This window comes from Moschus berezovskii, chromosome 6, assembly GCF_049115385.1.
Source record: "Moschus berezovskii isolate FMDL1 chromosome 6, NW_MosBer_1.0, whole genome shotgun sequence".
Classification (NCBI taxonomy): domain Eukaryota; kingdom Metazoa; phylum Chordata; class Mammalia; order Artiodactyla; family Moschidae; genus Moschus; species Moschus berezovskii.
Window position 1 is genome coordinate 114,544,760 of NC_142465.1, and position 133,040 is coordinate 114,677,799.

At 50.6% G+C, this 133,040-nt stretch overlaps 3 protein-coding genes and 5 non-coding genes across 11 annotated transcripts; 2 read left to right on the forward strand and 6 right to left on the reverse strand.

The window, feature by feature from the left end:
• Positions 1-3,836: 3,836 nt before the first annotated feature.
• On the reverse strand, positions 3,837-3,972 carry LOC129537320 (small nucleolar RNA SNORA2/SNORA34 family). Its single transcript, XR_008681987.2, has one exon. It is a non-coding gene; the product is annotated as a small nucleolar RNA SNORA2/SNORA34 family (small nucleolar RNA).
• Positions 3,973-6,591: 2,619 nt separating this feature from the next.
• RPL3 (ribosomal protein L3) lies at positions 6,592-12,953 on the reverse strand. The gene is made up of 10 exons (XM_055395951.1): positions 12,801-12,953; positions 11,651-11,843; positions 10,734-10,902; positions 10,043-10,178; positions 8,921-9,107; positions 8,265-8,425; positions 7,689-7,790; positions 7,219-7,314; positions 6,880-6,999; positions 6,592-6,687 (listed from the first exon to the last, which is right to left on the reverse strand). Exons 1-10 carry the CDS (start codon positions 12,951-12,953, stop codon positions 6,643-6,645), a joined length of 1,362 nt encoding a protein of 453 aa, XP_055251926.1. The 3' UTR covers positions 6,592-6,642.
• Positions 7,435-7,528, reverse strand: LOC129537326 (small nucleolar RNA U83B). The gene has a single exon (XR_008681993.1). It is a non-coding gene; the product is annotated as a small nucleolar RNA U83B (small nucleolar RNA).
• On the reverse strand, positions 8,768-8,861 carry LOC129537328 (small nucleolar RNA U83B). The gene has a single exon (XR_008681994.2). It is a non-coding gene; the product is annotated as a small nucleolar RNA U83B (small nucleolar RNA).
• LOC129537332 (small nucleolar RNA U82P) lies at positions 10,179-10,234 on the reverse strand. The gene has a single exon (XR_008681996.1). It is a non-coding gene; the product is annotated as a small nucleolar RNA U82P (small nucleolar RNA).
• On the reverse strand, positions 12,275-12,338 carry LOC129537309 (small nucleolar RNA SNORD43). The gene has a single exon (XR_008681977.1). It is a non-coding gene; the product is annotated as a small nucleolar RNA SNORD43 (small nucleolar RNA).
• Positions 12,954-44,283: 31,330 nt separating the features above from the next.
• On the forward strand, positions 44,284-76,092 carry SYNGR1 (synaptogyrin 1). Of its 4 annotated transcripts, none has more exons than XM_088837499.1 (4): positions 44,284-44,464; positions 66,136-66,373; positions 67,756-67,901; positions 69,029-69,534. In XM_088837499.1, exons 1-4 carry the CDS (start codon positions 44,366-44,368, stop codon positions 69,335-69,337), a joined length of 792 nt encoding a protein of 263 aa, XP_088693625.1. In that variant the 5' UTR covers positions 44,284-44,365; the 3' UTR covers positions 69,338-69,534. The 4 variants fall into 4 exon arrangements, with proteins under 4 accessions (XP_088693625.1, XP_055250458.1, XP_055250459.1 ...); XM_055394483.2 differs by lacking the exon at positions 69,029-69,534 and adding an exon at positions 72,346-76,092 and having other exon boundaries at positions 44,287-44,464; XM_055394484.2 differs by lacking the exon at positions 69,029-69,534 and adding an exon at positions 72,412-76,092 and having other exon boundaries at positions 44,288-44,464.
• An 18,983-nt stretch (positions 76,093-95,075) lies between these two features.
• Positions 95,076-120,534, forward strand: TAB1 (TGF-beta activated kinase 1 (MAP3K7) binding protein 1). The gene is made up of 11 exons (XM_055394482.2): positions 95,076-95,206; positions 107,865-108,001; positions 108,366-108,519; positions 109,345-109,431; positions 109,926-110,064; positions 111,317-111,430; positions 112,385-112,496; positions 114,139-114,283; positions 115,725-115,947; positions 116,935-117,097; positions 118,631-120,534. Exons 1-11 carry the CDS (start codon positions 95,174-95,176, stop codon positions 118,836-118,838), a joined length of 1,515 nt encoding a protein of 504 aa, XP_055250457.1. The 5' UTR covers positions 95,076-95,173; the 3' UTR covers positions 118,839-120,534.
• The last annotated feature ends 12,506 nt before the right edge of the window (positions 120,535-133,040 follow it).

Sequence of the window (133,040 nt, forward strand, 5' to 3'; positions counted from 1 at the left end):
TCCTCTTCATTTTCTGCCATAAGGGTGGTGTCATCTGCGTATCTGAGGTTACTGATATTTCTCCCAGCAATCTTGATTCCAGCTTGTGCTTCATCCAGTCCGGCATTTCACATGGTGTATTCTTCATATAAGTTAAATAAGCAGGCTGAAAATATACAGCCTTGACATAATCCTTTCCCAATTTGGAACCAGTTCGTTGTTCCATGTCCAGTTCTAACTGTTGCTTCTTGACCTGCATACAGATTTCTCAGGAGACAGGTAAGGTGGTCTGATATTCCCATCTCTTTAAGAATTTTCCATAGTTTACTGTGATCCACACCGTCAAAGGCTTTAGTGTAGTGAAGCAAAAGTAGATGTTTTTCTGGAATCCTCTTGCTTTTTCTTTGATCCAATAGATGTTGGCAATTTGATCTCTGGTTCCTCTGCCTTTTCTAAATCCAGCTTGAACATCTGGAAGTTCTCAGTTCACGTACTTTTGAAGCCTAACTTGGAGAATTTTGAGCATTACTTTGCTAGCATGTGAGATGAGTGCAATTGTGCGGTAATTTGAACATTCTTTGGCATTGCCTTTCTTTGGAATTTGAGAGAAAACTGACCTTTTCCAGGCTTGCAGCCACTGCTGAGTTTCCCAAATTTGCTGGCATATTGAGTGCAGCACTTTCACAGCATCTTTTAGGATTTGAAATAGCCCAGCTGGAATTCCATCACCTCCTTTAGCTTTGTTTATAGTGATGCTTCCTAAGGCCCACTTTACTTCACACTCCAGGATGTCTGGCTCTAGGTGAGTGATCACACCATCGTGGTTATCTGGGTCACGAAGATATTTTCTGTATAGTTCTTCTGTATATTCTTGCCACCTCTTCTTGATATCTTCTGCTTCTGTTAGGTCACCATTTCTGTCCTTTATTGTGCCCATATTTGCATGAAATGTTCCCTTGGTATCTCTAATTTTTCTTGAAGAGATCTCTAGTCTTTCCCATTTCTATTGTTTTCCTCTGTTTCTTTGCATTGATCACTTAGGAAGGCTTTCTTATCTCTCCTTTGGAACTCTGCATTCAGATGGATGTATCTTTCCTTTTCTCTTTTGCCTGAGCATTGAGTTTATATATATGAAGTACATAGGACAGTGCCTAATAGATATAAATTATTCACAATTACTACCCCCTGCTAACCCAGGCACCACCCTCTGGAGGCCTTCAAAGTCAACGTGAGTGCTGGTTATCAAGGGCAAGGAGCTGGTGACATTGGGTCTTGGGCATCATTGGGGGTCCAGAGGGCTGGTGGGTGCCAAGGGCAGTCATTCAACATTTAATAGTTCTGATGTTAATAGGGGCTTCCAGTGTAGGAGATGCGAGTTCAATCCCTGGGTAGGGAAGATCCCTGGAGAAGGAAATGGCAACCCACTCCAGTATTCTTGCCTGGGAAATGCCATGGATAGAGGAGCCTGGCCGGCAAGAGTTCATGGGGTCACAGAAGAGTCAGACACAACTTAGCGACTGAACAACAATGTGTTAATAGGGCCTGGAAGTGTCCTGGATGCCACCTCCCTCATTCCTGGGCTCAGAGATGTTGCTTTCTTGCCTCCTACAGAGTTGGAGGCAACCCCCTCTCCTCTCCTCGCAGGGGTCCAGCTCAGGCTTTGGAGCCTCTGCTGGAAGGACAGGGAGAGCTCTTGGGGTTCCTGGGAGCAGCCAGGAGTCCGGATCCTGGGAGGCATAGGAAGCTGGAGGGGCCAGCAGGCCCTGAGTGCCAGCCTAGCAGCAGAATGTCGTAAGGAGGGCGGGGGACCCACAGAAGCTTCAGACGAGCCGCTGCGTGCCGAGAGCCTATGGGAGAAGGGTGAGGTCGCTGGAAGCCAAGGCCAGGCCCCCGGGGGGCAGGGGCAGGGCTGGGGGTGATGGGGGATGAGGACTAAGGAACGAGGATTGGGGAAGAGCACCTCCACCCGCAAGCCCGTCTCCAGGTGAGCTCCACAAAGTCGCTGGCTCTGCCTTTTAAGGCAATGGTGGCTTCTGCCATCTCCGTGTTCTCACTTGCTCAGAAATTTCCAGCAAGTATTTTCTTTATTCTTTTTTTCGGGAGGAATGGAATGAGGCTCCTTGTTTTGTCACCGCAGGATTCCGGAGAGGCCTGTATGGGGTTCTGGTGACAGGAAACACAGACCCCCGGGCACTCGGAGACCGCTCTCCGTGACACGCACAGACACGGATCTCAGCAGGCCCAGAGCGCTGTCCCGCCCACTGCGGGCCCACAGAAATGCCTGGGGACCCCATGTGGGACGCCCAGACGAACCCAAGCGCTGATGAGTCCCAGAGACGCGGGGACGTTTACTGAACACCTGCTGTATGCCCACTCGCTCAGACTTTCCCCTGGAGAGTTGCTTCCTTTGGGAGCGCAGATCTGGGCCCCAAAGCCTCGTTCCCACCTCAGGGCCTTTGTGCCCACTGGTCTCTTCGAGCGGGGCATGTTCAGCCCTTAGAGCTCCACCAGGTTGGATCCGACACACCCTCAGGCTTCAGATGGGCCTCCCCTGCCCCATCTCTCTCCATCTCTGTTTTATCTCTTCACAGCATTTAGCGCTTCTTCTTTTTTAAATAATTTAATTGGAGGCTAATTACTTTATAATATGGTAGTGGTTTTTGCCATACATTGACATGAATCAGCCATGGGTGTACAGATGTCCCCCATCCTGAAACCCCCTCCCGCTTCTTCTTTTAAAAGTGCATTTAGGGGAATTCCCTGGCAGTCCAAAGGTTAGGACTCCACGTTTTCACGGCTGAGGCCCGTGTTCAATCCCTGGTCAGAGAACTAAGATCCCACAAGTTGCACGGCACAGCCAAAAAGTAACGTTCTCAATCAATGTCTATAGTATAGAGCCCTTCGCTATCCAATGTGAGTGTGTACGTGTGTGTGTTTAAGTCGCTTCAGTCGTGTCCAACTCTTTGCGACCCTATGGACGGTAGCTCATCAGACTCCTCTGTCCATGGGATTCTCCAGGCAAAAATACTGGAATGGGTTGCCGTGCCCTCCTCCAGGGGATCTTCCCCACCCAGGGACTGAACCCGTATCTTTTAAGTCTCTGGCATTGGCAGGCAGGTTCTTTACCACTAGCACCACTTGGGAAGCCCCTCATAATCCAAGAATCAACTCAAAAAGTTTTACAACCCAATAGTAAATATAAGCTTCCAATTTGAATGAAGAGTAAAATATACCAGTCAGGGCCCCGACCATACAAAATGATAATATTCAAAGGAAGCTCACAGTTTAGCGGGGCTTCCCAGGTGGTGCCAATGGTGAAGAACCTGCCTGCCAACACAGGAGAAACAAGAGACACAGATTCGATCCCTGGGTTGGAAAGAACTCCTGGAGGAGGAAATGGCAATCCACTCCAGTATTCTTGCCTGGAGAATCCCATGGACTGCAGCTACATAGCACGCACAGTTCAGAATCATCCTACTGTTTTTAGATCCACAGCAATTCTTTTTGTAATAATTGGATTTAACAGTACCATAATTATAATGAACAAGTTAAATCATGTGTGTATGCTCAGTTCTGTCTGCCTCTTTGCGACCCCATGGACTGTAGCCCATCAGGCTCCTCTGTCCGTGGGATTTTCCAGGCAAGAATACTGGAGTGGGTTGCCATTTCTTCCCCCAGGGGATACTCCCAACCCACGGATTGAACCCACGTCTCCTGCATTGGGAGGCAGATTCTTTACCGCTAAGCTACCTGGGAAGCCCCGTGTTATATCAGGGATCTCTAAATTCTGGAATCAACTAACAAATGCATTAATCAACTACGAATAAGTATTACCCCATATTTATCACCAATGACTCAGGTGTTTCTTAAGGATCATTTGACTATTTCATTTTCAAAGTTCTGAAAAGGTCAACAGACCATACAAAGAGATTTCTTTAGGCTCCTGCTTAACACTAAAACTTCCGCAAACTGCTGGCCTTGATTCAGGGCCGAAGCATCCATCGCTTCTATTATCTAAATAATAAATCTTAGCAGACCAACGCTTAATTTTTTTTTTTTTCACTTTTTTAGGCTGCGAGACACGTAGGATCTTATTTCCCTGACCAGGGATAGAATCTGTACCCCGCTGCAGTGGAAGCTTGGAGTCTTAACCCCTGGACCACCAGGGAAGTCCCTCGTCGCTTCTAAAACTGTCCTGTTTGCCAGTGTTTACTGTCTGCCCTCCCCAACTAGAGGATAAGCTCAAGAGCTGGGCCTCTGAGTTCAGCACGGCTTCCCCAGCACCTGTGAGCCTGGCGGGCACTCAGGGTTTCTTAAGGGTGAAGTTGATCCCACACACATGGGTGGGCTTACTGCTGCCCCTGGGAAGCCCAAATTCTCATTCTGACCACAGTTCCAGCCACTCTGTGAGCCCACCGGAACCATCTTCTGCACTAGATCCCACAGCCACCATTGCCAAGGTGTCAGTCTCCAACCAGCTGAGGTTGAGGTTCAGATCTGTCATCTGGGAGGTGCCCAAGATCACTCCCTGGCCAGGGGCAGGGCAGAAACAAGGAGCATGGGGACATGGGGACATGGGGATATGGGGATGGTCGGCAGACAGGGGCTCAGTCAAGCAAGCCTGCTCTTGAAAAGTCTCTCTGTGCACGTGTGCGGCCAGGAGGCTCTGGTCTGTCTCTGCTGTCAGATGCATGTGTGCAAGCCGGCAGCCTGTTCTCTGGACCCCACATCCCCAGTCATCCTCTACAACTGGGCAGATTCCTAAAAGGGAGTGAGGCCTAGCCAGGACATCTCAAACCAGCAAAGCCCTTCCTACCTGGGCTGGATGGGCAGCTAGGCTCCAGGGCTGACATAAGGTCTGCAGAGGCCCACAGGTTCAGAGGCCAAGGGCAACTGGGGTGGGTGAGGGGACGAGATGGGGCCTCAACCATCTCAGCACCTTCCCCAGGACGTGATTGGAGGGAAACTTCTGCAGTGACAAGACCAGGAACCCAGCTCCCGTGCTCTGGTCCTGCCAGAGCTGCCTGGTGGCCTTGGGGCAGGTCCTGACGCTTTCTGGCTGTGGGCTTGACTCCAGGGACTATGGGGCATTTGAACAGGCCCTGGTTGGGGAGGGAACTGAGCCCCCTGCAAAGTCCAGAGTCCTCCTACAAGGCTGTCCCAACTGGGTGCTGCCCATTCTCGCCCCCTGGTGGCTCTAGCCTTGAGTGCAGCTCCCGCCAGTCAGGGCCCAGGTCCTGGGAAGACAGGTGCAGCAAGGGTAGCAAACTAGCAGAGGCTGGCTTTGAGGCCCACTGCCCCACTCAGTTCAGAAGGGACTCCAGGAAAGCTGGGCAAACACAGATGGTGGGGAGGTGGTCCCAGGCTTAAGGGTTCTTGCTCAGCCTCCTCCACCACAGAACCCACCCAAGTGTGGAGGGGGCAGGGGTGGGGGTGGGGGACGTTTATTGAGAAGCAGAGGCCACCTCCAGTAATCTTGACACAGAATCCACAGTGCCTTGGGTTAGATTCCTGGGTAACAGAGATTCCATGCAGGAAACAGCAACCCACTCCCGGATTCTTGCCTAGAAAATGCCACAGGGGAGCCTGGCATGCTACATACAGTCCATTCAACAGAGAACACATGCTCGCTCGGTCAATCTTCCCATTACGACTACTCCAAAATAGAAAATACCAGAACCCAGGTGATTAATAATTGGTGGGCAACCAGCTGGCTGCCAAGATGCTGGGCAGGGATGTCGGAAGTGCCGGGGCTGTGGTCTCCGCCCTGCTTAGGTGGGGCCAAGGCAAAACATGCCACATAGGCAGGTGACATGGGCAGCTGGGATTGGAAAGGAGATGTTGGGATTCACTGCACCAAAGGGTGGGCGAGACCCCAGAAGCCGGCGCAGAGGTCCAGGAACCAAGCTGCTCAACGGCCTGTTGTTCAGTTATGTATGTCTGACTCTTTGCAAACCCATGTACTGCAGCATGCCAGGCTTCCCTTTCCAACTACCAGGAGCTTGCTGACTGGCCTACAAGATGCCAGATGCTCAACAATAGTCAGCACAACACAGGGGCCAGAGACCAGAATGCAAACAAGGTTTCAACAACATGACAAGCCAGGTGAGCCAGGTCAAGGCACTCAACCCTCACCAACCCATATTCTCAATCTAATTTTAATCACCAGGGCCTTCCACAAAGCAAATTCATATTCTGAGGCCCAAGGGACATGCAGATCCTTCTGCTTAACATCCATCCTCTCCCACAGCCAGAACCTGGCTGATGGTTACAAAAGAACCTCAGCAAGCCCTAATTGGAACCCCTCCAGCGATCAGTGACTAAATCATGTAGCTGGACACTCAGCAGAGCCAGGGTCTGCCCTGCCAGTGAGTGACAAGGACTCCAGGTCCTCATTGCCTTGTGCACTGCCACACAAGCGACCCAGACACCCTGCCCGATGACAAACATTTCACACAAGGCTCACTCCCCAGGCTGGCTGGCTCTCAACTTTTGCTTCATCTTCACCAGACATGGGGCCACTGTGTTAAGGCAAAGAGCTGGGGGGACCCAGGGAGCATGAGGGCCCAAGGGGAGCAGCCAGAACTGAGAGAGCAAAGTCAGAGGCAGATGTCACTGAAAAATAATTTTATTGAGATTCTACCAGCTGTACAATCTGTTCTATTAGGCTCCTTCTTCCTTTGCAATTCGGTCCTTCTTAAGTGGTCCCTGTGGAGAGAAAAGCAGCAAGGTTAGAGGCAGAAGGCAGTAGTCTCAACTTTCCCAACCCCAGTGGGTCAGACTGGACTGGTCTCCCCAGTCCTGGCACAAAAGAACAAATGCAGCACCACATGGGCAGGCTGACAGGTGACAGCAGCTGAAAGCCACCCCCACCCCAGCCTGAGGGCAGCAAGTACTTACCATGAAGGCTTTCTTCTCTTCCACAGTCTGGAAGCGACCATGACCAAATTTGGAGGTGGTGTCAATAAATTTGAGGTCGATCTTCTCCAGGGCCCGCCGTTTGGTCTGCACCAGCAAGGACTGTGGGCCAAGAGGTGAAGGTTAGAGAGCCAAGCCTTTCCCTGTATCACCTTAGTTCACAGCCCTTCACCTTACAGGGATGAGGTGAGGATACGGATGAGGATATAGGCAAGCAACAAACATCTGGGCCAGGCCAGATGGAATTTTCTCCTCCCAAGACGTCAAGCGTAGCAATTCCTCCCTACCAATTCCCCTAACAAAGCTCGGCATTCCCCTCACCTTGCGCAGAGTGAGCACTCGTTTCTTGGTTCCCACCACACAGCCTTTGAGCATCACAAAGTCATTGGTCACCTCACCATAGTGGACAAAGCCACCCTGGGAAGGAGCAAGGTCATCGGGTCAGTGCAGATCAAGCATGAGGCTGTAGCCAGGTCTGATAACACTCACGCCCTGACTCCCAGGTCCTGGTAGGCCAAGGACAGCCACCTGACTAGAGCTGTTCTCAGAAGGAAGGCAGCATGGAATACTTCCGCAGTCTGACTCGGGCGCTGTGCCCAGCGCTCATTCCAGGGTCTCATCACTGAACAGCTGGCCCCACCCCACACCAGTCCTCACCATGGCTGGATGCTGCCGAGGGGACCAGTGAACTGTGGGTAAAAACTGATCCTGACCCCATAGGGGAGGCCTGGGACTCGGGAAATCCCCCACCAGACTAGACAGGATTTGCAAGGACAGCTCCCATTACTCACCAGAGGGTTGATGCTCTTGTCAGACAGATCGTAATCAGTAGAGGCATTGTTCTTGATCAGTTTGCCGTCCTTGATGAAGTAACCCTGACCAATCTTGTAGATCTGAAGGAAGAAATGAGCATAAATATTTGATTAACAAGAAAACAAGGCAGGCAGGGACTCAAGTTGACTGGAGGCAAGGACTACCAAGGGACAAATGAATCCCCAATTTGGGGGCGGGGTAGCCTGCAAAGGACTCTAGGAAAGCAGTTATGACCTTGACCCTCATGATGGGGCATCCTAGGCTCACAGCAAAGAAAAGCCACCTGGGCCTGAACAATGCCATCCAGGGAGATAAGGGATGGGGCCTCTCCAACACCATGGGACAGAAGAGGATAAACGAGACTCCTATCCTCAACCGGAGCAGAATTACCTTCAAGGATGGCACTTCACAAACTAAGACACTGACGAGTCACAACTGTGCCACCAGGCATGAGCAACCAAGTCCATGTGCTGCGCCGCCAAACGGACTGACGAGGAAGCCCACGAGCCCCAGTGATGGAGCTGAAGTCCCCTCAGGGCCCGCGCGCACCTCACCTTCTTGTTGATCTCAGTGCGGTGATGGTAGCCCTTCTGCCCAGCCCGAGCCACAGAGAAGGCCACCCGGGCAGGATGCCACGCCCCAATACAGGCAACCTTGCGCAGCCCTCGGTGGGTCTTACGGGGCAGCTTCTTGGTGTGCCAACGGCTGGTGACCCCTGGAAGAGACACAGTCTGTTAACATGATGCCTGGTACCATGCCACTGGCCCTTTTGTGCTATGAATGCCCAACTTCAGTTTGTGGTACTTTGTCCAAAGAAATACACCACCACCTGACTGCAACAATCCTCTCCCTTATTATACCTCCATCCATCCAGGGTGATTACCAGCTTAGACATAAACCTGATTTCAGCAACAACATCAAGCTTCAGAGAATCACCCCTGTACCAGAATATCATGTGGACCCAGGAGGATTCACGAAGCCCCGAGCCCAGTGTTTTGCAGCGTGTTCAAAAGCCATTCACCCCAATCCCACATACTGACCCAACCACCTGACCAGAGCTATCCTCAGAAGGAAGGCAGCGAGGAATATTTCCGCAGTCTGACTCGGGCACTGTGCCCAGCGCTCATTCCAGGGCCTCATCACTCAACAGCGGGGCCCAACATCTCTCTCCCAAGGTAACCACAGCAACTCACACCACTGCAAAGCTCACCTTTGTAGCCTTTGCCCTTGGTCACCCCAATGACATCAATCATCTCATCCTGGCCAAATACTTGGCTCACAGGGACCTGCTGCTCAAGCCTCTCGCGGGCCCAGTCCAGTTTCTCAGCCACAGTGCCTCCATTCACCTGGATCTCCATGAGGTGGGCCTTCTTCTGGCGCAGAGGAAGCAGGCGCATCTAGAAAGGCACAGGTAATTCAGTGTGGGAGGACTACAAGCCGGGCAAAACACCAAGAACCTCCCACCAACCGGCTCCCTGTTCCTGATCGGTCCTTTTGGCCAGTGCCTTTGGGGTACCTCCTCTGGTTTGCCCTAGCCATCTAGCATGCTGTGAACCGTCAATAAGCCACTTTTAAAAAGAGCAGTATAGTGCTGCAAATACAAGCTATGAGGAACAAAACCTAAACAAAGCTTTTTAAAGCTGGCCAGCGCTATGCTACTGAGCTACCTTCAGTGGACACAACCACAAATCTGTGGTAATGTGGTCACCACTAATCACACAAGACTACTCTTCACTTAAAAATGACAGGTACACACAGGTTAACAACCCAGATTATACCCAGTCTAACCCAGAAAACTAAAAGCTAAAGCTAACTGAACTCAAGTCAAGTCTGAAGTACAAACTCAAGTCAGCCTCTCGACACTATTTTCAGTTTTAGGTGCTAGACTATATAAGTTATGACTCACCAATTCCTTCAAACCAGTTTTCCTTAAAAAAAACAAAACAAAACAGGACATGGTTTTATCTAATTAAGAACCACTGGGGACACAGTGCCCTCTGCTGGCAACAAAAAACCCTGCGTGGAGCCAGCAGATGCCTTCTCAAGCCACCCTGTGTCCTTATGTTCTGGCCCCAGGAACCCAAGTCTCAAGGCAGGGTCTTGGCTGGACTGTTGCTTTCAACAATCTCTGATCCACCAGGAAAATACATTTAAGGACCTGAAAATCTTACTATCCCTAAAATCATGAGGTCTGCACAAACCCAGTCTGAGCACAGAATCAATTCAGATGACAACAGAGTCCCCCCAGAGCCACCGGTGATCATGCAGGGCATCGCTCTCACATGGGCAGCAGCGGGTAGTCACCCTCCTCATGGCCCTGGCCAGCACTTACCTGGGTGTGGGCAATGACACGGATGACCTGACAGTACTTCTTCATGCTACTGAAGTCCCTCTCAAGTTGTTTCTTGCCATCTACGTCCTGCCACTTCTTGCAGTATTTGGTGAAGGCCTTCTTCTTAGATTTATGCCTTCAGGAGCAGAGCAGAGTTGGGGAGGGGGCCCAGGTGCCAGCCTTCATCACCCCTCCAATGGGTGAGGGGGAGGCACACAGGCACCGTGTGGGGACGGGGCTCATTGCCGGCTTCTAAGGAGCCTTTTCCACCGGCAAGCGGAGCCTGGATGGAGCTCATCGGGCAGAGCCGAGCGGAGCTGAGCAGAGGTCCACAAGGTTAATAATGAAAGACAACATTCGGATACACAAATTCTTGCTCCAAGTTAGCCATTAACCAGATCATACACCTGGGGAGGGCTGGGGGTGTTAGTCACTGCTCTCAGTAGACCCCCAAAACTTGTCAGCTACCAAGAGGATTGGCTGAACTGAGGCAGCACCCAAGGTCAACACCAAAGGCAATGTCCCGGGACGCTGCTCCCATTGTCCCTGAGAACTGTTCTCTGCCCCAGAGGCAACTAAACCTGACACCAGAGCAGCTGCCCTGCCACCAGCTTTGGAGCTGAGGCCCTACACAGCACACTGCCCTTTCCCGGAGCCCAACCCAGGGTGAGCCCAGCTGCGGCTCCCTTACCAGTTCTTGTAAAAGCGCCTTTTGCACTCGTCGCTGATATGCTCAGCAAAGATGGTCTTAAAGGTCCGGAGGCCTCGGGGTGTTTCCACGTAGCCCACGATGCCCACAATCACCATGGGTGGAGTCTCCACGATGGTCACAGCCTCCACAACTTCCTTCTTGTTCACCTCTGCAAATATAGTAGATAGTCAAAAACTGAGTGGACTAGTGAGTCCCTACACTTGCCCTTCCAGGCCAGCAATCTGCTTCACGGTACAGGAGTCTGCAGCAGTCTGCACCTCTCACGACTGTCCTCACTGCAGACTGCTCAGCAGGCACGCAGATATTTTCAACTTGATCAAAACCATCTGGTCCCTACTCAGCCATGTAACAGTCTGGCTCCAGTTCTGGTCTGTTATAACCATCTCTAGAGACAAATTCCTCATTGCTTTCAGAATACAAGAATACTAAGTATAGTAAGGTAGTAACACCAGAGCCTGGAAACCATTTTAACTGTCTAACGCTATCTGCTTCAGTAATCAGTGTTACATGTTCTACTTAGTGACTTTTCTACTTCGATTTCCCAGGGAAAAAATACTGCAATGTGCTGCCATTTCCTTTTCCAAGGATCTTCCCGACCCAGGGTTCTCCTGCTTGCCAGGCAGGTTTTTACCACTGAGCCAGCGGGGGAACCCTTCTATCCTTTGGCTCTTAACAAATTTACTCACCATGCTCCTTGACTTCATTATACCCCTCTGCCTAAAACGATGCTAGTCAACTGAACCCTGGAGCACTTATCCTAAAATATATTTCCATTCTGAAGTCCAGAGGTTCTGATCTCCCCAAAGCCTGCTCCCTTCTGACTGCTTGGCCCCACCTAGTCAGTTCCCACCATCTCCAGCTCTCCCATCAGCTAGGAAGATGCAGCATGTACTTACTGGACCCTGGCCTATCGACCTCCCTCACAATGTGGGTCATGCCAGCCTTGTAGCCGAGGAAGGCGGTGAGGTGCACGGGCTTGGAAGAGTCATCCTTGGGGAAGCTCTTCACCTTCCCGCGGTGCCGGCTGCTGCGCTTCCGAGGCAGGAAGCCCAGGGACCCGTGCCTGGGAGCAGAGAACTTCCTGTGAGACTAAGAGAAATAGATGAACATTAGCACCTTCCGAGTAGCTTCATTCCCAGAGACCTAGGTTTTAATAAGATTTCAAGCAATGATGAATCCACGCCAGTAACCCAGGTAAAAGGTTTACATGCAGAATTAAGTTTTATTCTTTGGAATCACACAACCAGAAGACATTATTCAGCCAAACTTGAACGTTTACCTTAACTCCTCACCCTGTAATTTAAAGAAAATGAACCATCCCTTTTCTTCTTTAAGAAAACAAAGACACACCAGGAAGTGGCAATAAGACTCGCTTAACAAGCCTTGTAATACTCAAGATTCTGATCATTATTATTGCCATTTTGCCCAGGGACTCCTGGTCAAAGGGCTGGGTGGTGGACAATGGTACTGAAGGGTTCCTCATGCTCTCAACCTTGGAGGCCTCTAGAACTCGACAGAGCCAAATCAGAACATGACAATCAGCACAGTGTCTCTGTCCGCCCGTCATTAAGTTCATCATCTCTGGTTTCTGAGAACTCTAGAGGACAAAGGAGTTGTACCAACCTATCCAGACGTTTCGGAATGAGGCCTCAACAACCCCTGCCCCTAATACTATCTCCAGCCTGCCGGCCTGGATTTCTGCACCTTTTAACACTACTGCCAAACAATCGCACACAAGGTCCTCCTGCCAAAGGGCTCACGACTTGTATCTCGAAAGCTGATATCGAAATCCAGGAATAGTCCATGGTTTGAAAAACGTAGGGCCCAGGCCCCACAAGCCAAGGCCTCTCGCCAGCCGAGAGGCAGGCCCCAAACCATCCTCAAGTGCCGGATGTTTTCAGGAAATAGACCTGACCGAGGGTTCCGCTGAGTGCCCCGTGCTACAACAGCAGAACCCCGGCGCCGGGTGAGCCGAGATGGCGAGGATGTGCCGCGGATTCAGCCATGCCACCACGACAAAGAGGAAGCCGCCATGACACTACATACCATCCTTCTATCGGAAGCTGCCGGTAGAGGTCGGCCCGCTGGCCGCGCGAGATATATAAACCCTAGTCTGGCTCCGCCCCTTCCGGCGTACGAGCGCGCACCCGCGGCAGACGTCGGGTCGCGGGGCGGGCACTGGACTCCATTTCCGCGCATGCTCGTTCTCGCCTTGCTTGCGCTCCGACCAGGGCGTCAGTTTGGTAGGCGGCATTTAGAGGTCCTACGGCGAGCGGCTGGGTTTACACTTAGTGAAAATTCTCGGACGCGCCGGCAGAAAATCAAAATACTACCACCCGACGGCGTTGGACACTAGCCAACTTTTGAGGAAACGTTGAAACGCGCTGTTACGGTGAAAGAAAATGGTCAGTCACCTCTGGAATTGAATAACCCTATTGGGGCCGAAATGGCAACCCACTCCAGTAGTCGTGCCTGGAGTATCCCATGGACAGAGCAGCCTGACGGGCTACAGTCCATGGGGTCGCAAAGAGTCGGACACGACTGAAACACACACACATTGGGGCTTCAGTTCCAAAGCGTTTTCACACGTGGTGTATCATTTCCGTCCACCACACTTGATCATCGATGTTGCCATTTTTCAGGCATGTTGAAGTGGAATCAGTTGCACCGCCCCCACCAGCTCAAAGTTAGAAAAGACTGAACCTCTGGTTTTCCTGGCTTCCAACTCAAAGGCGCTTCCCGACACCAGCTTGCCTTAAATGCGTGCTGATTTGGGGTTTTCCCTCCCTCTAGCTCCATCTCGGCCATTCCTCCCAGTATCGGGCTGCGAGGACTGACGCTTGATTCTGATGGTCTGAGGCGGCGAAACCACCTCACCAGCTGCCGGTCCTCACGAAGCCTGACTCTCCCCGCCTCCCAGATCCGAGGCATGAAGGACCCTCGCTGATCTCTGCCTGGGCTCGGAGTCACCTAGGAATCTCCTAGTTGCTCTCCCTGCCGCCAGGCTCGTCCCTCCAAATCTAAGAATCATATTATCTTCTGGTTACTTCCCGTGCCCTCCCCCACCTTCATTCCTAGTTATTTCCTTTGGTTTCAGGCTTAACTCCTGAGCCTGCAAGCAAAGAATCGGCCCTAACTAGCTGCTCCAGCCTCTTCTCTGTGGGTGAACACACACACACACTTTTCCACCTTAAACCTCCATCCCACCCGTTCTGTTCTTTGATTCTGGGCCTGGCCATTGTTCACACCGTTATTTAAAAAAGTTCTCATTTAACCTTCACTCCATCCCCCCAGTGGCAGTGTTGAGAGTCCTCAGCCCCTTATTGGAAATCTTTTGGGCCAGATCTGTTTCCAAATTCAGTGTTTTTCATGTTTTAGATAATATGCAATATGGTGCACATACTGTATATTATGTAATCCTCCCTAAGCTCTTTAATGAAACATGTTAATTCTGAAAAGAGACATGAATATTCACATGGAGTGGAATAAATAGCCCCACAGTTCACGACTAACTTAGCTGCCTAAAAAATTCAGATTAGTTTCATTTTTGCCACCAAATGACGTAAAGTTTTTTCATAATTTAATTTACAGCAATGTGGATGGACCTAGAGAGTATCATACTCAGTGAAGACAGAAAAAGACAAATACTGTGACAGCACTCATATGGAATCTAAAATATGAATGAACTTATTTACCAAACAGAAGCAGACTCAGGTAGAAAACAAAGGTATGGTTACCAAACAGGAAAAGGGTTAGGGAAGGCATGAATTGGGAGATTGGGATTAGATAAAAATTGCTATATATAAAATAGAGAAACAAGGTCCTACTGTATGCCACAATACCCTATAATAAACCATAATGGAAAAGAATATGAAAAAGAATGTATAACCAAATCACTTTCGTTTACACCAGAAACTTAACATTATAAATCAAAACTTTTCATTTTAGAATGGCAGACAAGGAATTATGGCCCACACTGTGCCCTTTTACAGAGAAAACTAAGTTCAGGCCAAAAAGGAATAATTTGGCAAAAGTCATGCAATTAAGAAAGGATAGAGCTGGTTTTCATGGTTTCAGACTCAGGGTTCAGTCGCCTCTTCACTGGAAAAGGAGGTCTGAGGTCCTGAATCACTCATTCGATCAATAAATTCTTCCTGAAGTCTTGCTCCATGTCAGATGCTGCACCAGGCTGTGGGAATGAAACAGAGGTAAGGGGGCAGGGCACAACCTTTGAAAGAATGACAAATCCCGAGGACACCACGTACTGATTAGAACCAAAGAGGTCCAAGATAACAGACTAGTCCACTTCCACTAGACCTTGAGCCTCAGTATATGCTCACTGGAACACATCAGCAAGCTACGTGATGCACTCGCCGGCACCATGACAGTTCCAGGCCGACCATCAAAGACGAAAAAGTGGGGCATTGGCCCAATTCCAGCCTGGCCTTTCGCATGATGTACTCTGCATATAAGTTAAATTTACACTGTGACAATATACAGTCTTGTCGTACTCCTTTCCCAATTTTGAACCAGTCTGTTGTTTGATGTCCAGTTCTGTTGCTTCTTCACCTGCATACAGGTTTCTCAGGAGAGACAAGTAAGGGGGTCTGGTATTTCCATCTTCTAGGAATTTTTCACGGTTTGTTGTGATGTACACAGTCAAAGACTTCAGCATAGTCACTGAAGCAGAAGCAGATGTTTTTCTGGAACTCTCTTGCTTTTTTTATGATCCAACAGATGTTGGCAATTTCATCTCTGGTTCCTCTGCCTTTTCTAAATCCAGCTTGTATATCTGAAAGTTCTTGGTTCATGTACTGTTGAAGCTTAGCTTGAAGGATTTTGAGCCTGACCTCGCTAGCGTGTGAAGTGAGCACAATTGTACTGAACTGAACTTGAACATTCTTTGGCATTGCCTTTCTTTGGGATTGGAATGAAAACTGACCTTTTCCAGTTCTGTGGTCTCTGCTGAGTTTTCAAAATTTACTGACATATTGAGTGCAGCACTTTAACAGCATCATCTTTTCCAGTTCTGTGGCCTCTGCTGAGTTTTCTAGATTTGCTGGCATATTGAGTACAGCACTTAACAGCATCGTCTTTTAGAATTTTGAATAGCTCTGCTTGAATTCCATCACCTCCAGTAGCTTTGTTCGTAGTAATGCTTCCTAAGGCACACTTGACTTCACACCCCAGGATGTCTGGCTCTAGATGAGTGAGCACACCGTCATGGTTACCAGAGTCATTAAGAACTATTTTGTATAGTTCGTCTGTATATTCCTGCCACCTCTTCTTAATTTCTTCTGCTTCTCTTAGGTCCTTGGCATTTCTGTCCTTTATTGTGCTCATCTTTGCATGAAATATTCCTTCAGTATCCCCAATTTTCTTGAAGAGATCTCTAGTCTTTCCCATTCTATTGTTTTCCTCTAGAGATATTGCCTTGGGCCTCAGCTTTCCCATCTGTCAAATGAAGGATTCATTCATTCATTTAGCGAATTTGTACTGAGCCTACTGTGTCTAAGAATGACAAAGGGTCAACTAAAGAGGGGGATCAAATTGCCAACATCCATTGGATCATTGAAAAATCAAGAGAGTTCCAGAAAAATACCTACTTCTGCTTTATTGACTATGCCAAAACCTTTGACTGTGTGGATCACAACAAACCGTGGAGAATTCTTCAAGAGATGAGAATACCAGACAACCTGACCTGCCTCCTGAGAAATCTATATGCAAGTCAAGAAGCAAAAGTTAGAAGTGTACATGGAACAACAGACTGGTTCCAGATCAGGAGAGGAGTACGTCAAGGCTGTATATTGTCACCCTGCTTATTTAACTTATATGCAGAGTACATCATTCGAAATTCCGGGCTGGGGGAACCACAAGCTGGAATCAAGATTGCCGGGAGAAATATCAGTAACCTCAGATATGCAGATGACACCACCCTTATGGCAGAAAGTGAAGAAGAACTAAAGAGCCTCTTGATGAAAGTGAAAGAGGAGAGTGAAAAAGCTGGCTTAAAACTAGAAAACAAAGGTCATGGCATCCGGTCCCATCACTTCATGGCAAATAGATGGGGAAACAGTGCAAACAGTGAAAGACTTTATTTTCTTGGGCTCCAAAATCACTGCAGATGGTGGTTGCAGCCATGAAATAAGATGCTTGATCCTTGGAAGAAAAACTATGACCAACCTAGATAGCACATTAAAAAGCAGAGACATTACTTTGCCAACAAAGGTCCGTCTAGTCAAAGCTATGGTTTTTCCAGTAGTCATGTACGGATGTGAGAGTTGAACTATAAAGAAGGCTGAGCGCTGAAGAATTGATACTTTTGAACTGTGGTGTTGGAGAAGACTTTTGAGAGTCTCTTGGACTGCAAGGAGATCCAACTAGTCAATCCTAAAGGAAATCAGTCCTGAATATTCATTGGAAGGACTGATTCTGAAGCTGAAACTCCAATACTTTGGCCACCTGATGCAAAGAACTGACTCATTGGAAAAGACCCTGATGCTGGAAAAGATTGAGCATGGGAGGAGAAGGGGACGACAGTGGGTGAGATGGTTGGATGACATCACTGACTCGATGAATATGAGTTTGAGTAAGCTCCAGGAGCTGGTTATGGACAGGGAGGCCTGGTGTGCTACAGTCCATGGGGTCACAAAGAGTTGGACATGACTGAGCAACTGAACTGAACTGAAAGATGGGGATAAAGTAGAAGGGCTTTCACTATTCCTTGCAAGCCATCAGGTGGGTGACCACGAAAAGGACCCTGAGGGTTGACATGAATGATCAGAATCAGGAGATCTTTAGGATCCATAGGATCTGGAGACTATTTATATGAGTCACTGTGAGGGGCCTGGGATAGCCAGCAGAGATAGCAGGAGTTAAGATAACCATTTTGGAATATTGGATAGATAGTGTTATTTTTGCGGCTTCCCTAGTAGCTAAGCTGGTAAAGAATCCACCTGCAATGCCAGAGACCCTGGGTCAGGAAGATCCCCTGGAGGAGGGATAGGCTACCCACTCCAGTATTCTTGGACTTCCCCGGTGGCTCAGAATCTGCCTGCATTGCGGGAGACCTGGGTTTAATCCCTGAGTTGGGAAGATCCCCTGGAGGAGGGCATAGCAACCCACTCTAGTATTTTTGCCTGGAAAATCCCCAAGGACAGAGGAGTCTGGCAGGCTACAGGCCATGGGGTTGTAAAGAGTCTGAGCGACTAAGCACAGCACAGTGTTCCTTTTACAAAGGATAGATTAACTTCTATATATAGGTTTGGAATTATTTATGGGGTTAACTGTATCATCTCTTCTTCCAAGAACAAAACTAAGGCTACACAGAGATGTATGCGAATCAACAAGAAGAACCTAAGGATGTGAGAGAAGAGAAATAAGATGAAGCCAGAGGGATTGATGCCAAAAGCTCAGCCTCTCTGTATATACTAGTGCAGAATCGAATCACGTACAGGATTCTGGCTGAACTAGGAAAGAAAATTTTGTTGCTTTGCCAGGCAAAGGGCTTGGGAATTTGGTGAGGAGTTTTATGGCAACAGATCATGGTGAGGTTGTTGATAAGATTAAGGGTGTGTGTAGGGTCTCTGATGAGCTTCTCTGATCCCTTTAATCTTTTTTTTCTTTTACATATTTATTTATTTGGCTGCCTTGGGTATTAGTTGGAGAAGGAAATGGCAACCCACTCCAGTACTCTTGCCTGGAAAATTCCATGGACAGAGGAGCCTCGTAGGCTACAGTCCGTGGGGTTGCAAAGAATCAGACACGACTGAGCAACTTCACTTCACTTTTGAGTCTTAGTTATGGCACATGAGATCTTTCATTGCAACAGGAACTTTCTAGTTGTGGCACGTGGCTCCAGAGCATGTGGGCTCAGTAGTTATGGCATGGAGGCTTAGTTACTTTGTGGCAGGTGAGATCCAGGAATTGAAGCTGCATCTCCTGCATTTTGAGGCAGATTCTTAACCACTGGACAGTCTCTAATCTTTCCTCAGCCAAAGTTTCTTGGCTGTACCTCCTTTGATTAGCAACTGTTGGAACTGGCCTTTGGGAACTCGGGGAAGGTCATGGAGCCTGGAGTCTTGCCTACAAGAAACGGGGGACAAAAAGGCCTCCATGACTGGGAACCCGACAAGGCACCACTCGGTTTCAGGATTACACCCAAAACACACATTATAGACCACTCTTCATGCAAGAGTAGTCCTTCCATTTGGCTTCAAGCCTCTTCCAGCCAAATACAAAAGATAAATATGATCAGTAACATGATTCACAACATCCACATGATATAAACAAACAATGACCAAAGGAATCCACTGTGCCTGGAATAAGGCTTTAAATAAATTTCTCAGGGAGATGGCGTTCTGCTAAAGGGATCAAAATGGGATGCAGCTAATGACACCCTGAACATCACGTCACAGTGAACACACAGTTAAGCACATTTGTGCAGACCAGTGAAATTTGGGTGACACACAGAGCCCATCTGGGCGAGCTGTTTACCACAGGTCAAAACAAAGGAGTTAGGTTTCTTGATCCCTGATTACTGATTTAATCCAAAGAAAAAATCCAGAGTCTAGAAAGAAATGAACTGACTTTGTTCATAAATGGTCCTCTGTCAATAGTGCTTTTCAAAATGGAACTCCTAGTAAGGAATGGAAAAGGGCCCATGCTTTGCTCAAATCATTGAAGGGCAGTTATTCTCTGCTGCTAGGTAAAACCCAAGGTGTGGACCAACCTCGGCAGCAGGAGGTTAGGGGGACCAGAAAAGCAGAATGGAGAAGCACAGGGGAATTCCCTGCTGGTCTGGTGGTTAGGACACAACTCCCTCACTTCCAGGGCCCCAGGTTCAATCCCTCTGCTTTCTTTCACAGCAGAGAGAAAAAAAAAAGGAGACGTGTGAGGGCAAGGGAGAAGAGAGGACTTGAGTAAGGCGGTTTTGTCATGAGTGTTTCAACATCCATCTCTCTTGTTGTTCAGTCATTCAGTCGTGTCTGACTCTTTGTGACCCCATGGACTGCAGAACACCAGGCTTCCCTGTCCTTCACTATCTCCCTGACTCAAACTCATGTCCATTGAGTCAGTGATGTCATCCGACTGTCTCATCCTCCCTCGTCCCCTTCTCCTCTTGCATTCAATCTTTACCATCATCAGGATGTTTTCCAATGTGTTGGCTCTTTGCATCAGGTGGCCAAAGTATTGAAGCTTCAGCTTCAGCATCAGTCCTTCCAATGAATATTCAGGGTTGATTTCCTTTAGGATTGACTGGTTGGATCTCCTTGCAGTCCAGTTCAGTCAGTTCAGTTCAGTTCAGTCGCTCAGTCGTGTCCGACTCTTTGCAACCCCATGAATCACAGCATGCCAGGCCTCCCTGTCCATCACCAACTCCTGGAGTTCACTCAAACTCATGTCCATCGAGTCGGTGATGCCATCCAGCCATCTCATTCTCTGTCGTCCCCGTCTCCTCCCGCCCCCAATCCCTCCCAGCATCAGAGGACGCCTTATTCAGATTCTTAGTGTTAGCCTGCGGTTGTCGTTCAGTCGCTCAGTTGTGTCTGAATCTTTGCGACCCTGTCGACTGCAGCACGCCAGGCCTCCCTGTCCCTCACTTTCTCCCAGAGTTTGCCCAAGTTCATGTGCATTGGGTTGGTGAAGCTCTCCAACCATCTCATCCTCTGCTATCCTCTTCTCCTTTTGCCTTCAATCTGTCCCAGCATCAGGGTCCTTTCCAATGAGTCAGTTCTGTAAATCCCTGCTTATATGAGCTCAGACTTTCTCACTTGTGCGATGACAATAAAGTGAATGGCATTTGTCTTATTCAGTTCAGGCTGCTATAACAGAATAACAGCATGGGTGGCTCAAAGAGCAAACACTTATTTCTCTCATCCTGGAAGCAGAGACGTCTAAAATCAGTGTGCTAGTAGAGTCATTGTCTAGTGAGGGGCATCTTTCGTCTTGCAGACAGCTGCCTCCTCACATGACACAGGGCAGGGCAGTGCGGGGGGAGAAACTCAGAGACTAATTCACAAAGACAATAATTCCCTCATGAGGACTCCACTCTCATGACCTCACCAACCTCATCACTTCCCAAAGGTGAGGAGAGCTTCAGTCCATGGCGATAAAAAGAACGTCATTTTTAAAGATATTTTGGTCTCCAGATAGGACTAAATATATGACTAAAACATTTAAGTTTTGTAAATTGTTTGTAAATTGTTAAATTGAGTTTCTAGTTTTGTTAATGTCTAGTGTTTACTAAGACTCACTGCTGAAACAGTTCCTTGTTACGTGATACTGCTAAAAGATTTAATTAAGTTATTAAAAAGGACACTCTAGGTTAGTTTCTAAGGCTTATCTCAGTAACCAATCTTCAGATAAAGGTCAGATGCTCCATAATGTACAACCAGGAGATTAACACCAGGCTATGGGCTTCCCTGGTGGCTCAGAGGTTAAAGCTTCTGCCTCCAATGCGGGAGACCCGGGTTCGCTCCCTGAGTCGGGAAGATCCCCTGGAGAAGGAAACGGTAACCCACTCCAGTATTCTTGCCTGGAGAATCCCATGGATGGAGAAGCCTGGTTAGACTACAGTCTACGGGGTCGCAAAGAATCGGACACGATTGAGCAACGGAACGGAAAACATTTTCAAGATAGAGATGGGTTATGATAACTATACGACGGAAGTGCAGTAGTTCTACAGGGAAACATAGGTTATCCATTGCTCTTTCAAATTTAGTGGGATAATTGAGTGTGTGCCGCAGAAGCCAAAGACTTCTCACACTCTTTGATCCTTTAATGGACAGAAACACCACATATATCATTTAAATAATAACTGTGATCATCCTGAAAGACAGCAATTTGAGAAATTCAGGTGTCTTCAGTGTGGCGCAGTAATGCTGCTGCTGCTGCTAAGTCGCTTCAGTCGTGTCCGGCTCTGTGCGACCCCACAGACGGCAGCCCACCAGGCTCCTCCATCCCTGTGATTCTCCAGGCAAGAGTACTGGAGTGGGTTGCCATTTCCCCCTCCAGTGCATGCATGCTAAGTCGCCTCTGTCATGCCCAACTCTGTGCGACCCTATGGATAGCAACCCACCAGGCTCCTCTATCCACAGGATTCTCCAGGCAAGAATACACGCTCAAAAGTCTTCTCCAACACCACATTCCATTCCATTCCATTCAGTCGCTCAGTCGTGTCCGACTCTTTGCGACCCCATGGACTGTAGCCTACCAGGCTTCTCCGTCCACGGGATTCTCCAGGCAAGAATACTGGAGTGGGTTACCATTTCCAACAACACACAAAAAGCATCAATTCTTTGGTGCTCAGCCTTCTTTAAGGTCCAACTCTCACATCCATACATGACTACTGGAAAAACCAATTTTGACTATATGGATCTTTGTCAGCAAAGTGATGACTGTGCTTTTTAAGACGCTGTCTAGGTTTGTCATCTCTCTTGCCAGACCACAAGCTTCATGGTGACCGAGATTGCAGGACCTAGCTCCGAGAAGGCTCAGGCTGACATTTGTCAGATGTGGGCATGAACACAGCGGGCCCCACCTAAACTTCATAGCTTCAAAGGCTGCCTCCCGTACCCATTGAGGCAATAATGCTCCCTCTTTGACAAGAGCTCACATCCTGATCTTTTGTGCTGTCACTGATTGTTGCACAACCACCTGGCTCAGCTGACAGGGCGTTTGGGTCAGAGGGCCAGGTAATCTGAGCTTGTGGCATGAGTGCAGCCCCATGCCCCCAGAACGGGAGGCTGGGCACAAAGCCTCTGCGTCATGAAGGCCCTTCTCCCGGCCCCTCCACCACCATCTGCCAAGGTGATGCCCCGCAGAATGGGAGCGGGCTGTCCCGAGGCACCTGGCAGCTCCTGCTCCTGTGTGGGCCCGGGCTGGTGAAATTCTACCAGCCGCTGCTGGGGCTGCAGGCAGCCATGGCAAACATGGCTTCCCACTGCCTGCCTCTCTACATGCTGGGCTTCTGCGTCCTCTGGGGCAGCAATCTACAGGTGACAGGGGCACTCTTCCTCACCCAGAAGCTGTGCATGGAGGTGCTGCTGCCCGTCCAGCAGGCCTTGTGGCGGCTGCTGACCATCGCATGGGGCTGGGGCCTTCAGCTGCTGGCCATCCTGATGCACAGAGCCTGCCGCTGTGTCCCGTGGCTCCAGCGGCACTTGCGATGGGAGGCCCACCTTGCTCTGCTGTCTGTGGCCCAGTGTGCCTACTACAGCCTGGTCTACTTCCACCATGAGCACAGCAAGGCCTTGGAGCTGCTGCCACAGGCTGTGCTGCAGCAGACGGCCGTGTCCCTGCTGCTCCGCTGCCTGGACAGACTGTGGGTGGCCATGGGACAGGTGGCCAGGGTCATGTGGGGTGGTGGCCTGCGGTCCCTGGGATGGGTCAGGCTGTGCAAGGCGCACTCCAAAGATCTGGATGCGGTCACCACCGTCCTTCCGATGACCACCATTCCTTTTAGCCAGCGCTTCCCTGGGCCTGACCCAGCCACCCTGAGCGGGCTCAGGCCAACCTCCATCAGCCTGTGCCTAGTGGTTGAGGACAAGGATGCCAGCGAGGGAGAAAGAGGCTGCAGTCTGGGGGCCATCAAGGTGCCCAGTAGCACCAGGTTCCACAGCAGTAGCACAAGCAAGATGGACTTCAGATCTTCATCCAGGCAGGCCCTCGCACAACAAGTCAAGGCGACCTGTATTCTTATTGTTCTTCTGTATATCTACGCCGCGTGTCTCTTTGTACAGGTCTTAAAATAAATGACTAAGTGTGAGCCAGCCTCTGACATGTCCAAGGTTTACCTTTGTCAATGAGAGATTGACTGACATCAGATCTATTCACCCAAGCCTTTGCTGAGCCAGGGACAAGGGTGGGTGGTACTCAGTATGCAAGATACATTGAGTGCCAGGGCCTGGGCTGGGGGGCCTGGTTTCAGCTCTGTCACTTCTATGTGTCCTTGGCAAAGTTCCTTGACCCTTCTGGGCCTCATTTTCCTTTTCTGTAAAATGTGGATAAAAAAAGCTCCAGGGAGAGGGGATATACAAAAATAAGTCATTTGTAAGTTGTAGAATGTTCTTCTCCCTCAATTATCCTAACAGAGCATACAAGGCCTTCTTGGAGAACACTTAGATTCTACTAAAGGACATAAAAAGAAGACCAGAATAAAAAGGGACATAGTTCATGGGTGAACTGACCTAATGTCTTAAAGGAGTTAATTTTCTCCAAATTATAAAGTCATTAGGATTGCAACCCAAATCCCAAGGCATTTGGGGCGGGGGAGAGCACTCATAAACTGATCTTAAGATGTATATTGAAAATCAAGGTCCTTAAAATTTTACGGCATTTAAAAAAAAGCAGAGCCAAGGTGGGAGCCTTGCTCTAACAAATATTAAGACATATTACAAAATCACAGTAATTAAAACAATGTGGCAGAAAAAGCAGGCAGACAAATAGAGTAGAATGCAGAGTCCAGACATAAGCTGGCTACAAATGGAGACTTAGTACATTGAAAAGGTGATATCACAAATGAATGGGGAGGTGCCTGGTGGTCCAGTGCCCAAGGGCCTCACTGCCAAGGTGGTTGTTGGTTTTCAGTGGCTAAGTTGTGTCCAACTCTTTGCGACCCTATGGACTACAGCACACCAGGCTCCTCTGTCCTTCACTGTCTCCCAGAGTTTGCTCGAACTCATGTCCACTGAGTCACTGATGCTACCTAACCGTCTCATCCTCTGCCACCCCTTCTCCTTTTGCCTTCAGTCTTTCCCAGCATTGGGGTCTTTTTCAATGAATCAGCTCTTCACCACTGCTGAGGGCCTGGGATCCATCTCTGGTTGGGGAACAAAGATCCCACAAGTCCTGAAGCAAGGACAAAACCAAAAAACAGAACAGTGGGGAAAGCAGGGGTTATTCAGCAGATAGAGTTGGAGAAATTGGTTCACTGTGTGAAAAAATAAATCAATGTGGGTTTTTCTAGTTGGTTCAGTAGTGCTCTCCCAAAGACAACAGTTCAACAATTCAGTCGCTCAGTCCTCTCCGACTCTGCGACCCCATGGACTACAGCACACCAGGCCTCCCTGTCTATCACCAACTCCCGGAGTTTACTCAAACTCATGTCCATTGAGTCAGTGATGCCATCCAACCATCTCATCCCTAAGATGTGCCCATCTAAAACCTGTGAATGTGGCCTTATTTGGGGAAAGGGTCTTTGTCAAGGATACTTTGAACTAAAGATCTTGAGATTAGGTCATCCTGAATTAGGATGGGGCCTAACCCTAATGACAGGAGTCTTAATAAGAGAAGCTAAGGGAGGAGAAAAAGAAGAGAAGGCCAGGAGAGGAGGGAAACAGATTAGCCAAAGAATGGTGATGCTGCCTGTAGCCACCAGAAGCCAGGAGAGAGGCATGGAACAGTCAGATTCTTCCTCAGAGCCTCCGGAAGAGACCAGCCCTGCCAACATCTGCTTTCAGACTTCCTGTCTCCAGAACTGCAGGAGAGTATCTGTTCTTTAAGCCACCAGTTTTTGATCATTTGTTACAGCGGCCACAGGAAACAATAGATCTTATCTTGTATCTCAGCTCTATCAGTTCAGTTCAGTTCAGTCGCTCAGTCGTGTCTGACTCTTTGAGACCCCATGAATCACAGCACGCCAGGCCTCCCTGTCCATCACCAACTCCTGGAGTTCACTCAAACCCATGTCCATCGAGTTGGTGATGACATCCAGCCATCTAATTCTCTGTCGTCCCCTTCTCCTCCTGCCTTCAATCTTTCCCAGCATCAGGGTCTTTTCAAATGAGTCAGCTCTTCGCGTGAGGTGGCCAAAGTATTGGAGTTTCAGCTCTATAGAAGGTTCAAAAACATTTATAGCACTATACCAATGCAAAGGTTAATTTAATGTGCTTGAAGTATTCATTATTCTTTGAAATAAAATTGGCTGCCACTTATTGAGGGTGGAATAATTTTTTATTTCATTGGATCATTCAATCAGCCCACTCTTTTATCATCTCCATTTTATAGTTAAAGGAGTTTTCTCAAAAAAGTAACTTCCTAGAACTTCCCTGCTGGTCCAGGGGCTAACACTCCGTGCTCCCAATGCAAGAGGCCTAGGTTCAATCCCTCGTCAGGGAACTAGATACCATATACCGCAACGAAGGGTTCGAATGCCACAACTGAGGATCCTGCATACCACAACAAAGGTCAAAGGTCCCGAGTGCGGCATTTAAGACCTGGGGCAGATGATAAATTATATAAATATATATATAATATATTTATATATTATATAAACATATAAATTATGTAATATATAAATATATATGAAATATATAATTATATAATAATTTATACTGTATTATATTAATCTGCCCAGGTCTCTCTCTCTCTCTCTATATATATATATATATATATAAATATATATATATTATTTGGGCTTCCTTGGTGGCCCAGTGAAAAAGAAACTGCTTGCCAGTACAGGAGACGTGGGCTGGATCCCTGGGTCGGGTAGATATCCTGGAGGAGGAAATGGCAACATACTCTAGTATTCTTGTCTGGGAAACCCCATGGACAGAAGAACCTGGTGGGCTACGCCCATGGAAGCGCAAAAGAGTCGGACACGACTTGGCGACTAAACAACAAGAATATATATATTTATTTTTTAAAAAGAATGAGATAACCCCCTGAGGTCACGAGTGGAGCTCTCTCCTTCAACCACAAACCTTCCCCTCCTGCTCAGGGTTTCTGTGGCACCATTTTCACGCCCCAGCACGCTGGTGTTGTGGATGCAAACTCGGCTGGGTTCCCTCTGTGTTCCTAGAGCATTTACCCTGTGAATGAAATCAGATGTGGTGTCCCCTTATAGATTTTTGCCTGTGCCATCCCCGTTTATTTGTGGTTCAGCTGATCCTGCTGCCTCCTCAATCCTCAACCCCCTAAGGCCAGACCACGGTTACCTCTCCCCTGGATTGCTGAACCCGTCCCCACGTGCATCCTCGTGGTCCCCCTCCTGCCCCTTCAATCCATTCTTTCTCCACCCAGCTGCTAGATGGCTTTTACACCAAGAATCAGACCATTATACCACAGATTAACACCCTCCAGGGACTTCCCTGGTGGTCCAGTGGCTAAGATTCTGTGCTCCCAATGCAGGGGGCCTGGGTTCAATCTCTGGTCCAGGAACTAGATCCCACATGCCATAATAAAGACTTCACAGGCTGAAACTAAAGACCCTGCATGATGCACCTAAGACCTGGCACAGCCAAATAAATAAATAAATATATATATATTTTTTTAGAAAAAGACCCTCCATGGACTTCCCTGGTGGCACAGTGGATAAGAATCCACCTACCAATTCAGGGGACACGGGTTCGATCCTGGTCTGGGAAGATTCCACATGTCGCAGAGCAACTAAGCCTGTGAGCCACAGCTACTGAGCCTGTGTGTTGCAACTGCCAAAGCTCATGTGCTTAGAGCCTGTGCTCTTCAAGAAGAGAAGCCACCACAATGAAAAGCCCGCACACCGCAACGAAGAATAGCCCCTGCTTGCCACAATTAGAGAAAGACCGCGCCACAGCAAAGACCCAAAGCAATCAAAAGTAAATAAATTAAATAAATAAATGGAAATATAAAAGACCTTCCAGTGGCTTCCCATATGAGACCTGCAGGACTGCCACCTGGGACCCACCACATCCTATGTTCCTCAGGTTGCCCCTCACACTGACCTCCCCACTTCCACCTGAGACCCCACCCAAAGCACAACCTTGAGATCTGCTTCTCTTCCTGCCTGGAACACAAGCTGACTTCTATTCTTCTTAAAGCATAAATTGTAAAAGATGATAAAATCACAACACTTTTACAGATATAAAATGAACATATGTCAAAGATTTTTATTTAGCTCATTAATTAACCAGGGAAGCAGGCAGATGCCACAAACGGTTCAAAGCAGAATACAGAATCATGTAGTTATATGGAGTCAAGAAATGTTTAAATGAATTTACAAATAGACATAAAACTGGCGTTTTAGGCTGGGCTGGGAGGTGTCATTCCACTGGACAGGGTTTATTTGCATGTGTACAGATAAGGTTTATTTACATGGCTATCCTTTATCTTTTGTGGCTCAGAGGATTAAGCATCTGCCTGCAATGCAGGAGACCCAGGTTTGATCCCTGGGTTGGGAAGATTCCCCTGGAGAAGGAAATGGCAACCCACTCCAGTACTCTTGCCTGGAGAATCCCATGGATGGAGGAACCTGGCAGGCTACAAGTCCATGGGGTCGCAAAGAGTTGGACACGACTGAGCGACTTCACTTCACTTCACTTATCCTTTATCTACATTGTACAGAGCTGCAAAATAGTTTAAGGGCAAAGAAGAACATTTAAACTACAAAGAACTAATCTCTAAGACTCTGCTGCTGCTGCTGCTAAGTCACTTCAGTCGTGTCCGACTCTGTGCAACCCCATAGATGGGAGCCCACCAGGCTCCCCTGTCCCTGGGATTCTCCAGGCAAGAACACTGGAGTGGGTTGCCATTTCCTTCTCCCATGTGTGAAAGTGAAAAGTGAAAGTGAAGTCTCTCAGTCGTGTCCGACCCATAGCGACCCCATGGACTGCAGTCTACCAGCCTCCTCCATCCATGGGATTTTCTACTAGCTTGTCACTAAAAGGATAACCAGGGATCTCTCTGTTTTTTAAAAAATAATTGTTAATTTGACTGCATCGGGTCTTACTTGTGTCACGTGGGATCTTTCGTTGCGGTGCAGGGACTGTCTAATTGGGAGCACGGCCCTGGAGCCCTCAGGCTCAGTAGTAGTGGTTCACAGGCTTAGTTGCCCTGAGGCACACGAGATCTTAGTTCCCCTACCAGGGATTGAACCTGCATCCTCTGCATTGCAAGGCAGATTCGTAACCACTGGACCACCAGGGAAGTCCCAGTGATCTCTTTTGCTTATTCTTAATCTTTAAATCTTGATTCCAGTTTGTGCTTCTTCCAGCCCAGCGTTCCTCATGATGTACTGTGCATATAAGTTAAATAAGCAGGGTGACAATATACAACCTTGACGTACTCCTTTTCCTATTTGGAACCAGTCTGTTGTTCCATGTCCAGTTCTAACTGTTGCTTCCTGACCTGCATACAGGTTCCTCAAGAGACAGGTCAGGTGGTCTGGTATTCCCATCTCTTTCAGAATTTTCCACGGTTTATTGTGACCCACACAGTTAAAGGCTTTGGCACAGTCAATGAAGCAGAAATAGATGTTTTTCTGGAACTCTCTTGCTTTCTCCATGATCCAGCGGATGTTGGCAATTTGATCTCTGGTTCCCGTGCCTTTTCTAAAACCTGCTTGAACATCTGGGAGTTCATGGTTCACATATTGCTGAAGCCTGGCTTGGAGAATTTTGAGCATGACTTTACTAGCATGTGAGATAAGTGCAATTGTGCAGTAGTTTGAGCATTCTTTGGCATTGCCTTTCTTTGGGATTGGAATGAAGACTGACCTTTTCCAGTCCTGTGGCCACTGCTGAGTTTTACAAATTTGCTGGCATATTGAGTGCAGCACTTTTCACAGCATCATCTTTCAAGATTTGAAATAGCTCAACTGGAATTTCATCACCTCCACTAGCTTTGTTCGTAGTAATGCTTTCTAAGGCCCATTTGACTTCACATTCCAAGATGTCCTGACTTCACATTCCTTGATGTCCATAATCAAGGTCAGTGATCAGAAAAGTGAAAGAGGAGAGTGAAAAGCTTGGCTTGAAGCTCAACATTCAGAAAACAAAGATCATGGCATCTGGTCCCATCACGTCATGGGAAATAGATGGAAAAACAGTGGAAACAGTGTCAGACTTTATTTTGGGGGGCTCCAAAATCACTGCGGATGCTAATTGCAGCCATGAAATTAAAAGACGCTTACTCCTTGGAAGGAAAGTTATGACCAACCTAGATAGTATATTAAAAAGCAGAGACATTACTTTGCCAACAAAGGTCCGTCTAGTCAAGGCTATGGTTTTTCCAGTGGTCATGTATGGATGTGAGAGTTGGACTGTGAAGAAAGCTGATCGCCGAAGAATCGATGCTTTTGAACTGTGGTGCTGGAGAAGACTCTTGAGAGTCCCTTGGACTGCAAGGAGATCCAACCAGTCCATTCTAAAGGAGATCGATCCTGGGTGTTCATTGGAAGGACTGATGCTAAAGCTGAAACTCCAATACTTTGGCCACCTCATGCGACGAGTTGACTCACTGGAAAAGACTCTGGTGCTGGGAAGGATTGGGGGTGGGAGGAGAAGGGGACAACAGAGAATGAGATGGCTGGATGGCATCACCGACTCTGTGGACATGAGTTTGAGTGAACTCCGGGAGTTGGTGATGGACAGGGAGGCCTGGCGTGCTGTGATTCATGGGGTCGCAAAGAGTTGGACATGACTGAGCGACTGAACTGAACTGAATCTTTAAAAATTCCTGTACTCTTCAGATTGTACCTTCTATATAATCTCTTCAGGAGCCTTCCCCAGTCACTTGATCTTGTAAACCAGCCTCTCTCCCCTCCTCAGACCTTATCCACACTGTGGATTTTAACTTAGCTTCTTCAGTGCTAGTGCTAATGCTTAGTCACTGATGTCCGACTCTTTGCAACCCCATGGACTGTAGCCCACTAGGCTCCTATGTCCATGGGGATTCTCCAGCAAGAATACTGGAGTGGGTTGCCATACCCTCCATCAGGGGATCTTTCCAATCCAGGGATTGAACCCAGGTCTCCCGCATTGCAGGCGGATTCTTTACCATCTGAGCCATCGGGGAAACCCAAGAATACTGGAGTGGGTAGCCTATCCCTTCTCCAGGGGATCTTTCCAACCCAGGAATCAAACCAGGGTCTCCTGCGTTGCAGTTGGATTCTTTACCAGTTGAAGCCTAGGCTCTTCAGAGATGAAACTATTTTTTTGTTTTGTCCAGCACCAAGCACATAGCAGGCTGCATAAATATTTGTGGACAAATGCAAGGGTGAGTCTTCAATTTTAGGGTATGTTTGTTTTAGCGTATACATAGTTGGACCTCCTGGGTCTCTCTAACAAAAATACATTTCTCTTTCCTGGGGGAAATGAGGATAAGGAGCCCTTTCTCCCAGAATATCCAAAAGTGCAGTGTGTGTCCTGGCCTTCGAGTCTCTGGAACCTTCCTTTTCAACCATCCCCCAGATGGTTGGATGGTATCACCGACTCAATGGACAGGAGTTTGAGTAAGCTCTGGGAGCTGGTGATGGAAAGGGAAGCCTGGCATGCTGCAGTTCATGGGGTTGCAAAGAGTCAGACAGGACTGAGCGACTGAACTGAACTGAAACACCAAGCCCATCGCCCCCAGCGTTTTACGACTTTAACTGGCTCTCCTAGTAACCAACAGAGCTTTTGTTTCCTCAGGTGTAAAATGGGAAAAACCACGTCTAAATCAAGGAGTCACTCACTTATTCGTCCAGTGAATATATGTTGAGTGCCTGTTACCAGATGCTGTTAGACTCATTATATAGTTCAGTTCAGTTCAGTTCAGTCGCTCAGTCGTGTCCGACTCTCCGCGACCCCATGAATCACAGCACGCCAGGTCTCCCTGTCCATCACCAACTCCCGGAGTACACTCAAACCCACGTCCACAGAGTCGGTGATGCCATCCAGCCATCTCATTCTCGGTCGTCCCCTTCTCCTCCCGCCCCTAACCTTTTCCAGCATCAGAGTCTTTTCCAGTGAGTCAACTCGTTGCATGAGGTGGCCAAAGTATTGCAGTTTCAGCTTTAGCTAAAGCTGAAAGCATGTTCAATCCTCCAATGAACATCCAGGATTGATCTCCTTTAGAATAGACTGGTTGGATCTCCTTGCAGTCCAAGGGACTCTCAAGAGTCTTCTCCAACACCACAGTTCAAAAGCATCGATTCTTCGGCGATCAGCTTTCTTCACAGTCCAACTCTCACATCCATACATGACCACGGGAAAAACCATTGCCTTGACTAGACGGACCTTGGTTGGCAAAGTAATGTCTCTGCTTTTTAATATACTATCAAGGTTGGTCATAACTTTCCTTCCAAGGAGCAAGCGTCTTTTAATTTCATGGCTGCAATCAGCATCTGCAGTGATTTTGGAGCCCAAAAAATAAAGTCTGACACTGTTTCCACTGTTTTTCCATCTATTTCCCATGAAGTGATGGGACCAGATGCCATGATCTTTGTTTTCTGAATGTTGAGCTTCAAGCCAACCTTTTCACTCTCCTATTTACTATCTCAGGCAATCTTCAAAATCTCCTGAAACTTTAGTAAGCAAACAATTCACCAGGCACCTTGTTAGAATGTGGATTCCAGTTCAGGAGGATAGGGGTGCTGAGGTTATTGATTCGTGGAACACAGTCTTTTTTTCCTTTATTTTGTGCTGAGTTTTTGTTTCGGTGTGCGAGCTTCTCTTGTTGCAGAGCACAGGCTCTAGCGCATGTGGGCTTCAGTAGTTGCGGCATACCGGCTTAGCTGATCTTCATCAAACCCATGTTCTCTGCATTAGAAGGCAGATTCTTAACTGCTGGACCACCAGGGAAGTCCCAGAACACATTTTAAATAGCAAGGCCCTAAGTACATCTTATTACTTATACCCATTTTATAGCCCAGATCACTGAGGCTCAGAATCACAGGGGCCCACAGCTGGCAAAAGTGGAGAGGAGTTTCAGGGACAGAGTCCTTCAGACTTGGCTATACATTAGAATCTTCCATGGAGATTTTTTTCACCACACATCGAGGCATGTAGGATCTTAGTTCCCTGACCAGGGATCAAACTGATGCACCCTACAGTGGAAGTGTAAAGTCTTAGTCTTAACCACTGAAGGACCACCAGGGAAGTCCCTGGACCACATTTGGAATTGACATGATTCCAGCTTGTGATTCATCCAACCCAGCATTTCACATAATGTACTCTACATATAAGTTAAATAAGCAGGGTGACATTATGTAGCCTTGTACTCCTTTCCCAATTTTAAGCCAGTCAGTTGTTCAATGTCTGAATCTGTTCCTTCCTGACCTGTGTTTTAACATTTATACCACATACACGCACGGGAGAAACCCATGAGTAACTCAAAAGGCTGGCTCAACCTCAGGCTTATTTTGCATCTGCAACAAAGGACAACCGAGTTGCAGAGAAATGACGAGATGAAGGAAATGGCTTTAAGCTTTCAAGGTGGCAAATAGTGGGGAAATAAATATTGGGTTAGTAAAAAAATTCATTTGGGTTTGTCTGTAAGATGCTACGGAAAAAGCTGAATGAACTTTTTGACCCACCCAATATATGGGGGAACATGAATGGAATACAGTCTGTTTTCAGATTCCTCCAGTGCTATCTCTGGGCTAGGAGTCTAGAGTTGTCTTCAGGAAAGGAAAATTTATACCCCAGAAGAGGGAAGGGGAAAGAGAGATTTTTCTGTATTTGCTACTTCTTAATTGTCTTAAGTCTTCCCCAGTGGCTCAGACAGTAAAGAATCTACCTATAGTGCAGGAGACCTAGGTTCAATCCTTGAGTTGGGAAGAACCCCTGGAGAAAGAAAATGCAACCCACTCCAGTATTCTTGCCTGGAGAATCCCATGGACAGAGGGGCCCAGTGGGCTACAGTCCATGGGGTCGCAAAGAGTCGGACATGACAGCGACTAAAACACACTCACAGAGTTGTCTTATAAGTTCAAAAGGATTCTTATGTCAAAGAGACATGTTTTGGGGTGATATATTCTGGTTTCCTTCAGTGATATTTCTGTATAGTGAAATAGTTTGCAGCCTGTTGACTAGGATTAGGTAGATCTATAAATAAGTGACTTGAGAAATACATCGTTAAGTAAAACAAGCAATTCATGGAACAGTGCAAATGCCATAATCCTACTTATTTAAAAACTAGACGCATGTCCATGCACATATAATGAGTAAATTAATAGAAAAATGACCAGAAGGTAACTTATCAAACTGGATACATTTGAACATTACTGTGGGCATAAGGGATGGGGAGCAGGGGACTTTCCCAGATAGTTGTATACTGGGCTCTATTCGTCACAAAAAATGTACCTGGTAATTATTTATACAATTTTAAAAATAAAAACCAATGTAAATTTCTGAGAAGAAACAAAACAAGAGTCATCTGGGCTTCTTCAAAATATAGATACCACCCCCGGGGCCTGCTGAGTCAGGAGCTGGGGGAAGGGGAAGCACAGTTATGTGGTAAAGGAACCCCAGGTGATTTTGATGGGCACGCCCCATTAAGTACCAGTCAGCTAGGGAAAGTATGAGAAAAACATTTCAACTTAAAATCCGAGTAACTGTGTGCGTCTTCGCCGTATACCAGGAAGCTCCTGCAGAACATTGCAAAGCTCATGTTGGAAGCCTTTGTTGTTTAGTCCCTAAAGGGAAACAAGGGAAGTTGCTCAGTCGTGTCCCCATGGTCTGTAGCCTACCAGACTCCTCCGTCCATGGAATTTTTCAGGCAAAAGTACTGGAGTGGGTCGCCATTTCTTTCTCCAGTTTGGTCCCTAAGTTGTGGCCAACTCTTTGTGATCCCATGGACTGTAGCTCACCAGGCTCCTCTGTCCATGGGATTTCTCAGGCAAAGACACAGGAATGGGTTGCCATTCCCTTCTCCAAGGGATCTTCCCGATAGGGAGCTAACCTCTGTCTCTTGCACTGTAGGCGGATTCTTTACCGCTGAGCTACCAGGCAAGCCCCAGGAAGAAGCCTTAGAGCAAATTCCTTTCTGTCTCTGGGAAATGACGCAGTTGAACCAGAATCTCTTTCCTGGGTGATCCCAGGCCCCTTCCGCTTACATTTAGGATTTTAGATGGGTTGTGTTTTTAATCCAACCAATCAAAACCTATCACTGTGATGTTAAGAACAAAGCACCAGATAACAGCTCTCTTAATAAATACAGAATAAAAATAGAAAAATCACCCCTTGGTAATCCCTAATTGAATTAGGCAAGTATTGTCAAGAGACCTTAAAACCGTTGGATGAAACACAGCTGAAAAACACTGTAGTCATGCAAAGTATCAGCTGCTGCTGCTGCTGCTAAGTCACTTCAGTCGTGTCTGACTCTGTGTGACCCCATAGACGGAAGCCCACCAGGCTCCCCCTTTCCTGGGATTCTCCAAGCAAGAACACTGGAGTGGGTTGCCATTTCCTTCTCCAGTGTGTGAAAGTGAAGTCACTCAGTCGTGTCCGACCCTTAGCAACCCCACGGACTGCAGCCCACCAGGCCCCTCCATCCATGGGGTTTTCTAGGCAATAGTACTGGAGTGGCTTGCCATTGCCTTCTCCGAACGTATCAGCTACAGATTACTTATTAACCAGCAAGGAAAACTGCACTTCAACATCAAGGAGAGACTGACGGTCACGCTTTAAGCCAACAGCAGACACTGGGACAGCCTGGTATTTTGTCTCTCCCAAAGGGATACACGCTGAAGTGCACGGCATCATGTGTGAACTGCTGTTGCTGCTAAGTCACTTCAGTCGTGTCCGATTCTGTGTGACCCCATAAACGGCAGCCCACCAGGCTCCCCCGTCCCTGGGATTCTCCAGGCAAGAACACTGGAGTGGGTTGCCATTTCCTTCTCCAATGTGTGAACTACTAAAGTCCAAATGTTTCCAATACGTGTTGTCATGAGGAAACAGTGGAGAAGAAAATGGCAAAACACTCCAGTATTCTTGCCTGGAGGATCCCCATGGACAGAGGAGCCTGGCAGGATATAGTCCATGGGGGCGCAAAGAGTTGTACACGACTGAAGCTACTGAGCGCGCACTCATGCACACATGAAGAAACAGACAAATCGTGCCTCTCTGGCTTCCACTTTCACCAGGCCCCTTCTCAAGCTCTCCTCTTCAGCCCCTCTAAATTTATTGCAGCTCCCACAAATGAGGTTTGCCGTGTATGCAGAAGTGACACATATGACAACTACAACATAAAGCAGGAAGAAAGTGAAAGTCGCTCAGTTTTCTATTTTTACTCTTTGCAACCCCGTGAAAATTCTCCAGGCCAGAATACTGGAGTGGGTAGCCTTTCCCTTCTCCAAGGGATCTTCTCAACCCAGGAATCAAACCCAGGTCTCTTGCTTTGCGGGTGGATTCTTTACCAGTTGAGCCACAAGAGATTTTTTTTTTTTCTTTTGGCTACACTGCGTCTTCGTTGCTGCAAGATGGCTTTCTCTAGTTGCAGTGAATGGGGAATGTGACACCCTGGAATGTGAAGTCAAGTGGGCCTTAGGAAGCATCACTACGAACAAAGCTAGTGGAGGTGATGGAATTCCAGTTGAACTATTTCAAATCCTAAAAGATGATGCTGTGAAAGTGCAACACTCAATACGCCAGCAAATAAAACTCAGCAGTGGCCACAGGACTGGAAAAGGTCAGTTTTCCTTCCAATCCCAAAGAAAGGCAATGCCAAAGAATGCTCAAACTACCGCACAATTGAACTCATCTCACACGCTAGTAAAGTCACTCTCAAAATTCTCCAAGTCAGGCTTCAGCAATACGTGAACCAGGAACTTCCAGATGTTCAAGCTGGATTTAGGAAAGGCAGAGGCACCAGAGATCAAATTGCCAACATCCGCTGGATCATGGAAAAAGCAAGAGAGTTCCAGAAAAACATCTATTTCTGCTTCATTGACTATGCCAAAGTCTCTGACTGTGTGGATCACAACAAACTGTGGAAAATTCTGAAAGAGATGGGAATACCAGACCACCTGACCTGCCTCTTGAGAAACCTATATGCAGGTCAGGAAGCGACAGTTAGAACTGGACATGGAAAAACAGACTGGTTCCAAATCGGGAAAGGAGTACGTCAAGGCTGTATATTGTCACCCTGCTTATTTAACTTATATGCAGAGTACATCATGAGAAATGCAGAGCTGGATGAAGCACAAGTGGGAATCAATATTTCCGGGAGAAATATCAATTACCTCAGATATGCAGATGACACCACCCTTAGGGCAGAAAGTGAAGAAGAACTATAAAGGCCTCTCTATAAAAGTGAAAGAGGAGAGTGAAAAAGTTGGCTTAAAGCTCAACATGAAGAAAACTAAGATCATGGTACCCCGTCCCATCACTTCATGGCAAATAGATAAGAAAACAGTGGAAACAGTGACTGACTATTTTTTTGGGCTCCAAAATCACTGCAGATGGTGTTTGCAGCCATGAAATTAAAAGACACTTACTCCATGGAAGGGAAGTTATGACCAACTTAGCATATTAAAAAGCAGAGATATTACTTTGCCAACAAAGGTCCATCTTGTCAAGGCTATGGCTTTTCCAGTAGTCATGTATGGATGTGAGAGTTGGACTGTAAAGAAAGCTGAGCTCTGAAGAATTGATGCTTTTGAGCAGTGGTGCTGGAGAAGACTCTTGAGAGTCCCTGGACTTCGAGGAGATCCAACCAGTCCATCCTAAAGGAGATCAGTCCTGGGTGTTCACTGGAAGGACTGATGTTGAAGCTGAAGCTCCAATACTTTGGCCACCTGATTCGAAGAGCTGACTCATTTGAAAAGACCCTCATGCTGGGAAAGATTGAAGATGGGAGGAGAAGGGGACAACAGAGGATGAGATGGCTGGATGGCATCACCAACTTAATGGACATGAGTTTGGGTGAACTCTGGGAGTTGGTGATGGACAGGGAGGCCTGGCGTGCTGCAGTCCATGGGGTCGCAAAGAGTCGGACATGACTGAGCGACTGAACTGAACTGAACTGAACTGAACTGAGTGAACGGGGCTACTCTCTAGTTGCGGTGCACGGGCTTCTCATTGCAGTGGCTTCTCTTGTGGAGCACAGGCTCTAGGATGTGTGGGCTTCAGCAGTTGCAACACGTGGGCTCAGTAGCTGTGGCACACGAGTTTAGTTGCTTCGAGGCATGTGGAATCTTCCCAGACCAGGCATGGAACCCTCGTCCCCTGCATTGGCAGACATATTCTTAACCACCAGGGAAGTTCTAGGGTGCTGAGGTTTTTACATTGCACTTGTATCAGTCAAGGTCTTCCAGAGAAACAGAACCAACAGAACCAATAAAAATATATGTACGATTTATTCATTTTAAGGAATTAGTTCACATGGTTGTAAGGGCTGGCAAGTCTAAAATCTGTAGGGCTAGCCAACAGACTGGAAATTCAGAAACGGGCTGATGTAATCTGAATTCCTTCCACTCTGAGAAGCCTTAAGGCTTTCACCTGGTGAGATGAGAGGACCACCCACATTATTGAGGGTAATCTCCTTTACTTAGTCAAATGAGTGTATGTTGATCACATCTACAAAATACTTTCACAGCAACCTCTAGACCAGTGTTTGACCAAATAACTGGGCACCCTGCTGCTGCTGCTGCTAAGTTGCTTCAGTCGTGTCCAACTCTGTGCAACCCCATAGATGGCAGCCCACCAGGCTCCTCCGCCCATGGGATTTTCCAGGCAAGAGTACTGGAGTGGGGTGCCAGTGCCTTCTCCAAACTGGGCACCCTAGCCATTGGTAAAACTGCACCAGCGCATTTAATCACTCTGACCAGCTTCATCACTAATTCATTCCTCAGATGAATTCATGCTATTTTCTCCACCTATTGTGTTCTTTATGTCAATGTTTATATTTTTCATTCAATACTTCAAAGGAGTTCCCTGGCAGCCTAGTGGTTAGGATTCTGGGCTTTCACTGCTGTGACCTGGGTTCAATCCCTGTTTGGGGAACTGAGATCCTGCAAGCCGAGTGGCCAAAAAACACAAAGATTCTGTTTGATTCACTTTATTTCTTTTTTTCTTTTTGGCTGTGCCAGATCTTAGGGCATGCAAAATTTAGTTCTCTGACCAGGGATGGAATCCAGGCCCCCAGGATTGGGAGTGTGGAGTGTTAGCAACAGGACCACCAGGGAAATCCCACTGCCCTATCCCCACCCCCAATCCCACCCCAACGGCAGCCTGTGTTTCTACTCTGTGATATTCAGCTGGTACACGAGTCAGTCTGGAGGGTTCAGGAGAATGGTGGTGGTGGCTGGGAAAGCGCTGAGTCCTAACCACTGGACCACCAGGGGATTCCCTCAGCTGGGATTCTTGACCCGACTGTGAACGTAATGTCTCAGTGGTGTCAACCCCGACTCCTCCTTGACAGCTCAGGGCTGAGTGTTCCCAGAGGGGGAATGTGAAAGCTGTTTTTTTTTTTTTAAGTCCTGGGCCAGGAAATGGCACGGTGCCATCCTATTGATCAACGAATCTCAAACCTGCCCATGTTCAAGGGGAGGAGACCTGGACTCCACCTCTCTAGGAGAAGCAGCAAAGAGACCATTCTTCAGTGGCCTGGGGCACAGTGGTGTTACCTGTACATGGAACCGATGACTCTGAACGTGCGACTGAGGCCTGGGGCTGGCTAGATCTGTGTGCACCTCCTACTCCCTTCCTTGGGAAAAGAAAGGGATTGCTATATCAAAAGGCGTCCGTTTTTTTTTTTTTTTTAATAAACTTTTTATTGTACTGGAGTATAGCCGATTAACAATGTTGTGATAGTTTCAGGTAAACAGCGAAGGAACTCAGCTATACATATACATGGATCGATTCTCCCCTAAACTCCCCTCCTATTCAGGCTACCATAGAACATTAAGCAGAGTTCCCTGTGATATACAGTAGGTCCTCGTTGGTCATCCATTTGAAATGTAGCAGTGTGTATTGTCCATCCCAAACTCCCTATGTCTTCCCTCCATTCTCCACAACCCTCTCATCCTGCAACCTCAACCATAGGTTCCTTCTCTAAGTCTGTGAGTCTGTTTCTGTTTTGTAAATAAAAGGCATTTTTTTTTTAATTCAGTTGAAACACACTGCCAAGCAGCTCTCCAGAAAGGTACTTTTGGCAAATTTTTAACATTATCATTAGGCTTTGGTTCATCCACTCAAATACAATGAATGAATTTTTTGTCCCGGCAACTCCACATTCAGAGAAAACATACCTAACACCTACAATACTAAAGTAGCCTCCAGGGGGCAGGAGAGAAGGAGCAAAGGCAGGTTACAGCTCCATCTGGGCTGGGAACTCAAATGTCCGGACAGAACAAGGCAGCTCTGGGTTTGCAAAAGCTTGACCTACAAAGGACAACCTGACTTCCTCCTTCAGCTTTGCTGCTAATGCAGAACACATAAATACAGACAGTAGAAGAGGAAGTTGTTTCTATGACCTGCGATGATAGGTAAAAAGTAGAAGTTCCTAGGTAAGTCAGGAAGCTACCCCCATTTAGGGCTTTGTTTAAGAAAACACCTACCTACCCTGCCATACACACCTACCTTGAAGACCAACGGGGCTGGGGAGGCTAAAAGCCTTTGTGTCAGGCACGATTCTAAGCACATTTTGTGCATTCTCTCATTTAATCCTGGCGGTAATCCTCAGGGATAGGCACTAAGCTTATTTCCAGGTTTCAGATGAGCAAACAGGCACAGAGAGTTGAAGCCATTTGTCCAAGGTCACACAGTGAGTGGAGGGTCGGGGGAGCCAGGATGCCCACCCAAGAATATCTCAGTCTGAAGCTCAGGTTCCTAAATACTACCCTTTCTGAGATTTTTTTCATTAGTATGATCAGACCTTACTGCTGGAAGGGCTAGGGACAGTCTCTAAACTCTTCACGCTTATGGCCCTATGCCTAGCACAAAGCCCAATACAAGGTGGGCTTCAAATAAAATATTTATCGAAAAAATAAATAAATGAGCTCACTGATCTGAATATTATTCACGGATTCAGACCATCAACCTTGCTCACTTTTCTCTCCATAAAAAAAATAGGAATAACTTAAACACATTGAAAATCACCCTTTTTATGGACATTTTTGCAAAATTTGACAAACATATATGGTCAATTGTGTAACCATCACACCAGACAACATACAGAATGATTCCATCATCCTCCCGAATTTCCCTGTGCTTCTTAGTAGTAAACCCTACACACACACACACACACACACACACACACCCATCATCCTCCCAAATTTCCCTGTGCTGCTTAGTAGTAAACCCTACACACACACACACACCCACCCAAACTCACTCCCAGCCCCTGTCAACCACTGGTCTGTTTTTCGTTCCTATGGTTTTGCTTTCCCAATAATGTCACACGAAGGAAGTCACACAGCCTGTAGTCTCTTGTGGTTGAGTGTATTAATTGTTCATTCCTTTTGATTCCTGAGTAATATTCCATTGTATGAATGTTCCACAATTTGTTTATACAATCTAAAGTTGAGGAGCATTTGGGTCATTTCCAGGTTTCAGCTATTCCCAACGAAACTGCCATAAACATTCCTGTACAGGGTTTTGTGTGAACGTAGCTTCTCTTTCTCTAGGATCAATATCTAGGAGAGGAATTGCAAGGTCATATGGCAAATGGAGAAGGAAATGGCAACCCACTCCAGTACTCTTGCCTGGAAAATCCCATGGACAGAGAAGCCTGGTAGGCTACAGTCTATGGGGTCACAAAGAGTCGGACACGACTTAATGACTTCACTATAGCAAATGTGTAGTTACTTATATAAGAAGCTGCTAGTTTTTTCCCTAAGTGGCTGCACTATTTTGTATTTTCACCAGCAATGTACAAATGTTCCAGTTGTTCTAAATCCTCATTTGCACTCAAAATTATCAAATTTTTAAAGTGTTAGCTATTTTAATAGGTGTGTGAAAGTACAGTATTTCATTCTGGTTTTAATTTGCATTTCACTAATGACTAATGATGGTGAGCATCTTTTTGTGTGCTTATTTGCCATCTGTATATCTTCTCTGGTGAAGTGTGTCTGTTAAAATCTTTTGCCCATTTTTTTTTAAAGGATTGTTTTCTTACGATTGACTTTTTAGAGTCCTTTATATATTTAGGACACAAATGCTTTATCATAAATATGCTTTGCAAATATTTTCTCCCGGATTGTGGTTTGCCTTTTCATTCACTCCTTGAACAAGGTCTTTTGATGAGTGTTCTTAATTTTGATAAAATCCAACCCATTGATTCTTTTATGGATTATGCATTTGGTAATATATCTAAGAACTCTTTGACTAACCCAAAGTCACAAAAAATTTTCTGTTTTCTCTGAGAAGTTTCATTTAACCATAGAATATGATTGCTGTATTAAATAAGATAATGTATGCAAAGCCCTTAGCCCAGGGCTTGCTGCTGAGTTAACATAAGAATCAATAAACAGAGTCTAAGATGGATATTTGTGTATGAAATGTTTATAAGAGGTGCCCTCATACCCACCACATTTCCTCTGCACAGATCTGGTGTCCTGTCATCACAGAATTCAAGGTAGTCTGTCATCACTGGAACAACAAAGGCCTGGGCAGATAGACACCCTTATCCAACCACCTCCTGGAGCCAGTGGAGATATGGAGGCTCTGGGGACTACGCGTCATGCTAACAGCCAGACTTGGAAGGCCATCATCCTCACTGCAGTGATCAGTCTTCCATCCAGCCTCTGTTTCCATGATACCTGGAGCTCTAGGCCAAGCAATAATGGGGTGATGGGGACTAGGGTCTGTTTATTGAGCACCCACTGTCACAACAAAGTGTGGAAAATTCTGAAAGAGATGGGAGTACCAGACCACCTGACCTGCCTCCTGAGAAACCTGTATGCAGGTCAAGAAGTAATAATTATAACTGGACATGGAACAACAGACTGGTTCCAAATTGGGAAAGGAGTACGTCAAGGCTGTATATTGTCACCCTGCTTATTTAACTTATATGCAGAGTACATAATTTGAAATGCTGGGTTGGAAGAAGCACAAGCTGGAATCACGATTGCAGGGAGAAATATCAATAACCTCAGATACGCGAATGACACCACCCTTATGGCAGAAAGTAAAGAGGAACTAAAGAGGCTCTTGATGAAAGTGAAAGAGGAGAGTGAAAAAGTTGGCTTAAAACTCAACATTCAGAAAACTAAGATCATGGCATCCAGTGCCATCACTTCATGGCAAGTAGATGGGGAAACAATGAAAACAGTGACAGACGTTATTTTCTTGGGGCTTCAAAATCACTGCAGATGGTGACTGCAGCCATGAGGTTAAAAGATGCTTGCTCCTTGGAAGAAAAGCTATGACCAACCTAGACAGCATATTAAAAAGCAGAGACATTACATTGCCGACAAAGATCAGTCTAGTCAAAGCTATGGTTTTTCCAGTAGTCATGTATGGATGTGAGAGTTGGACCATAAAGAAAGCTGACCACTGAAGAATTGATGCTTTTGAACTGTGGTATTGGAGAAGACTCTTGAGAGTCCCTTGGACTGCAAGGAGATCAAATCAATCAATCCTAAAGGAAATCAGTCCTGAATATTCATTGGAAGGACTGATGCTGAAGCTGAAACTCCAATACTTTGGCCACCTGATGAGAAGAACTGACTCCTTGGTAAAGACCCTGATGCAGGGAAAGATCGAGGGCAGGAGGAGAAGGGGACGACAGAGGATGAGATGGTTGGATGACATCACCGATGCAATGGACAAGAGTTTGAGCAGGCTCTGGGAGTTGGTGATGGACAGGGAGGCCTGGTGTGCCGCAGTCCATGGAGTGGCGAAGAGTCAGACACGACTGAGTGACTGAACTGTGTGCCAGGTCCTTGGTTACAGCAGTGAACAAAGTAGACAAAACCCATAGACTAGCAGAAGAAGACAATGAACAAATAATAATAATTACTGGATGCATAGTATGATGGTGGGATGGCATTCCTGCACACCCAGTTCTGTTCCACACTTTGCAACCCCATGGGCTGTAGACCGCCAGGCTCTTCCGTCCATGGAATCCAGGTAAGAATACTGGAGCGATTTGCCTTTCCTCCTCCAAAGGATCTTCCTGGCCCAGGGATTGAACCCTCATCTCCTGAATTGCCAGGCAGATACTTTACCACTGAGCTACCTGGGAAGCCTGCTTGCAGGGTTGGGGTAGGCGGGACCTCTCCAAAACAATTTATTGCCCTTCTTCCGCCTTTGCTTCTGAGCCAAGTATCGCTGATCCCTCCAGGCTGGGAGTGGAGGACACACAGGACGTGAGCAGTGAGATTAGTAAAGGCAAGGTGGAAGGCTGGGAGGTGGAGGGGTGGGGGGCTGTGCTTCAGAAGGCTCTCGAGAGAAGGGTTATTCATTCGCGGTTCATCATTCGAAAAGTCTTCCTGCGGCACCTCCTGTGTCCCACGCACCCCATAAGGAGGACAAAGGCGGTCCCTCCTCGCTCATTATATTGGGGGCAAGACAGATCGCCAGGAAACCAGCAAACAAGTAACGAAGGTGGTTTCATCCCAGAGCAGCGTAGGCTCGGAGGGGCAGTGATGGACGCAGGGCGGCCCGGTCCTGGGGGGCGGCGACAAGTCCTGCGTTTGCTGCACACACACAGCCCCTCCTCGTCCCCCTGCCCCCTCTACTTAGCGAAGAGTCACCACGCCGGCGACGAGCGCGCCCTCCGCCGGGACCGCAGAACCCGCGGCCCCGCGATTGAGGGCGCGCACGGCCCACCCCCGCGCCCGCCCGGCGCCCTCCGCGCACAGCGCCCCCTCGCGGGAGCCCTCGACCACACCGGGGGCGCGCGCAGGGGAGGGGGCGGGGGCGCCGCGCACGCGCACGGGCCGGCGGCGCGCGCCGAACGGGGGGCACCGCGCGGGTGCAGCCACGATGGAAGGGGGTGCGTACGGAGCTGGCAAAGCCGGGGGCGCCTTCGACCCCTACACCCTGGTCCGGCAGCCTCACACCATCCTGCGCGTCGTGTCCTGGGTAAGGACGGCCGGGTGGCCGGGCCGGACTCGGGGTGGGGGGCCGGGGTGGGGGGCGCGGGCCAGGGCCGAGCTCCCGGACGGACGCCAACTCCCCCCGGGGCCCCGGGGGACCCGGGCGCAGCCGCCGGTGGGGAGCCGTGCGGCCGGGGTCCTGGCGCCCGCCCTCCTTCCTTCCCGAGCCCCCGGACGGGGGTGCCCAGCGCTCGCGGAGGCTTTCCTACTCCCCCACCCCTGGTTTCCCGGTGACCCCACTACCTACTGTCCCCCGCATCGCGGTGACCTCCAGGCCGCGACCAGGCACCTCACGGCTCTGGCTGCGTGCGGCCGCTTGGGCGGACTGGCGGCCGTGGGGACCAAACCCTGGTTTCAGGTGGCTTTTTTTTTTTTGAGGGGGGGTGTGTGTCTGTGAATCACCAGGTGGCCTTGTTTTTGAGAGTGGGGGGGTTGAATCAGGGCGTGGATCGTCTCGCGGGGGTGCACGCGCGCTTGTCATGGGCGTTCAAGGAGGAGAGGGCAGGAAACCAGGTTTTTGTGGCTTAACCTGGACAGTGTGGAGCGACGCGGCCAGAGCCGGATTCCTGGCTTCCACCGGGAACTGCCTTTCCGCAGCGTGACCTTGGGCTGGAAGCCACCCGAGAAATGTTCACGAGAAACCAATAGTTAAATTCTGAGGTGGGCAGCGTCACCTCCTCTGGCTTGCCTCAGTTTCCCTATTTGTGGCGAGATGGGAGGAGCCTCCTTGAGACCTCCTTGGGCTGGGGTATTTACTGAATACACCTGGATGCCCCAGCAGTGGGAGGGTGGGAGCCGGAGAAAGGACCCCTGCCCACAGAGGAGGGCAGAGAGGCCCGATCTGGACCTCCAGCCTGGTGAGGGCAGAACACCCCAGTGCAGAGAGCTGAGTAGGGGGGTCCCTGTTCAAAGCTGGGGTCAGGGAGAGGATGGGACAGAGCCAGCACTCGGCGAAGGGTTCACATGGCCCTGGAAAGGCACCCCCAGGGAAAGGAGGCCTGCCCCTCTCTGTAGAGGGGTATCTGGGGCTCCCTCAGGTTGCCCAGGCCCACTCACTAGAGGGTCTTGCCACTGCAGGCCTGGGGCACCTGCCTGTGGGCCTAGCTTAGACGTTCCCTGATTGGGGACACTGGGCAGGGGCCCTGCCAGCCACCCCAGGGGGCTACACCTAAAGCCAGCTGTGGCCAAGGCATGCTCAAGCTCCATCACTTCCTGGATTTTCAGGGCCATATTAGCATGTGATGGGTGGGACCGCTTGGGTGTTTATTTCTGGCCTCCCAGAGGAAAAGGGACCTATTTACCTTTGCTTTGTCTAAAAACGTTCAAACCTGCCTCTGGTGCCACAGGAAGAGTTGTGGCCACATTTACACTCCAGGCTTCTCTAGTGCCCCCCAGATGGGGAGCTCTCTGGGGGCAGGGAAGCCTGGTGATGGCACACGGCGAGGCACCCCAGGGGTACATCTTGAAGGGTTTGTGGTGCCGAGTTCATTCATCCATGTTGTCTCCAGCTCCCCAGAGACCCTGGCAAATCCTCGGCAACAGTGCAGCTCTGGGGGACACCTGCCTGATCAGGTGGGCCGGCTCTGCTCTTTGCTTCCCTGGCCACTGGGCCGCTGGCCTGGGAGGGTGAAGTCACTGGCTTTGTGAGGGGGTGTGGGCGTTTTGTCTGCCTGGGTCACTTCTGCTGGTGATGGCTTCATTTAGCGAAGCTTTATTGAGTCGGCTAGGCCCAGAGGGAAGGCGGCATGACTCAGACACAGCCCTTTAGTGCCAGGGAGCCTCCGGTCCTGCCAGGGAGTGAGCCAGGCACCCCTAGGCAGAGAGGCTGGGAGAGCTTGGGGAGGAATCAGAGAAGCTTCCTGGAGAAGGTGATGTCAAATTGGGCCTGGAAGGGTGAGGAGGGTTGATGGGCGTGCATATCCAAGCCCAGGGAGGACTTTCCAAGCAGAAGAGAGAAAAAGTCACTAAGTACCTACTGTGTGCAGGACAGCACTCATGATTGCCCACCTATTTCCCCAGAAACGCACTTGAGGCATCCAAGGTTCAGAGAGGCCCAGGGTGACTGAGCATCTCAGTGGCAAATGGAGAGGATTTGAACCCAAATCTTCCTGTCTCCAAAGCACAGTGCTTCCCCTGGATCAGGAAGCATTTGGAATCCTGGGATCTCAGATTGGGGAAGGATAACAGTCATCTGGGTCCACTCCCCATCCATTACCCCAAAGGCCCCCACAGCCTCCCAGCCCTGCTCACTACCTTTGTGTGAGCGGAGGCATCTGATACAGGCTGATTGACACTTTAAAAAATGTACATAGGTTTTTTTCCTGATCATTAGAAGTAATACTTGCCAGTAAATGGAGAACACAAGTCACTTGTGAAGATTGTACAATGATATATATGTACTTAGCACCACTGATCTGTACACTTAAAAGTGGTTAAGGTGGTAAATTTTATGTTATGTGTGTGTGTGCTCAGTCGTGTCCGACTCTTCGTGACCCCATGGACTGCAGCCCACCATGGCTTCTCTGTCCGTAGGGTTTTCCAGGCAAGGTTACTGGAGTTGCCATTTTCTATTCCAATATTGTATGTATCTTACCACGAAAAAAGCAAGAAAAAACCCATGTGATCCCATCTCATAGGAAGGGCCTCTGTCTCCTTCCAGTCTTTCTCAAAAACATGTGGTGTCCTGAGACATTTTAACACTTTGGGATCATGTCGTGGACACATGTGCCGACCTGTCCTTTGCCCTCGTGATCCTTCTGCTCCCCACAGAGTCTGGCAGGTCTTAAGCTTCACCTTTGAGCTAAAGGAGTCTGAGCATCCATCACTGGTTTGCCCTGGTTTGCCAGAACTTTCCTGCCTTCTACACAGGAAGTCCCATATCCTGGGAGCAGCCCTGTCCCAGACAGACAAGACAGCTAGTCACTCTGTCCAGGATTCCTGTTCTCCCCAGACCCTTCTCGCAGCCCTGGAGGGGCCCTAGCATTGAGAGCAGGTGGGCTCTTGATTTTGTAAAAATCTGTAAAAGAAAGATCATTGTTATTTCTGTTATTTATTTGAAAGTGGGCCCCCAAAGCATGTAAGTATCAGGGAATCACCAAACCTGGATCTACCCTAGGACCCCAGCCCCCAGGCCCGCAGGACCCCATGATCTCTTGACTAAGGCTTTCTCGGCTCCTCTCCACCACTTTTGCCCTACACTTCCCTAGCCTGCCCCCTCCCCCGACGTGTGCGGGTGATTACTCACCACAGGGATTGAGAAATTGACCCTGAGGGTTAAGGTAGGGAGGGAGCTGATGAGTCCTCTGGTAGATTCCAACTTGGACCCTTTCTGACCTGGGCAATGTGAAGTTCAGGTAGAGCAGGCAGAGCTCAGAGCTGCCTTCTCTGTGCTGGGTGGGGGAACAGGAGGTCTGGCACCAGCCGTGGCCACCCCCTGTGCCTCTGTCACCCCGTCAGAGGTGCCCCATCTGGCTCTGATCCTGCAGCCTTTCAGTGACCCCTTTCTTTGCCCAGAGCCAGGTGAGAAGAAAAGAGTTTTAGCAGGGAGCTAGCTGACTTCATATGAAGGGCCTCCTTCTGTTTGAAATGTATATCTTTACTTTTAGAGCATTGAAATGACATATGGGAAAAAAAATATTGGCACTGATGAATGCGAGGTTTTCTTTTTCTTTCTGGATTAATGCTCTGTTCTGGCACAAATTAAACAATAAACTGTTTGAGGTATCGCTGTTTTCAGAGTTGATCTCTTAAGGGCTTGGGCTTATAACACTCAGGATGCTGTGAGTAGAGTGGGACATCTTTCCTCCCATGACAGAAGCAAGGGGCAGGCTGGAGGTGGCTTGTCTGCTGGCTGGAGACAGACTGGGCCTGGCACTGTCAGAGCCACAGTTTCAACCCAGCCCACTTGGGTCCACATTCAGTGTACTGCCCGCTGCTTCCCTGTCTGAGTTGCGGTGGCGTCAAGGAGTGGCTCGAGGGAGCAGTTTTACACCCTTATTTTTATCAGATTCCCTCAATCACTGCAAGCAAACCCTGAGTATAAAAGCTGAATTGGCAGGATATCCCTGGAGGTCCAGTGGTTAAGACTTGGGGCTTCCACTGCAGGAAGTGCAGATTCGATTCCTAGTTGGGGAACAGAGATCCTGCATGCCATTGGCATGGCCAAAAAAAAGCTGAGTTTGCTTTGCGAAGGCAGCACCTTCAAAATGAGACCCCCTTGTCTCTGTTCCCAACCATTTGCCCTCCCTGTCCTGCCTAGAAATTCTGGAGCCTCCTCAGTGGCAGTGGGTGAAATGGGTCCAGGGTGGTGACAGAGCCTGTGGCCAGCTCTGGCGTTTATTCATTCCACAAACACCAAATCCCTGCTGGATGCCTGCCTGTATGTCCCACCAGCAATCTTCTCGTCCAATGAGAACAAAATTGAATCAACAGGAACCATCCAGAAGGCTTGGAATGTGTCAAGAAGGAGATCCAATGCAGAGTGGCTGCCTCTGCCTGGGGGCATGATTCCTGAGCTGATCCTGATAAAGAAGGTGGGGGAAGTGTATATTTCAGGTGGGAGGAGCAGCAGGTAGGAGTGGGTTTCAGAAACGATGCTGAGCTCTTGGGGACCCTGGGTGTGTGAGTGAGAGTGGGAAGTAGGTCCAGAGGCGTGGGGGCAGGCAGGTGGGCAGCCCAGGGCAAGCCTTGGATGCCAGTATCACAAGCTGAGCCTCATCTGAGAGCCATGGAGAGCCTCAGAGAGGGAGTTCAAGCCGAGAAAAAGAGGCATGTTTTGGAAGCTTCCCTGCAGTGGGATGTGTGACTTAGGATCAGGGTGGAGGTGTGACCTGGGGAGGGTTCTGGGGGATGGAGGCCTAGCAGGAAATGTGTGGAATGGTCCAGCCTGTCCTCTCCCAGCACCAGGCAAGGCCCTACCACTTACTTAGGGAGCTGGGTCCAGTGCTCCTTTGGCATTTATCGCTGAAGTTCTGGAAATCCTCCTCACCTGTGGCTGACCTGTGACTGACTGGTCCCATCACTCTCAGGCCTAGGAAGGGAGTCAGGAGAGAGCTGGTAGGTTTCTGCATGGGTCTTGGGCGTCTTGCGTCCTGGGATGGTGCAGGAGCTTGAGGAGTCTTGGGTTTGGCTTCGACCACAGGGCCACCAGAGGGGGACCTTGGAAAGTCCCAGCCTCATCAGTAGTATGGGATTGGGGTATCTGGGCTCCAGGGGCTACCTGACTTAGCTTGTGAAAATGGACGTATAAAGGGCCTGCCGCCCAATCTGTTCCTCTGGGCACGTGACATCCCTGTCCAGTGGGTTATGTCTCCCCCCACCTCCACTTTAAGTGAGATTGCAGCCTGCACCTGACTTTCAGGATGTGGCCCCTGCTTCCTGCTTTGGGGAGTCCCCAGCCACACGGGGAGTCCCACATGGCCACTTGTGCAGAGCCGTTAGGCGGGCCTGAGTCTGGGGAGAAAGAATGAAGCCTGGGGGAGGGAAAGCGGAGAGAAGGAAAAGCCAGGAGGAGGGGTGGGGAAGGGAGAGGGCAGATGGTGGAATTGGCACGGGAGCCGCCCTGGCACCTCCACCGGAAGAACCAGCTGTCCGGTGGGAGGGAAGGCCGGGCCAGGCGTCAGGAGTGCCTGGAACCCAAGGCCTGAGGCCACGTTCTGCGCCCACTCCGACTGTGACAGGTGGTGTGACTTGAGTAACAGGCCAAGATGGGGCCTCAGTTTCCCTATCTGTCAGATGCAGGAGACTCAGGTTGGGCTGGTGAGTTCCCAGCCTTTCCACCCTCAAAGAACCCTCCTCTTGCTCCCAGTACATTGCAGGTGGGGAACTTTGAGACCAGTAAGTGTTTGAAGAAGTGATGTCAACCTCCCCCTGCTCTCCACCAATGCTTTGTAGGGGTCTGCAGAGCGGGCCTGGCCCTAGGGCCAGAACCTTGTGAGCCGGACAGTGTCAGCTGGAGCTGGCAGGGTGGCCCACGCCCTCCATGTGTTTCTGGGGAAGCCCACCCTCCCCGTGTTTCTGGGGAAGCCCTCCCACCCTGGAGGGAATCATGCTCACGCCCTCTCTGCTGGGGAAGATGGCACGGGGGAGGGGCACCGTGGGGAAGGGGTGGCCTTTTGGCTGGGACAGTCCCAGGCTGTCAGGCCCAGGCTGTTTAGAAAATGAGCATCCAGAAGCCCCAACCTTCCTGGGCTCCTCAAACAGCTCAGGGTCCAGGGGTCAAGAGGATATGGTCTGTTCCCCAGATCTCCGGCCCTCCTCTGAACACCCCCTGACACCTTCCTTAAAATTTCAGGGTAACCTGGTCCTGCCCCGGCCCTGCTTCCCCCGGCACAGGCCGCCTTCTTGGTGGGGACTACTCTTTCCTTCATGCCCTCCCTCCACTGAGCCTGGAGATGGGGCAGAGTCCTCCTGGCTCCTGAGGCTGCTTGCAGACCTTTCTCCCCCAGCTTGGAATCTCAGGCCAGCTCCGGACCAGCCACTGCCCTCACTGTGGCCCAGCCCCCGGGTCACTTCCCCTGTCCCTCGAAAATGCAGAGACTCCGCACCACGGCTGCCCGCCCCAGCACCCTCCTGCCTGCCTTCCTTGTCTCTGCAGCTCCCCGCTTCTGTGACCCTTCTCTCCGGCTGGCCTCCTTCCTCTCCACCTCAGCCGCTCTCACCGGGCATACCCTGGTTCTGGCTGTCGTTCCTGGTGAGAACTCAGGTGTCTGCCCCTCCCCATCCCTCCTATCTTTCCAGCTCTCTCCCTCGTCGTCCTTGACCCGGGACCCTCCCATGGTGCCCCGGCCCTCACCCCATCCTCCCAGTGCCCCTCTCCAGCTTGGGCTCCCAGGTGGTCTCACCCACCTGCCCTAGGCTCTAGCCTTCCTACGTCGCTGCTGCGCTCACCTGGCAAAGCCCTGCTGGCATCCACCCTCGGCCTCTGCACGCCCGCCCTCCCCCAGGCTCTCTCCTGTTCTGGCAGCCAGGCCAGCCTCGCAGGGTCCACCAGATCCGCCCTGTCACCTTCTCAAGGACTCGAGTTCCCTCTCTTCCTCCTTCCCTCCACTCTCGCCTCTGTCCTCCGCTCTGGCTTTCTCCCGTCAGCTTACAAACGTGTGTTGTTTCCACCCCCTCGCCCAGTCCTCTGATTCTCCAGAAGGTGTGGCTGTGGTCACCGTCCCTGGTGATCCTTTCTGGTTTTCTCTCACATGCACGCCCCGTCCAGGCCCTTGCCCTCACCCCTCCACCTTGTCAAGATCATCTGTGACCTTCACGTGGCCAGATCCCATGGCCGATCGTCATTAATGGCTCTCTCGGCCGCATCTGGCCCGGTGAAGGGTTTGTACGTCCTCCCAGTGGTTCCAGCAGCTGCAGGACTCTCTCCTCTTTAATGTGCCCGGTCTGTGCGAGACTCACAGTCTAGCAGAGGGAAATGCGGGGGAGAAACCACCTAAGATCCAGAGGTGAGCCAAGACCTAGAGTGAGCGGACGAGAGGACACTCACTCAGGCCCGGGACGGGCTGGAGGGATGGGGCCAGCCAGGCGGAGTGGCAGGGGTGGAGGTCGAGGCCGAGAGGTACCACGCGGTGATGTAAGATCTGGGGAAGGGACCGTGTCTGTCATTTCAGTCACGTGCCCAGTGCTAGACGGCGCCTGGCATCCCATTGGGGCTCACCTGTGGGTGGATGAGGCTGGGAGCTGCCCTGCCCCACACTCCTTCCACCCACATTCTCCATTTAAGTCTCCAGTCTTCAGGGCGAATGGGTCTACGGTTATGCAGCCACGGGAGGGGAGACGGGACGCCTTCGGATCAGCAGGCTGCGTCTCAGTGCCTCAGGGACACGGCCGCTACCCAGCAAGCCCACCCCCACCCCCGCTGCGGAGAGCACACACGGGAACAGCCTGCAGGAAGATTACGGCCTAATCCGCCGCAGGTCGCTTCCAAGGCTGCAGAGGGGGCAGCCGGGCCAGGGAGGAGACAAGGGGGCCTGCCGCCCCGCCTCAGCCCCGCGGCTCTGCACGAGGCTCTTTAGGAAGCTGAGTGCCCGCCTGGTGCCCGTCACGCGCCGCTGTGCTGGCTTAGGCCCCTCCCCTCACATGACTCCGGGGGAGGCAGGGCCCATTTCCAGGAAGGGAGCCCTCGCAGTCTGACTCCTCCCTCAGATGCCTGGCTGCCCCTTTCTTCATCCACCCTTCCCCTGGAGGCCCAGGAGGCAGAGATTTCACAGGGACGCTGGCAGGAAGGTGGTTCAGCTCTCACTGAGGGAGAGGACTTAGCAGCCTGTTAGGGAGTCAGCTCCCCGTGGTCAGAGGTGTGTAAGCCAAGGTGCCAAGGAGAGAATACTCTTTCAACTCTCGTGCTGCCAGCAGCTCTGCCCATCATTCAGGCTTGCTGTTCACTCCTGACCCTCCCTCTGGGTCTGAGTTAGAGACATACACCCAACAACGGAACTGATACATAAGAAAAAATACATAATGATGTTATCAAGAAAATAAATGGGGGTATTGGCAAATACTGGGTGTTGGGTCTGGAGGGCTTCTTTGAGGAGGTGGCTTGTATTGAGATTTGGACATTGAGAAGGAACAAGTAGGAGCCAGCTTGGAAGACCTGGGGGACTCTAGGCATCCCAGACAAAGGAAACAGCCATACAAAGGACCTGAGGCAGGAGTGAGCTTTGGAGGGAGCAAGAGGAGAATGGCAGGAAAGGAGGCTGAGCGGAAGGCAGGAACCCTGGGGGTTGCGGTGGGGACAGGGCTCTCACCGTGGAGGTGTGTGATGCAGCAGGGGGTGCCGTAATCTGACTCAGGTCTAAAGAGATCTTTTCAGCTGCGGTGAAGTGGATGGGGGCAGAGGGGCAGGAGTGGTACACAGGGCCTGGGAAGCTGTTGTCATCGCCTGGCGACAGGGGACGGTGGCATGGACAAGCGTGTGGGGCTTGGAGGAAACAGAGTTGTTTGGGGAAGGCTGAAGAAATATAGGCCCATGAGCCAGGTTGGATGGGGCTTGAGGACACGCCCACTTTGGGGTCTGAGCAGCTGAGTACGGGTCAGGTCAGTGTGCGGACGGATAAGGGGTTGGAGTTCGCTAAAGACTGGGAGAGACCAGAGATGAGACCAGAGACCCAAGTAGGGGAACCTTGGGAATCCATCGTAGGGAATGGACTTTTTGCTCAGTCCAGGAGGGACTGAAGGCTTCCCTGGTAGTTCGGTTGGTAAGGAATCCGCCTGCAATGCAGGAGACCCCAGTTCGATTGCTGGGTCCCGAAGATCCCCTGGAGGAGGGCATGGCAATCCACTCCAGTATTCTTGCCTGGAGAATCCCCGTGAACAGAGGAGCCTGGCGGACTACAGTCCATACGGTCACACAGAGTCGGACATGACTGAGCGACTAAACACAGCACAGGAGAGACTGATGAGAGTTGGGGGGTGGTGAGTGCCCCCTGGCGGTCGTCTGGAGCCGGCTTGGAGGAGGCGGTCCTGGGTCAGACAGCAACATTGCGGCCTGGAAGTGGAACATTGCGGCCTGGGAGTGGACAGCAGCCTAGACCGCGAAGTGGAGAGCCAGCGAGCAGGTCAGCTGGCTGCCTTGCAGTGTGAGGCTGGGACCAGGGACTCCTCCCAGCCGCCCAGTTTGGGAGCAGATGTCCCTGTACAGGGTGAGGCAGAAGATGCCATCTGGAAATAGCAAGACTGGTGGGCAGTGCAGGCTCCCGACCTCATCTCTCCATAGCTTATGGGGGAAGACTTAGTAGGTGCCTAAAGGTGTTTAAAGCCAGCCCTCTGGGAAGTTCCTGGCAAACAGCAGTGACCTCTGCCCCCACCTCCCCCTGCCACCCCATCCCCCACCCCACCCCCCACCAGCTGGGCCAACTCTCCCTGGAGCCCAAGTTTGCCTGATGCCCAGCAGTGGTCCAGGTCCAGGCTGCCAGCTCCGTGTGCAGACGTGGAGGAAAGTGGGCCAGACCCCTCCTGCACTGTGGGTGGAGACAGGCTCGGGACAGCAGCTGTTGCTCCTGGGGCTCACCTGCTCCTAGAGTTTGGGATCTGGAATTTACTTCTTCATGGGGAGGCAGCTGAAGGTTAAGGGTTGGCTCATGTCCTGGAATGGGGCTGGCAGGGGCGCTGAGCCCAGGTGGGAGACCTGGCACCACACTTACCTACTCCGGGTGGGCTGGCCATGGGCAGGCCAAAGTCTAGATAAGCTTCAACTTCCCTCTCTGTGCAATGGGCTGAGTAAACCTGCTTTGTGGGGGTGTTTTCTTGCTGCTGTTTGTTTACTGAAGTGTAGTTGATTTACAGTGTTGTGTTAGTTTCTGGTGTACGGCACAGTGATTCGGTTTTACATATATGTTTATGGGTTTTTTCAGATTCTCTTCCATTACAGGTTATTACAAGATATTGAATATAGTTCCCTGTGCTATCCTGTAGGACTTGATCCATTTTATATACCATGGTGTGCATCTCCTAATGTGTAGGGGGGTGTTTTTAGGTTGTTTTTTTTTCCTTAGAGGTTTTGATGGGGATTAAACAAGATGATTTTTGTCAAGCACTCCCAGTGGATGCAGGGCCCCTGTGGAGGCTGTGGGTTGGCTCAGGGTCTCAGCGGGGGACAGACCCCTAGATGACTCCCAAGTAGGAGTATGTGCAGGGTCAGGGTGGGGGAGGGTGACTAGGAAAGAGGGTGTCCCAGAGGGCGGCCACCTCCCAGCAGGGTCCTGAAGGATGTGAAGGAGTTCGTTCCTATTTGAAAGATGGAAAACGTGGGGAAGGGCGTTCTGGGAGGTGGGAACAGCTGGGGCAAAATGATCAAACAGCCTGTGGCTTTGCCCACACTGGCCCTCTGGGATGGCCGAATTTGGGGTGGGAGAGGAAGAGATGTGAGGCCAGGCGGGGTCTGGCAGTTCTGGAGTCTCTGTCTCTGTGTGTCTGAATCCAGGAGCCTGAGATGCTGAGGTCCCTGTCGATTTATTTGTCTGAGTTTGGCATAGCTCTGCTCTAAATGCCATCTGGAATCTGGGTTTTCTTTTTTTTTAGACACAGGATTGGATTATAAAGATGGTGAAAAAAAACAGTATCTTGGCCCGGTTTACTTTGGTGCTTTTTTTAAAAAAACATCTTCTCTAGTGCAAGGGAAGGATGTTGTTTTTCCTGTGCCTGCCAGTAACCAGGGGCCCCCCGAGACCCCCACCCTCACTTTCTCTTGTGTCCCAGCTGCTGGTTCTGCCTCCACAGACCTGTCTCCAGTCCCTGCAGCAGATCTGCTTGTTGGGGTGAATGTCTCCCTCCCATGCCTTTGCGGCTGTGGCTGGTGTCAAATTTCATTTGGGTTTCATTTCCGGTTCTCTGGTGGCTGCTGTGTATACCTTGCCGTCCCTGTAGATCCGGCCTCAGCAGGTTACCCCAGAGGCCACCCGACACAGGGCACCAACCTTGGATTCAGAGAGACCCGGGTTTGAGTCTGCATCCACTCCAACCAGCCGTGTGACCTGGGCAGGGCCCCAGATGCGGGTAGAATAAAGACAGGGACACGCGGAGTTAAGAGCTTGTGCTTCAGTCCCATCGTGGGCCTGGAGGAGTCCCCATTCCTCCTCTGTCTGACTGTGGAACAGAAAGCTGAGGCTGGGGCCTGCTTTCAGCGGGGGCTGCCTCCCACCTCCCCCATCCTGACCCTGCACATACTCCTGCTTGGGATTCATCTCTGGGCCTGTCCCCAACTGAGACCCTGAGCAGCCCCCTGAGTCAGGCGGGGAGACTGCAGCTAAACAGAGGAGTTCGTCTGGGCTCAGAATGTCCATAGGGAGTGTGGGCAGGCTGCACGGGCCTGCTTGTGTGTTTTTAGCTGTACTTCTTCCCTTCCTGGAGCCTCAGTTTCCTGACCAGCAGACTGTCAGCCTGGCCCGGGGAGGCTCCCTGTCCTGGCCCAGCCCTGCAGCCGGGGGACCTGGCATGACCCCCACACCCCTCCCCCCAGCAGCGGGCCTTTGTCTGCAGGTTCTGGTGACGTTTCCTCCACAGGACAGTCCCCTCCCGCCCCTTTGCCCCATCCCGCCCCCTCATCCCTCACCTGCGTGCTGCGTGGTCCCACTGGTCCCCCTGCTTTTACCTTTGCCCCACAGTCTTTTCTCCACCTCGCCGGGGCGATTCTTTTTAAAACCTAAGTCAGATCAATCACTCACCTTCTCCTGAACTCCACCTTCCCTTTGAAGCCCTGGGTGACCTCCCCTTGCTCATTCCCTTCAGCCATACTCTGTGTGCCTCTTCAACCACCAGGCTTATTCCTGCCCCAGGGCCTTTGCACTTTCGGCTACTTCTCCATGGAACGTCTCTCCCAGATATCTCCATGGCCCTGCATCCCTGCAGACAGGCGTCTGCTCAGAGCTCACTGCAATGACCCCCGTTCACCCAGTCTGTCTCCTCATGTCCCACTTGATGCTCCTTTAGGCTCCTTCTTGACTCAGCTCAGAAATCACTGCTCAGGGCTCCCTCCCTGAGGGAGGCTGATCGCTGCCACCTCCCTCCCATGGGTCATGGCCTGCATTATCTACTCCACTCGTTTAGGGTCAGTCTGGCACCTTCTGGATGCTCTAGGTCACAGGCTGATCCTTGCATGCAGGACCTCACTCATTGCTCACAAAGCGTCAGTGGTTTAGGTACTGTTATCGCCCCCCTGTGCAGGCTTGGAAACCGAGACTCAGGTTAAGTCACCGGCCTGAGGTCACCTGCTAGACAAGGGGCCAGGCAGATTCAGCATCCAGGCTAATGTGACCCAGGCTCTTGCCCCCTTGCTCCTGTCCCTCCAGAGCTGGTCAGCTTCCGACAGCTGTGTCTCCACGGAGGTGGTCACCCCTGGACGCCCCCTCTCAGCCCAACGTGAGGCACCAAGAAGCCTGTGACCTGTGATGAATGCCTTCCCGAGGCCGTGTCTGTGGAGAAGAGGGCGGGGAGCTCTGAAGGACGGGCGGCTGGGAGCTGGCCTGAGGCCCCCTCCTTCTGTTCTGCCTGTGGCTCCTCCAGGCCGCTTGGAGGCTGTTAGATCTTACTTCGTCCCCTCTTGGGGATACATCCTCGCCAGCACTTTCCGCTGGCCTCCCTGAGGATGCCCTGCTCCTCTCCCCCAAGAGGGCTTGTCTTAATCCCAGACTTTCGCCCACCTGCTCCCCTCCTCCCACAACCTCCTTGAAGCCTGCTTTGGGGAGGGGGTCCACCCTTGTTCCAGTCCCCAGGGAGCATGTCTGTCAGGAAGTGTCCAGAGGGCTTCCTGGTGCTCTGCCTTCTCTCCCAGGGCCTTCGGAGAAGGCAGTTAACCCTTAGGAAGTTCTGGCCGCTCTGCTCCCGGTACTGGGTGATGTCATTCTCCCATCAGCCCTGGAGGGAAGGTTAATTTTTACAGAGGACCAAGCTGAGGCTCAGAGAGGTTAAGTCATTTGCTGGAGGCCACACAACATGAGGAGCAGACTTGAGATTTAAATCCATCCTGTCTGTGTGACTCCTCGTGTCTGAAGTCTCTCTCTAATCAAAAGGCTTTTAAGATCCTGGTTCGATTCCTGGGTTGGGAAGATCCGCTGGAGAAGGAATAGGCTGCCCACTCCAGTATTCTCAGGCTTCCCCTGTGGCTCAGCTGGTAAGGAATCCACCTGCAATGCAGGAGACCTGGGTTCGATCCCTGGGTTGGGAAGATCCATGGAGAAGAAAACAGCTACACACTCCAGTATTCTGGCCTGGAGAATTCCGTGGACTGTATAGTCCGTGGGGTTGCAAAGAGTTGGACACGACTGAGTGACTTTCACTGTCTTTCCATTTTGCTGGATCGGTGGTGTCTAGTGACCAAATCTGAAAACAGGGCCTCAGATTCCCAACCTGGCGGTTTTCTGGTAGGAGTCTTAGGCTGGTCTCGGTCACAGTCCAAGGGGCCATGTGAGTGGTGGACCCTGGAGCTGTGCAGTGCATGGCCCAGCAGCCGGCTGTCAGAACTCGCCTTCATCTCGCGTTGGCGTCTGCCTTGCTCCTCTGGGCTGTGTCGGTAGCCCAGGGGTCCGTCTGACAACTGCTTTGAAGTCAGGACTTCCTGCTTCTCCCCGCCACTTCGGCCCCACAGCTTGCTTTCCTACTGATCCCCTGGGTCTCTGGAAATAAAGGGTCACCCCTCCTTTAGGGTCTGCCTCCTGAGGCCGAGCCAGCTTGGTCCAGTGGAAGAGAGCCTAGGGCTGAGATTGAGGAGAACTGGGCTCAGATTCAGCCTGTACTCCCCCAGCGGTGTCACCTTCTCTTTCGGAGCCTCAGTTTTCCTGCTCTGTCAGTTGGGGGCAGTAGGACTCGCCCTCACTGTTCCATGGGGTGATTGTGAAGACCGGAGCCTGTGACTGGCAGAGCTGTGAGCCCGGAGGCCTCCACAGGCCTGGGGGTGTGGTGACGTGTACATTCCCAAGTCAGGATTGGCAGACATGTGGCTCACGGGCCGCCACTGCCCACTTCGGTGCCCATGGCTGAACCAGGACACAGCCCATCAATCCTTTCTTTTTTTTTTGAATTGCAGAAAAAAGTTCACATTACCCACAATAAGCCATTTCAAAGTATACAGTTCAGTGACATTTAGTGCATTCACAGTGTTGTACAACTGCTGCCTGTCTAGTTTTGAAACTTTTTCATTACCCCCATAAATACCCCCCATACCCATTAAGGAGTCACTCCCCATTCTCCACTTCCCCAGCCGCTGGTGATCTCTAGTCTGTTTTCTATGTTTTGCCTATTATGGGTATAATACATAAAAGAAATCATAATACTGACCTTTCATGTCTGGCTTCTTTCACTTCTTTCTTCATCAGTTTCAAGGTTCCTCTAGTTGTATCAGAACCCTGCCCCTTTTAGTGGCTGAATAATATTCCATTGTATGGATGTGCCACAGCTTACTTCTCCACTCATCTGGTGGTGGATATTTGGGTCAGAATCCTTAACACACAGTGTCATGAACCAGTGATCTCCAAACTTTAGATCATGCACTCCTTTAGGAAAAAAATTTTGAGTCAGGCCTCCCATGAAGTGTGAATCTGAAACCCATGCACTTACTGTCAGTTAGTCTATGACAAAGGAGGCAAGAATATACAGTGGAGAAAAAGCAGTCTCTTGAATAAGTGATGCTGGGGAAACTGGACAGCTTCATATAAATGAATGAAATCAGAGCATTCTTTCCCACCATATACAAAAACAGACTCACAGTAGATTAAAGACCTAAATGTGAGATTGAAAAACATAAAACCCATAGAGGAAAATATAAGCAGAACACTCTTTGACATAAATCCTAGTAGTATTTTGGGGGGATTTATCTCCTAAAGCAAAGGAAATAAAAGTAAAATTAAACAAATGAAACCTAATTAAACTTGAAAGCTTTTGCACACCAAAGTGAAAGTCACTCAGTTGTGTCTGACTCTTTGCAACCCCATGGACTATACATTCCATGGAATTATAAACAAAACAAAAAGACAGCCCCACTGAATGGGAGAAAATATTTGTAATTTATAAGGCTGATAAGGGGTTAATACCCAGCATAGGTAAACAGCTCATACAACTCAACACACACACACACACAAAATCCTGTAAGAAAAAAACCAAAAATGCTGATTAAAAAATGGGCAGAAGATCTGAATAGGCATTTCCCCAAAGAGGACATGCAGATGGCCAACAGGCACATAAAAAGATGCTTAGCATCTCTAATCACCAGGGAAATGCAAATCAAAACCACAGTGAGGTATCACCTCACATCAGTCAGAATAGTTATCATCAAAAAGAACACAAATAGCAAACGTTGATGAGGATGTGAAGAAAAGGGAATCCTCATACACCTTTGATGGGAATGTAAATTAGTGCAGCTACTGTGGAAAACAGTATGGAGGTGTCTCAAAAAACTAAAAATAGAACTACTGTATGACCCAGCAGTTCCACTCCTGGGCATATATCTGAGAAAAACAAAAACACTGATGTGAAAAGATACATGTACCCCAATGTTCACAGCAGCATCATTTACAGTTGCCAAGGAATGGAAGCAACCTAAGTGTCCATCATCAGATGAACGGATAGGAACTTGCCTGGTGCTCTATTGGCTAATTCTGTACTGCCAGTGCAGGGGACCAGGGTTCAATCCCTGGTCATGGAACTGGATCCCACATGTTGCGTGAAGAGTTTGCATGCTACAATGAAGATCCCACGTGCCACAACTAAGACCCCCATGCAGCCAAATAAAAATAAATATACTTTTTTTAAAAAAGGTGAATGGATAAAGAAGATGTGGTATATATATGCAATGGAATACTCAGTTCAGTTCAGTCGCTCAGTTGTGTCCGACTCTTTGCGACCCCATGGACTGCAGCACACCAGGCTTCCCTGTCCATAACCAACTCCTAGAGCTTGCTCAAACTCGTGTCCATCAAGTCGGTGATGCCGTCCAACATCTCATCCTCTGTTGTCCCCTTCTCATGCTGCCTTCAGTCTTTCCCAGTATCAGAATCTTTTCCAAGGAGTCAGTTCTTTGCATCAGGTGGCCAAAGTATTGGAGTTTCAGCTTCAGCATCAGTCCTTCCAGTGAATACTCAGGACTGATTTCCTTTAGGATGGGCTGGTTGGATCTCCTTGGTGTCCAAGGGACTCTCAGGAGTCTTCTTCAACACCACAGTTCAAAAGTATCAATTCTTCGGCACTCAGCTTTATTTAGAGTCCAACTCTCACATCTGTACATGACTACTGGAAAAATCATAGCTTTGACTAGACAGACCTTTGTCTATAAAGTAATGTCTCTGCTTTTTAATATGCTGTCTAGGTTGGTCATAGCTTTTCTTCCAAGGAGCTGCTGCTGCTGCTAAGTCACTTCAGTCGTGTCCGACTCTGTGTGACCCCCTAGACGGATTCTTGAGAATCCCAGGGACGGGGGAGCCTGGTGGGCTTCCGTCTAGGGGGTCACACAGAGTCGGACACGACTGAAGTGACTTAGCAGCAGCAGCAGCTCCTTGGAAGAAAAGCTATGACCAACCTAGACAGCATATTAAAAAGCAGAGACATTACTTTATGGACAAAGGTTCTTCCAAGGAGCAAGTGTCTTAATTTCATGGCTGCAGTCACCATCTGCAGTTATTTTGGAGCCCCAAAAAATAAAGTCTGTCACTGTTTCCATTGTTTCCCCATCTATTTGCCATGAAGTGATAGGATCAGATGCCGTGATCTGTTTTCTGAATGTTGAGTTTTAAGTCAACTTTTTCACTCTCACTTTCATCAAGAGGCTCTTTAGTTCTTTGCTTTCTGCCATAAGGGTGGTGCCGTCTGCATATCTGAGGTTATTGATATTTCTCCCGGCAATCTTGATTCCAGTTTGTGCTTCATCCAACCTGGCATTTCGCATGATGTACTATAAGTTAAATAAGCAAGGTGACAATATACAGCCTTGATGTATTCCTTTTCAAATTTGGATCCAGTCTGTTGTTCCATGTCCAGTTCTAACTGTTGCTCCTTGACCTGCATACAGACTTCTTAGGAGGCAGGTAAGGTGGTCTGGTATTCCCATCTCTTTCAGAATTCTCCATAGTTTGTTGTGATCCACACAGTCAAAGGCTTTGGTGTAGTCAATAAAGCAGAAATAGGTATTTTTCTGGAATTCTCTTGCTTTTTCGATGATCCAACAGAAGTTGACAATTTGATCTCTGGTTCCTCTGCCTTTTCTAAAACCAGCTTGGAATGGAATACTGCTGCTGCTGCTGCTAAGTCACTTCAGTCGTGTCCGACTCTGTGTGACCCCATAGACGGAAGCCCACCAGGCTCCCCCGTCCCTGGGATTCTCCAGGCAAGAACACTGGTGGAATACTACACAGTCATAAAAAGAAGGAAAATTTGCCATTTGCAGCAACATGAATGGCCTTGGAGGGTATTATGCTAAGTGAAATAAGTCAGACAGAGACAAGTACCATCTATCAGTTATATATGGAGTCTAAACAGTGCAGCAAACTAGTAAATACAACCAAAAAGAAGCAGATTTACAGATACAGAGAACAAATTGTGGTTACCAGCAGGGAGGGGCAATATAGGGGTTAGGGACGAAGAGGTACAAACTATTATGTATAAAATAAGCTACAAGGATTTATCGTATATCATGGGGACTATAACCAATATTTTATAATAACTATAAATGGAGTATAACCTTTAAAAACTGAATCACAAGTATATATTATATACTTATGACATATAATATACAATTATACTTCAATATAATTGAAGAGATCCTTCCCTGGTGGCTCAGACAGTAAAGCATCTGCCTACAATGCGGGAGACCTGGGTTCAATCCCTGGGTCAGGAAGATCTTCTGGAGAAGGAAATGGCAACCCACTTCAGTATTCTTGCCTGGAGAATCCCATGGATGGAGGAGCCTGGTGGGCTACAGTCCTTGGGGGTCACAAAGAGTCAGACACGACTGAGCGACTTCACTTTGACTATACTTCCATAAAAAATGTAGATTTGTTTTATATGTCTATTACTGCTACACTGATGTATCTAGTACGTTATAAAATCCATGTGTAGACATCTTAAAGTTACAATTTAAAAAATGATGCTTTTCATATTTTTTCTCACACCTGCCATGGAGTCTCTACCCATCCAAGGTGTTAGCTAAGGACAAAAATGTGTCTGGTTCACACTGAAATTATAGTTCTTTATTGTGGAAAAATTGGGAAGCAAAGGGAAGTGGGAAATGGGCAATTAAAATTTTCTGCATTAAAATGGATGAACAACAAAGACGTACTTTATAGGACAGGAATTCTGTTATGTGGCAGCCTGGATGGGAGGGGAGTTTGGGGGAGAATGGACATGTGTAGGTATGGCTGAGTCCCTTTGCTGTCCACCCGAAACTAGCTCAGCCTTGTTAATCAGCTATGTGCTTAGTTGCTCAGTTGTCCTGACTCTTTACAACCCCATGGCCTGTCCCCTGCCAGGCCTCTCTGTCCATGGAATTCTCCAGGCAAGAACACTGGAGTGGGTTGTCATTCCCTTCTCCAGGGGATCTTCCCCACCCAGGGATCGAACCTACGTCTCCTGTGTCTCATGCATTGCAGGCAGATTCTTTACCCAGTGAGCCATTCGGGAAGCCCTTAACCAGCTATACTTCAATATGAAATAAAAAGTTAAAAAAGTCCTATACAGCTGCACCTCGAGTTCACTGCAGCCACATCTGAGGCTCCATCTTCCTGTCTGTGTGTTTGTCCATTGACTGTGGGTGGGCCTCTTCATCCTCAGAGTTTCAGGGGAGGTGAGAGGCAGGAGGAAGAAGCGTGGACTTCAGAATCAGGTCACTGGGTTTGAAGCCAGCTCTGCCACGTCCCAGCTGTGTGACTCTGGGCACATAAACTAACACCTTCACCTTCCCTGTCTCATCTGCAAAACGCCAACGATACTGATTGTATTCATTAGCTGCTGCTGCATCATGGCACACCCACAAATGTAATGAGTTAAAACATGCAATGTTCAGGGACTTCCATGGTGGTCCAGTGGTTAAGACTCCGCCTTCCAATGCAGAGAACACTGGTTCAGTCCCTGGTTAGGAAACTGAGATCCCACATGCGGTGCAGCAGTTAAGCCCACATACCAAAACTAGAGAGAAGCCTGCACGCAGTAACCAAAATCCTGCATGCTGCAACTAAGATTTGATGCAGCCAAACAAATAAAGCACACGTGAAAAAAAAAACAACAACAAAAGCGCTTGTATTCTCACAGTTTCCACGGCCAGGAGCCTGCTTAGTGAGGCGCCACTGCCTCGCACATCGTGGTGTTGGCCAGGGCTGCAGTTTCTTCTGAAGGCTGAGGGTAGCTGTCATCAGGCTTACTTACACGGCGCTGCCAGGCCTCATTCCCCGTAGGCCGAGTTCCCTGTTGGCTGTTGCCTGGAGACCTCCCTCAGTTCCATGTCCGTGTGTTTCTCCATAAGGCAGCACAAAACCTGGCAGCCGCTTCCCTCAGCACGAGCAAGGAGGGGCCGGAGAGGATGAGCTTGACCGAGGCCGGGTCTTTGTAATCTCCTCACACAAGTGACATCCCGTCGCTTCTGCCATACTCTGTTTGTTTAGCAGCAACTCGCTAGGCTCAGCCCGGTCAAGGGGAGGAGATAGCACAAGGATGTAGATGCTGGGAGGCAGGGTCAGGAGGGGCCACCACCCCTGCTGGCAGCCAACTCAGCTGAAACAGACGCGTCTTGGAGGTTGTTGGGGGCGTTAAAGGAGGTACCACCTGTTACACTTGGGTCCTGCAGGTTGCCCTGTGATTGACAGGGTTGTAACTGGTGAATTTGTTCATTTGTCATTCTTTTGTGCTTGTCAGCGCCTGGGCATCAGGGAAGGGTGGGACCAAGGACAGGGCCTGAGACCCCAGAACAGCCTGTCATTCCACCGAACCCATGATGGGGCTGGCTCATGCCAGAATCAGTCAGGGGCTTGCAGGCTCAGCAGTTCACCACCTGGAGGGCTGAGACCGCATCTTCTGGGAGGCTGGGTCCAGTCCTAGAGGAACCTTCGTGTCAGGGCCCAGGAAAGCCTCTTAGCACCTGGCTGGAAGGGGAGTGGGGCCACATCTGTGGTTGGGGCGGGGGTCCTCAGTGCCTCCAGCTGAAGAAGTGATTGACCCCACCTGTGCTGTGTGAAATATCAATAACCTCAGATATGCAGATGACACTACCCTTATGGCAGAAAGTGAAGAGGAACTCAAAAGCCTCTTGATGAAAGTGAAAGAGGAGAGTGAAAAGGTTGGCTTGAAGCTCAACATTCAGAAAACAAAGATCATGGCATCTGGTCCCATCACTTCATGGGAAATAGATGGAAAAACAGTGGAAACAGTGTCAGACTTTATATTTTTGGGCTCCAAAATCACTGCGGATGCTGATTGCAGCCATGAAATTAAAAGACGCTTGCTCCTTGGAAGGAAAGTTATGACCAACCTTGATAGTATATTAAAAAGCAGAGACATTACTTTGCCAACCAAGGTCCGTCTAGTCAAGGCAGTGGTTTTTCCCGTGGTCATGTATGGATGTGAGAGTTGGACTGTGAAGAAAGCTGATCGCCGAAGAATCGATGCTTTTGAACTGTGGTGTTGGAGAAGACTCTTGAGAGTCCCTTATACTGCAAGGAGATCCAACCAGTCCATTCTAAAGGAGATCAATCCTGGATGTTCATTGGAGGGACTGATGCTAAAGCTGAAACTGCAATACTTTGGCCACCTCATGCGACGAGTTGACTCACTGGAAAAGACTCTGATGCTGGGAAAGTTTGGGGGCGGGAGGAGAAGGGGACGACGGAGAATGATGGATGGCATCACCGACTCTGTGGACATGAGTTTGAGTGTACTCCGGGAGTTGGTGATGGACAGGGAGGCCTGGCGTGCTGTGATTCATGGGGTCGCGGAGAGTCGGACACGACTGAGCGACTGAACTGAACTGAACTGAACTGTGCTGTGTGACCCCAAGCAAGTTTCCCTCCCTCTCTGGGCCTCGCCCTCTGACCTGCCTGCCTCACCCCGGCCCTGTGACTGGGGTAAAGAGGGCTTACAGAGGGGCAGGCAGCCGGCGAGGGGGTTGGTAGTCCTCCCCTCCCCTCCCTCACCTCGGGCTGAGGGGCCTGCCTGGGTCTCACGGCCACTCCCATCCCTCCTCTGTCACCGCAGGTGTTCTCCATCGTGGTGTTCGGCTCCATCGTGAATGAGGGCTACCTCAACAGCCCCTCGGAAAGCGAGGAGTTCTGCATCTACAACCGCAACCCCAACGCCTGCGGCTACGGCGTGACCGTGGGCGTGCTCGCCTTCCTCACCTGCCTGCTCTACCTGGCCCTGGACGTGTACTTCCCCCAGATAAGCAGCGTCAAGGACCGGAAGAAGGCCGTCCTGTCGGACATCGGCGTCTCGGGTGAGCCCCACCCCAGTGGGTACTGTGCCCCCCGCCCCCCACCAGCAGCACAGAGTCTGCAGGGGGCTCTCCTGACCGTGGTCCTGCTCAGCCTCACATACATCTGGAAGGTGGCTGCCACCCTTCTGCCCATTTTCCAGATGGGGAAACTGAGGTACAGGCGGTTGCAAAGGGACAAACCTGGGGTCACAAGGCTGGCAGCAGGGTTGTGTAGGACCAAGGTGGGGCCCGAGACCCCAAGACAGCCCACAGCTCATGGCAGAGTAGGAACACAATGTCCAGAGGGGGTTCCTCTGCTTTCAGGGGCCTCCTCTGGTCCCCCTTCCTGGTAGAGCCCCGTGAAAACTAAACCGGGTGATGGCCGAAGGCCCTGCACACAGTAGGTGCCCTGTGAGGGTCAGGACTTGGGGCTGGGGAGCTGCCCTTGCCCTTCAGAAGCGGCTTTGGCAGAGGTACTCTGGCCTCTGTCCCAGTGAGTCCGAGAGACTGATTGGAGGAGGCTTGGGCTTGGTGTCCCTGGCCTGGGGCTCTCAGGTCTCTATCTGGGGCCCCTCCAGCCACTTCCAGGACTCTCAGGATGTGCGTGGTCTCCAGGCAGTGAGGCCTGTGGCCCCTTGAACTTGAAAGTGCAAATATGCCACGAGTGTTTCTCAAACTGTGCTCCATGGAGCCCTAGGGTCCCCCAGCAGTGCCTCTGGGAGGGGCTGGGCTCTAGGTGCCACCCCTTGGGCACGCACGCTGTTTATCCACAGCAGCTCTGGGCCTCTCCAGGTAGACTGTGGGCATCCAGAGAAGAACCTGTCCACACAAGGCTCCCACCCCTAAAACTCCCAGACCTGGGCTCTCAAAGGAACACTCAGCCACCTCAAGGCTCTGTGGGACTTCAAACAGACATGTCCCCTCGTCCTCCCCGGTCCAGTTCTCTGGGATGCTGCAGCCAGGCTGGGGTGGAGGGTTCAGGTGGCCGCCCCTCACAGGAGAGCTGCAGGCCTCAGGCTGGACCACGGGTCAGTCAGGGATTCAGCGGGGAAGCCTGTGCTGGCTGAGCTTAGAGCAGCGCGCCCGAGGCTCACTGACTTTTCTCTGTCTCTCCCTCTCCCCGTCCCTCCCTCTCTCACTGCCCGCCCCTCCCTGACTCTGCCCCGGGCCTGGCCGCCTCCTTCCCCGGGGTCTCTCTCCTGCTCCGGGTCTGGCCGGCCTCTCTGTTCTCGCCTGTGCTTCCCTGCGCTCTCCGCATTCTCACCCCCCACCTCCTCTCCCTCTGTGGGTGGGGAGCGTGGGAGACGCGCCCTTGAACCTCCCTGGTTCCTCGGTTTCCCGTCTCCTCCTCCCCACCCGCCCTCTCCCCCTACGTGGGCTGCCTGGCCCTGCGCCCACCCCAGCCTTCTGGGCCTTCCTTTGGTTCGTGGGCTTCTGCTTCCTGGCCAACCAGTGGCAGGTCTCCGAGCCCAAGGACAACCCACTGAACGAGGGGACAGACGCGGCCCGGGCTGCCATTGCCTTCTCCTTCTTCTCCATCTTCACGTGGGTGAGTACACCAGCCAGCCAGCCCACACCGGCCCGCCCCAGCCGGGCTCCCGGGCGGGGGTGCCTTTGAGCACAGCCAGGGTCTCTGTTCTGCTTCCTGCCTCAATGCACATGGCAGGGCTGCTCCCTGAGGAGGGAGACCGCTGCCCTTTGCCAGCCAGGATGGTTGGGGGTGATGGCAGACCCTGGCTCTGGTGCAGGGCACCCGTCCTGTGGGAACAGATTCCCCTCCTAACCACTCCAGTCATTGGGTGATAGTTATTTACTGTTCCCTTTTACAGATGAGAAGGCTGCGGCCTAGATGGGAAGATAAGGCTTTGAGGTTCAAAGCTGAGAAGGAGCAGAGGCTGAGTCAGGAGACCGGGGTTAAATCTTCGGGCTTCTCCTAATTTTCTGGGCCTCTGTCTTCCTGTCTGTAAAATGGGGAGATTGGGTTTGCAGTGGGCTGTGTCACAAACACAGGTGCCCATCTGGCAGGCAGAATGAGAGAAGGCATGAGTGGACCGGGCGGCAGGTGTACAGCATCCTGAAAGGGCACCCTCTACCTGGCCCCTGTTCTGAGCAGGACTAAATGGCAAGCCACTCCAGTACTCTTGCCTGGAAAATCCCATGGACGGAGGAGCCTGGTAGCCTGCAGTCCGTGGGGTCGCTAAGGGTTGGACACGACTGAGCGACTTCACTTTCACTTTTCACTTTCACACATTGGAGAAGGAAATGGCAACCCACTCCAGTGTTCTTGCCTGGAGAATCCCGGGGACGGGGGAGCCTGGTGGCCTCCGTCTATGGGGTCACACAGAGTCGGACACGACTGAAGTGACTTAGCAGCAGCAGCAGCAGGGACCCACAGAGGCAAGGGCTTCTGGTTTTCCCAGGGAGGCCAGGAATCTGAACTTCTATGTGGATTCTGATCTTTGTGTGTTAAAAATACATATATATTTGACCTCCACATATATATGTAGGTCAAAAAAATCATGTCTCTGGGCCACCCTGGCCAGAAGTCACCCCTTTGTGGACTTTGGATCTGGTGGTCTCGAGCACCAGGCAGCATGACAGCGTGACTGGCCCCTCCTTCCCACTGGTTCCATGTCCTCTCAACATATTTTTTCTTCTCCCATCTCCCTCCTGCAGATATCCAGGGTCATATGGGCTCCGTTCCCCTGTCCCAAGGGGTCTCCCTTCCCCTCCCACAACCCCCTCCCATCCAGGCCTTTGAGCTGTCCTCGGCCTTCTGCAAAGAGAAGCCCCCCGGGACTGTATGTTGGCACCAGCGCCGGCCACTCCCATGAGACCGTGCTGCAGCCAGCCTTCCCTATGCCCCTCCTGGGCCCATCCTGGCCATATTTCTTCCTCTTTTTGTGGACACCTACACAGGGAGGCCTGGCGTGCTATGATTCATGGGGTCGCAAAGAGTCGGACACGACTGAGCGACTGAACTGAACTGAACTGAACTGAACACATCCCTTTTCCCCTGGGGCGGGGCTTGCAGAGGGGGAGTGAGTGAGTGGTCACCACGACTTCCAGGGGCGGGGTCTGAATGGCTGACTGACAGGCGCCGACCAGCCCCGTGAAGCCAACCTCCCTGATGGCGCCTCTGCCTGCCCCATCTTCTTCCCCGCCGGCCTCACCCCTGCTCTCTCCTGGCAGAGCCTGACCGCAGCCTTGGCCGTGCGGAGATTCAAGGACCTTACCTTCCAGGAGGAATACAACACGCTGTTTCCCGCCTCGGCACAGCCGTAGGCCTGCACAGCTTCCAGAAGCAGGAAGCCCTAAGTATATGCCCAGTGGCAAGGTTGAAGGGCAGCCCGCTGCCTGGACCAGCCAAGATGCCACGGCGTGCAGGGTAGCGGAAGACTGGCTAGAGGGGTCAGTTAAGGCTCACCACTTCCTCATCACCTCCTTTGTTGATTCTTCATGTGTCTGTTCATTTAGTAAACATTTATTGAGCAACTGTTCTGTGCCTAGTGATGAATCAGAGGTGGTTCCTGGCCCCAGGAGCCCACAGGCTGGGGATGGGAAGATAGACAAACCGAAATCTCTCTCAAACGCACTGCCACAGGCTGGAGGTGGCTCCATAAGGGCTGCCAGGGTGCTGAGCTGTGGGCTGAGAGCCCCTCCCACAGCTGCAATATGAAGGCCAATTTTACAGTCCCCGTGGAGGCTGGCTGCCAAGAGGGGCCTGGCCCAGCACAGCAGAGGACTCCTGGTCTGACTCTGCTCTCGTGTGCTGTGGGACCCTGGGCAGAACCATGCACCGCTCTGCGCCTCAGTCTACCTCCCTGGACTGAGGAGCAATAATGAACCAACCGCTCAGGGCTGTTGTGCAGATGAGACGAAGGTCGGCACAGGGCTTGGCACAGAGATGCTCAATAAATGTCCGTTCTTTTGTTCATCCATTCATTCTCTCCAAGGAGTCAGGGACACCTTCATAACTTCTTCTTTGGGAGTGATTCCTGTATGGTGAATCCCTGATCTTCCAAAGGACCTTGGCCTCCAGTCCTGCACAGGTTCCCTCCTTGGGGCCCTCAGCTGCTCTGGAACACAGACTGGCCCCTGGGGCAAAGCCCTGCGCAGTGGAGATGCTGCAGAGAGTGCTCCTGCTCTGAAGAAGCAGAGCCAGGTGGACCACTAGGTCCCTGGGCTCTGAACGGAACTCCCAGCCTCACCTCTGCACCCAGGCCCAGCAGGGGCCCACACCCCCTCCAGGGTTCCTGTCTGTGGCTCTTTGAACTGGATGGCTCAGAGAGTCCTTAACTCAGCTGGGGTGAAGGAGTGACTACAGAGATAGCACTAGCTGCCTGTAGCCAGAGCCCCGCCCTGGAAGGGTCTCCAAAGGTCATCGGCTCCAGCCCTCTGCCTCTGTGCATGACAGCAGTAGAGCCAGGGAGCTCAGGAGGACCATGTCTGCAGAAATTCCTCTCAGGGACTCATTCATCCATTCCCTTTGTGCTCTTGTGGACTTGCTGATGGCTCAAGGCTGCTGAAGACGTGGTCTCCACCCTGGGTGGGGGAGGGGCTTTCCACCTCCCTTCCCCAGGCTCCTGCATCCGAGCATCCTGTAGCCGGGACCTCATACCAACATCATGGAAAATACAAAAGGGCCGCTCCTGATTTCCTCAACCCACCTCCTTGAGGCCTGGTCTGCCTTTTCCAGGCCCCTGGCACTTTGCCCCTGCCTCTCATCTGTTGGCCCTCTCAGGTTCCCGGCTGACTTAGTGCCTTGTCAACTGGCTGATCAAAGGGAAGGAGATGGGGAGGGCCCTGGCCTAGGAAGGGGCAGGACCTCTATGTTCAGATCTGGGTTCTGGCACTGACTCTGCCATGAGGCCCCCCTTTCTAGGCCTCAGTCTTCCTGGCCCCCAAACAGAAGTATGTAGAACATAAACATTTTCCCATCACAGGCAGATGACCTAGGTTGGGAAGACCTCTGGAGAAGGCTTTCAGAGTAAACCTGTAAACACGTTCTTTTAATGACAGGTTTAATTTATTCCCTAGCTTGGTGTGATCAGTTTCATTGTCCTTAATAATAATGTAATTGCTTTTACTTAAAAAGGTTTTCCCAACTATGTGTATATGCTGTATACAAGTCTTTTCCAACTGAGTTCTATGTTAAAAGGGCTTCAGTGGTCAGATTGTGGTTGCTTGCTTGGGGATCCCAGCTTACATGAAATAATCAAAGCTCTGATGACACCTATGGTCCTCTGTTTAACTCAGTTTCCCAGATTTATTTGATTAAGCATTTCAATTAGAATTAGATTCAGCAGCAAATAACAGAAATCACAAATGACAGTGGTCTAAAAAAAGTCTAAGTCTGGGAAGACAGTCCAGGGCTGGCATAAGTGACTCCACAAGTTTTTAGTGACTGAGGCCTCTTCCATCCCTACAGTTTGGCTCATGGACCTCATGGTCCATTATGGTAGCTACAGCACCAGCTCTCACATCTGCATTCCAGGCATCAAGTCAAAGGGTGAGACAGGGAACTTGGGGCCAACACGTTGGCTAGAGCTTAGTGATATGGCTATGCCTAGCTGCAAGAGGGACAGAATAACTTTTAGGAGAGGCCAACATTTCTCTGTCCCACCAAGAAATTTTTTTCTCCATCCCATCTAACATTCTAAGAACACAGTTGGTGAAGGATATTATGGGGGCTTAGGCCATTTTAACACCAGAGTGGAGAGTCTAGAATTTTTTTTTGACGCTCAGTAACCTTTGGCATTAGGGGTCATTAGGCAGGTGATCTCCGAAGTTCTTATTGGCTGGACATTGTGGTTCTGGGCTGGCTTCTGAAGACAGCTTTCCCCCGTCCCCCTTCAAGCGTGTTTTGAGGATATTTAACCCTCTACTGTCTGTGTCCTGTGGACTAACCTCTACTAACCCAGTCTCTTGTCTGTCTCTCCCCTAACCACCCCCTCCCGCCTGTCCTTGTCCCTGCCAACCCCCGTCCCCAGGCGGGCCAGGCTGTGCTGGCCTTCCAGAGGTACCAGATTGGCGCCGACTCGGCCCTCTTCTCCCAGGACTACATGGACCCCAGCCAGGACTCCAGCATGCCTTACGCCCCCTACGTGGAGCCCAGCAGCGGGCCAGAGCCCACCAGCATGGGCGGCACCTACCAGCAGCCGGCCAGCGCCTTCGAGCCCGAGCCCCAGGGCTACCAGTCACAGGGCTACTGAGCCACAGGAACCACCTGCCCCCCGCCTGCCCCTGAGCCACCCCAGCTGCCCCCTGCCCCCTCCCTCCACACCCAGCCCCCCCTGCTCCCTCCCCGGCTGCCCTGCCCGGCACCTCCATGTGGTTCCACTGAGGTCCAGGGCTGCTCGGGTGGGCGGGGGCAGTGAGGTGTTGGGGGTGTCCACATGTGTGTGCAGGTGTGCGGCGCCCTGGGGGGTTGCATTCATTCCTTATGTCTGCGAGCCTTCATTGAGCACCTACTGTATGTCAGGCTTGTGCCTGGCACGAGTGCTAAGACAGATGGTCCCCGGAGACAAGGAAGAGGGGATGTGGAGGAGGCCCTGCTCTTAACCAGACGTAGGAATGGAGAGAATGTTCCACCGGGAGGATGCTGGGAAGGTTTGACTGCGGGGTGTGAGTATCCGCAGGACACTGGGGGCTGTCACCTGCTAGGAGTGTTGGGCCGTCTCCATTTTATGGTTGAGGAAACTGAGGCCTGATGAGGTCAGGGTCACTCAGGCAGCCGGTGATAGAGGTGGAGCCACCACAGGCTGCCCGACTACAGAGCACCTTCTGTCCCCCAGGGTCCCCACCATCTCCCATCCCCGAGCCTGGGGCTCCGCTGCTCAGTGCTGCAGTCCCTCTGGGAGGCCTTGGGGACCTCAGCCCGTGAGATACCCTGATTCTGCTGCAAGCCAGGGGCCTGCTCTGCCCTGACTGTTCTGCCCAGCGGGACAGCCCTGCCTCCAGGCCCCTCTCCCCACATCCCACGGGCCTCTCCCCTGGCCGCCTTCCCAGGCGAGAGAGCTGAGCGGGCTGGCCTGGCTCCCATGTACCACTTCGAGCTGTGTGCATCCTCCCAGGAGCTCCAGCAGGCCTTCATGGCCTCCCAACGGAATGACCACTGTCCCTGCCTCTGGCAGTGGCGCACTAAGTCCCTGCCTGGGGCTGGGTGGACAAGGAGGCCTGGAGGGGGAGTGCCTGGCCCAGGATCACAGTGAGTGAGTGGCAGAGCTGGGCTTGCTACCTGGGCTACTTTGTCCCAGCCACCCAACAGGTGCCCTCTTCCCTGCCCCTGCGATCTCCCAGGAAACAGAACTGATCTGGAACACTGTGTCATCTTTCCTTCATCTGGGGTCAGCTGGGGGCCGAGGGGCAGGGATGGCCAATCCAAGGCCTTCCAGAAGGCCTGCCAAGTGACTGGGCTCCCTGTGGGAAGACAGGGCTCTAGAGCCAGCTCGGCCTCTGCCTGGAAGCTGCTGCCATGGGACAGACTGTCCCCAAGATGAGTGGCGAGAGCCCCTCGGGCATGGAAGTCTGGGGGAGGCCACAGGCTAGGGGAGAGGGTGGCAGGTGTCCCCCGAGGCACGGGGGTTGTGAGGAGGGACTCTTGTGTAATGCAGGCTCTCCACTGAGCCTTATAGGATGGAGAGGCCTTGAAGTGGGGAGACAGTGTGGGGACAGTGCCTCGGGTAGCAGGGCAGCGGGATTGTGGGTTGGCACAGTGCTGGGTGTTGCCACCACCAGCCTCCACGAGAACCCTAAGAGGCAGGTCATATTCACTTACTTGCCTGTTGACTCAGCAGTGATGGGGCATTTGTGGCGGGAACACAGAGGGTGGGGTGTCTGCCTTCAAGGAGCTGACTGTCCTCAGAGATGAACGTTAAACCGACCGATGGACTCAGGGTCCCTTATGGGGGCCAGGCACTGTGTGAGTACAGCTATATGGACTGCAGGTCCCCATGGAGGGACCCGGAGGACGATTAGGTGTTAGCGTGGCAGTGAGGGAAGGAGAGGGAATTTCCTTGGCAGAGAAGCAGCACCATTGTCCCCACTTAACAGAAGGAGAAACGGGCTCAGCGCGCAAGTGAGTTAGCAGTGGAGCATGGATCAGGTCTAATCAAGTCCTCCCAAGGGGCAGCGGTGACAGGAGAGGACCCCAGACAGCTGGGTGACAGCTGCTTGTTGGAGACTCAACTTTCCCCATCTGGGGAAGGGGCTCCCCCAGGGTGGCCCAGGTCGGAACAGGCTGGGACTCTGATATCCTCCAAGTTGAGCAGTGGAGCGTGCACTAGACCAGAGGTTTGCAAAGCAGGTGGATGTGGTCTGTTTCTGGCAGAGAGAAGTTTGGTGTCCACACAGAATGCTGAGAAGCCCTCCCCCTCAGCCCCTCCCTACCAAAACCCTCCCTTGCTGGGGAGACCCCAGGGTGCTGCCTGTCTGTTCCCCTGGGCACTGACCAGCTGCTGGTGATGCTGGGTGAGAGAGCAAGGTACTGGGTATTTATTAGAGTCTCCCTGCCATCCCAGAATGGGAAGGTTTACCAGACCCCCTGCCAGGAATGGGGATGCTGAATCATTTCACTCAGCCTTCCCCATTAGTCCTGGGGTGCCGCCCAGGCAGGACCCCACCCGTGGTCAGGCTGTGCCCTGGTGGGTGAGAAAGAGAGGACCAGAGATGTGGAGCGCAGGATTTAATTGAGACCCAGGGCTCCTGACTCCCTTTCTGAGTGGTTGGTGGGGAAGTCTTGCTGCTTCTGTTGGCTGAGGACAATCCCCTGGAGGCCTCAAGCCTGGAGCCACTGCTCACAGGTCAGTGGTACCCCCTTTCCTTCCCTGCTGCCCCCCTCTGCCTCCCTCCTGCTTCCAAGCCCTTCCTTGGAGAAGGGCACCCCTGCAGTCTGACCGCGCTGAGTTTGGACCCCCTCCTCCCATCGAGTGCAAGGGAGGGCCAAGGAGAACTGGGTTCCACACGAGTTTAGAGCTTCGAGGACCCTCACAGGGGTGAAGTCTGGGCCAGGGAGACAGTGACGTGTCCACGGTTAAGCACAGAGCTAGAGCTTCCAGATCCAGGTCTCTAGCCTCTGATTGTGCAGTCACAGGTCATCTGCCTGGGTGTGACTCCTGCCACACCTGGGGGTGTAACTGTTGGGGCTAGCTCTGAGGGTCCCAGCATCTTCTCCCCACTCCAGCCTTCCCAGGTGATTCTTGATCTTCAAAGACTGTTGGGGGTCCCAGGCTTTCCCCATGTAACCAAGACCCCCCCGCCCCATACTACCCCTCGGGAGCCCCCAATCTTGGCCCAAGACCCCTTTGATTCTCTATGGAGCACAAAGGGGGAGCACCCCTCCCAACAAGAGTTTGTGGGAGGATGGATGTGTCCACCCATCTCCTGGCGCTGCCCCTCAATGTGACACTCCCCGTCCCCAGGTGCCCACAGCCCTTGTCTGGGTGCCCCCGCCCTGCCCGCAGCGTTACTGCCTGTGTATAGTATAAATACATATATTTTCTATATATAAGATGTATAATATAAGGCTCCACAAATATATCTGTGTGCGTGTGCGCAGTGAATGGTGGTCCCCATCCTGGGCCCCCACTCTGGACTCCCCCACCACCCGGTTAAGTCTCTCAAGAGTGAATCCAGTGGCCCCGTGGCACCCTCTTCTATGACATCTGTCCATTTGTGGTGAACCAAGTCAAGGTGGTGACTTCTGGTGACATAGTAATAAAGTGAAGACTCAAAACCCACCAGTGGACTGCAGAGCGTCACAGTGTTTCTTTGTTCTTCATGAGTGTGGCTTGGCATTTTCCTATCGCCTCTGTCTCCCCTGACCTGGAACATGCTTTATTGTTCATTATTGTTTAGTTAAAAAGTAAAATCATTACAGTTGAAGCCAGTACCCCCCAACTTGACTTGTGTACACTCACACACACCCCATCGCCACTCCATAGCCTGGTCCCTTCTGGAGGCAGCCAAGATTAGGAGCATGACCTCATTCCTTCCAGACCATTCCCATGCTCTTATGTACACACATGTTTGCAGGACACTGTTTTTAAAGTTAGCTGCCCTGAGCTGTTTTAATACTTAAACAGATCCTATAAAGTGCCAGACTCTGTACTGGCCTTAGGAGTTCAACACTGAACTAGGTAGACAGTCCCGGCCCTCACAGAGGTGGTCTTCCAGCAGGGGAGATATATGTTAAACCAACATGCAAGCAAAAATCTCAACTGCGTGAAGTGCTGAGTGTCAGAAGATGCAGTTTAGACCTGGGCCCCTCTGAGCAGATGACCCTTAACCTGAAGCAGACCCCTGGGACACGGTGGGGCTGGGCTCCAACCCCTTGGGTTTGGCTAGACCCTAGGCCTCACTGTAACGGCCTTTCCCCTCAGTCTTCAAGAAGATTTATAAAAGATGAGATGGTTGGATAGCATCACCGACTCAATGGACATGAGTTTGAGCAAACTCTGGGAGATAGTGAAGGACAGGGAAGCCTGGTGGGCTACAGTCCATGGGGTCATAAGAGTTGGACATGACTGAGAACAACAGGAGTAGTCACACTGTTCTGTCCTTGAATCTTTATTCAGGTGTTCTCTCCACTCTACAGTGACCAAAGCACTTACCATATATGTTACCTGTCAAAAGACTTCAAAAATTGACAGCGAAGGACTCACATCTGCCATCGGGTGTGGGGGGTGGGGAGTGATTCAAAAGACTAAGTCTTGGATCAAGAAGATGGGTCCCCAAAAGGGCTGAACGGGACATCCCAGTGGAGACTGCCAGTCTTCCAAGATGACCAGCCCTCCACACTGATGTGGGTTTTCAAAAAGTCATCATATGATGGTCATTCACTGGACTGGAGGGAAGTCTGTAAAAGCCTGAAAGGCTTGTCACAGAGTCAGGACAAATGGGGGAAATGCGAAAATGCTTTAAAAAAATATTACTAGTTTTGAGAATCAGGGCCACTATATAATTTTCAAAGCCCAGTTCAAAATTAAATGCACAGCCTCTTTGAAAAGCAATAAAAGGGACTTCCCTGGTGGTCCAGTGGCTAAGACTGTGCACTCCCAATGCAGGGGGTCTGGGTTCAATTCCGGGTCAGGGAACTAGAGCCCACATGATGCAACGAAGACCTGGCACAGCCAAAAAAAGCAATAAAAACCCAGTAGTTAAAGGTACTAAAATATAAAGATTTTTCCTTTTAAAATATTTTATTACTTACACTTAAGGGGTAGCAGTGACACATGAGTAACACTATAAACGTAAAACTGCAAAACAAATTTTCATTGTCATAAATTTATATAATAACACCTTGTTAATATGATATCTGATTATTAAACTTTTTTGACTTACTTTTTTGCAAATTCATTTATTAAAACACATTCTTTTGCCAGTATCATTTCAATTGAAATAATGGAAAGCTATAACAATCATTCCTGGCTAATTCAAGATCACAGTTTTTTATACTTTTTAATTTTGAGAAGGATCTTTCTGCTGCTGCAACTGTTGCTGGAGTTGTTACAAATATTTCATAGGCTGTCACATTAGGTCGGAGAAGGCAATGGCAAGCCACTCCAGTACTCTTGCCTAGAAAATCCCATGGATGGAGGAGCCTGGTGGGCTGCAGTCCGTGGGGTCGCTAAGGGTCGGACACGACTGAGCGACTTCACTTTCACTTTTCACTTTCACACATTGGAGAAGGAAATGGCAACCCACTCCAGTGTTCTTGCCTGGAGAATCCCAGGGACGGGGGAGCCTGGTAGGCTTCCGTCTATGGGGTCACACAGAGTCGGACACGACTGAAGTGACTTAGCAGCAGCAGCAGCAGTCACATTAGGAGAAATTTCTAATAAACTTTCAAAATATAAATTGAAATACATCTACACATAATGATTCTTGTGGAACCATTTTCTAAAAAGATTTAACTCTTCATGCAAATCAATTTCACGTAAGTCTGACTTGAATTTTAAATGTAAATTTATACAGTGACATTTTAATGTTTTCCCCAACATTTTCTGTAACTTATGGAAGTTGTGTAAGAAACTTGAGAGTGACTTCATGATTTGTATATAATTTTAATAACCTGTTTATACATTTGCTTGCTCTATCTTCAGTTACAAGGAAAATTTAATTTTTAACATGCCTTCCTCACTAATAATGCAACTTCGCATGAAAATGGAATTCCTTTCTATAGAAGATGGTCTGTAAATTTAATTTCTATTTCTAAGCCTGTGAATACTTGCTTTGCAATGCTGCAGCAGTTTTCCAAATGAGAGGTTCTAGCTCTGAATAATTCTAATGACTCCCTGACATGCCTTATAGCAACATCCACGTATATGCTTTGGTTTTGTAATAATTTACTGACAGTTTACTGCAAGAGTCCTGGCAGTTCTTTCGCAGACTTGGGCTGCAGCATTTATATTTCTGTAGATGCTACAGGATCCACTTCCATGTGGGGTCCCTTCTCATCACAGCCTTGATGGACTGCAGCCATATTCTACTGCTGCCAGTCTGGGCACAGATCCTGGCCCCTTGCAGCCCCACAGTGTCTCAGATTGCCCAGCCATGTGAGTGCATGCCCGGTGGCCAGGCCAACTGCTCCTCACCCAGACTGCCCACTGCCTGCCGTTCTTGTTGGCCAGAACCTACTTTCTGCCACCTGCTGTATCTTCTCTGCTCACACACATGCTTCGTCGTCCCGTTGGATTTCTCTTACAAAACAAGCTCAAGGAGAAAACTGTTAAGAATTTCAAGATGCCACATGCAGACAGTAAACCAAAAACTGGATCCCCTCTGAGAGGGGATCTTGCACTGGTCACATGCCCATGAGTTCAGCACCCTCTCCATTTCCCCTTTATTCGATTCTGAATCTTTTAATGTATGATTTTTTTAAAAATCATTTTATTGATTTATTTATTTTTGGCTGTGCTGGGTCTTTGCTGCTGCGCATAGGCTTTCTCTGATTGTGGCAAGCAAGGGTTATCCTTTGTTGCGGTGTGGAGGCTTCCCGTTGTGGTGGCTTCTCTTGTTGCAGAGCACAGGCTCTAGGGCCCCTGGGCTTCAGTAGTTGCGGCTCCTGGGCTCCAGAGCACAGGCTCAAGAGTTGTAGTGCACGGGCCTAGTTGCTCCACGGCGTGTGGGGTCTTCCCAGATCAGGGATCAAACCTGTGTCCCTTGAGTTGGCAGGCGGATTCTTATCCACTGCACCACCAGGGAAGTCCAATTCTGAATCTTTTTTTTTTCCTCCTCCTTCTAGTCTCCTTGTCAGGTAGACAGCTATACCTGACTGGGCCTGTATTATTGTGCTATAATAAGAAACACATACTTAGTCTTCATCCAATCCGAGTTCCTGGCACAGAGCTCCTAAAATCCTTGGAATTTCTGAATGATCTGGGTAAGAGAATTGTCTTTTCTGTTCATAATAAGCCCCTTTTAACCACACCTGAGCAGATGTTCATGGGGTGACTTGGAAAGCCCCTAAGGATGGGGGATTGTTTCCAGGGGTATCAACCCTGTGATTAAAGGTTGGAACTTTTAGCCCTACTTGCTGACTTCTGGAGAGAGGGGAGGGGCTACAGATTGAGTTCAATAACCAACAGCCGATGATTTAGTCAATCATGCCGATGTATTGACACTCCATAAAAATCTTAACGTAAAGGGCTTCCGAGAGCTTCTAGGTCAGTGCTGGGTAGATGGCAGACCCAGAAAGGGTGTAGAAGTCCTGCAACCCCTTCCACATGCCTTGCCTTCTGTGTCTCTTCCATCTGACTGTTCCTAAAAGGCATCCTTTTATGATAAATAGGCAGTAATAAGTAAAGCACTATCTGGAGTTCTGTGAGCCATTCTAGCAAAGTATTGAACCTGAGGAGGAGAGCACGGGAACCATGATTTATATCCAGTAGCTCAGGAGTAGTTTCCGAAGGGCAGTCCCTGAAACTGCTCTCCTAACTTGAGGGATGGGACCCTAACTCCAGGTGCATAGTGTTATAACTGAATAGGGGACTTCCCTGTTGGCTCAGTGGCAAAGAATCCACCTGCCAGTGCAGGAAACACGAGTTCGATCCCCAGTCCAGGAAGATCCCACATACCTTGGAGTAACCAAGCCTGTGCTCTAGAGACTGGGAAACTCAACTGTTGAGCCCATGTGCCACAACTACTGAAGCCCAAGCACCCTAGAGCCCGTACTCAGCAACAAGAGAAGCCACCACAATGAGAAGCCCCTGCCCTGCAACGAAGAATAGCTCCCACTCACTGCAACTGGAGAAAATGCCCATGCAGCAACAACAACCCAGCAGAGCCAAAAATAAATAAATGATTTAAAAACAAAAAACCAAATAAGGTTCGGTTAGGACATTCAGCTGGTGTCAGAGAATTGGTCGGTGTGGGAAACCCACATACCTTTGGTGTCAGAAGTGGGAGTAGAAGTATAGAAGAGAAAACTGTTTTTCCCTTTAGGGCCAGCTCTATGGTAGGCACTTTGTAGTATCTATTTCACTTCTTTTACACCTGGGGATAGAGGCACTAAGCTTATCCCATTCTACTGAGGAGGAGCTGGGCTCCTCCAGGGTCACACTGGGGCAGAGCCTGAAGCACCATAGGGCCCCACCTGCAAAACCCATGCTCTTAGGCATTTTGCTGCCTTTTGTTGAAATATTTTTGTATATTTCCAATAATTCACAGATCCTTAAAGGCTTTTATGCAGCAATTCCCCCAGCTCTGAATGTTTCTGGATCCGCAAAGGCTTCAGCTTTGGTAAGCCATCCACCCTCCTCTGGGTTCACCCACCTTTGCTGTCTTCCCAAGCCTGTCCTAGAAAATTCTACTTCAAATGCTGGAAAAACTTCAACAAAACCAAAAGCCTTTTCCTCAAACTTTTTCCAAATCCACAGGCTTTTTAAAAGTCACATCAGTTGGGCCACTGGCATCGGCTGAGCCCTAGCTGTCGACGTGGCAGATGCCCAGACCCATCCTTGGCCTTCTCCATCCACACTTGCTTCCTGGGTGAACCCACCTGGTCTTGTGGCTTTAAACATCCACTGTAGGAATTCCCTCGTGGTCCAGTGGCTAAGACTCCGTGTTCCCAATGCAGGGGGCCTGGGTTCAATCCTTGGTCAGGGAACTAGATGCCACACACTACAAGGAAGATCAAAGATCCCGCATGCCACAACTAAGAGTACGCATGCTGCAAGTGAAGGTCCCATACTGCAGCGAAGGTCTTGCATACTTGCATACTGCAGTCGAGACCTGTCTCCAGCCTCCTGCCATGACTTCAACCATTGCCCAACACCCCCCCAACCCACCCCTTGTTCATGCTGTCCCCTTGGTCCAGAATGTCCTTTCTCCCTTCTCTGTCTGCCTAATTCCTCTGTGCTCCTAGACTCAGCTCCAAGGTCACCTCCCCCCGTGAAGTCTTCCCTGATCACCCGCTCTCACCTCCCCAACACTCTGTAATTACCATCTTCTTCTCGGGGCTCACCCATCCAGTCCTCACAGCAAGGTCACCTTGGCTGAGATGACTAACAGGCCAGAAAAGCAGTTTGGTGGCCCAAATGGCAAAGGCCTTAGCACCTTCTGTGAATCTGGATCTGTTCCCAGAATCCCAAGGTCAAACGGTAGATGCGTATGGCATGAGGAGGGGGCAAATGGGACTGGAAATGGGGAGAAGGGACAAGAACCAACACGTTTTGAGCAGATTCTATGTTCTCGTGCTAAAGGCCCTGGAGATGCTACTTCATTGTTAAATCCCTGGGATGTAAGGATTTTAAAAACAAAAGAACTGGTGTATAAGAGTTACAAAACTAATAAAGGTAGCATTTCAAAGCAGTGGAAGAGACTATGCAATAAAAGACTTTAATATGAAGTTGGATATGTATATGGAAACAATCAAGTTGGATCCCTTACATGGCATTAAAACTCCAAATGGAATATGTTAGTTGCTCAGTTGTGCCTGACTCTTTGCGACTCCATGGACTGTAGCCCACCAGGCTCCTTCATCCATGGAATGCTCCAGGCAAGAATACTGGAGTGGGTAACCATTCCCTTCTCCAGGAGATTTTCCTGACCCAGGGATCCAACCAGGGTCTCCCACACTGCAGGCAGGTGCTTTATCAGCCGAGCCACCACACAATCATTTAAGTGACTATTTATGTGAATTTGGGGTAGGGGAGGTCTTTGTCAACCTAACACAGAAGGCAGTGACCGGAAAGGAAAGTACTGAGAGACCTGACTATGCAAAAATGTAAATGTTTCATATTCAACAAATAAAGTGAAAATGAAAAACCGGGAAAAATCTTTCCGACACGCTACCAGATAGAAAGGACTTCCCTGGTGGATCAGCAGTAAAGAATCCTCCTGCAATTCAGGAGACACAGGTTCAATCCCTGGGTCAGGAAGATCCCCTGGAGGAGGGCGTGGCAACCCATTCCACTATTCTTGCCTGGAGAATTCCATGGACAGAGGAGCCTGGTGGGCTACAGTCCATGGGGTTGCAGAAAGTCAGGCAGGACTGAAGCAACTGAGCACAGCACAGCACCAGACAGAAACACAGGGTCACAATCTAAACAGACAATTCACATACTAAGAAATATGAATGGGCCAAAGTTCAGTTTTTCTAGTAATCACAGAAATATGAGTTAGTCCAATTGAGGTACTGTTTAAAATTTACCAAATTATCTGGGACTTTCCTGGTGGTCCAGTGGCTAAGATTTCATGCTCCCAATGCAAGGGGCCCAGGTTTGATCCCTGGTCAGGGAAATAGATCCCACATGCAACTAAGACCTGGCATAGCCAAAAAAAAAATAATGAAAGTGTCATGAGGTACCATGGGAGAATGCACCATATGAAACTGCTGATGATAGAAACTGTCATTGTATAGGTTATAAACAGCTTTTGCTTTCTAGGGCAGGAGAGGGGATCTGTTTACAGAGAAGATCCTCCCTTTGTTCTGAATTGTTTTGGAAAGACCCTTTCCTCCAGCCCTCTTAGTCAGGCAGCTTCGAAGTAACAGCCCCCTGATGCTCTTGGGGACACTCCAAACTAGCTGCTTTAGACTAAGGTGTTAAGTATTCTAATCCATTATATAAACTGGGTTAGCTAGTTAAAGGAGGCCCCCAGCCCCCACCCCAAACTCGATTTTGGACTGCTCTCTGCAGGAAGGTGCAAGAGCAGGAGCTGAAGCATGCTTTAGATGGGAGGCCAGGATTCTTCTCCCCTGCGGTGGCTGCTGGGGTCTGCACGCTGGGCAGTAGGCTGCACGCTAGGCAATAGGGGCTCAGTCGAGGGCATTGATCCGCTATCCAGAGGCCGAGGTGGGCTAAAAAGAAAGCAATCATGTGGCCCCCGTGGAGAATCCCAGACTGTGGACTTTGGCAGCAGCGACTTCCGGTTTAAATCTGCCTTCTGTTCTCCCCAAACCTGCAGTCAGAGTTTTATTAGGTTGGTGGTAGCTGTGTTTTAGGGAATTCAGAGAGAGTGTTGAGCCTAGAGAAGCCGTCCTGGGAGCTGAAGCCTGGAGATGTCAGCAGATGGCAGGAGGTGACCCATTTCTGGGAAGAAGGGCAGTGGTCCAGAGGAAGGGAGGTGGCTCAGGTGATGAATGGCAGCCAGGTTGGAGCAGGAAACAGTAAACATGGCTTGCAAGTCACTTGGCAAAGTGAACATTTGAAAGCTTGGTCTCACGGGCTGTATTAAAGAGCAGTGTTGCCCAAGGGCCCAAACCCCAGAATTCCAGGACCCTTGGCTGCATGTCGGAGGCAGAACAGGCCCTTTTCTATGCTGGGTGACCGGAAATGGCAACTGCAAACTGGGAGACAACTTTCCAGTTGCAGCAAAATCCTTAAAAATGTGCATACTCTGATCTTAGTTCCCCAATCAGGGGTTGAACCTAGGGCCGTGGCTGTGGAAAACACTGAGTCCTAACCACTGGACTGCCAGGGAATTCCCAATAGCTCATTTCTTTTTATCTCTGATAATATTTCATTGGTTGGATGTCCCACAGTTGTTTATCTGTTCATCTACCGAAGGATATCTTGGTTGCTTCAGTTTTGGCAATCATGAATAAAGCTTCTATAAACACCCATGTGCAGGTTTTTGTGTGAATGTAATTTTCAACTCAGATAAATACTAAGGTGCATAATTGCTGGATCATACAGTAAAACTATGTTTAACTCTGCAAGAAACCACCAAACTGTCTTCCAAAGTGCCTGTGCTGTTCTGCATTCCTACCGCAATAAAGGAAAATGCCTATGGCTCTACATCCTTGTGAACATTTGGAGGTGTCCATGTTTTGAATTTTAGACATAATAATAGACGTGTAGTGGTATTTCATTGTTGTTTAATTTGCAGTTCCCCAAAGACATGTGGGGGACTTCCCCACTGGCTCAGTGATAAAGAATCCACCTACCAAGCAAGGAGATGTGGGTTTAATCCCCAATCTGGGAAAATCCCCTGGAGAAGAGAATGGCAACCCATTCCAGTATTCTTGCCTGGGAAATTCCATGGACAGAGTGGACAGAGGAGCCTGGCAGGCTACTGTCCATGGGGTCTCAAAAGAGCTGGATACGGCTTAAGTGACTAAACAACAGCGAAGACATGCAGAGCATCTTTTCATACACTTATCTGCCATTTCTATTCCAGGTTAGGGGCTTTCCAGGTGGTGCTGGTGGTAAAGAACATGCCTGCCAGTGCAGGAGATGTAAAAGACACAGCTTCGATCCTTGGGTCAGGAAGATCCCCTGGAGGAGGAAGTGGCAACCCACTCCAGTATTCTTGCCTGGAGAATCCCATGGACAGAGAAGCTTGGCGGGCTATAGTCCATGGGTAACAAGGAGTGGGACAAAGGCTGAGGTCCTGTTGGAGGGCTACTCTCCCCACAATGTTTATCAGTTAGCCTTTGCTGTGTTAACACACTATTCTAAAACAAAATCACACATCTGTAGGTGGTGTGGGTTTCAGCTGATTGTGGCTGGATGAGGCTGGGTGCTTCAAGCCGCACAGCTGGGTCTGTTCTGTCTCTCACTGGGTTTCCGGGTCTGCTGGGGCGGCTCTGCTCCACGGTCTCACACGTTCTTTGGACCACTGTACCCAATTTAAATATATATTTTGATAAATGCATTTCAATATAATTGATTTCCTTTATAAACTTTGGTATATTATTTTGTGCATTTTAAAATACCATTGCGGGTGGTGGTGGAGCCTCCTCCTAGTGGTCAGAGGCTCAGAGAAAGTTAAGAAATCTTGGTCTACAGGGATTTGCAATGCAACCTTGAGTTGAATCCTGAACAGGAAACAACCAAGACATCACACAAAGGAAGCTGGTTAAGTAATCTTGGTTTTACTTTTACAGTGGAATACCATAAGGGAAGTAAGAACTTTCTTGTAGGAGAATAGTGAAATAAAACATTAAAATTACATTCAGTGGAAAAAAGATTATGAAATAATACACACAGTGCTATCCGATCACTTTCCTGAACCCCTGGTAACCACTGATCCATATCTGGTGACTATAGCTTTGCCTAAGAATTACTCATTAAAGACAATAAACAGTTGATAAGATGCTCAAGCTGAAACTCCAATACTTTGGCCACCTGATGCGACGAGTTGACTCACTGGAAAAGACTCTGATGGTGGGAAGGATTGGGGGCGGGAGGAGACGGGGACGACAGAGAATGAGATGGCTGGATGGCATCACCGACTCGATGGACATGAGTTTGAGTGAACTCCGGGAGTTGGTGATGGACAGGGAGGCCTGGCGTGATGTGATTCACAGGATCGCAAAGTGTCGGACACGACTGAGCGACTGAACTGAACTGAACTGAACTGAAGATGCTCAGAGGGCTTCCCTAGTGGTTCAGATGGTAAAGAGTCTGCCTGCAGTGCAGAAGACACAGGAGACACAGGTTTGATCTGTTAGTCAGGAAGATCCCCTGGAGAAGGGAATGGCAACCCACTCCAGTATTCTTGCCTGGAGAATTCCAAGGACAGAGGAGCCTGGCGGGCTACAGTCCATGAGGTCGCAAAAAGACGCGGACTGAGTGACCAACACTTTCACTTTCAAGGTGCTTAGAGAAGTTAGCTGAGTTGCCTAGGGCTGGAAACCTTTTGGATTTCCACCTCTCCATCCTCTTTATTCCTCCCCACCCCCACCCCATCCAGCATATTACATCTGTGATGACCTATTTTCAGATTCTGAGGTTCTGGGGCTTAGGGCTTCAGCTGTGAATTTGGGGGGACTTGATTCAGCCCTTATCAACACTGTCACCAAGTAGGGGTCACGAAGACAGCCTCTGAAGCAAAGGGCTCCGCGGCTCCCTAGCTGCGTGACCTTCGGCAAGTGACCCAACTTCTCAGGGCCTCAGTTTTCATGACTGTAAAATGGGGATTGTGCATATCACTGTCAGCTAGCTCCAGCTGCTTCCTTTCCAGATCCACCCTCACGTTGCTGCTGAGGTTGAGGAACAGGCTGCTTCCAGCCAGTGACAGCAGAGGGGAGCTAATGTGGGCTGGTCCCGAGACACAGGATGCCTTTAGCCAGGACTTTCCAGGTGGCCTGGCTGACACTGTCCTCCGACTGCACTACCAGCCATTTGAGATCCTTCCTACCCCACCCCCCGCACTGGCCATCCCCCCAGGAGTCAGACTTTCAGGCCTGTATCATAGTCTGATGGCATATCCTACCCAAGGGTAATAGTAACATGTTCCACAGGGGTGGTTATGACAACCCTGCACACGAAGTCATATGTGTAAATCATTGAGAAAAGTGCTTGGCACTTGTTCGGTGCTCAATAAAAGTTTATTCATTCACAAAGCATTTACTTGGTATTTGGTATCTGCTGTGTGCTAAACACTAGGGTTGTACAGATGAGTAAAACCTAGTCCTTTTTTTCTTTCTCTCTTATTTTTTTTTAATTTATTTAGTTAGCTATTTGGCTATACCAGGTCTTAGTTGCAGGATGTGGGATTTAGTTTCCTGACCAGGGATCAAACCCAGTTCCCCTCCATTGGGAGCTCAGAGTCTTAGCCACCGAAGCACCAGGGAAGTCCCTCGTCCCTGGTATTGGTCTCAGCATCTCTGAAGAGGTTAACCAAAGTGAGGATAGAAGTAGTGCACGGGCAAATTGAGAGCAGGGTATGGGGGAGAGGTGAGCATTCTGGCAATGATCTTAAAGGAGTAATTCAGGAGAAATAAAAAGCTACAAAGGTGAGGATGCCCAGGGCACTCTCCACCACCCACAATCCACCCTGCACCCAGGAGTCCCAGTGATCAGAAAGATCATCCTCAAATCCAGATCTGATCACACCTTTCCCCAGCTGCCAGGCACCTGGGGGCCCCCCAGACTCCCACGGCTCACAAAGCATCACTGGTCCAGCCCTGCCTCTGCTGCAGCTTTGGTTCAATCTCACCAACACCAAGGGCTTCCCAGGTGGCGCTGGTGGTAAAGATCCTGCCTGCCAATGTAGGAGATATGAGACAAGGGTTCAATCCCTGAGTTGGGAAGATCCCCTGGAGGAAGGCATGGCAATCCCTCCAATATTCTTGCCTGGAGAATCCCATGGACAGAGGAGCCTGGCGGGCTATAGTCCATAGGGTCTCAAAGAGTCGGACACAACTGAAGGGACTTAGCACAACACTGAAGCCAGCCAGACCATCGCTTTAGGCTTCAGCTGCCACCTTTCTCGGCCAGGTCTATGCTCTTGCAGGTACCTCTTGCCTGGAACATCTTTCCCTTCCCTGTCATTTGACCACTTCCTATGTATCCTTCATGGGCTTCCCTGATAGCTCAGTTGGTAAAGAATCCACCTTCAATGCAGGAGACCCTGGGTCAATTCCTGGGTCAGGAAGATCCCTTGAAGAAGAGATAGGCTACCCACTCCAGTATTCTTGGGCTTCCCTTGTGGCTCAGCTTGTAAAGAATCCACCTTCAATGCAGGAGACCTGGGCTGGGAAGATCCCCTGGAGAAGGGAAAGGCTTTCCACTCCAGTATTCTGGCCTGGAGAATTCCATGGACTGTACAGTCCATGGGGTCGCAAAGAGTCAGATACGACTGAGCGACTTTCACTTCACTATGTATCCTTTGGGCCTCAGCCAAGATGTCGCTTCCTCTGGGCAGCCCTCCCTGATTTCCTAAGTCAGAGAGGTGGCTCTCTTCTGGGTTCCCTAGCCCCATGTCTGCCCTGTCACACTGCTCTGCCAGGGCCTGGCTCTTTGTTTCCCTTGCAGGACTGTGAACTCCCAGAGGGCAGGGACTGTGTTTACATTTCTATTTGGAGTTTTTCGTTATGAAAAATTCCATATACCAAAAAAAAAGAGAGAGAGAACAGCACCATGAAACTCCATACACCCACCACTCCAGAGCACACTGATTTTGTCCCATTGGTTCAGCTTCTCTCCCCCTTTTTTACTTTTTCCCTCCTTTCCTAAAGTATTATAAAGCAAATCACCCCCACCCCACATGTATTTCACTATGCTTCTCTAAGAAATTGAATGAATAGTTTTTAACCACATGAAAGACTGCTGCAGAGCTTTTTGTAACAGCTCCCAACTGGAAACATGCTTATTAGCTAACATTTGAAAATGAAGGGGTGACCAGTCAAAGGACTCTAGTGTATCTCTTCACAGGATCAGTATGAAGACCACACAGCCTCCTGGCAAGATGCTTGCGACCAAGAAAAGCCCAGAAAGACAAAGAGCCCAGTCCAAGCTGGTCTCCACACTCTTTTTAGGCAAGCAGGCCAACATAGCTGCTTGGGTTCCCGGTCAGAACATGAAAGCAAAAAGGAAGGTGAGGGTGAGGGTGGCAAGATGTGGGGGAAATGCTCTTCTCTCTTCCAAATGTTCTAACATCATCTTTTCAAGCTGTTACCTGCAAACCAGACTTGCTGCGGGGCTGTGTGTGAGGCCGAACAAAGGACTGGTGGCATCTGCTGGCTCCGTGGGGAGCTGGCTGGAGTCACTGAAAGCCTTGCTGCAGACCTCATGACAAACGGATGATCCAAACTCTGGGCACAGCCCGTCTCAGTTTCCAGAAGGTGGCCGACAAGCCACATGGCTGTTTGTTCTTCTGCTGCCAGGGTTTTAGAAAGGCCGCGGTGTGGTGGCAGGGAGTCACTTGATGTTCCAGGCCATGTGTGTGCTTCAAGTGCATCGGGGTCCTCATCCCAGCCAAGTGGCCTGCCCACCTGGGTGCCTGGAGCTTGCTCTGCCTATTTAAATGGTTATCGGGGTGAGCAGTTTTGAGATCTTTGTTCCTCTGGCAGACTTGCATTGATGACAAACCTTGACCCAGAGGGTTGTCCTGGGAAAAACGGGATCCACTTTTCAGCTTGGTTCCCAGGCACACTGACCCCAGAGGAGAAGGGGGCCTGTCCCCAGCAGACTTCCTTGGATCCACCCCTATTCCTTGAGAGCTCAGTTCAATTCAGTTCAGTTCAGTCGCTCAGTCGTGTCCAACTCTTTGCGACCCCATGGACTGCAGCAGGCCAGGCTTCCCTGTCCAACAGCAACTTCCGGAGGCTGTTCAAACTCATGTCCATTGAGTCGGTGATGCCATCCAAACATCTAATCCTCTGTCATCCCCTTCTCCTACCCCCTTCAATCTTTCCCAGTATCAGGGTCTTTTCCAAGGAGTCAGTTCTTCGCATGAGGTGGCCAAAGTATCAGAGTTTCAGCTTCAGCATCAGTCCTTCCAATAAATATTCAGGACGAATATGATTTCCTTTAGGATGGACTGGTTGGATCTCCTTGCTGTCCCAGGGACTCTCGAGAGTCCTCTCCAACATCACAGTTCAAAAGCATCAATTCTCCAGAAAGCTCAGCTTTCTTTATAGTCCAACTCTCACATCCATACATGACTACTGGAAAAACCATAGCTCAGTGTCCTATAAACAGGAGGCGTGATGACTTCATACTTGTTCTCCCAAGTGCCATGCTGTGCCCAGTGTCTTCCTGTTCCCTAGAAAATCTGACTTGAGGAATTCTGGAAAGAGGACCCATCAGAGTGCATTGGTTAGGGGGCAGGGATGGAAAGAGGCTTGGGGGTATATGTCTGGAAGCCCTAAGTTGCAGTTCCAGCCCCCATAAGTCATTTGGGAAACTTAGGACTACCTCTCCCACTCGCCTCACCTACCAATGTGTCCATTCATCTCCGTCTCACTCTAACTGATGTGATGCCACACGTGGTCATTAAGCAGCTTCCCGGGGGCCTGCGAGGAGACCCAGAGCTGAACTGCCATAGTTCCTGTCCTTGGAAAAGTCACTTCAAACAATAACTATGGTTTTAAATGATCAAAAAATGACTGAGGGCGTGATTTGTAGTGAGGTAATGGATGGGGTTCAGGGTAGGCTGCCCCCAAATATGCCACTTTGGCAAATGGATTATTTTGAATTAAAGTTTCTTGGGGAACAGCCAATGGGAGAACACTTGTCCCCTTGAAAGCAGGAAATAAATCTCCCACGTGAAGCTATTCTCTGTGTACCGGGACGAGAGGAGAAATCCTTATCTCCAGAAACGTGAAAGGCAAGGTCTCAAGGCCAAGAAGGCTGCCTCAACAAACTCTGTTACTCCTTCATTAACTCGCTACCCCAAGCAAAAAAGCTTTTGTTTTGTCCGATCTTGACAAATAATTGTTTCTTTGTCTGCAAGGCATAAAACCTGCCTGCTTCAGTCACTTCTTTGAGCTTCCTATGTTTGGGGCTCCCATATGGATGAAATTAAATTTGATTGTTTTTCTCCTGTTGATCTGTTTTTTGCCAATTTAATTCTATTAGACGAACCAAAAAGAACCTAGAAGGGCAAAGGGAAATTCTTCCTCTCCTAGAGTATCAAGAAAAATGCCAAGGGCTTTCATTTGCTAAGGGGCTTTGAAGATGGAGCAGAAGTTTGCTGGGCAGGCATGTGTGGGGACAACAGGGACAAAGAAGCCAGCAGGAAACACACGGTTGTTTGAGAAACTTACAGCAGTTAAGCTGAGGCTGAGCTGGGAAGGGCCTTGGAGGGTCTGCCCACCTCACAGGGTTTCCAGGAAAGGCCTTGGCATCTTGTACTGACGTGTTTTTATTCTGAGGGCAAGCTTGTGGGTTCCCCCAGCAAACAATTCTCCAGTCCTCTGCAGATACCAGTGGGGTGCCCTGTAATTTAATTCATTCTAACACTAACCACTTGGAGTTAGTGCAGACCCCACAGGTTAAGAGGGTTTCCCACGTCCCTCTGCAATCAGCCTCCATCCAGAAGTTATCTAAGAACTTCCAGCCACGTTGTTCATTATCAATAAACTCCAGTACAGTGGATAAATGTTGGTATAAATAACAAGATGCTCCTATCATCGTCAGGAAATGTCTAAACTCTTACTATTTTTAATTTAAAAAACTGCTTATTTTATTTTGCTTTAAAATATTAATTTATTTGGCTGCACAAGGTCTCAGTTGCAGCATGCAGGGTCTTTGCTCATCGAGGCATGCTGGTTCTTTAGTTATGCCATGTGGGATCTAGTTCCCTTACCAGTGATCGAACTTGGACCCCTTGCACTGGGAATGGGGAGTCTTAGTTACTGGACCACCAGAAGGTCCCCAAAACCCTTTGAGAAGCTCTGTGCTAGGACCTGGGAAGAAAACGAAGAGTCAGAAGACTGGAGTTCAAATCCTGATATTTCTGTTGGCTGACTTGCTGAATTGGAGTTTCCTGCTTTATAAATTACAATGATTACAATACCCATCTCACCAGGTTGGAGTGAGAAGTAAATAAATGTATGATGAAAAAACATCCAAGTTCCTGGCATCCAGTAGGTGTTCAATGTGTGTGTATTCTCTTTTTAAAACATTAAATTGTAATCTAAATGTAATTAACATCAGTACCTACCACAGGTCAGGTCTTCCTGTGGCATCTCATTTAATCCTTGCAGTCATTTGGCCAGGTAGATTATCACTCCCATTCTACAGAGGACACTGAGGCTCAGAGAGGGCAGGTAGCTTGTCCAAGGTCACACAGGTGACAGGATATGGGGCAAAAATTAGAAAGAAGTGGACTGGACTCCAAATCTTAATTCTTGACTTTTTCTCAATAGACAAACCACCAGGCCTCTCCTACCTTCATTGCAGAGACTGCACATAGCCTCTTGGTATTTATTTCCCAATCCTTTTTCTGTAACAGCAACTTGTAGTTGGTCACTTTGTAGCTCCATCCAAAGCCTTCATTTCCTGACCTCCTTTTCACCAAGATGTGGTCATGGGGCTAGGTTACAGCCATTGAGATGTAAGGAGAAGTGTCATGAGGCACCTCTGGGGTCTCCTTAAAAGAGAAGGGAGATTGTGTGCCAGGCTCCTTTGTCCATGGAATTTTCCAGGCAAGGACACTGGAGTGGGTTGCCATTTCCTACTCCAGGAGATCTTCCCAGCGCAGGGATCGAATGTCTCATGCATCTCCTGCACTGGCAGGTGGATTCTTTACCACTAGTGCCACCTGGGAAGCCAGTGAGATTGCACGCATGCATGCATGCTAGGTTGCTTCAGCTGTGTCTGACTCTGTGTGACCCTATGGACTGTAGCCCACCAGGCTCCTCTGTCCATGGGGATTCTCTAGTCAAGAATACTGGAGTCGGTTGCCATGCCCTCCTCCAGGGGATCTTTCCTGACCCAGGGATCAAACCTGTGTCTCTTATGTCTCCTGCATTGGCAGACAGGTTCTTTACCACTAGTGTCACCTGGGATGCCAGTGAGACTGCTTACAAGTAAATGTTAATTTGAAAAAAAAAGAAAAAAAAAGGAAGAAGCAAATGCCATCTTCCTACTTTTGTCTTTTCTTTCTGCTGGCTGAACTCAGATGAAATGGCTGAACTCAAGGAGCCATCTTGGGCCATGCGGAGCTAGCTGTGTTGGAAGGACAGCAAAATGGTGAATCACCATCCCAGTCATAGACTGCCTCCCATGTCCCCTTTCTGAATGTTAGCTCTTCTCTATTAAGCTTTTCTTTCAGCTTTAAAACAGGCTCAAGTTTCCCCCAAGCTAAAAGAAAAAAACCCTCCCTCAAACCCATGTCCCCTTCTCTCCCTCTCCTGAATCCACCAATTGGGAGGAACCGTCTATTCTCAAGGTGTTCATGTCTCCATTTCCCTTCCACTCCTCAACTCACTGTATCTGGGTTTCTGTCCTACCATTCCATCAGAATTGCGTGGGTCAAGGGCCTGGGACGGCTAAATCTAATGGGCTTTCTTCAGTTATCTTCTAACTGGATCTCTCAGGAGCATGCCATGTTGTTGCCCATGCCCTCCTCACCCTGGGTTCTGGGGCACCTCTGCTCCCCTTGCCTCTCCAGCTGCTTGCTCTCTGTTGTCTTTGCTCACAAACCCTCTGTTTTGAGCTCTAGTACTCTCTGTCTAAGGAATGCTCTGATTCCTTTTCTTGCATGTCTCAAAAGCATCTCAAATTCAACACGTCCAGGAAATCCCCTGGCAGTCCAGGGGTTAGGACACCAAGCTTTTACTGTGGAGGTCGCAGGTTCAATTCCCAGCCAGGGAACCAAGATCCCACAAGCTGTGCTGCACAGCCAAAAACAAAGCAAAAAACAACAGAAATAGCATCAACATGTCCAAACTGAAAATTCTCCCTCTCCAGAAACCTGCTGTTCTTGTCAGAAATCTGAATCTTTGACACATCTTTTCCCATCATCACCCACAACCAATCCATGGTCAAGCTTTGACAGTTTCATCTCCTAAATAAAGTCCACCCGACGGCCATCAGCTGACTCAGGCCACTCCAGGGACTGTTGCCTCCATCTAGTAAACAGTCTCCTAATCTGTCTTTTCATCTCCACTCCAATCCTCTTCTAAACACCAATTCTGCACACAGGAGTCAAAGGAATCTTTCTACCAACAGGGTCATGTCAATGACTTGCTCAGAAGTCAACAATTTGCCTTTGTCCTCCAGATGAATAGCCCAACTCCTGCCTGGGCCAGCAGGGTCAGAGTCCACCCTCTTACCCGCTTCACTTCACTCCCCCTCCGTCTCTCTTCCTGCCTCAGCGGCCTTCTGTGACACCCACGCTTCCTGAACCCACCACTCCCTTTCCTCGCCACTAGCTGTACCCTCCAGCTCTTCCTTGTTGTCACTTAACCTGCCACATCCATAAACTGTCTTCTCAGCAAGTAGCACCATTCGAATGACTTACATATGTTAATGTTGTCCTCCCAATTAAAATGTTAGCTGTTTGAGGGCCTGTCTTGCTTGCTGCTTCACCCCCAAAGGGTCAGGCACAGTTATCCAAAGAATATTTATTGAGTGAATGAATTATTCGCCCCCCCACCCACGCGAAGAGCCCACTCATTGGAAAAGACCCTGATGCTGCGAATGATGAAAGCAAAAGGAGAAGGGGAGGGCAGAGGATGAGCTGGCTGGATGGCATCACCGATTCAATGGACATGAGTTTGAGCAAACTCCGGGGAGGCAGTGAAGGACAAGGGAAGCCTGGCGTGCTGAAGTTCGTGGGGTGGCAGAGTCGGACACGACTAAGGGACTGAATAAAACCGCCCCCAAACTGATCATAAAATACCCCAAACTTTTAGGAGCCCCACCTGACACGGATTCTGGAGCATGCTCGCAAATAATGAGCGGCAACCGCAAAAGGAAGCGCGCTTTTTCCCGCTTTATCCCCCACAGGAGAAAGGACTCAAAAGCGCGCCTGCGCAGTTCGCTTCGCTACCGCCTCACCCTGCTTCGGCCGTGGGGTGGCGCTGCGCGCATGCTCACTGATAGCGCGGTCCTCCCGACTGGCTTCGGGCCGCTCTAGCCGCCCCTTTCGACTGCTCCGCTGGGAGGCGGGCGCGTCCGCGGGGGTCCCTCCAAGATGGCGGCGCAGAGGAGGAGCCTGCTGCAGAGTGTGAGGAACCCACTCGCTCTTCGGGCTGGGGGGTTGGGAGCCCCGGGGGAACTGTCGGGTGCAGGCGCGGCCCCCTCTCCGCCTTTGGGCTGCCTCCCTGTCCCTAGCGGGGTGTGGCCGTCACCCTTCCCCTTTCCCGGGCCGGCCCACCCCCCTCATTTGTGACCGGGGGGCGTGCGCGGCCCTGCAAGGCCTGCGCGTGCGCGCTGCTGCCCAGGCCGTCGGGGGCTCGGATTCGCGGTCCGGCGGCCGCGAGCGTCAAGGGCGCGTGGAGGGTGGGAGCGTCCTGAACCCTGCAGGGACACTAGCGCGCGGCCGCCGCGGGAGCCCGAGCAGCGAGCCCACCCCGGGCCCTGGGCAGGTCGTTCGATAATCCTCGTAGCAACACCAGCCCGTTGTGTGTCGCTTACTGTATTCCAGGCTTTGTGCCAGTCGCTTTACATTTGTTTGTAAGTTTAATTTTCACATCAGCCCCGTGAGGTAGATACTGTAATTCTTCCTGTTTTACAGATGAGGAAACTGAGGCACAGAGAGGTGGTCCTTTGCCCAAGGCCACACAGCTGGTAAGTGGCAGAGGCAGGGTTAAAGTCAGGGATTCTGATTCCAGAAACTCTCTTAACCTCTAGGTTATACGGAAGGAATGGCCGGGTTCAGACCCTGGTTCTAATTCACTATTTCTCCATTGGCCTCAGTTACCTTAGGTGTTAGGTAAGAGTAGGCAGTATGTATGTGTGTGTGTGGGGGCGGGGCATTGTCTTGAGATTCCACTCCTCTCAGTCTGGACCCTCATGCGCTTGTCACTGATGTCTTCCAGTCTCTGCATCCTTTTGACACACGTTTACGTCCATGGTACATGTTGGCACCATGGACCGATTCTAACCTGCCAGGGCAGGTTGGCAGTCACCTGGGTCCTCCTCAGACATGGCAGTCTGTTGTACTTGTCTGTGGACTTGACTGCCTCCTGTACTGGAAAGTAAAGAAAGGGATTTATGATCTACAGTGAAGAGTGTCACCATTGCCTACCTCCACTGGGTGGGCATTTAATACATTATTTGTAAAATAATGAGTAAAGCATTTGAAGCCAGGTCCAGTGCTCAGCCTTCCCTGGTGGGGAATGCTCTCTTCCCCTCCACACCTTTGGCTGCTCCTTTATTTTACTGCTGCCTGACAGTTTGGCCTCATCCTTGAGTTCGTTAGGTAGGCCTAGCCTTCTGTTTTGTAGGAGGGCAGGGCCCCTGTGCAGATGTCCCTAGTGTAGTGAACATTGAAGAAATACCGGCTGGATGGTGGCAAGTGCTGGAGTGGTAACTGTTGTAGGTAGACTTGGCTTGCCAAGAGAGTGGCTACCAGCTTCCCTCCCTTCTCAGTGTGATGGAGCCCAAGTGACTCGGGTTAGACAGAGGCGAGCTTTGCTAGCTCCAGAATGTGTTGCTGGGTGGTGTGCATTCTTTTAAAAAGTTGGCTGGTTAGCTTGAAGCACATGGCATCATGATGAAAGGCAAAGGAATGGTGGGCGTGCCCACATTAGGCCCCTCCCACCCTAATGATGTTCAAGACAGGATGATGGAGGGCCTATTGTAGAGAGTGGTTGGGGAAGATTGTTTGACATTTGATGAGATGCACGGGCCACGTAGTAGGGAGTATTCCTGCATGAGGCAACAGGGATGCAAAGGCTCTCCTGTTTGAAGAGCATCAGGAGGCCAGCATGGCTGGAGTGAAGTGGAGTGTATTGGGGGAGTGGTAGATGTGGATCCTCATGTGAGCTTTGGGTTCTGTGCTAAGTGTAATGTGATGCTCTCAGGTTTGAGTCAAGGCATGAAGCGATCTGATTTGTGGCAGGAGCAGGAGTCTTCAGTAGAGAGGCAGGCATTTGAGTGGCGAGAGTGGAAGCTAGGTGCGTGGTGCTCTTGGTTGTCCAGGTGTAAGATAGCAATGGCAGAGATAGGATTTGCTGACAGATCAGGCGTGGGGTGTGGGACCGAGGAAGAAGACTTGAGAAGGATTACGAGGTTTTCATTGGAACAATAGTGGTGCCATTTACTGAGGTGGGGGACCTTGGGGACAGGGAGAGTCACTAGTTTGAGTTTGCCTAAACTATTACTTGCTTAACTGTAAAAAAGTTAACTTGAAATCAGTTTTTTTCCTGAGCAGTTACATCTATGATATCACAAGTCCTAGCCATATTCCTCCCCTCCCCGCCCCCAATGTGTATGAAAATAAACATGCAGCCTTCAAGTAAAAACACCCTTTAGGCCGTCAGCTGTAACCATCTCATGCCCCATCAAAAGGTGGTCTAGCTGCTCTAAGTAAGACACAGTCAACTCCTCAACTATTAGTAGCCCCTTTAAGAATGTATTAGGTCTGTATCTGATGAAAACATAGAGAACCTTTGATGGAAACCCTAGTGAAAGATGCGGGTGCCAGGAGTGGAGTTGGTCCCAGAGAAGCAGGGAAGGAAAAGGAGGTCATTCAGAAAGAGACGGCATGAGGCATCAGGGTGTTTTAGGCTTTTTGGAGAGAAAGAACTGTCCCCCCCCTACCCGGAGTCATCTTCCTGAGGGCGTTATTCTCCCTTGCTGAGCTTTCTTTTTGCCTCTAAGGAATCCGGGTGTTTTCACCACAAAAACACTTGGCCTTTTCATATAATAATTTGATATTCAAGCTGTGGCTTGAACTTGGAATCATGCTTTTGTCCACTTCTGCTGCCCAGGAGTTTGAGATGAGTCTCCACGGGGACTTTTATGGGGTATTTTATGTGACATGGTCACACATGTACACGGGGTGCCAATGCATAAATATGTGCACAAGGTGTGGCGCCCTTGACGGGTTCAGTATAGTTGAAGCCCTAGAGAAATGTATGCCAGAATATTAATTTGCAAACTCCCTCACAGTCACAGTTAGGCTTTTTGAAACAGATTCTTTCTTGTGAGAATGAATTTGTAACCTATCGAAGAGCCAAGTGGGCCACGCTCACAGTTGTATGTGTTTACTCGGCTCTGGGAGCTGTGAGATGCCTCCGTTTCAGCTTCTCACGACTCATGTCCAGGCGCTCAAGCACTGCTTGCTGCTGGTGCTTCAGGCCCGGCATTTGCAGGCGGGGGAGAAAGTATGCGTCAGTGGGTGCAGGGGTGGAGGGGTGGGTGGTTTGTGTGAATAGAAAATAAATGACCTTTCCGAAAATTGTTCAGAAATGTGGAGGAAGGAAGCAAGAGGGTAGGCAGTCTGGTGGGTTTTAATAGAATCAGGGAACGCTTGGTGTGGATAATCACCATGGAGGTGGAGAAAGCGGGGAGAATAGAACTGAAGCTTACTTAGCCACCGCAGGGTGAGAATGATTTTGGGGGCCACTGCTGAAATCAGGGAGGACCCAGTACTCTCCCACTCCAACATGGGCAGCACCTCCTGGAATTGTCTGGCGGCTTGTTACTGAACATTTGAGCTGCTGTGGGGACTGCAGTCTAGGTACCTGAGAAATTGCCCAGATGTCATCAGGTCTAAGACACTATTGCTTATAAGGACACATCATTATTTTATATACTACTAAGAAAGAAAGTGCACTGCTGATTAACTTGTAATACACCAACTGCAGAGATGCTAAAAATGTTGAAAATACATGTCTTTGAATCAGTGAAATAAAGGAGCCAATTAACAGTACCAGGCTACAACCTGAGAGTTGCCGCAAAGCCAGAGAATTACTGGCCAGGGAGCAGGTGCCCAGTGTACATGGTTGCTCAGGGAAAGGGCCCCGTGGCCTTGGGCAGTATTTTCCCAGAGCCTGGGACACATTCATGAGGTGGTCAGTGTGTGCTGGTATAAAACTCATTGCTACTTATTAAAGTTATTTGTTCTTTAGTTCTCTTTCAAACTTTGTGATGCTCTCAAGAGATAGACTAGTATGTACGTAGGACCAAACACCTTTCTGATTCTTACTAATCTCCCTTTTTTTCAACAGAGAGAACAGGGCTTCAGCTCACAGTGCAGTGGGCCAGGAGATCAGTTAGAATGTCATAACCTTGTTTTGTTTTCCTTTTTATCATGATCAAGATCTGGCAGGCAATAGTGTTTTCCACTTATAATACTAACAAGTTCACATTCAAAATGAAACCATTTGAATTAAAAAAAAGAGGGCAAATTAAAGACGAAACATGAAGGACTGCCCTGGTGGTTTAGTAGCTAAGACTCCACGCTTTCAATGCAAGGGTCCCAGGTTCTATCCCTGGCAGAAAACTAGATCTCACATGCTGCAGCTGAGTTCACTTGCTGCAACTGAGACCTTGCACAGCCTAATAAGTTAATAAATAATATTAAAAAGAAAAAACATGAAGTGGGTGATTTGTTGAAGATAGTGAGTGGATGGTAGAGTTTTGGGAAGCATGGGCCTCCAGCACCAGTTAGATTTGAGCAGGGCCTTTGGGGATGGGCAGGACTTAGAAAGACAGAAAGGGGGAGGCCCAGCCCTACCACAGATACTTTTTAATACGCTTTTTGAGTAATTTTTTTGAGTTTCTTCTTTCTTTATGTAAATAACAAACCAAGTTAAGTTGTCTAGAAACTCAGTGTTTCGAGAGTGCCAATGTGAAATAAGGAGAGCTTTGCTCAGCATGGTTCATATGTATGAATAGTTGGTTTGTTTTAAAGTGTGTGCTTGTTTCTGGGATTGTACCTCTAGGGTCAGTAACCTCTTCATTTGAGGCTCCAAAAATACATATGGCTTTTCAAGTATCATGAACCTTCGGTGGAGGTGTTACTTCCCTTCTGTGTTTGCTGCGGACACCTCCTGTCAGAAGCGGGTTAGCTTTCCACGCTTTTTGTTCTGGTCACAGTTTTTTGGAAATCATTTGGAACACTCTGTAGCAGGCCTTATCTGTACAAGACAGCTGAGTGAGATTGTCCATCTGTCAAAGGGTGAGATTCAAAACTGTGTCAACAGGCTGGAAGGCTGAGATCAAAGCATTACGATCTAATCCAACAGATAAAAATTTAGGTTTAAAAAACCCTCTACAGGAGTGTGGTTGCAGGGGACTGACTCAAGAACTTCAGAGAGAAAGGATTTTTCTATTCTAGTTAACAGTAGGAATTTTCACATGGAGGCTGGATGCCCATCTTTTCTTTAGGTATATGACTTTTTGTGTTGATTTTCTATCCTGCCACTGTTATTTATTTCCTTTGAGTTGGTTTTATTATTTATTCTTTGAGATTTCCAAGTACTGTTATATCAAGTTCAGATAGAGATAACTATGTCTTTTCTAAGTCTTAAGCCCTCCTCCTTTTCTCTTGTCTAATTGCATGTGCTAATACCTCTAATTCGTTGTTAAGTGATGGAGGTTGCGGTATCCTTGCTGTGTTCCTGATCTGAACATGAATGCCTCTTATGTTTACTCACTAAGTAAGACGCTGGTGTTAGGACTGACTGAACTATACATAGAATGGCACATTAAAATATCCATCAATTACAGTTTCCTTAAGTGTCTTTATGGACAAAGACTGCCTTTAAATAAAAATAGCCCTGGAGTACCTATCCATTGACCTAAACACTGATTGCCAATTAATAAAATAATGTATTTCCAAAATATTACTAGCTCATCATTATGAAAATCAAATATCAGAAAAAGCACTTGACATTGTTTAAGTATCCAGACACTATGCATAGATACTCTCTGAAGAATAAGGTGCTTGCTGAGTAGATTGACCACTTTCAGACACACAGTCTCTCTGGTTTGGGGAGCTTGTTGTGCTCACATCAGCCACACATGGCTGCAGCCGCCAGTGCAGCGTCAGCCTGCTCCCGAGAGCAGCATCATGTGCTCCCATCGTGAAGTGCTTTTACACGAATTGTTCCCCTGCCACGACACATTGACGTGGCAAGTTCCCCAGTCATCCACCTGAATTTGTTTCCTTTCTGTGAGAGAAACTAATGTACCAGTCTTTCTCATAGTGTATTTCTCAGTGCTGAGTGGGGCCAGAAGTTGCTTGGGTGATAATTTATTTCGCACAGAGTCAGACACGACTGAAGTGACTTAGCAGCAGCAGCATGAATGTGTTGGAAAGATTCAAGTCCCTGGAAACCTGTGTCTGTCCCTCGTGGGAGTGAGAAAATGACGGGAGCACGGTGGTTGCAGCATGGATGACAGGTTTGCATCGTGGGTGACACATTTGTATTGTTCATCTCATATTAGAGGACGAGTTGAGTCCATCTTAATCTCAGTGTTAATCACAGGCAGGATTCCAGAACGTGTAAATGTCTTCTCCTCCCATGCTTTAAAACAGTTAATGGCATTTCGGGGCGCCAAACATTGGCTTCTTGGCCCATCTTTTCAAGAGGACAAGTGACAGTCTTGATTGAGGAGTTGCTTTTATGCCTCTGCTTAATCTTGTGCTTAACTTCATCCCAGTTGGAGGCAGGAGAGAGACCCTAGAAAAGGAGTTTCTTGTGAAAATTTACTTGCCAGGTTTCCTGAGACCTTTGTGAGGTTCTTGGGGATGAAGATATATTAATCAGATCTAAGATATAGGGGATGATTGGCAACATATTTCTTTCTTTTTTTTAAATTATCTTTGGTTGCGTTCGATCTTTGTTGCAGTGCACGGGCTTTCTCTAGTCGTGGCGAGCTGGAGCTACTCTTCATTGCAGTGCCAGGTTTCTCGTGGCTTTTCTTATTGCAGGATGCAGGCTTTGGTCGTTGCGGCACGTGGACTCAGTGGTCGCGGCTCGCAGGCTCTAGAGAGAACAGGCTCAGGAGTTGTGGTGCACGGGCTTCGGGTAACATCTCTTTCTTGAAAATAACTCCTTGGCAATGAACTCCTTTCTGTGGCCTGAAAGGCCTTCCTCTGTCCCCACCTGGGCACACATGTGCGTGCTTCTGTGTGAACACAGGAACAAACTACTTTTCCTGCTACTCTATACAGAGGCTATGCCAGCCTCATGCTCCCTTAAACCTACTCATTTTATGTTCTACCTCAAGGTCTTTGCGTGTATTGTTCCCTCTAACTGGAAGGCTCCTTGAAATGACCACTGCTCCATCATCATTCAGGTCTGTCTTGGAGGTCACCTCCCCAGGGAGGCTTCCTGTAGCATCCTCATCTAGAAGAGCCCTGCCCATCCCCGTCTGTCCCCTTACCCTGATGTGTTTCTCCATAGCGCGTTTCCCTGTCTAAAGGTGCCTTGTTTATTCATTGTATAACATGTTTGAAGTCTCTCTCCCTAGCAAGGAAATTTCAAATTAAAGACCCTTGGTTATTTTTTCTGCTGTATCCACAGCAGCTGGAATAATGTCAGCCTTTTGTAAATGTTCAGTAAACATTTGTTGAATGAATATATGTATTAATCAAATATACTCTCATCGTGTAGTGTTGTATAGGGATTCCAAAGAGTCAAGCTTGCACTTACATTAAAATAGACATTTTTGTTGCTGTTAAATGAGACAGGTTAGGATTAGAGCAAGAAACTCGAGAGAGTTATTAGGTTGGTGAAAAAGTAATTGCGGTTTTGGATCATGAATTTTAAATCATTATAACTAGGCCGAAACACATTTATTAATCAGAATATGCTGTGCTTAGTCACTCAGTCGTATCTGACTCTGCAACCCCATGGACTGTAGCCTTCCAGGCTCCCCTGTCCATAGGGATTCTCCAGGCAAAAATACTGGAGAGGGTTGCCATGCCCTCCTGCAGGGGATCTTCCCAACCCAGGGATCAAATCCAGGTCACCCGCATTGCAGTCAGTTTCTTTACTGCCTGAGCCACCAGGGAAGCCCAAAATAGTCAACACATTACAGTCCATTAAAGTCAACACATTTTTGCCAATGAGAAATAAGTCTGTTTATTCTTGTAGCATAAAAATTCATACTTCGGGATTCGATGAACTCTTAGAAAGCATTTTCTGCCTCCTGCTGGTTGTGGAAGCATTTTCCATGCAAAAAGTTGTCAAGATGGTTGGTGGTAGTCCGTTGGTGAGAGATCAGGTGAATATGGCAGATGAGGCAAAACCTCATAGCCCAATTATTCAACTTTTGAAGTGTTGGTTGTGTGACGTGTGGTTGGGCATTATCATGGAGAAGAATTGGGCCCTTTCTGTTGACCAGTGCCAGCTGCAGGCATTGTAATTTTCAGTGCATTTCATCTATTTGCTGAGCATACTTCTCTGATGTAATGTTTTCACCAGGATTCAGGAAGCTATGGTGGATCAGACAGGCAACAGACCACCAAACAGTGACCATGACCTTTTTTTTTGGTACAAGTTTGTCTTTGGGTATAAGTGTGAAGAAGCTTTGGGTCTTCTCAGTCCAGCCACTGAGTGGTCATTGCCAGTTGTCACATAAAATCCTTTTTGTTGCACGTCACAATCCAAGTGAGAAATGGTTTGTTGTTGCTTAGCATAAGAGAAGATGACACTTCAAAATGATGATTTGAAGGGTTTCCTTGGTGTCTCACTGGTAAAGAATCCACCTACCAAGCAAAACAGTGATTTTTCTGATTGCGATCAGCTCTTGAGGCACCTACTTATGAGGTTTCTCACCTTTTCAATTTGCTTCAAATGCCGAATGGCTGTAGAATGGTCGACGTTGAGTTCTTTGGTAACTTCTTGTGTAGTTGTAAGAGGACCAGCTTTGATGATGGCTCTCCATTGGTCACTGTCAACTTCCGATGGCCAGCCACCACGCTCCTCATCTTCAAGGCTCTCATTTCCTTTGCAAAACTTCTTGAACCGCCACTGCACAGTGCATTCGTTAGCAGTTCCAGGGCCAAGTGCGTTGTTGATATTGAGAGTTGTCTCTGCTGCTTTATGACCCATTTTGAACTCAAATAAGAAAATCACTTGAATTTTCTTTGTGTCTAACATCATTTCCCTAGTCTAAAATAAATATAAAATATACAACAGTAATAAGTCATTAGCCAAAAAAAAGAACCAAAATATAAAGGGAGAAATGTGCATTAAAATTATGTATAACCTAACCTTATTTATTTAAGGATATATGCCACTATCAAACAGCAAAGTTCAACAGTGCAAAACCACAGTTACTTTCACACCAATCTAATAAATATCTAGCATCACCAGTAGCTGAGCAGAATTTCAGCTCTTATTGCTGTTCCTATTCCACTCACAGGTTTCAGTCATATTTTCTGTTGTCAAAGAATAGCTTTTCAGCCCTTGTGGTGAAATTGTGTGTATTTTTAAAAAATCCTGTAAAGAAAACACAAGGACATTTAAAGGCATACCATGTCGATGAATTGCAAGAGTCAACCTAGTGAAGGTATCACATCTCCTCACATTGATCTATAGATTTAAAACAATTCCAGTCAGAACACAGCAGGATTTTCTGGTAGATGCAGACAAAACGATTCTAAAATTTATAGGGAAGGGTAAAGGAACTAGAATAGCTAAAACAATTCTGAAAAAAATTAAAGTTAGAGGCATCACACTAACCAATTTTATAATGTAGATTTTAAATATAGACTTAAAGTTACGGTAATCAAGATCCTTGAGTTGGTCGAAGGATAGACACATAGATCAACAGAGTAGAACAGAGTCCAGAAATAGACACATGCAAGTATGGCCAGTTAATTTCTGACAAAGATGCAAAGGTAATTCAGTGGAGAAAGAATAATCTTTTCAACAAATAGTATTGGAAAAAATGGACATCCATTTGCAAAAAAAAAATTGACCGAAGTCTCCTGCCTTATATAGAAATTAACTCAAAATGGATCACAGGTCTAAATGTAACATGATAATACTTTTAGAAGAAAACAGAAGATCTCTTGCCCTGGGACTGGGCAGAGAGTTCTTAGACATGACATCAAGAGTATGAACCATGAAAGAAAAAAAGGATTAAATGGATTTCACTAAAGCTAAAAAGTTGCTTTTCAAAAGACACTAGTAAGTGAATGAAATAGCAGGCTACAGACTGGGGGAAATATTTGCAAATCCCATATGCAAGAAATGACTTTTATCCAAAATATATAAAGAACTCTCAAAATTCAGCAGTTAAGAAAACAACTCAATTAAAACATGGGCATGAGACTTAAACAGATGCTTCACCATGTGGATGACGAAGAAGGCACATGAAAGACGTTCAACATCATTATTAGCCATTAGGAGATGCAAATTAAAGATGTGATGAGATGTAAGTGCACACTTCATAGAAGGCCTAAATTAAAGAAAGAAAAAAATACCATGTAGTGGTGAGGATGTGGAGCAACTTGTGCATTACCTGTGGGCTGCAAGTGGTACACCGCTTTGGAAAACAATTTGACAGTTTCTTACAAAGTTAAAGCAGCAGTCTCACTCTTAGGTATTTACTCTAGCAATATGAAGAGTTATGTTCACACAGAAACCTGCCCGTGAGTGTTTATAATTGCTCTCTTCATAATTGCCCCAAACTGGAAACAGCCCAGATGCCCTTCAGGGGATGAATGGATAAACTTTACTACATCTGTATGATGGAATCCGTTCCGTTCAGTCGCTCAGTCGTGTCCGACTCTTTGCGACCCCGTGGACTGTAGCCTACCAGGCTTCTCCATCCATGGGATTCTCCAGGCAAGAATACTGGAGTGGGTTACCATTTCTGCTCTACAATAAAAAGGGACCAACTGTTTATGCAGGCACCAGCTTGGATGAATCTCAGATGAGATGAATCTCATAATGCTGACCAAGAGGAGCCAGCATCAAAAGGTTATGCACTTGAAGACCTGGAGTACAGTGGTGGTGGCCTGGGGCTGGAGGAGGGGGAGAATGGAGAGTTTTTGTTTGATGGGTTTAGAGTTTCAGTTTCACGAGATGGGAAGAGTTATGGGGATGGATGGTGGTGATGCTGCACAACATTGGGAATTTACTTCATAGCAGTACGATGCGCACTTACAGTTACGATGGTAAAGCTTATATTCTGTGTGTTAACCACAGTGACAGAGGGGGAAGCTATGTGCCACGTGATTTTATTTATGGCATTCTTGAAAAGACTGCGTAGTGATGGGGCACAGGTCAGTGGTTGCCAGGAGTTAGAGGAGGGTGTGGCTTCAAAGGGGCACCTGAGGGCACGTTTTCTGGTTGCTGGGCTGTCCCGTGTCTCAGTTGTGGCTGTTCTGTGTCTCAGTTTGTTACGCAAATCTCTACAAGTGTTAAAATTCATGGACCTACCCACCAGAAAGGCAGTGTTACTATAGGCTAATTTAAACATAAAAACGAACTCCCACAGCCTGCTGAAGTTGCTCCACGGTACAAAGCATACAACTCAAGTGCTGAAATAAATGCAGCATAGAAGCAATTAAAATGGAGGAAAAAGCCATAAAGTCCCTCCCTGTCAGTATGTAAATAAACAGAAGATGAAATGCGCCACAAAAGCTAAACCACAGGCGTTTTACATATCTGATTGCAAAAGCCTGCTGAAGTGGTTTTCACATCCTTTTTTGAAGACTCTGACTGCTGACTTGTAAGAAGTTGTGCACAGTATTCACGCTTGTTCAATTTTCAGTAAAGCTTTCAACCCAAATTTTACTCTCCTTGAGCTGAACTTGGATTTTCCCAGCTGTTTTAGTTTGTTCTAGTTCAATATGGTGGGCATGGGAATGCCTCTGTGAACCAGGCACAGCTCCCTGTTGGGGGCCGGGTGGAGGGGAGGCTTTCAGTGAGACGCCATGGGTCACACCTGGGCCTTGTGTCAGGGTCGTTTCCGGGGCTTAGAGAATGCAGGTGTTCATTGTCCCCCAAGGAGATTGAGGAAATGCAGAGTCTGTCTGAGCTGGCTCCTGGACAGCTCTGTGCATGTTTTAAAGCTCCATCTTGATTGTACCGAACAGCCTGCTTTGAGACCTATGGGGTAGAATGGGAGTCAGACACAGGCAGAGTTAGGGGGACCAAGTGTAGTAGGGATACACAAGAGGGCTGGCAACCAAGCCTGGAGGAAGATCTTCCTGAAGGAAGACTTCCTGGAAGTGGTGACTCCCTAGCCAGAGTCCCGAAGGACGTGAAGAATTATTAGACAAAGAGGCTGTTCCACACAGGAAGAAAGAGTGAAATGGGACAGGGCACTCCAAGCATTTGGTACTAGTAGAGAAGCATGTGGGGGGTGGGTGCAGATGGGACTGGACACCAGGGTGAAGCAGGAACCAGGGGTGGAGAGCCTAGTACCAGAAGAGTGACTGAGGCTGAGCTTGTAAGTCAGTTTCTCAAGGTGTGGTTCTGGGTTGATTGAATCAGTCCCCTGGGAAGAGCTGCATATACTGCAGACAGTCTGAGCCCCACCAGGATCAGACACTCTGGGAGGGGCCTGGAAATCTGCAGTGTTAGCCAGCACCCGAGGGACTGCAGTGTGAGGTGGGGACCACCAGGGAGTTTGACATGAGGAGTTTCCTTCATTTGTGTCTGTGTGTTTGACTTGTGCTCCGTCTGTAGTGTAGCACTCTCCTGGAGACCACTGCTGAACCTTGCGTTTGGGGACTCCAGTCTTTTTCAGGTTTCCTGGGGACAGTTTGTGGATTAGATGGAGACCATGCAAACCCTTCTGCAGATGTTTGTTCATACACGCATCATTGTTTTCTAGGAGGAAGTGGAACCTCCTGGGTGGGGCTTTGGGCCTGCTAGGGTTTTGCTGGGGAAGAAAAAGATGAGGTGGGGTCTGCCCTGGGCAAGAAGGTAATGCGTCTTGGTGTCCTGGTGTCCTTCCAGGAGCAGCAACCCAGCTGGACGGATGACCTGCCGCTCTGCCACCTCTCGGGGGTCGGCTCAGCTTCCAACCGCAGCTACTCTGCTGATGGCAAGGGCACCGAGAGCCATCCGCCAGAGGACAACTGGCTCAAGTTCAGGTGAGGTGCCGCCACTGCTCTGCTGGGCAGCAGAAGCAGGCTTGCAAGAAAAGCAGCCTGGCAGCTCTTTTGCATGGGGCTTACCAGTGCAGCGTGGCCCACCGGAGGTGGTGTCTGCTGCTTTCCCTTCCGCATCTAGACCTCAGACCAGCTGAGGGCCTGCTCCAGGGGACAGAGTGCATCCCAGAAGGTCATGGCTAGAGTGAAATGATGGTCAAAGTGGGGACCCAGATGCTCACTTAAAGCCACAGCCACTGTGTCTTTTGTTGCCCCGGTTGCTTTCCTCATCCCCTCACTCTGGAGCTGGAGTCAGTCTTCTGCGAAGCCCTGGTCTCAGGCCTCTCCTCCCCTGTCTCTCTGTCAGGAGTGAGAACAACTGCTTCCTGTACGGGGTCTTCAACGGCTACGATGGCAACCGGGTGACCAACTTCGTGGCCCAGCGGCTGTCAGCGGAGCTCCTGCTGGGCCAGCTCAACGCTGAGCACACTGAGGCCGACGTGCGGCGCGTGTTGCTGCAGGTACCGTCTCGGGCGGGCCGACTGTGACTTCCAGGGTGGGCGCAGAGGAGATCCTCCTGGGGAAGGGCTTATGGGCGTCATCTTGGACCCAGGGCTGAGGTGGGAATTGCTGGGCCCTGGTAGAAGCAAGGCGTTTAGGGTGATCCCTTTCTTTCCATGAGGCTCAGACGCTCAGCCTTGGTGACCGCAGCTCCCAGGCCCTGCGCCCCTCACTCCTGGTTGGCTGGTGTCGTTTTCCACTTCTGCGTTCCTGCTTGCCGCGGTTCTGGAGTTTCTCCTCCTGGCATCTCCTTTTGGAAGCAAGTCCCGAGGCATTTAATTGTAGATGAGAATGGTGGATTGTGGTTCCTCGAGAACAGCGTTCCCAGCCATTTTCCTGCCTTGGCACCCAAAGGCCTGATCTCTCAGGGCCAATGCCAGGAACTGTCAGCTGCTGCCCCTGGGGAAGGTGGCGTCATGGCCAGTGTTAAGGGGCCTTCAGGATGTGGCAGTAACGCTAGCTGTCACTGACCTAGACTCACTCTGAGCCAGGGCTGGGTGCTCGGGGGGATGCTCTCAGTCACTGTCAGGGCAGCACTTCCCCTGTGTCATCGATGAGGGGCTGAGACTGGCCGGCAGGGGCAGAGCTGACGTTCACCCCCAGGCAGCCTGACTCCAAGCCTGTGCTCTTAGCCTCTCTGCTGTCTGTTGCTTCTCTGGTTTCTCTGCGGCCTTCACGTGGTGACCTGTGGTTGATATGACTTGTTGCTGTTAATAAGGGGCATTTCGGCTTCAGGTGACAGTGGTATTTGAACCTGCCTTCGCTTCCTTGTCCCTTATCTCTAGGCTTTTGATGTGGTGGAGAGGAGCTTCCTGGAGTCCATCGATGATGCGTTGGCTGAGAAGGCGAGCCTCCAGTCCCAGCTGCCCGAGGTAATGTCCCCAGCCTGTGCCCCTGGAGAAGCAAGGCCCGGCTTTGCTTGGAGCAAGGACTCATCTGCCATGTCCCTCCCAAGCCATCAACACAGCTGGGCCAGAGCAGCAGGCATTAGGGGGATAGTTCCTGATGGGATGTGGGTGGGCGATGGTTCTGTCCTCTAGGGACCTTGTTGGCCAGTTGTGAGCAGCCGTGCTCTGAAGTTATGCTTAAGGTGGGCAGGGGTGTGAGAGAAGCCCCTGTCAGATCGGTCCTTGGCCCGAATCAGTCTAGGCCTCGTCACCTGCCTGCTCACATCATATTTAGGCTCCTTCAGGGCCGCCAGGACAAGTGAGGTCGTGCCTGGTTGTCCTGAAAGACACCTGCTCTGGCGCTGCAGCCAGCTTCTCTCCTGCCCAGGCCTCAGATGCTCGCTCTTTAAGGGAAGACAGGTGGGTGAGATAGTCTCCCAGACTCTGGCCTGCTCTGAACCCCCCATGATGGCTTCTAGGGTGTCCCTCAGCACCAGCTGCCTCCTCAGTATCAGAAGATCCTGGAAAGACTCAAGGCCTTGGAGAAGGAGATCTCGGGAGGAGCCATGGCCGTCGTGGCAGTCCTTCTGAACAACAGGCTCTACGTGGCCAATGTCGGTGAGCCTCCTGCCTGTCGCAAGGCCAGGCAGTGGGGAAGAAAGTCACCTCAGGATCCAGGAGTCCTTTGGGCAGCCAGCCTGCTCCCCAGACCCAGAAGACCTGCAGCTCAAGTGTCCTGAGGCCGCTGGGTGTTTCCCGTTACTCCACATGATATCTCGGTCCCAGCCGAGTGTTTGAAGTACCTGCTAGGAGGCGGGCATCCTGGCTTTAGTCCCTACTCTGTTCCTGACTGGCTTGTGGCTTGGGGAGTTGCGTCCCCTTTGCTCTACCACCGTGGCTTCCTCTTCTGGGAGAGGCTGTCTGGCTGTGGAAAGACCCACGTGGCCTTCTGTGAAGGCGACCAAGATGGGCTAGGTGTGGGCTGGAGGTGGGGCAGGGTCCCAGGGCTGATGGGGTTTGTAGGCAGAGAAGGGCCGTCTGGGAACCCAAGAAGCTTGTGCCCCCTGGGTGCAGGCTACTGCAGGGGCTCTGGAGAGATCCCACTGACATGGTGCCTCTTCTGTTCCTCCTTCCCTTCGGATTTCATCATGGGAAAAACTCAAAAGTGTAAACAAATAGAATAGCATTTAATGAACTTCCGTGTGCCCCTCCTCTGGCCCCAACATCCCTTCCCCCGGCCAGTCTCATTTCATCCACAGCCCTCTGCCCCTGCCTTGTTGTGAAGCAAACCCTGACACTGTTGTGTTATCTGTAAATATTGCACTGTGTCTCCTTAGAAAAAAGGTCTCTTATTAAAGTCATAATCATCCTTGGTTGACCCTGGAAAAGTTTAAACTAATTCCCTGATCTCATCAGCTGTCCCCGACTCGTGACTCACTGCAGTGGTCTGAGCCTGTTTTCTTTGCTGTTTTGAAGGAGTTGCGCGTGTGAGAGGCCTGCCTTTTCTCTTTTTTACGGTGTGTCCTCTTCTTTGCTGTGCTCTCAGTCTTAGCTCCGGAGAAGGCAATGGCAGGCCACTCCAGTACTCTTGCCTGGAAAATCCCATGGATGGAGGGGCCTGGTAGGCTGCAGTCCATGGGGTCGCTAAGGGTCGGACACGACTGAGCGACTTCACTTTCACTTTTCACTTTCACACATTGGAGAAGGAAATGGCAACCCACTCCAGTGTTCTTGCCTGGAGAATCCCAGGGACGGGGGAGCCTGGTGGGCTGCCGTCTGTGGGATCACACAGAGTCGGACACGACTGAAGTGACTTAGCAGCAGCAGCAGCAGCAGCAGTCTTAGCTCAGCTGCTCAAATTGTGCCGCAGGTACAAACCGTGCACTCCTGTGCAAATCCACGGTGGATGGTCTGCAGGTGACACAGCTGAACGTGGACCACACCACAGAGAATGAGGACGAGCTTTTCCGGCTCTCGCAGCTGGGTGAGTGAGGGGGCGCCGTGTGGGCGAGGGCTCGGGGGGTGGGGTGAACCCAGCGGCTCATGCTGCACCTTCTGGTGGCTGCGTAGAGAGAGGCACAGCATGGGCGGGCTGTGGCCTTGGGCTCGGGGCCAGCCTGCCTGGGGTTGAGTCCCAGCTCGGCCGCTTACTCGCTGGTGGTTTGGGATCTTACTCAAGTTTTCTGTGCCTCAGTTTCCCCTTCTGTGCAACGAGAATAATAGTGACACTCAGGATGGTGTCAGGGTTGAAAGTGTTACCACGTTTGGATTGCTTCCAAGTGTCCCTGGTGCTCACTGTTGCTGGTGGAGCCTGAGAGGCCAAAGAAGTCCTGGGACACCAGCCGCCGCCACGGCCACCCCCGCCCTCCCCTGTGAGCTCAGGCCGCAGAGGGAGCCGGGTTGGCTGGTGCTGGATCTCGTCTCCCATGGGGGAGGGACTCTGAGTCAGGCATGTTCCGACCGCGGGGGGCTGGGGACACTGGGGGACTTGGGGTTAGCTGCCTTCCAAGGCTCCCTGCTGTGACTTCACTTCCTGTTCAGTGGGTCCCCGTTGCTTTGTTTTTGTGGACATGTCTGCGTCGTCCCCTTTCGGTTCTTTTTTTTTTATTTTTTATTTATTGATTTTGGCGGCACGGGGTCCTTGTTGCTGCGCCCAGGCCTTCTCCGGCTGTGGAGAGCGGAGGCTTGTCTCCAGCTGTGGCGTGTGGGCTTCTCACTGTGGTGGCTTCTCTGCGCAGCACGGGCTCTGGGGCCTGCGGGCTCAGTGGTTGCGCACATGGGCTTAGTTGCTCTGAAGCATGGAGCATCTTCCCAGACCAGGGATTGAACCCTTGTCCCCTGCATTGGCAGGCGGATTCTCAACCACTGGACCACCAGGGAAGCCCCTGGGTTCTTCTTTATGAACAAAGCCTGAGCTGTGTGTTTCTCCGTCTGGTAGGTTTGGATGCAGGAAAGATCAAGCAAGTGGGGGTCATCTGTGGGCAGGAGAGCACCAGGCGCATCGGGGATTACAAGGTCAAGTACGGGTACACTGACGTCGACCTACTCAGGTAAGCGCCAGCCCAGCTGCCCCTCATTTGTCTGGAAGACCAGAGGCCCAGGGGCAGATAACAGATTGTAGGCTCTGGGGACAAGAGGTAGAGTTGAGGTAGTTCAGAGCCCAAGGAGATTCTCTCATCCTCCCAGAGAGTTTGGTGTGGGGCAGTCCCTGGACCCAGCAGGCCAAGAGTCGGGATCCTGTAGACCAGGCTGGCAGGGGGTCAGTTAGGGAGCTGGGTCAAAGCCATAGGCAGCATCCAGTGCCATGGGGCCTGGCAGGCCAGAGTTGGCATGAGCTGCCTCGTGTGGACAGAAACGGACCGAAGGCTGTTGGTCAGTGCTCTCGTGGCTGAGGCCAAGGCGGGGGTGCCAGATGGATTGTCCCTGCTGGACGCCACCCAGTGCCCACAGCAGACGGGAGAGGGTTATTGTGAGCCTTTATCTAAGCCGGTGCACGCTTCTTCACACCCATTCTCTTATTCCATCCTCACTCAGGCCCCGTGAGGTGGGTGCTGCTTCTGCCCCAAAGATATTTTCATATGAGGAGACTGACACATGCAGACAGTGGGTGGCCTGCTTGGTCTCAAGGCTAACAATGGGCTGAGTCAAGACTTGAAGCCAGGGAGCCTGGATTCAGAGCTTGTGTCCTGGACCACAGCGACCCTGTATGTGAGAACAGATTGTGTGTGTGTGTGTGTGAGAGAGAGAGAGAGAGATGCCCATCTGGTGTCTTAGGGCACATGTGTTGCAACTCCTTACCCTCACAAGGTTTAAATAATCGAGGTTGGAACCTTTTGTCGCTAATTCATGGGGTTGTGTTTGCTTTATGGGAAGGGACGTTGCATTTTAGAACGATTCAAGAAATGCCCAGGATATGGAGTGAAAAGTGTCTCTTCTTCCCACCCCAGGCTCACGCTCCTTCCTCAGAGGCTTCTAGTTTCGGTGCACATGAGCGTGTACTCGTGTGTGTGTGTGTGTTTGGTGGGTGCGGGGAGGGGGCAGAGTTCTTTTTCGAAACACCCACAGAGCCTCACATCCCATGCCATGTTGTGCACCTGACTAGTTTCAGTGTGGGCGTGTGCCTCCCCTTCGGGCACACCTGCAGTCTCGGCTGCCGCGTCCTTGGGAGCCACTACTAGGGCTCCAGCGTGTAGCTGTCAGCACCCCTCACCTGCTCCTGCTGATGGACTTTCGGCGTGTTTCTAGGCTCACTCTTTTAAATCCTGTTGCTGGGAACCGTCCCCTCATCCTTGCCCTGCCTGCATGTGTTGGAACTTCCTGACATCGCCCAGCTCTGATGGGCCATTGGTTCATGGTCCCTTTGCAGCTGAGTGTATTTGGACTCTAGGTCAGCTTCGGGGAGATGTGGACTTCTTTATGGACAGGAGATGTGGAGTGGGGCCAGGATTGGGCCTTTGACCTTGGCTGTTCTGACCTCAGCTGCCCACTGACTTTCCTGGCCTGCTGAGCTTTATTTTAGCAGCTGTCCTCAGAAGACAGGTCTGTTTTCTTGGTTTTGCTCTTTCCTCTATTTCTTTTCCTCTTGTCAGAAGTGTGTTTTATTTTACGTTCTGGGTGTAGATTCTTCTCACCAGGATAAATGTCCCGGGACCCATTCCAAGCACAGCTCTCCCCTCTGCTCTCTTCCCACAGCACTGCCAAGTCCAAGCCAATCATCGCGGAGCCTGAAATTCACGGTGCACAGCCCCTGGATGGGGTGACGGGCTTCCTGGTGCTGATGTCTGAGGGGCTGTACAAGGCCCTGGAGGCAGCCCATGGGCCTGGGCAGGCCAACCAGGTGAGCTGGGCATGGGCAGAGCATGGCTGTCCAGCCTGCAGGGTGGCATGCTCCCCGGGGGCCTCAGTCAGCTCTCCTGCTCAGCTCCAAGGTAATCAGGGACCTAGAGTTCTGATTCTCAGATGCTTTTGCCAGTCATCGCTGTGTTCAAAGCTGGGAGAAGAAAAAGCCCAGAGTTCCAAGCAAACCCATCCCACCCAAAAGCTTTGCTCTTCCGGTCCTAAAGCAGTATAAGTCCCCATGGCTCTGGAGACTGTCCGGGAAGGGCCCACAGGGGTGCAGCCAGGTACACAGAGCGCCAGATAAGGACTCATGTGGCCTGCCCAGGTCCCTCTCCACTGCCTCTTCCACTTTCCTCTTTGAGCTTTAGTTGGTTTATAGTTTGTTCCTCGTTTCTAAGACGAGGATGCTGACCTCTTAACTGTGTGGGGCTGCGGTGAGGGTCGGGCAAGGTAGACATAGGTCCGCAGCCTGTGGGAGATGCTGCTTTTCCCCTCTGCCTTGGAGTGTGTGTGTCTCTGAAGTGGGACTCGAGGCAGTCACTTGAAGGGAAGACCTTGGCTGGCAGGGTCGATCAGGGAAGTTCAGCTGGTGCTTCTTCTATCTGTGATTCTGTCCTAATGAAAAATAAGAAGGGTAAGTCTTAGGTGCCTAACTGTCTCTTACCACCTGTGTTCTAGGTTTTTCACCTATTTTATCTCATTCCTTCCAGTTGCCTTATAACATAACGGGGGCAAGGGCTCACTGCCATGTCAGATTAGGAAGTTTGGGGCTCACAGAGTCCAGGGTCTTGTCTGAGGTGACACAGCTGGTCAGTGATGGAGCTGAGCCCATTTCTACCACCTCCCCCGGACCATGCCTGGGTCATTTCCTGTTACCTGCTTCTGCTCTCCTACCTCCAGGAGACTGCGGCCAGCAGTGTGATTTTCTTTTCTTTTTTTTTGTTCCTTTGATCTTCACAATAAGATTATGTAGTGGCTTCTTCTGGCTTCTAGAATGCACTGAACAGTGGACTTTTCTGGGGACAGGACCCCTGTCTTCATCCTGTATCCTCAGTTTCTGACAAAAATGGCATATTATCTCCTACAGTAAGTTTGTTCCAGGAAAGAAAGCTTAATCATAATGACAGTTTGTACTGGGCTTTTTAGTAGTCTCCGAAGTGCCCTCACATCCATTTTATCCTGATTGTAATGCAGCGAGGTGGGTGTTATTCCCCCATTGTTTTGGTCTGAAAGCCAAAAATCAGAGAAATCACAAGGTCACACCTTCTCTAATGAGAAAGTTCCGGGAGAATTATCCTGAATACCTTGAGAAGCTCAGCTCTCAGGCTTGGCTGGTGACCCTTAAGTGTCCTGATTAGACTGTGAAGACTGTGCAGTTGGGGCCTGCAGTCGCTGGGACCACTCTTTCCTCACCGGGTTGGTACTCCCCCAACCCTCAGGAGATCGCCGCCATGATTGACACGGAGTTCGCCAAGCAGACTTCACTCGATGCGGTGGCCCAGGCCGTGGTGGACCGGGTGAAGCGGATCCACAGCGACACTTTTGCCAGTGGCGGGGAGCGTGCCAAGTTCTGTCCGAGGCACGAGGACATGACCCTGCTCGTGCGGAACTTTGGTTACCCCCTGGGCGAGATGAGCCAGTCCGCACCCTCCCCAGCCCCAGGTATGTATGCCACATGCATAGGCAGGCATCCGAGGCCACTGTCCAGGGCTGGGATCGGGCAAAGCGGTTGAAGCCTTGGGCCTCACTGCCTTGGGTGGAGTGGAGTTGGGAGGCCTGCCTTTGAGCACTTCCAGGTCGGGTTCTGACTTGAAAGTTCTCTGAGCCACGCTTACGTTTCCCTTTTTGTCTGTGAAACGAGGACAGTACCTTCTGCCCTGGCCTCCCTGAAAAGACCTGAGCCGCGGGAAGCACTTTGCAGTGCCACGGGCCACATCTCTGGGACCGTGGCAACCGCTGGCACAGGGCCTGCTGTGCAGCAGGCACCTCACCTGCATTTTTCCTTTCATTCTCATTAATGACCATTTACAGAAAGGAAACCGAGGCCCTAGGAGGAAGGGACCTAGGCACAGTTGGGTGTGTCGGAGGTGATTTGGTTTGATTTAATTCTGAACTGAGTTGCCCAGGAAGAGAGGCGATTGCGCTTTTGCCCTCCCTCCCAGTGCCGTGTAGTGTCAAGACCATCAGTTCCTGAGGCTGTGTTTCCTTTTCTTTTTTCAAACAAGCAAGCCCCAGCACTCAGGCATCCACAGAGGGGTCTGTTCTCCCACGGACAGCGGGGTTACTGCAGTTTTAGGTTGTTATTGCAACCGTATTTTTGTTGGGCCAACCTCAACCAGGAGCATTCTTAGCCCTCGGGTTAAAGCATCGTGGGGAGCCTGGCAGTAACCCTTTCGTTGAGGCAGCACAGCCCTGGTTTTTCCTGCTTGAGCACCAGCGATGCTTTGCTGCTGAGAGCAGGTCCCCGCCTGGCCAGGCCCTTGTCTCTGCCAGATACTCCTTTGCCGTCCCAAGGGGCAGAGGGCCAAGCTCATGGTGCCGAACCGGGCCCCCGCCTGTCTTCTCAGCCCCCAGTGCAGTCCTGTTCCTGCCACCCCAGGGTTCCCCACCAGCCGCACCTCGTGGCCCACCACTCTCTTCCTCCTGCAGCCGCCGGAGGACGCGTGTACCCCGTGTCTGTGCCTTACTCGAGCGCCCAGAGCACCAGCAAGACCAGCGTGACCCTGTCCCTCGTCATGCCCTCCCAGGGCCAGCTGGTCAACGGGGCCCACAGCGCTTCCACCCTGGATGAGGCCACTCCCACCCTCACCAAGTAAGTGCCCACCCCCACCCCCAGCCGATTTCAGGCAGGCCTGCTTCCCGAGGGCAGCCCTCAGTCCCTGGACGGAGTGGCCAGAGGCCGCGTCCTGTAGGGTCTTGTTCCTCTCAAACTCCCCAACTCCACATCCCTGGGGAGGCCTGCGTAGATCCGGTTCCAGCAGCTCCCCGAAGCCGGGCAGAGAGGGGAGGGGACTGGCGATTCATGCCGACCGCCTGTTGTTCACTTCTTCCTGCAGGTGCCCCGGGTCAGTTTTCATTTAATAGGAATGTTCTCTTCTTGTCCTTTGCTTCCGGCTCAGAATGTGTGGTTTGGGAGGCCACCCCGTGGCACCTGTGCTAGTGGGGCATTGTTTGACCTGTGCTGGCCCGTGGGTGCTAGTGCACTCTGACTAAAAGTGTCCAGTGTTATCTTTGAAGTGAGGCCTCTAGTTTTAGGCTTGAGGAGGGCCACAGCTGGGGGGTCTGGAGCCTGGGGGTGCACCAGGCAGGCCCCTTCCTCACTCTGCAGGGCAGACCTGCCTGACAGGTCTGATGTCCACCCCACCCCCTTCATTCTGGGGAGTGTGTCGCCCCGCCCCTACCCAACCAGCCGCCACAGCAGGGGGTGGGATCCGGTTTCCACATTCCAGCTCCCACACAGAATAATAGAGATGCCACACCCAACCCACTGAGGAACTGGCCAGTTGGAAGGGTCACCAGGAAGGTTTCCCTCTGCCTCGCAGGGGGCCTTTCCGGCTCCCTGCCCGCCTCCCCCCGCCACTGCCACTGTGGGCTCAAGAGGCCTGCCAGGCCGCTGAGTGATGGGCATCTCCCCACCCCTGCAGTGGAGCCACCAGCTGTGTCCACAAAGACCGGGAGTGGTAGCAGTCGTCCCAGACCAGGCAGGGAGACAAGCCGTTCTGTGCCTCCGGCTCCCCAGGGCCCCACACAGCCTCTTCCCTCCACCCTGCACTGGAGCTTGGTTGGGCCCCTGGGGCTGGCCCCGTGCTGAGTGCTAGGCAGTGCGGGGCATTTGCAGGACGGTGGGCTGGCAGGTAATTCCCAGACATTACAGGCTCTGGGGGTGGGTGCCTGGGGGGGCCTGTCCCCACCCAGCTGTGAGAGGAACTAGGAGGAAGAGTGAGGAGGTTTTCTGGGAGAAGAATCCTAGCCTCCCTGTGGTCAGTGGGGTCTGGAGTAGGATGGATTCAGAGAGGCTGAAATGGATGGTGTCCAGCTCAGCACAGCTCGGAGTGCGACATGTTCTGTGTCTGGCACAGTAGCCGCTAGCCATCTGTGATTATTGAGCACTGAAGTGAGTGGTCCGTTTTACTTAATTCCAGTTAACTTAAATAGCCACTTGTAGCTAGAACTTCACAAATGCCTTTCACTTTTCACCTGCCCCAAAGAACCCCTGGCTGGGCTGGCTCTTGTGATGGCCTTTGTCAGAGAGGCCTGTGCCCGGGGGATTGGCCAAGGCAGGCGCCATGTGTCTACAGACCGAAAGCCAAGGCCCGTGACTGACCTGCTCCTGTCGTGCCCACAGCCAGAGCCCGACCCTGACCCTGCAGTCCACCAACACGCACACCCAGAGCAGCAGCTCCAGCTCGGACGGGGGCCTCTTCCGCTCCCGGCCCGCCCACTCCCTCCCGCCCGGCGAGGACGGCCGCGTGGAGCCCTACGTGGACTTTGCCGAGTTCTACCGCCTCTGGAGTGTGGAGCATGGCGAGCAGAGTGTGGTGACGGCACCATAGCCCAGCCACGGGGTGCTGCCCGAGCAGGACGGGGCCCGATGACTGGGCCCAGCCCCAGGCAGGATGGGCCTTTTCCTGCCATTCGCCTGTGCCGTGGGGGCCCCGTCCCCAGCCTACATCGTTCTCACCCCACAGCCTTCGGTGCTGCGGAGAATGTTCTCCGAGTGTGCCAATGCAGACTGGGCCCCTTGTTACAGCGCCGGCACAGGGGGCTGCCTCAGCCAGGACCATTGTGTTTCTCTGAACGCGGGGCACGAGTGTGGCAGCCACGAGCGCACCAAGTGGGGCCTTGCATGCCGCAGGCCCACAGCCGCTGCTTTCCCAAGGCCATCCCCTCCTGCCCCCGCCTGCCGTGGAAGAGCCTGTGGCCACTGCTGGCACCGCCCCCCTTCACCTCGGCGGTGGTTCCCGCCTTTCTTCTCCGGCCTCCAGAGGGGAACTCTGGTTGGCGTCTGCACCTTTGAGGCCTATACCTGTCCCTGGGCCCGCCTGGGTTCAGGCAGACTGGGATGACTGTAGAGGGGCGGTCAGGTGGGAAGGACTTGGAAGGAACTGGTCTAACAGGAGCAGTGGTCCTGGAGCCCCCCAGAGCCAGGTGGAGGAGAGGTGAGGACGTGCCCGGCCTGAGCATGACAGCTGCTGATCTTATCCGGGAGCTGGCATGGCTCTTTCTCTCCCAGACCTGGGGAGCCCCAGGTTGGGGAGCTGCTAAGATTGCGATCTTTTCCACTGACTCTGAGTCTCTGCCGTCTTCAGGGTAACAAACAGGTCTTGGGTCAGGCCGCGGGGCTCATTAGAAACAGAACAGTGGGAAATGGTTCCAAAAGGGAAGAGGTCTTGGAGACGAGCTGCTTTGGGTGGTCCAGAGTTTCAGAGACACGCACTGTTTCTACAGATACTTAGGGCAGGATCAGGCCAGCCCAGGCCCTGAGTTAGACCATTTCACGCATGTGGTTTGCCTTCAGCGGGGAGGGGTGCCACCAGGGCTCACATTTAAAGTTGCCCTTTGTGTTTTCAGAGGAAGCAGGCCCAGGTCACATAGTTAGGGGTGGTGTGTAGGCTTAGTCGCTCACTTGCGTCCAACTCTTGTGACCCCCATGGACTGTAGCCCTCCAGGCTCCTCTGTCCATGGGATTTCCCAGGCAAGTGTACTTGCTATGCCCTCCTCCAAGGGATCTTCCCAACCCAGGGATCAAACCCGTGTCTCTTGCATCTCCTGCATTGACAGGCAGGTTCTTTACCTCTTCACCACCTGGGAAGCCCAGTTGGTGGTAGAGCAGAATTCACATCTTTCTGTCAGTCTCTGAGGTCCCCAGCTCCCAGCCTCCTGCCCACGACTCCCTAGACAGCTCACCAGGGGCTGGCCACAGTGTGTGGCCTCAAGTGTGCTTGAAGTGTGAAAAGTCATAGGCCAGTTCAAGGTCCCCTGTTGGCTCTGTGGTGCAGGAATGTGTTTCCCTGTGGTGGGGCAGGGCCCAGTATGGTGCCAGTTTCCATGGGGAGCGGATCTCAGCAGTGAGCCCTTAGCCCACCCCGACTACGAGGCCATCTCTGTTGTGCAGGTGAGCAGATTTCAGATCAGTCACACAGGCTTAGGAACAAAGGGACTTCTCTTCCAAGAGTGTCTGTGATGCTGTTTGGTCTCTAGAAATAGAATCACTTTTTTACGGCAGTAAAGAAATAATAAAGGGTGGTATTATACGCCGTGGTGTTAAGAGTCTTTCACTCATATCTCGTGTAACTCTCAGTGGCTCCGGGAGGTGGCTGCTATTGCCTACCCTGCTCGGCACCTGGAATTATCAGCTCCCCAGGCTGGGGGTGGCAGAGCTGGGATGTGGACCCAGCCTCCTGACTGGACCAGAGCTGCCGTCTCCCAGCCCCAGGGAGAGCGCTGTGTTGTCCAGGGCCCCCCAGGTCCTTGCACATCTGGGGAGGCCGACAGGTCTCTCCTGCTGCGGTCCAGGTGCTCCAGGCCCGTGGGTGGTGGTGGGGCTGTTGTGTGGGCCCCCCACTTCCTGGTGACGGGCCCGGTTTTCAGCACGAATGTGGTGTGGCTGTCAGGGCTGCAGGCCTCCAGGACGCAGGCCTCCCATCCTCACTGGTTAACACATGTTGAGAGGGTTCCTCAGCTTCGTCGGTTTTGTCTGCATGGAAGCTATTCTATGACTACCGGTCCACAAAGAGCCTCTTCCTGCCTTACGGGACTTATGACCTCGTCCCTCTGACACTGTGGAGTCATGTATGATGAAGACTCTGCCTGGCCATCGCGTGTAGCAGGTACTACCAGCCCCTTCTCCCAGGAACTCGGACATCGGGCCATGGCTGTGGTTCATGCCTCTTCTCAGTGAAGCCCAGAGGGAGGCTGTCAGCCGGGCTCTCAAACGTTTCCTCCAACAAGAGCATCTTTCACGATTCTTCTTTCTGGGCCTCCTCCTTTGAAACCAAACAAAGACACAGATCTCTGCTAACCCAGACAGGCTTGGCGTGAGCACACACTTTGTTCCCACACAGAGGTGATATCAGCCCAGAGCAAAGATGGACGTTTCCATGAGTCTGGGTGGACTCCTCGACAGACATCAGGCGGCCAGTTTTGAGGAGTATTGACACCAGTTACTCCTCGAGGACAGTGTCAGGCGGCCAGTTTTGAGGAGTATTGACACCGGTTACTCCTCGAGGACAGTGTCAGGCGGCCAGTTTTGAGGAGTATTGACACCGGTTACTCCTCGAGGACAGTGTCAGGCGGCCAGTTTTGAGGAGTATTGACACCGGTTACTCCTCGAGGACAGTGTCAGGCGGCCAGTTTTGAGGAGTATTGACACCGGTTACTCCTCGAGGACAGTGTCAGGCGGCCAGTTTTGAGGAGTATTGACACCGGTTACTCCTCGAGGACAGTGTCAGGCGGCCAGTTTTGAGGAGTATTGACACCGGTTACTCCTCGAGGACAGTGTCAGGCGGCCAGTTTTGAGGAGTATTGACACCGGTTCACGGTCTTTATTCCTGCCTCTGTGACCCCCCCCTCCCCTTCAGGCTATCGGACCAGCTGGCTCATTCAGCCCCCGGTTGCCCTGTTCTCCCAAGTCACTCGGGGCCAGGGTGGGCCTCAGAGCCCCTCCCTTTGCCTCGAGGTCAAAGCCCCTGTCTGTTTCCTGCAGTTGTCTTCAGCAAAGCCTTCCTGTCGTCCAGGCGATGCTGAGCTCACACCTTTCGTATCTCCTGCCTCCCCTCCCAGCATCTGCTGCGTTGCAGTCCTCTGTGTGTGCGCTCACTCCTCTCCTCCGCCCCCTCCAACCTAAACCCTCTTCTTCAGTCATCTCAATAGGCCAGGCACTGGGTGAACTACCTGGGGAAGAGCTTCTAGAACTTTCCTACAGGAAACATCTGTACCCTATAGAAAACTACTCCCACCAGTACTCCCTTCCGCAGAATTTAGAAGTGTATAAGCAATTAGATGTCTTATAACTTATTTTGAATATCTAGGTGAGTTACTTATTATCAGGTAAATTGATGCTTCAGGAAGTGCTCCATGTCAGACCTGTAGGTTCAGAGGCCTCAGCAAGTCACAGGGAGCCCAGCAGTTCCCAGGTTGAGGGACCCAGGTGACCCTATAAAACTCTTAACTACTCTGTGCCAGGTGGGAACCTGCAAGGCATTAACTTGTGAGGGAGGCCCTCAGGTGGCCTCCCCCCACATGCCTCCCAGTGCTACCAGGCAGGGATGTGTGTCTGAAGTTTCACTGGGTCCTGTTGGTAGTCCTCACTTGAGAAGTGAAGAAATAAAGCACAGGAATTTGAAGAGTGATCAGGAGACAAAGTTCTGCTCAGGATGAGGACTTTCTAGTAAGCCTGTGAGTTGTTGAACATCAGAGGGGGCTACCTGCACACACCAGAAAGGTGGAGATGTCCATCTTCCTGGTGTGTGAGCCGAGCTGCACCCCTGGTATCTGATGGAGCAGAAGGGTTGAGCTGTAGACCCAGCCCGTCACAGACGTGTGGCACTGAAGAGGGCGTAGTTGTTAAAAACACAGATTCCTTGGCCGTGCCCTGGACTCACAAATCGCCACCTCCAGAGGGAGACCCCTGGGTCTGGAATCCCACAGGACCAGGTACCCCTGGAGTTCTTGACTGAAGGCCGAGCTGCATGGCCCCTGCCTACTTGCCCCCTCCGGGTGGCCTTCCATGAGTTGGTGCTTCTGTGAATGGTACATCTCTGTGCCCCTGAGTGGCCTTGGATGAGGCCGAAAAGCACTCTGATCCCTGTCTCAGCTCAAAATGAGGGTTTACAGCTCAGCTTTTGGTGAAAACAAAGCCCGCAACTATCATTTAATGGATTGTAATCATGTACCAGGCAGGTACCTGACATGAGGTCTCACGTACTAGTTAACAACCTGGCAAGCAGCAGATGTCAGTGACCTCTCCATAGAAAAGGAAACAGAGACTCGGAGAAGATAAGCCGGTGCCCAGGATCACGCGGGAGCAGAATTTGAACCTGAGGCTTTTCTCTACACCCCAGGAGGTTTCCTCAGGATTTTCAAAGGACCTTCCAGGCCTGAGAGGTGGGATTTGACAGCAGTCCCTCAGCGCGGGTGTAACACATCCTGACCCCTCGGGTGCAGGAGGGGAACTTTCACAAGGAGCCTCTGAGATCACAGGTCACGCTGGGATTTTCTCACCGGGTCTGACTTGTCTTCTGGGATTTAGGGACAGGGGAAGTACCAGGCCTTCCCCAACACTGGGATTTGGCCTTCAACTTCAGACCAGGCAGGAATCAGCTATGGCCGATTACACCTGACCAAGATTCAAGGGCTTCGGAAGATTGGACAGAGTGGGGTGGCATCTTGACAGAAGTAGCATTCAGCTGGGTAGAGAAGGAAAAGAAGGCAGGTCCGGGTGGCCCGAAAGGCAGGAGCACAGGCCCAGGGTGTGGAGGGCCTGTAGTGGTGGCTGCAGTGGGCCTGAGGAGGCTGTGGAGGTCAGGCCATCCTCTCTGGGGAGGAGGCAGTGCATATTTTAGCAGGAAGTGAGGCTGGGCCGACAGAGCTGGTGGCAGGGGGCTGGGCAGAGAGTCAGGCCGTGGTTGGGGCCGGGGGGGCGTGCTGGCTCCAGCCCTTCCCTGAAGGTCCCAACCCTGAGGCTCTGTCTGTAGCACCTAATGAGGTCGGCCCTGCCTCTCAATGACCGGCAGGGCCTCGGTTCCCTTTAGTGGGGTGGCCTGCAGTTGAGGGCCTGGTCCCAGCCTTCCTGAACTTCTGAGCACTCCTGGGGTCTCAGACCCAGGAAGAAGACCCAAGGAGAGTTCAAGGACAGGTAGGAGGTGATCCTGAAATGAAAGCAGAGGAAGGTCCCCTCATACTCGACTTTCGTCAGCTCCAAGCCTTCGCCCAGCAGTCTCTTCTTCCCAGGTACCCTTCTCTTTCTTTCTCTGTCTAGTGGCAAAGCACACTGAGCGCCAGCTGTGTGCAGCCCTGGGTCAGGGGCTGTGGGTGGGAGGGTGGAGAGAGTGGGGAGTCCAGTGACCCAGTTGAGATTCCCGCCCTGGAGGGAAGATAACCCAGCACCTGGAGCTCCAGCTGGAATAGGCCCTGAGACCCAAGCTGAGTGGGAGCCCCGCTTCTTGCTGACAGGTTTGGAAACTCCCCAGAGCCAGGGCTGGCATACTCCTCAAGGATATGGGCTTCCAGTCTAGTCACGTCCCAACAACTTTGCTAAAGATGGCAAACTAAACAGGCACTAACTTTCTTCCCCTCTGAAATCCTGTGAAGACTCCAGAAAGGAAATTTTTTTTTTAAGTATAGAATTCCCTGACCAGTGGTTAGAACTCTGCATGTCCACTGCTGGGGGCCCAAGTTCGATCCCTAGTTGGGGAACTAAGACCCCGCAAGTTGCAAAGTGCAGCCAAAAAAAAGATTAAAAGCATAAAAAGGAAAAAGTAATGTTTTGGGAATTCCCTGATGGTCCAGTGGTTAGCATACCACACTTTCCCTTCTGAGGATCCAGGTTTAACCCCTAGTCTAGGAACTAAGATGCAGCAAGCTGAATGGCGTGGCCAGAGAAAAAAAGGTATAAACCATGAGGATGGGGCAAGCAGGATGGGAGACAAGTCAGTGCAGTTCTGAAGCTGGAAAGTAAACATAGAGTGGTGGCGGACTTATGGGAACTCAGAAAAGCCATGTGCCAAGCAAGCAGGGTGGCAGCTAAGCCCCAGTGTGGTTTACCCCACAGAATCACCAAGGGTTTAGCCTGATGGGGCAGCCCCAAGTGGGGGTAATGGGAGGGGGCAAAATAAAGAGCAGTCAGACCCCCAAATCCTATCTCAGAACCGCTACGTAGTCACCCCTCCCCAACCCCAGCAGGAAAAGAGTCATTCTCTGGCAACAGGGATCCCTGGCCTGGGGATAGAGGCCTCATACTGAAAACACAGAGCCAAGAGGTGAGGGCTTCTGAGTCCAGAACCCCTGCCTTATCTCCTGCCCTGCTCCCAGCAGCGGCCAGCCCTTGACCCTCCAGGCAGGACATTGAAGGATCCTTTCTGGAGATTTGAAACCTCCAAGAACAGAGCCCTAAAAATAGTGACATGAGGGGGCATCCCCAGCAAGTACTGCCCCAAACCCCTCTTCAGCAGGTTCAAGGGTATGTCCTAACATACCTCAAGGAAGCTGTTGACTCTTTGAAAATGTGTATCTAGGACTTTGGTACATAAGTAAGGTCAAAAAGACAAACAGAACCAGCCGTTACCAGGTGACCCAGGAATTCCATCCCAGGAAATGGAAACAGATGTCCACACAGAACTTATACAAAACATTCACAGCAGCACAACTCACAACAGCCGAAAGGCGGAAACAACCCAAGCGTTCCTCAGTGGGTGGCTGGATCAGCTCATGGTGGTCTGTGCATACAGTGGAATATTATTCAGCCATAAAAAGCAACGAAGCACTGATGCATTCTGTAAAATGGATGAGCCTTGATGACATTATGCTCAGTGAAAGAAGATAGACACATAAGGCCATGTGTTGTATGATTCCATTTATATAAAGTATTGGGAATAGGCAAATCCATGGCGACATAAAGCAGATTAGTGGTTGCCATGGCCTGGGGGAGAGAAAATGAGAGTGTATCCTTAGTGGATATGGGGTGTTTCTCTGGGGTGATGAAAAAGTCTGAGACTCGGGAGGGGTGGTGGTTTCCCAAGGTTGTAAACACACCATGTGCCACATGGAGTTGTGCTCTTTAATGTGGTTGAGTGTGTGTTACGTGAACTTTCTCTCAATGAAAAATAAGAGAGCCAGCCAAAGCTTTCAAGCTCCGAACTGCTCCTCTAGACTCAGAAATCACCTGGATTAACCTGCCAGGGTTATGTTTCCAATAGAGGGGAAGTTTGAATCACAAACGCCATGCTAGATTCCTTCGTGGTCACACTCAAAAAGTGAAAAGATACAAGTGAAACTGATAGGCACAGAGTAAAGGGCCAAAGTAGGTGATTAAATAGTTAACCCCACTAGGGGATCACAAGCAAAGAAAAAAGCGTGGGAGACCTCTGTAAGCTAATGATCACGCAAGAAAGCAGTTTTGCTTAACTGCAAAACCGGGCAACAGGAGCACGAGACATGCCCCCAAACAATAAAACAATGGTGGCATGAGACCCACATCCAGCCCAGTGAGGTAAGTAAGTTAATGATTCATAGGATACACTCCTCAGTTCAGTTCAGTTCAGTCGCTCAGTCGTGTCCGACTCTCTGCGACCCCATGAACTCCAGCACACCAGGCCTCCTTGTCCATCACCAACTCCCAGAGTTCACTCAAACTCATGTCCATTGAGTCGGTGATGCCATCCAGCCATCTCATTCTCTGTCATCCCCGTCTCCTCTTGCCCCCAATCCCTCCCAGCATCAGGGTCTTTTCCAATGAATCAACTCTTTGTATGAGGTGGCCAAAGTATTGGAGTTTTAGCTTTAGCATCAGTCCTTCCAATGAACACCCAGGACTGATCTCCTTTAGAATGGACTGGTTGGATCTCCTTGCAGTCCAAGGGACTCTCAAGAGTCTTCTCTAGCACCACAGTTCAAAACCAGAATATGAGGAAAGGGTGACTTTATACTGAAACCTGAGATGATTTGCCATATTTTAGTGTATATTACCACTTCTGCTCATCTCTGCTGCGCCATGACAATCCTGGCTTGGCCGTGCAGGGACAAGAAAACTCCTCCTACTGATGTGCAGGAGGAGCTGATGGAGCTTGACATCTGCTCCAGAATGAGGAAGAGAGTGGTCCTCTCCTCCTCCCCACTTTTCCTTTGACTATAAAACTGTAGTCCATTAAGTTACCTGCCCACTGGTAAGCCTCAAAAGCATCCCATTCTAATAAATCACTTCTTATCTACCACTTTGCCTCTCACTGAATTCTTTCTGCGCCGAGACAGAAAGAACCATGTTTCTGTGGTTTCAACATAAATTTTAATACTCTACTTCCTTTAATATATAGCCAAAATATTATCATTTCAACAGGTAATCAATATAAAAATTACTAACGAGAGGGCTCTTTCGTGCTAAATCTTTGAGACATGAGTGTCTTTATCTGCACAGAGCATCTCGGCGCAGACTGTCCACATTCCTGCACTTCACAGTCACTCATGTCGCGTGGTCACCCCATACACAATAGGACGGTGTAGCTCTAGAGAGTCTCAGACTGGAGTCTTGGGACATAACCTACAGAGGATGAGAGTTTAAAATTTTAGTGGGTTTTGAGTCTGCGAATTAAAAACAAATTGACTATAATCCTATTTAGGATCATCTGAATAATCGCTTAGAGATAAGTCCTAAATTAAATGTAGAATTACCATATGATCGAGCAATTCCATTTCTGGGTAGACGCCCAAGAGAAGAGGAAGCAGAGACTTAAACAAATATTTATACACTGACATCCATAGCAGCATTATTTGCGACCAGGAAAAGGTGAAAACAGCCCATGATGGATAAAATGCCCACCAACGGATGAATGGATGAGCAAAAATGTATTGTATCCACACAATGGGCTATTATTCAATTGTAAAAAGGAAAGAAGTTCTGATACAGGCTACAACATAAGGACATTATATTAAAGAGAAATAAGTCATTCACAAAAGCACAAATACTGTGTGACTCACTCATACACCACACTTAGAGAAGTCAAATTCATGGAGACAGAAAGTAGGAGGGTGGGTGCTGGGGGCTGGGCAGTGGGGAGCTGGGGAGTTAGTGTTTAGTAGGGACAGAGGTTCAGTTTGGGAGGATGAAAAAGTTCAGGCGGTGGATGGTGGTGGTAGTTGTACAACAGAGTGAATGTACCTAATGCCACTGAATAATATACTTTAAAATGGTTAAAATGGTAACTTTTATGTTCTATATATTTTACCACAATTAGAAATATATATATGTCCTGCTACTCAATGTGTTGTGGTCTGTGTTGACCAGGGCAGTCGGGAATTTACAGTCACTGGTGGTTAATGAGAAAAGATGGAGGAAACTCCGAGCCCAGTGAGGACTGGGTGCCCAGGATGGCCACGTGCTAGTCAGGCACTGACTCCCCAGCGTCTCTCCAGGCTGGTGAGGGGTGATGCAGGGGGCAGGAAGTCCCCCCGCACTGTGGCCAAGGCCCCTCAGCCCCAGAGGACCAGCTCCTCTTTGAGTCCCCTGTGAGTCCTCTTTGAGTCCCTGGACATCTGTGGTGAAAGCTTGCAAGGTCCCTTCCTGTTGTCAGTTTGTGTTTTGATTGGTTCTGCAGAGGGGCGGGGGCGTGCATCCTGGGTCTTGAAAGGGGAGTTTGAAGAGTAGGAGATGGGGAGGGGGAGGGGCCCATCTCAGGGGGAGGCACCAGCCCAGAGGGTGTCAGGCTTCTGAACAAAGTCCCTGCTTTGCCCGACAGGGGTGAGCGTCCAAGGGGTCAGCCTTCCCCACCAGACTCTCCAGGACTCCCTCCTCCCCCCAGCCCCGGACATTGCCTAGCCCTGTTGGTCTCACCTCCTCTCTCAGCCCCCACCACACCTGGCCCAGCCACCATCGCCTCTTCACTGCATCACTACACCTTTGGCCTCCCCAGCCGGTTAGGGATGTACTAGGCCCGGCCCGCGTTCACTCACTCACTCGGTAAACATGCACTGATTAGCATAGCTGGTTAGGTACCGGGGCAGAGGCCCTGCCCAGTGGGGGACGGAGGACAAACAAGGAAATGTAAGTGTATCATATGACAGAGCTGGAGAAAAACAAAGGGAATAGGGGGAGGGGTCGCATGAAAACTTCCCTAGGTCCTCAGGTGGGTTGGTGACTCCAGGCCCCTCGGGGAGGCCGGCCATGAGGTAGCAGCCCACCCCCACCCCCCACCCACTGGCTCCTGGAGGGATCTGATCACTGAGGCTGGCAGCCCCATTGAAGGCTCCGGCCATGGTGGTGAGAAAGCCAACGTGGTGTGGCCTCAGGACAAGTGGCTTCCTGGGTGGCTCAGACTGCAAAGAATCTGTCTGCAATGCGAGAGAGACCTGGGTTTGATCCCTGGGTCGGGATACCTTACAGAAGGGAATGGCAACCCACTCCAGTATTCTTGCCTGGAGAATCCCAGGCACAGAGGAGCCTGGAGGGCTATAGTTCAAGGGGTCACAAAGAATCAGACACAACTGAGCGACTAACACTTTCACTTTCAAGGACAAGGGGTTTCAGGAAAGTGACACATCCAAGGCCACACACTCAGAGGGTGTGCTCTTGTGACTGGGCCCAGGCTTGACCTTGGCCATCACATGACCTGGTGTGGCTGCCTGACCTTAGGCAAGTCAAGGTCCAGGTTTTGGGCCTGAGATTCCCCAGCTGTAGGATGGGCACGGGGTTGGTAGGCAGGATCTCTGCAGGGACCAGCAAGGTCTGAATCCTCCAGGGAGGCTGGAGGGGCGCAGTCCAGGGAGGGACGAGTGACTGCCATCCCAGACTGATTTAAAAGCAGCTCCTCTCCCTGCTCTGGAGCTGGAGACGTCGAAGTCTCATGGTTGTGTGCAAACACACATGTAGGAGGTCTGTCCTGCTCCCTGCTCCCATCAGATCTCGCTGTGGGAGGAGTCCAGGGAACGGATGCCCCCATGTGACCACCAGCGCCTCCTCCCGCCCCCAGATACTGGGAGGCCTGGGAGATGGAGGTAAACGGCTGGGAAGGCTGGAGGGTGGCTTGGCATTGCTGACCCTGGGCCTTCCAAGCCTCTCCCAGCCTCAGTTTCCACATCTGTAAAGTGAAGCTGGTCCCTCCCCAGGTGACAGGAGGAACTGATCATGATAAGTAAACCATCGTCTTGGTCGGGGTGGAGTGGTGGTCCCCAGAAATGGGGTGTGGGGGGGATCCCAGTCCACGAGGCCACCCCAGTCCTCCTTTCGGCCTCAGAGGAACCATTTCCCCTGAGCTGCTGAGAGTTCGACCAGGAAGCTGAGGGCCGTGCAATTCCAGGCCTGGCTCCGTCTCCTTCCCGCTGTGTGATGTGGGCAGGTCACTCCCCCATCTCTGGGCCTCTGCTTTCTCTCTGGGGGCTGGTCTTGAAGGTAGCGCGGGGGCACTGGCCACAGGACCTGGCTGCTTTGCACACCCTCCCCACCCCTGCCCAGGGCGAGTAACGAGGTCTGCTTAGGCGCTCCTGGCACCCGCCCAGGCTCCTTCCTGCACAGGGATGACCCACAGATAAAATGGCGGGAGTGTGGGGACATGTCGAGGCCGCGGGGGGTGAGCCATGCACCAGTCCAGGCCACAGGAAGGAGCGGTGGGGGGTGGGGAGGGCAAAGGTGGGCATGGGGGTCGGTGTGGCCCCCCAATGGGGGACAGGTACATACGGACAGATGGCCCCACGGTGGTCTTGGCACCGTCAGCCCCAAGTAGACAAAGACACATCTCTTTCTCAAGATTCCCCCTACACAAACCCCTCCTGTGCAGAAATGTGGTCCGACAGTCCCACTAGGGCGGGCTGAGCGCCCTGTTTCTGGCAGTTTCTCAGACAGGAGAGCCTGGAAAGAGCTGGTGGGCGAGGGGAGGAATGCCTGGCACTAGGGGAGCATGTGGGCTGGGCACTGCCCTCTTTCTGTGTGTCCTGTAGCCTCAAAGTCCCCCACCCAGGGCCCTTTCCACTCAGCCCTCCACACCTGGCCTCACCCGAGGGACCCTGGGCTGCAGGGGTCTGGTGGGATGGGCAGAGGGGTGGTGGCGGACAGCCTTCTGCTGACCCCGAGGATCCTGGTCAGGGACCAGTGGCTCATCTCCATTTCTCCCAGACAGGAAAGGATGTGGGGGTGGGGGCGGGGACAGGCGGGGAGCCACAGGTCTGGGTGGAGTCAGGGAGTCACCTTGCCTTTCGGCCTCACTCTCTCCTTCTCTCACCTGGGGCTCCATCGTACGCCTCACAGGATGGTTGGATGCTCCCAAGCAATGGTGTGCCCTCTGCAGACGTGGTGCCTAGTAGGTCCCTGCAGCCATAGCCTTGGAGAGCATCCTGGTGTCTCCAGGTCCCTGGAGACTTTGGTCAGCTTGAGAAGGTCTGCCTGATTCAGTCCTGGAGACTTTTTTAATTCAAAAGGCCCTGGGGACTTCCCTGGTGGTCCAGTGGCTAGGACTCCGTGTTCCCAGTGCAGGGGGCCCAGGGTTCAGTTCCTGGTTGGAGAACTAGATCCCACATGCCACAACTAAAGATGCTGTGTGCCACGAGAAATATCAAAGATTCCACCTGGTAGAGTTAAGACCTGGCACAGCCAACTAAAAACAAATAAATATGTTTTAAAAAAGACCCAAGCTCCAGAAGTCTCGTGACTTCCCAAGATGGATGAGGGAAATGACCCTCTGTACCCTTCGCTCCAGACCCCTCAGCAGGTTGGGTGGAAGCAGCAGTACCTGCCACACTGCTGCCAGAAAGAGACTGGGAGGGACCATCGTCTTGTGTGGCAGGGCTGTTAGTCCAGGGAAACTTGGCCCCCCTATCCTGGGAAGCAGGAGTAGACAAGACTCCACAGTTCATGTCTCTCCAACACAACCTCTGGGCCAGCCTCACTCTGCCTCCTCACGCTAGGCCACACGGTGCTATTGTTATCCTTGTTGGGGAGGAACCAAGTCCCAGAGAGGTGTTGTTAACTGGCTCAGGCCGCCAGAGGAAGCAGGACTTGAACCTGTTGCTGAGATCTTGAGATTTCAGGGCCTTAAGACTGATGACTAGAAGTGTATCAGCTATCTACTGCTGCATAACAAACATGCCCCAAACCTAAGTGTCTCAAAGCAACCACCAGCATGGATTTGCTCACAACTCTGCAGTTTGGCAGGTCCAGGTAGGGACCCCTTGTCTCTGCTGGGTGTGGTGCAGCTGGGGCAGCCTGGCCAGCCTCCCTTACGTTTCTGGTGCTCCAGCAGGAGAGGCTCAACAGCTGGGGTCAGGGGAAGGGAGGCAGGGCCTCTGTCCTCTGTCTTGGCTCTAGGGCTTCTCAGAGCAGAGTGGCCTCTCTCTAGGAAGGGAATCCAATTTCCTTACATGGCTTCCGGCTCCTAAGCTGAGAAAATGGGTGCTGCAGGGCCTCTTGAGGCCTAGGCCTGGAATTTTATCCCATGAGTCACAGCAAGTGGTACACAGGCCGCCCAAATGCCAGTCAAGAGGAGAGGGTGGGTCTCACAGCCGAGTTACAGGGTTGGGAGCAATTGCTGGCAGCCCTCTTGGTGGACTTACTTCCATCCAAAGGACTTGGCCTGAAAGCGACTGTTGCCAGCTGACAGGTTCCTGGGCGGAAGAGAGGATGGTGACCCATGAATACGTGGAGAGGGGAGAACCCAGGAAGCTGGGAGACTCAGCAGAGTGAGATAAGAAGGACAGGCCAGCTCTGGCCAGGTCCGAGGGGACCAAACACCTCAGAGCCTTCTCTCTCCAGCTTCTGGGTCTTTCCCCCACTACGCCCCAGTGGCCCTGCCCCTGAGGAGTGAGGCAGATGAGCCTCAGTGGGGAGTGAGCCCAAGCCTGCTCATCCTGTTGGTGACAATGCTCTGCACCCTGTGGGGGTGTCCTCGCTGGCAGGGAGCAATGCTGTGGCCTTGCCAGCCACCTGCAACCCACCCAGCCCTGCCCCTGGGCCTCCCTGATTCTAAGAAACTTTCTTCCAGGAGCTCCACCTCAGCCCCACCCCAGCCTCACAGGTTCTGAGGAAGTGCTGTCCCCAGACAGTAACTGTGCAAACCCTT

Bases quoted from the DNA above. Each gene is read 5' to 3' on its own strand.
- SYNGR1 (XM_088837499.1), top strand. From the start codon at position 44,366: ATGGAAGGGGGTGCGTACGGAGCTGGCAAAGCCGGGGGCGCCTTCGAC. The intron at 44,465-66,135 runs GTAAGGACGGCC...CTGTCACCGCAG, and splicing joins TCCTGCGCGTCGTGTCCTGG to GTGTTCTCCATCGTGGTGTT. The intron at 67,902-69,028 runs GTGAGTACACCA...TCCCTCCTGCAG, and splicing joins TCTTCTCCATCTTCACGTGG to ATATCCAGGGTCATATGGGC.
- RPL3 (XM_055395951.1), bottom strand. From the start codon at position 12,953: ATGCGCGGAAATGGAGTCCAGTGCCCGCCCCGCGACCCGACGTCTGCC. The intron at 9,108-10,042 runs GTAAGTGCTGGC...GTGCCTTTCTAG, and splicing joins GTGTCATTGCCCACACCCAG to ATGCGCCTGCTTCCTCTGCG. The intron at 8,426-8,920 runs GTGAGCTTTGCA...TGTCTCTTCCAG, and splicing joins CAAGGGCAAAGGCTACAAAG to GGGTCACCAGCCGTTGGCAC.
- TAB1 (XM_055394482.2), top strand. From the start codon at position 95,174: ATGGCGGCGCAGAGGAGGAGCCTGCTGCAGAGT. The intron at 112,497-114,138 runs GTAAGCGCCAGC...CTCTTCCCACAG, and splicing joins ACTGACGTCGACCTACTCAG to CACTGCCAAGTCCAAGCCAA. The intron at 117,098-118,630 runs GTAAGTGCCCAC...TCGTGCCCACAG, and splicing joins GCCACTCCCACCCTCACCAA to CCAGAGCCCGACCCTGACCC.